The sequence below is a fragment of the Equus asinus genome, chromosome 25 (genome assembly GCF_041296235.1).
Source record: "Equus asinus isolate D_3611 breed Donkey chromosome 25, EquAss-T2T_v2, whole genome shotgun sequence".
Lineage (NCBI taxonomy): Eukaryota > Metazoa > Chordata > Mammalia > Perissodactyla > Equidae > Equus > Equus asinus.
The window spans coordinates 19,985,207-20,129,385 of record NC_091814.1 but is presented as its reverse complement, the minus strand read 5'-3'; the positions used below and the strand labels follow the sequence as shown (position 1 = coordinate 20,129,385).

Genomic DNA, 144,179 nt, shown 5'->3' with positions numbered 1-144,179 from the left:
ATCTTCTTCCCCAGAGCACCTCACAACCACCTAGTCTCCTTCATAGGGAGAGTGTGTCATACCAACGCCCAGCCAGTCTGCAAAAGATGCAAAAATGCCTGTGCTACCAATTGCCCCTGATCCCAGCACTCTAAGTTCTGTTCATAAAGGGGAAGGATAGTGCATACACATGAGTCAAGAAGCTGGGCAGCCACAGATCCCTTGGGACTCACTGGCCTTCCTGGTTTCCCTGCTCAGCAAAGGTAAGCTCTATTTCACTTAGTGACATCTTTTGTCTTCCATACATCCTATTCATTTTGTATCTGTTAAAAAGGTTTTGATCTCATTTTTCCAGGGCCAATAATTTTCTGGATTAAGTATGCATTTAAAAGGATTTCACTTAGATTTCTTATATCCATTCAAGATGACCTCATGTCCCTGTGGCAGGCACGATTAACTTTCTCTGCATCTATCATTTCGCAGAGGCTCAGCCCCGTGGAACAATTCAAAGACCTTCCCTTTGTCATTCTCCCTAGACGAAACCGTCTGGGCCACTGAGACATCAGCTCTGGGATCTACAGCTTCAATATCTAGAATTCCCTGCTCAAATGCTTTTTTCAGAGGCTTCTGGGAATCGTTTTTTGGATGATCCCTGTGAGAAGGGGAGCGGGCTCCTCTGCTTATTCAGGTCATTGCCTCCCCTTGGAAGATAATGGTCACCAGAGAACTAATGAGCAGCTTGGTGTTTTCGATACGCCCCAGCAGGAAAAAAAAAACAATAGAATGGAGAGGAATTGGCAGACTGTTCCCGGAAAGTTTGTGCAGAAGGAAAGGAGAGCCAGCCACCATACTGCTGCTCTGTGGCCCAGCCCTGCAGCCTTGGACTTTTTTGGGGAAAATTTTCAGCTGGCAACTGAGCTAGAAATTCAGCTTCAAATATCAATTTGGAATATGTAGTATATTGGACTGAATTACAGGGAAAATGTTTGTTGTTCTGATAGAAAACCTAATCCCAGGCCTGGACCTTGGATCATTCCCCTTCAGTGTAAAGAGAGGCAGTGTCAGACATGGAGGAACAGAATGGTGAAGGAGGAAAAGCGTAAGTGTGTTTGTTTAGGCTGCCCGCTGAGCTTATCCCTTGAGCCATGAGTTTATTATGGAGGGAAGGAGTGCCAGCACTCAGGGTCTTGTCTCAGAAGAGAAACCATCCTCTGATGGGGTCTAGATCCAGTCTCCAAAATGGAATCTAGTAGGAGGTGTGGAGAAAGCATTTAGAACTTCTATATTATATTAAACAATTTCTCATCTTTTAAGTTTTCTGTTTTTGCATATATTTTACAATGTTCACAATATTTCATCATAGGGATCGATGTCTATATAATATGTTAGAGTTACACACTCAAAATTTTTGTTCTTGATGGAGCAAAGTGGTCAACTAAGTTCAGAGACAACTGCTCTATACTTTTCAGCCACTTTGAAAGCTCCATCATTAGACTAGGAGATTGGGGTGGATGGTAGGAGGCATAGTATTAATAAAGAGAGAGAAGTCTTTAGCCTTCCTGGAGGCCAAAAGTTTCCTTCCTTCTTGGGGCCGGCCTTGTGGCCGAGTGGCTAAGCTTGCATGCTCCAGTTTGGCGGCCCAGGGTTTAGCTGGTTTGAATTCTGGGCACGGACATGGCACTGCTCCTCAGGCCACGCTGAGGCGGCGTCCTGCATGCCACAACTAGAGGGACCCACAACTAAAAATACACAACTATGTGCCAGGGGGCTTTGGGGAAAAAAAGGAAAAATGAAATCTTAAAAAAAAAATGTTTCCTTCCTCCGTATTGAGACAAGACAAAGTGAAGATTATAGAGATGAAATCAATTTGGTTAAAGAAGTATTTTAGAGATGAGATTTATGTGAACAAGTTAGTAATAATGAAAGGGCTAGAGAGAGATGAGAACTGACTATTCCAGATTATACCGAGTCTGGAACAAGGATTTGACTGTAAGATATCTGGGTAAGTTGCCTTTAACTTTGACATTTTACTTACAGATACATTCCCTAGAAGAAGGTACAATTGTACATATGCACACATTTTATCATAATTTCAGGGAGTTCACTGGATCCTATGAAGCTGATCCAGAGACCTTCTAATATTTTAAGAACACTCTTGCTTAAAATTATATCAAATATAATGCAGTTTATATCATCAGATATAAAAGTATTGGACATATAAGTATCGCCTTCCTTCCCTATAATAGAATGAATACTTTCTCAAAGGAATGATTAAAGAAGAAAATGTAACTTTCCAGTCTAATATAAAACCAAACTTTCCTCTTTTTTTCATTACATTAGAATTTTAATTAAAAAAAGAGGAAAATAATTTAGGCATGGGTAGTTTGCAATCCAAGCGAAAGGTGGAGGGACATTCTTGTTTTATGCAGAGCATCTCCCTAGCCCTCTGGTTGTCTCTCTCTTATAAAGATGTTTTCCATCACTGCCTCCAGTGCTTCTGATGGGGGCTTTGAGCTCCTGTGGTCAGAACCAGGAGAATATTTTCCCAACCGCATTGCGTAGTTTGCCGTCCCTTCACAGTTATCTTCTTTTCTGTTCCAGGGCTTAATAGTAAAGACAAAAGAATCCATCGCTTTGAGGGGGTCAGGGTAGGATCTTTCACCCATCATGCAGGCAGGTAGTAAAGCAGAGATGAATGGGAGAGTGGAGCATTACTGCCATGGCTGGGACTAGGGTGAAGCACTGGTCTCCTCCTCTCTTCATCCCAGTCCTGTCCCTGATCCCTGAAACCCTCAGCTAAGAAACTGGGACAGCATTACCTCCCTTGCATGGAACAGTAAGTGTGATTCCCAGAGACCTGAAAGAACAAAGGAAAGAGTAACTCGCCTGGGGGCCCGCCTGGTGGCGCAGCTGTTAAGAGTAACTCACCTGATTGGGCGCCTACAGGAGCTGTGAGGGAATAGAGTCAGAGAGATCACCACAGGACCAGGATCCTCACACTTTTTAAAGAAGTAGTAACCCCCTAAGAACTTCCTCAACAATTCTCTTTCCCTGTCTTTTCTTCTATTCCTTCTTCCCTCTACCCCCCACGTTTTCTTCCCTTCTATCCTCCATTGTTCATTCACTCTATTTCTTTTTCCCTCCTTTTTTTCCTCCATCTTTCCTTCCTTCCTTCACTGACAAACAACACTCAAATAGAACTGTGTTCATTTTGTAAGATCCAAACGGTTTATAAACATAGTCCATCCTCCTGACCAGAAATTGCTTATTTTGCAGGTAAATTCTCAGAAGTTTCATGATTTATTTCCTCTTCTCTCACCTTCTCTTTTTAAGACTGACTGTTTTGTTTGAGACATATTGCCTGCCTGGTGGCAACACAGAAGCTGGGAAGGGCCAGGAAGGAAATGGAGATGTCCTCTCACGTCTCATTGACACTGTTTCTCCGTCGTTCCCTATTCTAGATCTGATGCTGTGTTTGCATCCATATATGAGAGTCGTATTTATCAGCAAAAGCCACAGTTTCATCTATAGTTAGCAGGACTTGAAGCCTTTCCAAAATCTAAGTCTTGGAAAGTAAGAGTTCAGCCAAAAATTTAGTAGCTTGGTGTAGAAGTAGAGTTGGGCCAGAGTAGCATTTAAACGGGCTGGAAATAGAATTTTTCCTAACAGAAAATTCCTTTGATGTCTTTTAAAGAAATTTTCCAATTTTCCCAGAGATCAAAGCAGAAATGTTTGTTAAACAAAGGGAGAAGGCATCAGTATTTGGAAAAGAGACTCACAGCCCTTTCTTTTTCCTGGAAACGCTGTTCTGCTCAGTGCCCATTTGCATTATACTTGTTGGTCCTGAGTCAGAAGCTCAAGTCCATCCCTATTCACCCCAGCAGAGAGTCTTGTGCTGAAGAAGAGGGTCTGGCATGAAAACACGAATGCATAAAGATGTGTGCACCCCTATGTTCATTGCAGCATTATTCACAATAGCCAAGACATGGAAGCAACCTAGGTGCCCATCAAGGGATGAATGGATAAAGAAGATGTGGTATATATACACAACTGAGTACTACTTAGCCATAAAAAAGATGAAATGTTGCCATTTGCAACAACATGGATGAACCTTGAGGGTATTATGCTAAGTGAAATAAGTCAGAGGAAGAAAGTCAAATACCGTATGATCTCACTCATCAATGGGAGAGAAGAACAACAACAAACAAACACTTGAGACAGAGATTGGATCAGTGGTTACTAGAGGGGAAGGGAGGAGGGAGGAGGGTGAAAGAGGTGATTAGGCACATGTGCATGACACTGGATTGTAACTAGTCTTTGGGTGGTGAACGTGACGTAATCTACACAAAAATTGAAATATAATGACGTACACTTGAAATTTATATAATATTATAAACCAATGCTACCTCAATAAAAAAAAAACCCACACAAAAACAACCACCAATTATTATAGCGGTAAAAAAAAAAAAAGAGGTTCTGGGATGCCCAGGCACAGGTGGTCCCACCCTGGTTCCACCCAGCTCCTACTCCAGCATCTTTCTCACCAAGTACCAGAAGCAGTGGCCACAGCCACATGAGGTTGGAGGCGTGAAGTTCTCCCAGTGACAGCCAGGGGCAGCACAGGTCCTAGAGCAGAGTCTACTCCCATGGACTGTGAAGCGGGATTGGGCACTGTGGTTCAATAGGGATTTTTAAAAAATGGTTTATAACATTATATAGATTTCAGGTTATATCATTATAATTCGATTTCTGTGTACACTACATCATGTTTACCACCTAAAGTCTGGTTTCCATTTGTCACCACACAAATGACCTCCTTTATCCGTTTTGCCTTTTGCCCACCCCTCTTCCCCTACGGTAACCACCAATCTGTTCTGTGTATCTATGTGTGTGTTTTTTAATCTTCCACATGTGACTAAAATTATATGATATCTGTCTTTCTCTGTCTGACTTATTTCACTTAGCATAATATCCTCAAGTTCCATCCATGTTGTCTCAAATGGCAAGATTTCATCGTTAGTAATGGCTGAGTAGTATTCCATTGTATATATACACCACATCTTCTTTATCTTATTCATTTGTTGTTGGGCATTTAGGTTGTTTCCATGTCTTGGGTATTGTAAATAATGCTGCAATGCGCATAGGGGTGCATATATCTTTTTGGATTAGTGTTTTCATGTTCTTTGGATAAGTACCCAGAAGCAGCATAGCTGGATGATATGGTAGTTCTATTCTTAATTTTTTGAGGACTCTCCAAACCATTTTCCATACTGGCTGCACCAATTTACATTCCCACCAGTAGTGTACAAGTGTGCCCTTTTCTCCACATCCTCTCCACCACTTCTTATTTCTTCTCTTGTTAATAATAGCCCTTCTGATGGGCGTGAGGTGCTATCTCATTGTGGTTTTGATTTGCATTTCCCTAATAATTAGTGACGTTGAACATCATTTCATGTGCCCGTTGGCCATATGTGTAGCTTCTTTGGAAAAATAGCTGTTCAGATCCTCTGCCCATTTTCTAATCGTTCTATTTTGTTATTGTTGTTGAGTTGTATGAGTTCTTTATATATTTTGGATATTAACCCCTTATTGCATGTATGATTTGCAAATATCTTCTCCCAATCAGTAGGTTGTCTTCTCATTTTGTTGGTGGCTTCCTTTGCTGTGCAGAAGCTTTTTAGTCTGATGTAGTCCCATTTGCATATTTTTGCTTTTGTTTCTCTTGCTTGAGGAGACATTTTAAAAGATACTGCTAAGACTGATGTCAAAGAGTGTACTGCCTCTGTTTTCTCCTAGGAGTTTTATGGTTTCAGGTTTTACATTAAAACCTTTAATCCATTTTGAGTTAATTTTCATGTATGGTGTAAGATGGTGGTCTACTTTCATTCTCTTGCATGTGGCTGTCAAATTTTCCAGCACAATTTATTGAAGAGACTTTTCTTTCTCCAATGTGTATTCTTGGCTCCTTTGTCAAAAATTAGCTGTCCGTAAATGTGTGGGTTTATTTCTGGGCTCTCAGTACTGTTCCATTGATCTGTGTGTCTGTTTTTCCAGCAGGGATTTTATAGAAATAGAAAAAAGGAAAGAAGAAAGCTCTCTGTTTGTCAATCAGCGTTGTCCTCACCCCTAGCCCCACAGGTGCTGAGAAAGTAAATGTTCTTTTTTCTAGAGTTGCTCAGATGTGTGTGTATTGATCAGAAATGCTCCTTAAAATGTGAAGTGCCTTAACCTTATAGCTAAGTTTCCTTTAGAGAAGCTTTCTCACTCAGGGAATGTCGATTGATTTGTGGACCTACTAAAATTCAAGTCACTTACTTCATCTCTTTCAAAGGGAAATCCCTGTTACCACTCAGGATGCATGGCGTGCTATGCGGTTTGTAGTATTGTGTCACCGTGCCGACACTACATGGATGCTGCTCTGCGGAGATCTGCCCAGACCACATGAGGAGACAAACAGGAATTTGTTAGAAATGATGGTGGGATTAGGATGATATTAGATGGTATTATGTATGGTCTAGGGACTCAGGAGGATATAAATTCTGTCCAACCCAAGTCGCTCGTGCTCAAATAATGTTCCAGACAGCTACATGCAGAATGGAAAAAGTAGTATGAACACTCTACAGCATTAACCTTGAGGCATTCTCTCCAAACTACTGTACAGTGGTCTGGAGGGCGTTAACATACATGGGACAGGTTAGATCTGTCTTCTCATGCTCCAAAGTTCAAGAGCAAATTTTGGCAGAGAGTCTTTGTATCAGGCTGGAAATAGAATCCACTCTAGTGGCTAAACAAAAAGGGCTTAAATGAGAAGACTGCCTATCGAGCTGTGGACGGGGTTAAAGTAACAAGCTAACGATGATGAGCCACCCAGAGACCAGCCACCATGAAAAGCTGTTATAGCCCCTCGTGCTGAAGAAGCCAGAGGAGGAAAAACTGTTACAAAAGCCCAGTGAGATTTGGAGCCACAGAGGAGGGGTTGCTAGGTGAATTTGTGACTGTGGAAAGATGCAGCTACTGCCAGAGATGAGGTGCCAAAGCCGAGAGGGAGTGGGAGAATGCCCTGACTTCTCTCTTCCCTCCATCTGATCACCCCTTAGTGCCTCCTATTGATGGAGCCCAACTGTTTGCCAGAGATTGGCTGATGCTGTCTGCAGGAGTCAGCCTCCCAGGGCACAGAGCAGCAGAGAAGCACAGAGAATGGATCTGAGGTGGGGTGGGGGTGGTTCAAACGGAGAGTAACTAGTATTGTCCTCAAAGGGGAAAAAAAGGTTACATCAGCATTAAAAGGTCCTGGGGCTGGCCCGGTGGCGCAGCGGTTAAGTTTGTTCGTTCCGCTTCTCGGTGACCCAGGGTTTGCCTGTTCGGATCCCAGGTGCGGACATGGCATTGCTTGGCAAAAGCCATGCTGTGGTAGGCGTCCCATACATAAAGTAGAGGAAGATGGGCATGGATGTTAGCTCAGGGCCAGTCTTCCTCAGCAAAATGTCCTCGTTGACAGTAGTTAGCTCAGGGTTAATCTTCCTCAAAAAAACAAAAAACCTCCACAAAACAAAAAGCATTAGAAGGTCCTTTCCAGCATAAACCTTTCTTTCTTTTCTTTTTTTTAAGATTGGCACCTGAGCTAACATCTGTTGCCAATCTTCTTCTTTTTTTCCTTCTTCTCCCAAAGCACCCCAGTACATAGTTGTATATTCTAGTTGTGAGTGCCTCTGGTTGTGCTATGTGGGATGCCAGCTCAGCATGGCCTGATGAGCGGTGCCATGTCCTTGCCCAGGATCCGAACTGGTGAAAGCCTGGGCCGCCGAAGCAGAGCGTGCAAACTTAACCACTCGGCCATGGGGCTGGCCCCCATAAACCTTTCTTTCTCCATGTTGGAATTTGCCCATCCCCAGCCAATGCCATCAATGTGTGGGTTGCTGAGATAAGATTAAGAAGATGTTTTGATCAGGCAAAACAGAACACCTTAATCATCCTCAGTTACCACACACTAGGGAGGAATACTGACAAAAGAATATACAAGGCAAATGAGCACTTCTTTACCAACAACTGTTGGTTCACAAACTGGCCCCCATACATGGAGGTCAAGGAGAGACCAAAGAAAGAGGCAGACCACTCCAGATTGGTAGGTGGCAGGTTTAATAAGCGAGGGAACTTACGTACAGGTTGCCTTGGTGGCCGCAAGATGAGTAGATTTCTGCATCTGCTCACCAAGTTAAAAGTTTATGTAGAAGGCTTGGCTGGATTCAGTCACATATTCTGTCCAGATTTCTCAACAACACATTGTTCTCTCAAGGTAATGTCCTTGAAAATGGCCCCTACTGTGGGAATGGTGAGGAGAACATATATTCCAAGAACAGGGGAGGGGATGAAAAACCTCTGATTGCCTGGGTTTAGTTCTCAGGTCAACTGGTAGTCATCCTCTTGATTACCCCCTTTCAACACAATTTCAGATCCAAATTCCAAAAGGTAGTTCTCTTTAGCTTAGGCTATAGATATTTTTTCTTTTTCTTTTTGGTGAGGAAGATTGGCCCTGAGCTAACATCTATTGCCAATCTTCCTCTTTTTTGCTTAGGGAAGATTGTCCCTGAGCTAACATCTGTGCCAAAACTCCTCTATTTTGTATGTAGGATGCTGCCACAACATGGCTTGATGAGTGGTGTATAGGTCTGTGCCCAGGATGCAAACCCACAAACCCTGGGCCACCAAAGCAGAGTATGTGAACTTAATCACTATGCCACTGGGCCAGCCCCATAGGCAATAGATCTTTATGACTTTACAACTCCTTCTCCCTGAGTCAATCTACTCTTGGAATACAGACGTGTGCATAAGCGTTGAAGCAAGCCAGAGCTTGTGTAGGTTACCAGGTGAAGGCCATTCTCTGCTGATTTGTTTGTATTTAGAGTCTGTGGGGAGGAGGAGGTTGGAGGCAGCAGCATCTGAGGGCACAGACTCCAGGCTTGCCCTGTTGAATATGTGGCAGAAGAGATGGTACCAAAGAAATCACACCTATCTTCATATATACACTATATCTTGTAATCCCTTTGATGTTTCACCCTCTAGAAGAGTGGACAAGTAAATGTTCTGAATAAGCTTCCAATCAGAGGTAGAGAGATGAAAGTGGTTTAAGTCAAAGAAATGTTTGAGAAAGAACAAGATTATGTGACAAAGATGGGGATGAATGGCAGCACCAGGGGCAGAGAAGAAATGGTGCCACTGGAACAATACAACCATGAACCAAATATTTAACAGTAAGATCATGACAGTTCAGCAGCAGATGGATTGCAAACTCGATGGCTCTTCATTATTACATGCTCCTTTAGGATCTCACTGTAACACACGGACACATTCCCCCAAATACAGAAACACACAAAGGTGAAAGGTTTTTTCTGACAGTTTGGGAGATTCGATACTTTCAGAAATGATCCAGGAACATCAGATTATGAGCCACTAGCCTACTGCTGTGCCTAAAGGCCAGGCAGGATAGAGATAGACAATTATATATTTTCAAAGGACAGATTCCTGAAAAATGTCACTTTCCTAGTGAATAATAAAAGCTGCGTTTTCTTTGTTAGTTACATTAGAATTTTAAGCCATGAGAAAACCTAGTGTGCTTTTGCCAGTTTTCTATCCAAGCAAGAGAACATAAGACTTCTAAAATTTCAGAGCTGCCATGGCTCCTGTTCTCCAGAGCATCGTCCTCCCTTCTGGAGAGGACACCCAGCTAGGGAAAATAGAGAGATTTTGAAGCATCTTTTAGCCTTCAGATAAAGAATTCTTTCAATATTCTCCAGGTCCACGTGCATCCTTTTTTCTGTAGATGTCTCATTCCACCTAGTTTGGGGCTTTCCAGCTTGAGTAAGCAAAACTTCACCCAAAACCAGGAGAATGGGCAGGTGTCAGGAGTAGAGACTGATATGTCCTAAGAGCAACCTTGACCTGGAGAGCAGGAGAGCTCATCCTTAGAGCTTTTGGCAAAAGGGACTGGACAGGAAATGGTGAGTAAAACTGACATCTGATAGCTTTCTGTCTTATGGTACCATAGTACCCAGAGGTTCAAAAGAACCAAGAGAATGGAAATTCATGAAACTGTATACACACTAGGGGGTTAAGATTGTGAGATTAGTGTAGGTAGGACTTCAGCTTTAAATCTTGCAACTCTGAGAAATTTTGTGAATGTCCACCTGTCTTGCCCCCATGTCTCCAGTATAGAGGAGATTTCCAGGAGAATGGGAAGAGTTACAAATGTGATGAGTAACTTCCCTTGACAGTGGGCCTTGTTTGGCAGCTCTGTTATGCCTACTGGAGCAGAAGGACTGCAGAGCTTCAGGGAGCAGGTCCAAATAAATGTGAAATAACTCCCCTCTCAGGCTCTTGGAAACTTTGGGAGGAAAACGAATCTTTCCCAGGATCTTTAGCTATACTTCAGGTGGCAGACTTTCTGTCTGATGTGTCCAATCTCCAGTGGTTCATCCCTCACAATGGTCTTCTGCCCTCTACCTAACCCGTGTCACTGATGCTGACATAGAAAAATTTTCAAAATCTTCCTTTTTCCTTTGGAGTGGTGTCTCAAGGTCTAGCACAACCTGTGAAGGGTTAGCCAAGAATCTGTTGTACATTTGGCCAGAGGTGATGGTCATGATGAGCATCTTCCCTGAGCTGTATTCTACGTCTGACCATTAGCCTAAAGTGAATATGGAGAGAGCCAGGGTGTAGTCAGGGGCTATAACAGGGACATATTTATAGTAATATCTTAAATCCTCAATGTTCTGATGCCCCCTTGAACTAATAGGAATTCCCTTCTCTCTCCAGGACTGAGGATAATCAAGAAAGGGTACAGATCCAAGCGCAAAGGCTCAGATTCAGGCTCCAGAAACAGGTGGCATGCAGATATTGTCTAGGATGATGAGGACATTTGGAATATGGGGTATCGAAGCCCTGTTCCCAAGAGTTGAGATACCCAAGACAAAGGGGAAGGATTTAAACTGTCATTCATGGCCATCTTCTGCTACCAGGGAGGGAAAATGGGGACATGTCAGCAAGTTACAGTTGCCTGGGAAACCACCTTCTGGTTCTAAGAAACCTTACCATCTATACGGGGAAAGCCCCAATGTGGTATTTTATCATGCCAATCTAGGCCCACATAAAATCAAAAACAAGGACAACTCAAGACAAAGAAGATGTCTCCCCAAGGACTGGTAGGACCATCAGCAAATGTGAAAGTCAAGATTTCAGGAAATTATGTATTTTGGTATTGAAAACTGGGTTACTATAATTTTCAATGTACTTATCATCCATTGCAAGGCCTGAGTTTAAGATCTCTGGGGATTAAATGATGAGGCTTACCCAGACGCAGTCTTCACTGTAGCCAGTTTAGAGCCCTGGGAAAAGATATTCAAAGTAAAGAGGTGGTGAACAATGCTTAAAGGGCAGACTCTGACCAAACAGAGGGAGTCAATGACAAGCCCCAGGTGTATGAGTGGAGCAAGCAGGGCCTCTCCCAGGGTGGATCTAACTTTTGCTTCATGACGAGTAAAAACTCAAACTGATTAACTGATATTTTACTAAAAACTGCAATTCTCATTAATGACAGTAAGTGATTATGTTCCAAGGACAACATTTTCTGGTTCCTAGAGAATTATCTGGGTATCAGAGGAGGAGAAAATCCTAAAACTGAAAAGGCCCATATTTACCCATCCAAGATTTTTGTAAGGGCTTCAAAATCCAAATGTGAGATGGACTTCTGCTTACAGGAAGATGGAGTAAATATACTTTTTTCTATTCTTTTTACAAAACACAACTAAAAGCCGTGGACCATATATGTAAAACAAACAAAAGAAGACTGAAATATGGAGATAAGCAGTCAGACCAGCTAGTGACCTCAATAACCAAAGAAGGACATCATGGCTAGTTCCCTGGGTTTTTTTTTTTTTTTTTTGGCTTCATATATCCTAGACTTGAAGTTGAAGAAGGCCAGTAACCTGTAACACCAATGGGAATGGAGAAAAATCTTCAACAAAACCTTGAGCTCTCTAGCCAAAGGACAAGGAAAGGGGGAGCCAAGCAGGACAGCATACTTTAAAACAATACCCACTCTACTCCAGCCAAACACCACAGAAAAAACTATGGCCTTATCTCCATCCATGCCAGCAAAGGTGCAGTGGAAAGCCTAGACTTCTATCTTCATGAGACAGTATTGAGGTAATCCCCACCCCTCGTAGGGGTGTTGTCAGGGAAGGCTGAGTAGGGAGCAGGGACTTTCGTGACTCTGGCTGGCAACAAGGCCCCTGCCCCCAGTGGTGTCAGTGAAGACCCTGTGAGAACCCTGGACTTCCACCCCGCCCTGCAGTAATGAAGTGCCCTCCCTCCTTCTCTCTTTCTTTTTTTTTTTCATTTACTGTGTGGTGACTTAATTCAGTCACCCCTTATAAAATCTTTCTTTTCATTGTGGTAAAATGTACATTACATAAAATTGACCATGTCAACCATTTTTAAGTGTCCAGTCCCTTGGCAATAAGTACATTTACATTGTTGCCCACCCATCAGTCCATCACCACCATTCATCTCTGGAACTCTTATCATCTTCTAAAACTAAAACCCTATATCCAATAAACAATAACTCCCCATTCCCCTCTCTCTCCAGACTGTGGAAACCATCATTCTACTTTATGTCTGTGATTTTGATTACTCTAGGTAATTCACATAAGTGGGATGGTATAATATTTGTCTTTTTGTGTCTGGCTTATTTCACCTAGCATAATGTTTTCAAGATTCATCCATGTTGTAGCAAGTGTCAGAATTTTCTTCCTAAAAAAGGCCAAATGGTATTCCATTGTGTGTGTGTGTGTGTGTGTGTGTGTGTGTGTGTGTGTGTATATACCACGTTTTGTTTATCCATTCATCTGTCATTAGACACTTGGGTTGCTCCCACCTTTAGCTGTTGTGAATAATGCTGCTATGAACATGAGTGTACAAATATCTGTTTGAGTCACTAATTTCAATCCTTTTGGGTTATACCCAGAAGTGGAATTGCTGGATCATATGGTAATTCTATGTTTAAGTTTTTGAGGAACTGCCATACCGTTTTCAACAGCAGCAGCATCATTTTACATTCTCACCAAGAGTGCATCAACGTTCCAATTTCTTCATATTGTTTCCAGCACTTATTATTATCTTTTGAATAATAGACATCCTAGTGGATGTGAAGTAGTATCTCATTGTGGTTTCAATTTGTGTTTCCCTAATGATTAGTGATTTGAGAACTTTTCACGTGCTTTCACCCCTCCCCCCCACACATATGGCAAACATATATATTGACGAATAATCCAATATGACAAACTGAATTAAAAAATGGGCAAAGGACTTGAATAGACATATTCAAGGATCTTGAATACAAGTATATATTTGGAGAAATGTCTACTCAAGTCCTTTGCCCATTTTTTAATTTAATTTTTTCATTAATTTATATGAATTCTTTATATATTCTAGATATTAATCCCTTATCAGGTATATGATTTGCAAATATTTTCTCCTCCATTATTTCCTTTTCACTCGTTGTCTTTTGATGGACAGAATTTTTAACTTTGTTGGAGTCCAATTTATCAATATTTTCTTTTGTTGTCTGTGCTTTTGGTGTCATATCCAAGAAACCAACGTCAAATCCAATGTCACTAAGCTTTTCCCTTACGTTTTCTTCAAAGAATTTTACAGTTTTAGCTCTATGTTTAAGTCTTTGATCCATTTTGAATTAATTTTTCTAAATGTAAGGTAAAGGTCCAACTTTATTCTTTTGCATATGGATATCTATTTTTTTTTTACACCATTTGTTGAAAAGACTGTCTTTTCCCCATTGAATGGTTTTGGCCCACTAGTAGAAAGTCATTCGACCCTTATTTAAGAACTTATTTCTGGGCTTCCTATTCTATTCCTTTGGTGTATTTGTATATCTTTATACCAGTGCCTCATTATTTTGATTACTGTCGTTTTGTAGTAAGTTTTGAAATCAGGATGTGTGAGGCCTCCAACTTTGTTCTTTTTCAAGATTGTTTTGCCTATTCAAGGTCACTTGATATTTCATATGAGTTTTAGGGTAGATTTTTCTATATCAGCAAAAAAAAAAAATCGTTGGAATTTTGATATTGCATTAAATTTGTAGATAGCTTTGGGCAGTATTGACATCTTAACAAAGCTAAATCTTCCAATCCATGAACATGGGATGTCTTTCCACTTATTTGTGTCTTCTTTAATTTCTTTCAGCAACATTGTTTTTTAGTTTTCAGTGTATAAATATTTTTCCTCTTTGTTTAAGTTTCTTCCTAAGTATTTTATTCTCTTTGATGCTACTGGAATTGTGTCAATTTCCTTTTCAGATTGTTCATTATTAGTGTATAAAAATTTAACTGATTTTTGTGTGTTGAATTTGTTTCCTGAAACTTTGCTGAATTCTTTTATTAGTTCTAACAGGATATTTTTTCGTGTGAAATCCTGAAGATTTTCTAAATATAAGATCATGTTGCCAGTGAACAGAGATAATTTTACTTCTTCCTTTGTGATCTGGATGCCTTTTATGTATTTCTCCTTCCTAATTGCTTTGTCTAGGATTTTCAATACTATGTTGAATAGAAGTCATGAAAATGGGCATTCTTGCCTTCTTCCTGATCTTAGAGGAAAATTTTTCAGTCTTTCATCACTGAGGGTGATGTTAGTTGCGGGTCTTTCAAATACATTGAGATAGTTTTCTCCCATTTCTAGTTTGTTGAGTGTTTGTATCATGAAAGGATGCTGAATTTCATCAAACGCTTTTTCTGTATCAACTGAGGTGATCTTTTTTGTAACTTTCATTATGCTAATGTATTACATTGATGGCTTTTATATATTGAATTATCCTTTCATTCCAGGAATAAATTGCACTCGTTAATATTGTATAATCATTTTAGTGTGCTCTTGAATTAGGTTTGCCAGTATTTTGTTGAGTTTATTTACATCAATATTCATAATGATATTGATCTTTAGTTTTCTTTTCTTGCAGTCTTTGTTTGACTTCAGTATCAGGGTGATATGGGCCTCATAGAATGAGTTAGGAAGTGTGCCCTTCTTTTCAACTATTAGGAAGAGTTTGAGAAGTCTTTCTTCTTTCTTAATACAGGCATTTACAGCTATAAATTTCCCTCTGAGGACTGCTTTCACTGCATCCCTTATGTTTTGGTATATTATGTTTTTCTTTTCATTCATCTCTAAGTATTTTCTAATTTCCCTTGTGATTTCCTCTTTAACACTTTGGTTGTTTAATAGTGTGCTGTTTAATTTCCACGTATTAGTAGATTTTCCAGTTTTCCTTCAGTTGTTGACTTCTAACTTCACCCTATTGTTGAGGGAGAAAACACTTTGTATGACATCATTCTTTTTAAATCTTTTGGTACTTGGTTTGTGGTATAACTTATGGTCTATCCTGGAGACTGTCCCATGTGCAACTGAGAAGAATGTGTATTCTGCCCTTGTTGGGTGGAGGGTTCTGTATATGCCTGTTAGGTCTAGTTGGTTTATTATGTTGTTCAGGTCATCTATTTCCTTACCTGTCTTCTGTCTGCGTGTTCTATTTGTTATTGAAAGTGCTTTACGGAAATCTCCAAATATTAATGTAGAACTGTCTGTGTCTCCCTTCAATTCTGTCAATTTTGCTTCATATATTTTAAAGGTCTGTGATTAGGTACACAAATGTTTAAAATTGTTATATCTTCTTGTTGTATTGAGCTTTTAACAAATACATAATGTCCTTGTTTTCTCTTGTAAACTTTTTAATTTAAAGTTTAATTTGTTTGATATTAGTAGAGCTACCCCAGCTCTCTTTTGGTAACTGTCTGCATGGAATATCTTTTTCTGTTCTTTCATTTCAACCTACTAATGTCTTTGGTCTAAAATGAGTCACTTATAGACAGCATACAGTTGAATCATTTTTTGTTTTTAATCTACTCTGCTAATCTCTATCTTTTGATTGAAAAGTTTAATCCATTTATGCTTAAAGTATTTTGATTGCCTTCTAGCCTTTTTGTCTCTCATTTCCTCTATTACTGCCTACTTTTTGTTTAGCAGTTTGTTTTTTTTGGTAGCAAAATATTTGATCCCCTCTCATTTCCTTTTATATATATTCTATAGATATTTTCTTTGTGGTTATGTTTCATCTGGCTTTGTTTAACATGCTAAAGTTATGAAACTAATTTGAATATATACCAACTTAAATTCAATAGCATATACAAACTCTGCTTCTATGCAGGTGCGTTCCCCCACAGGTCTGTAACTGATGTTGCAAATTACATCTTTATACACTGTGTGTCCCAAGCATAGATGAATAACTTTTTTAAGCATTTGTTTTTTAAATGATGTAGAAAATGAAAAGTAGAGTTACAAACCAACATTACAATAATACTAGCCTTTATAAATGCTGATATATTTACCTTTATTGAAGATCTTCTTTTCTTCATAATGCTTCAAGTTCCTGTCTAGTATCCTTTTTTTTTTTTTTCAACCTGAAGGATTCTCTTTAGCATTTCCTGCAGAGCAGGTCTGGTAGTAATAAACTCCCTCAGCTTTTGTTTATCTGGGCATGTTTTAATTTATCCCTCATTTTGAAGGACAATTTTGTTGGAATTCTATAATTCTTGTTTGAGTTTTTTTTCCCAGTGTTTTGTATATATCAACCCAACTGACTTCTAGCTTTCAAGGTGTGTGATGAGAAATCAACTGATAATATTATTCAAGATCTCTGTAAGTAATGAGCTGCTCCTCTCCTGGTACTTTCAAGATTCTGTCTTTGTTTTTGTCATTTTGATAATAACGTGTCTAAGTGTGAGCGTTTTTGGGCTTATCCTACTTGAAGTTCATTGAGCTTCTTGGATTTGCAGATTTATGTATTTCATCAACTTTGGGAAGTTTTCAGTTGTTATTGTTTCAAAGATTCTTTCTATCCCTTTCTCTTTTCTCTTTCTAGGACTCCTCAATGTGTCTATTATCTACTTGATGGTGTCTCACATGTTCTGTAATCTCTGGTCACATTTCTTCCTTCTTTTCTCTTTATGTTCCTCAGATTTGGTAATTTCAGTTGTCTTATCTTTAAGTTTGCTGACTCTTTCTTCTGCCTACTCAAATATGCTTTTGAATTCCTCTAGTAAATTTTTCATTTTAGCTATTATACTTTTCAGTTCTAGAATTCTCTTGGATTACTTTTTATAATCTCTGTCTTTACTGATATTCTCATCTTATTTATACATCACTTTCTTGCTGTGGTCTATGTCTTCCTTAAGCTCTTTAAGCATGTTTAAAATAGTTGTTTTAAAGTGGTTGTCTAATAAGCTCAAAGTCTAGGCCTTTTCAGGGATGATTTCTGTTGATTAATTTTGTTCCACTGAGTGGACCACACTTTGTTGTACCTTTGGATGCTCTGATTGTTTTGTTGAAAACTGAAAATTTGGATTTTATAATATGGTGACACTGGAAATCAGCTTCTTTCCCTTCTGCAGAGTTTGCAGGGTTTTTAAAAATTGATTCAGGTTTTCTCTTTTACTGTTGCCAGGAATCAGTCTCAGCTGAAGGCTTAACATCTTCTCAGTTATTTTCTGAGCATTTATCTTTCCCTGGGCATGTGTTATGGCTTTCTAAATTCTTCCATATATGCAGTTGATTTTTAATATCCTAATCCTGAAAAGTCTGTCTCCCAAGAGCTATTTCTTTAAATCCCCTGGAATCCTCTTCAGCTTGTAGGAGTTGAAGCAATTGTGCCCACTCTCTTTGCCTGCACCTCAACAATCAAAAGCCATAATCAGAAATCAGAAAACAAAATGCAAGTATATGGAAGACAAGGTCCTTATTGCCATTCTGGCTCCAGCAAACCACACCAGGAATTTGTGCGGCTCTTCTCACAGCTTCTTGATGCAGGCCTGAGGCTGGGAGATGAGATTAACTACTGAGGGAAAGCTGAAATTGACCCAAATGAACCACAATTTCTCAGCAAAGTTTTGTCCTGGAAGCTGTAAGCATTTAAATTGACTCAGAGTCCCAAAATAGTTACTTCAGATAACTCTGCCAGCACAATTGTTGTCTAGGTGGACAGATAGATTCCTGGCATTTTCTCCTCCACCACCTTCTCTGACAACCTCAGTTGATTTCTGACAAAAGTGCAAAAGCAGTTCAACAGAGGAAAGAGAGCTCTTCACCAATGGTGGTAGAGCAATTGGACATCCACAGGCAAAAAATGAACCTCAAGCTAAGTCACATTTTATACAAATTAACTCAAAATGGGACTATGTTCCAGACAAAAAAACCACAAAATAAACCTCCAGAAATAGACCTTAATGAAATTGAGATAAGAGGTTTGCCTGAAGAGTTCAAAATAACAGTCATAAAGATGCTCACCAAGTTCAAGACAATGATACACGAACAAAATGAGAATTTCAACAAAGAGAAAACAATTAAAAAGTACAAAAAAAATCAAAGAGCTGAAGATTACTGGAACTGAACTGAAAAATTCAATACAGGTGTTCAACAGCTAACTACACATGCAGAAGAAATGACTAGTAAACTTGAAGATGGGACAATGGAATTCATCCAATCGGAGGAGCAAAAAGAAAAGTGAAATAGAGTGAAACTAGCTTAAGGGACTTATGGGACCATCAAACAGACTGATAATCACATTATAAGTGTTGAAGAAGAAGAGGAGGAGGAGGAAGAGGAAGAAGAAGAAGAAGAGAGAGATAGACAGAAAGCTTATTTAGAGAAATAATTGCTTAAAATTTTGATAACCTGGAAAAGGAAACAGACTTCCAGATCCATGAAGCCCAGAGATTTCCAAATAAGATGAGTCAAAGAGACCCATACTGAGATACAGTATAATTAAATAGTCAAAAGTTAAAGACAAGGAGAGACTCTTAAAAGCAGCAAGAGGAAATGATCTTGTTATGTACAAGGGAACCCCATAAGACTCCGCAGAAACTTTTCAGGTCAGCAGGGAGTGGCATGAGATAGTCAAAGTGCTGAAAGGAAAAAACTACCAAACAAGAATATTCTACCTGGAAAAACTGTCCTTCAGAATTGAAGGAGAGTTAAAGAGTTTTCTAGACAAGCAAAACAGGAGGAGTTTATCACCACTAGACTGGCCTTAAAAGAAGCGTAATTAAATGTCCTTGTAAATGTCCTTAAAAGGACTTTTTCAACCTAAAAGAAAGGGACACTAATTAGTGACAGAAAAACATATGAAAATATAAATTTCACTGGTAAAGGCAAATGTATGGTTAAATTCAAAATACACTAAAGTTGTAATTCTGATGGGTAAATCACTTATAAATTTAATATGAAGGTTAAAAGACAAAAGTATTAAAGATAACTGTAACTATAATAATTTGTTAATGGATACACAAGATAAAAGATGCAAATTGCAACATCAAAAATATAAAATGTAGGTGAAAGAGAGTAAAAGTGTAGAGCTTTAGTAGGCATTTGAAGTTAAGTTGTTAGCAGCTTAAAGTAGATGGTTATAATTATAAGATGTGTGCCTCATGGTAACAACAAAGCAAAAGCCATTAGCAGAGAAACAGATGATAACAAGAAAGGAATCTAAGCATGTTACTACGGAAAATCAAATCACAAAGAAAGCAAGAAAAGAAAAGAACAAAGGAACTACAAAACAGCCAGAAAATAATTAACAAAATGGTAATAGTATGTCCATATCTATCAATAATATTAAATGTAAATGGACAAAATTCTCCAATCAAAAGACATAGAGTGGCTGAGTGGACAAAAATATGAAACCCAATTATATGCTTCCTATAATAGACTCACTTCAGCTTTAAGGACCCACAGACTGAGAGTCAACATATACTTCAATGGGACAGAATAGAGAGCCTAGAAATGAACCCATGCATATATGGTCAATTAATTATGAGAAAGGAAGCAAAACTATACAATGGAGAAAGGATAGTCTCTTTAATAGATGGTGCTGGGAAAACTAGACAGACACCTGTAAAAGAATGAAATTGGACCCCTATCTTACAACGTGCACAAAAATCAGCTCAAAATGCATTAAAGAATTGAATTTAAGAGCTGAAATTGTAAAACTCCTTGAAGAAAACATGTTGTTTAAGCTCCTTGACATTAGTCTTGGCAATGAATTTTTGGATTTGACACCAAAAGCATAAATAAGCAAAATAAACAAGTGGGACTATATCAAACTAAAAAGCTTTTGCACAGTAAAGGAAACCATCAACACAATAAAAAGGCAACCTATGGAATGAGAGAAAATATTTGCAAAGCATGTATCTGATGAGGGATTAATATTTGAAAAAATATAAGGAACTCATACAACTCAGTAGCAAAAAACCAAACAATCCAATTGAAAAATGGGCAGAGGAATTGAAGGCACAGTTTTCCAAAGAAGACATGCAAATGGACAACAGGTACATGAAAAGGTACACAATGTCACTAATCATCAAGGAAATGCAAATCAAAACCACAATGAGATATCACTTCACACTTGTTAGAATAGCTGTTATCAAAAATACAGGAGATAACAAGAGTTGGTGAGGATGTAGAGTAAAGGGAACCCTTGTACACTGTTGGTGGGAATGTAAATTAGTGCAGGCATTATGGAAAACAGTATGGGGGTTCCCCCAAAATTAAAAATAGAACTACTACGTGATCTAGCAAACCAATGAAATGAAAACAGGCTATCAAAGAGATATCTGGACTCCCATGTTCATTGCAGTGTTATTCATAATAGCCAAGATAGGGAAACAACCCCAAGTGTCCATCAATGGATGAATGGATAAAGAAGGTATGACATATATATATATCTCATATGTATTATTCAATTATATATTATTTAGAATAACATATATGTCATACATTATTCATCATATGTGATTATATCATAATATTATATATATTATATATGTAATATATATAGTGTTCATCCATGAGAAAAAAATAAATCCTGCCATTTGTGACGACATAGACGGACCTTGAGGGCATCATGTGAGGTGAAACAAGCTAGGCAGAGCAAGACAAATACTTCAGGGTATCACTTATATGTGGAATCTAAAAGCAAAACAAAACATCAAGTCATAGAAACAGGGTAGGGAAGCGGTTGCAGGGGTTGTGGAGTGGGAGACATAGGGAGAGGTTCATAAAAGGGTACAAATTTCAGCTATCAGTTGAATAAGGTCTGAAGATCTAATGTAAAATGTAGTAAGTATTGTTTTTTTGTTTTTTTTAAAGATTGGCACCTGGGCTAACAACTGTTGCCAATCTTTTTTTTTTTTTTCTGCTTTATTTCCCAAACCCTCCCAGTACATAGTTGTATATCTTAGTTGCAGGTCCTTCTAGTTGTGGGATGTGGGATGCCACCTCAACGTGGCCTGACGAGCGGTGCCATGTCTGTGCCCAGGATCTGAACCCTGGGCCGCCGCAGCAGAGCGCACAAACTTAACCACTCGGCCATGGAGCTGGCCCCGTGAGTATTGTTGATATAACTTTATTGTATAAATTAAATTTGCCAAGAGAGTAGAACTTAAATGTTCTCACCAAGAAAAAAAAAAGATAAGTATTTGAGGTGATGAAAGTGTTAACTAGCTACGTGGGCGGAATGCTTTCACAATATGTATGTATATCAAATCACCACAATATACACTTTAAATATCTTACAATTTTATATGTCAACTATACCTCAGTAAAGCTGAAATTTAAAAAGATGTAAAAACTTTTGCTCCGTGAAAGTCCCTGTTAAGATAATGTTAAGAGGAAGAAAAGATAAACTATGGACTGGGAGATAATATTTGCAAACCACATATCCAATAAAGGACTAGTACCTAGAACATACAAAGAACTCTCAAAACTCAAAAGCAAAAAGAATAAAAGGCCCTAAAATAATCCAATTGGAAAATGGGCAAAAGACATGAAGACACATTTCAGCAATGAGGATATACCGATGGCAAACAAGCAATGAAAAGATGTTCAACATCTTTAGCTATTAGGGAAATGCAAATAAAACCACAGTGACATTTCACTCATACACACCCATCAGGCTGGCTGAAATAAAAGAATAGTGACAATAGCAAATGCTGGCAAAGATAAGGAGAAAGTGGATCATTTTACATTTCTGCTAGGAATGTAAAATGATATAGCCACTCTGGAAATCAGCTTGGATATTTCTTTAAAAACTGAATATGCCACTTTCATATGGCCCAGAAATTGCAATATGGACATTTATCTCAGACAAATGAAGGTATATTTACATAAAATACTGTAGATGAATGTTCATAGTGGCTTTATTTGTAATGGCCATTAATTGGAAACAACTCAGATGTTCTATAACATGAGTGGTTAGTGGTACAGGGTGAAGTACTCAGTAATAAAATGGAATAAGCTGGGGCCAGCCTGGTGGCCTAGGGGTTAAGTTTGTGTGCTCTGCTTGAGTGGCTTGGGATTCGCAGGTTTGGATCCCAGGCAGTGACCTACACACAGCTCATCATACCATGCTGTGGTGACATCCCACATACAAAATAGAGGAGGATTGGCACTGATGTTAGCTCAGGGCCAGTCTTCCTCACACACACACACATACACACAAAGGAACAAGCTATTGATGCATCTAACAACATGGATGAATCACCAGAAAATTATGTTGAGTAAAGATGATGTATCTAAAAAATTACAAAATAGATGATTCCGTTTATGTAACATGCTTGAAATGGTAAAACTATAGAATTGGAGAATAGATTAATGCTTCTCATGGGTTAAAGGGAGTTTATGGGAGGGAAGTAGGTATGGCTATAAAAGGGAATATAAGAGGTCCTTATGGTGAGCTTCATGTTCTGTATTTTGACCGTATCAATGTCAATATCCTGGCTGTGATATTGTACTATAGTTTTTCAAGATGTTGCAATTGAAGGAAACCAGATAAAGGGCACTTGGGATCTCTATATTATTTGTTACACCTTCATGAGAATCTACAATTATCTCAAAATTAAAAGTTTCATTAAAAAATCCAAATGTGTGAATTTTGCTTATTTCTTACAACAGCAACCTACATGGAAATATTCCCCAAGAGCTGGAATGGACAGTCTTCTCTTAGAAAGTAGATAGCAGAATCTATCAGAGCTCATTGGTGTTGGCCGATCAATTTACCTATTATTTCCAAGTTTATCCTTCAGGGAACAAGAGTATCCACAGTTACAAGAAAAATTTCTCCCATACTTTCTGGTCTATAGGTTTCCTGCTTGAATTAACTCAAATATAGGGAGAAATTTTTAGAGTTGTCCAGAATATGCAGTTTTACAATTAGCTGAGACATGGAAGTCCATGATCCCTAGCGAGACATACAGCCCAGGAATTTATAGAGCATATTGAGGAAATTGAAGCTTGAAAAATAGATTAGAAGAGCCAGCAACTAGCATTTAGTGGTTGCCAGTACTGCTTTTGGAGCAATGGTGTGTGGGCTGGAATCTTGACTCTACAGCCTAACAGCTGTGTGACTTTGGGCAAATTGCTTAACATCTCTAGGCCTGTTTCCTCCTTTTTGTAATGGGGTTAATAATAACTCATAAGTTTCACATAAGACTTACATGCTTTAATGTTATAAAGTACTTAAATTAGTGGTTGGCATATCAGAAGCATTATATGAAAGTTTATTAACTTACTAAATAAAAGAGCAACATACCTCCAGGAGTGATTTTATTGGCTTTACCCTCCATTTTAAGGTGACAGGAAAGACTCTGGCTGTCCATTAATATTTCTATCTTAAGAGAGTTGATGGAGAAGGGGATTTGGGGAGCTGCACAAAGTATGCTGCTACTCTGAGAAGAACCATATCTTGTGGACACCTTTGAATAATAACAGAAGACCAAAGGAGCTGAAAAAATGGGACTGTAAAGAGTGTTAATTCTCTGCCAAAATTTAGCCCTCTTTCTTCTGTGGCACAGATCTCGTTCTTTGGCACATTTTTGTTCCTCCACAGTACCACATACAGAGGGACAGTAGTCCCACCTAATTTTTCTCCAGGAAGGTAAATTTTGTTTAACATTAGCCAGTCCCAGCAGCTCGATTTCAGTCGCTAAAGACTGGACTTGGAAGGGGCGTGACTCGATCCTGGGCAACAAGACATTGAGGGGACAAGCATGAGGAGAAGTCTGCTTGGAAACTTCTAGGGAAAGCTTGCTGACAAAAAAAGACACAGGAGAGAATGGTTTCTCTCCTTTTTTAAAAAAAATTCAATTTGTTTTAATTGAGGTAACATTGGTTTATAACATTATATAAATTTCAGGTGTACATCATTATATTTCAATTTCTGTGTAGATTACAGCATGTTCACCACCAAAAGACTACCATCCATCACCATACGTATGTGCCTAATTACCCCTCTCGGCCTCCTCCCTCCGCCCTTCCCCTCTGATAACCCCCAGTTCAATTTCCATCTCTATGTGTTTGTTGTTGATTTTATCTTCTATTTATGAGTGGGCTCATACAGTATTTGACTTTCTCCCCCTGACTTATGTTGCTTAGCATAATACTCTCAAGGTCCATCTGTGTTGTTGCAAATGGCAAGATTCCATCTTTTTTATGGCTGTGTAGTATTCCATTGTGTATATATACCACATCTTTTTTGTCCATTTGTCCCTTGATGGGCACCTAGGTTGCTTCCAAGTCTTGACTATTGTGAATAATGCTGCAATGAACATAAGGGTGCATATATATTTGTGCATTCCTGATTTCACGTTCTTTGGATAAACACCCAGCAGTGGAATAAGTGGATAGTATGGTAAGTTCTATTCTTAGTTTTTTGAGGAATCTCTACACTGTTTCCCATAGTGGCTGCACCAGTTTGCACTCCCACCAGTAGTGTATGAGAGTTCCTTTTTCTCCACATTCTCCCCAACACTTTATGTTTCTTGTCTTGTTAATTGTAGCCATTCTGCTGGGTGTGAGGTGACATCTCATTGGATTTTTGATTTGCATTTCCCTAATAATTAGTGATGTTGAACATCTTTTCATGTGCCTGTTGGCCATCCATATATCTTCTTTGGAAAAATGTCTGTTAAGATCTTTTCCCCATTTTTTAATTGGGTTGTTGGTTTTTTTTCTTGTTGAGGTGTATGAGTTATTCATATATTTTGGATATTAACCCCTTGACCCTTTATCAGATACACGGTTTGCCAATATCTTCTCCCAGCTGTTAGGTTGTCTTTTCGTTTTGTTGATGGTTTCCTTTGCAGTACAGAAAGTTTTTAGTTTGATGAACTCCCATTTGTTTATTTTCTCTTTTGTTTCCCTTCCCTGGTCAGAACATGGTACTTGAAAATGTGCTGCTAAGAGGCCGGCCTGGTGGAGCAGCGGTTAATTGCACAAGTTCCACTTCGGTGGCCCCGGGTTCGCCAGTTCAGATCCAGCACCACTTGGCAAGCCATGCTGTGGTAGGTGTCCCACATATAAAGTAGAGGAAGATGGGCACGGATGTGAGCTCAGGGCCAGTCTTCCTCAGCAAAAAGAGGAGGATTGGCAGAGGATGTTAGCTCAGGGCTAATCTTCCTCAAAAAAAAAAAGAAAGAAAATATGCTGCTAAGACTGACGTCAAAGCGCATACTGTCTATGTTTTTTTCTAGAAGTTTTATGGTTTCAGGTTTTACACTAACATCTTTAATCCATTTTGAATTAATTTTTGTGCATAGTGTAAGATAATGTTTTACTTTCATTCTTCTGCATTTGGCTGTACAGTTTCCTCAAAACCATTTATTTTTTATTTTTTTGATTTAATTTAACTTTAATTTAATTTTTTAATTCTTCTTTTAAATTTATTTTTTAGTATTTTATCTTATTTTTATTTTTATTTTTATTTTTTTGAGGAAGATTAGCCCTGAGCTAACATCTGCTGCCAATCCTCCTCTTTTTGCTGAGGAAAACTGGCCCTGAGCTAACATCCGTGCCCATCTTCCTCTACTTTACATGTGGGGTGCCTACCAAAGCATGGCGTGCCAAGCAGTGCCATGTCCACACCAGGTTCCCAACCGGCGAACTCCGGGCCACCAAAACAGAATGTGCACACTTAACCGCTGCGCCACCGGGCCGGCCTGGCATAACCATTTATTGAAGAGACTTTCCTTTCTCCATTGCATATTCTTGGCTCCTTTGTTGAAACTTAGCTGTCCATAGATGTGTGGGTTTATTTCTGGGCTCTCAATTCTGTTCCATTGTCTGTGTGTCTGTTTTTGTTCCAGTGCCATGCCGTTTGGGGTACTATAGCTTTGCTTTGTATTTTGAAATCAGGGAGTGTGATACCTCCAGCTTTATTCTTTTTTTCTCAGGATTCCTTTATCTATTAAGTGTGTTTTGTTGTTCCATGTAAATTTTAGGATTCTTTCTTCTATTTCTGTGAAAAATGTTGGAACTTTGACAGAGATTGCATTTTGAATCTGTAGATTTCTTTAGGAAGTATGGACATTTTAACTCTGTTAATTCTTCCAATCCAAGAGCATGGAATGTCTTTCCATTTTGTTGTGTCTTCTTCAATTTCTTCCAACAATGTTTTATACTTTTGGTGTACAGATCTTTCACCTCCTTGGTTAAATTTATTCCTAGGTATTTTATTCTTTTTGTTGCAATTGTAAATGGGATTCTATTCCTAATTTCTCCTTCTGCTACTTTGTTTTTAGTGTATAGAAACTCAACTGATTTTTGCATGTTGATTTTGTACCTTGCAACTTTACCATATTCATTTATCATTTCTAAAAGATTTTTTGTGGCTTCTTTAGGGTTTTCTATATATGAAATCATGCCATCTGCAAATAGTGACAGTTTCACTTCTTCCTTTCCAGTTTATGTCTTTTTATTTCCTTTTTTGCCTATCGCTCAGGCTAGGACTTCCAGTACTCTGTTAAATACGAATGGTGACAGTGGGCATCCTTGTCTAGTTCCTGTTCTTAGAGGGACAGCTTTCAGTTTTTCTCCATTGAGTATGACATTAGCTGTTGGTTTTTCATATACGGCTTTTATTATACTGAAGCTCTTTCCTTCCATACCCATTTTATTCGGACTTGTTCTCATAAATCGATGCTGTATCTTGTCAAATGCTTTCTCTGCATCTATTGAGGTGATCATGTGATTTTTATTCTTCGTTTTGTTAATGTGGTGTATCATACTGATTGATTTGCAGATGTTGAACCACCCCTGTATCCCCAGAATAAATCCCAATTGATCATGGTGTTTTATCTTTTTAATGTATTGTTGTATTCGATTTGCTAGCATTTTGTTGAGGATTTTTGCATTGATGTTCATCAGTGACATTGGCCCGTAATTTTCTTTTTTTGTTTTGTCTTATCTGGTTTTGGTATCAGGGTAATGTTGGCCTCAAAGAATGCGTTAGGAAGTTTCCCCTCCTCTTCAATTTTTTGGAGGAGTTTGAGAAAAATAGATATTAAGTCTTTGAATGTTTGGTAGAATTCACCAGGGAAGCCGTCTGGTCCTGGACTCTTATTTTTTGGGAGGTTTTTGATTACTGTTCTGGTCTCCTTACTGGTGACTGGTCTATTCAAATTTTGTATTTCTTCTTGATTCAGTTTTAGAAAGCTGTGTGATTCTCAGGATTTATCCATTTCTTCTAGGTTATCCAATTTGTTGACGTATAACTTTTTGTAATATTCTCTTATAATCTTTTGTATTTCTAAGGTGTCCTTTGTAATTTCTCCTCTTTCATTTCTGATTTTATTTATTTGAGGCTTCTCTCTTTTTTTCTTGGTGAGTCTAGCTAAAGGTTTGTCAAATTTTTTTGAACCTTTTCAAGGAACCAGCTCTTGATTTCATTGACTTTTTCTATCATTTTTTAAGCCTCATTTAATTCACCTCTGCTCTGATTTTTATTATTACCTTCTTTCTACTGATTTTTGGCTTCGTTCTTCTTTGTCCTAGTTCTTTTAGGTGCACTGTTAGATTGTTTATTTGAGATTTTTCTTGTTTGTTGAGGTAGGCTTGTATTGCTATAAACTTTCCTCTTAGAACCACTTTTGCTGTATCCCTTAAATTTTGGCATGTTGTATTTTCATTTTCATTTGTCTCTAGGTATTTTTTGATTTCTCCATTGATTTCTTTTTGGACACACTTGTTGTTCAGTAGCATTTTGTTTAGTCTCCAAATATTTGTGGCTTTTCCTGTTTCTTCCTGTAGCTGATTTCTAGTTTTATACCATTGTGGTCAGAAAAGATGTTTGGTATTTTTCAGTCTTCTTAAATGTATTGAGACATATTGTGGCTTAATATGTGATCTATCCTGGAGAATGTTCCATGTGCATTTGAAAAGAATGTGTATTCTTCACTTTTGGGATGGAATGTTCTGTATATATCTACTAAGTCCATCTGTCTAATGTGTCACTTAAGACCAATGTTTCCATACTGATCATCTGTTTGGATGATCTATCCATTGATGTAAGTGAAGTGTTAAGGTCCCCTACAATTATTGTTAATATTTAGGTGCTCCTGTGTTGGGTGCATAGATACTTTGTTTCTCTCCTTTTCTTGGACAAAGTGTATAAGAGAAGATGAAGAGGTCAGGTAGATAATGAACAAATGATAAAACGACTTATATTCTAGATAATGAAATTCAGATTTTGTCCTATAGATAACAGAGAGACATTGGAAAATTTTAAATGATGAGAATTGTAGAAGAAAACTTTTCTAAACTAAACAAAAACCTTAACTCTCTACATTAAAAGGACTGGAAGTGTATCTGGTTAAATTCTTTCATCTAACAAATATTTATTAATGATAATGTGCCAGGCATTATTCTATGGGTTTGGAAAAGTCTCTCTTGTAATGGAGCTTTCATTATATAGAGAGAAGGAAGGTTACAAGTAAATGAGAAAATGAATAATTTTAGAGCATGCTAAACTGCTCAGATGGAAAAAAAATACTGTGATGTAATAGAGTGAGTTGATATTTGAATGATATATTAAGATATTAATTATATTGATATGACATTAATATCATATGATCTTGGATGATGATATTAATGATATAAAGGAGTGAAGGACTATTGTGAAGGAGCCAGTCTAGGTACAGAGAATTCCAGACTGTGGAAAGAGCTAGTACAAAGACATCTAGGAAGTAATGAGATGGCCGTTGAGGCTTAGTGAGGGTCCTCAGGTGGCTGGCATTCCTGTGTCATATCCACCTTCTCTTCAGAGGTATGAATGCCAGCCCTGTGAATCTCTCCTCTAAATGTCTAACTTTTTCTTAGTTCACTTGTTTCCTCAGCCATGAGTGTGACAGCTTGCTTTTGCATTTGCTATCCCTGTTATACCTTATAGTTCCCTTTAACTCTTTCAGTAGTTAACCACCTTTAACCTACCTAACAATACTTTCTATTGAGTTTTCCTATCTACACTTGGCTGACAAGACCTCTCTGGAGAGGCTGCAATGACACATCATGCATCAAGCAGTCCATGAGAGCACAAGAAATGGAGACTTTACGTGCTCCTCCCACATCCTGAGCTGTGGTGTTTCATCCAATCACTAGAATGTTTAAAGAACATAGAATCAGGGTAAAAGGGTTATGATAAGTCGCTTGGACTGTGGTAGATCTTGCTTCCCCTCTCCCTCAAACAGACATTTCCAATTCTTGTTACACAGTAACACACTGATCCAGGTGAGATATTGATCACCTACGCCCTTAGTTGATTGGAGTGGTGCCTGAAGTTGCCGGAACCCCTGGACCATTTATTTTATGCTGCAGCAACCTCACCTGGGTCTTCAGATTCCCTCCAGTTTATACCAAATTGTCCCCAAAATATCATCACAATATGAAATACTTTGGGAAGCATTGACTGGAAGTACACTTTCCTTCTAACATTGTCTTATTATACAAATTGTACTGGAGACACATATACACATGCTTACCCTTCGATCCTAGTGTGGAGCAATGATTCTCCAAGGCTGAAGCAGGGTGGTGGTCAAGTGACCTGGGGCTGTGTATCAATATCTACTTATCAGAATCTGCAGAGAAAGTGGATTTTTCTGACTGCACAGGTCTTAGAAGTCAAAGAGACTAATTTGCTCTCCTCTTCTCTTTTCATCTTCTGCATACTACCTACCTTTGCCCATCCTTGCCACGTCCAACTAGTTGATGAGAAAACCTTTTCTAGTTCTAGTGAGCTTCTGCCCTGATTGGAGCCCACGATATCCATTAAAAGCCTTAGGGAGGGAAAATGGTTGAGAATCATTGACAGTCGATCCTGGTTTTTTACTTACCATTTTGTACTATAATTTCCAAGATTGTAGCTGACTGATTGCCACTTTGTTGTACTCTAGGCTCCTTCTTGGGAATTGGGAGCTACCAAGCCTTATTAAAACAATTCTACAAATGATTCTTTTGGATGGGTCACTCCTGTTGGGAAGAACTGGGCCATGGCGTATTCCTTCTATTATACGTTGAGTCTTGTTTGCCTACATTTCACTGGGTGCGAGCATCGTATTTTTTTCCAGGTTCTGGGGCTGTGTACTATATATTCAGCTTCTATAGTGATTTTGACTGTGAATCAGATATAGTATTTACGACACCCTCTGTTACTTCACTTCACAGTGCACTGCTTCAAACATCTTTGTACATTTTGACATTTATTTTCCTCTTGGGAGTAGATTTCTAAATGGAATTACTGAATCAGAAAGAATTTGAACAGATCTTTTTACATAATATGAAATTGTTTTCCTGAAAACTACCATTTTTCAATGCTGCTAGCAACATAATTGTTTCCAAAAGACCTCGTATCATTGCAATTTATCTTATAGGTTTATTCTTGTTAATTTAACTGCATTGTGCCTAAGAAAATAATGAAATGTAAATATACGTGCTTTTCCTCTTGCTTCTCTTTCTAAGTGAAATTCATTTGCTTGCTCTGCTCAGTGTCTGGACCTGATGGAGAAAACAGGAACCGGGAGAAACTGAGGGTGGAGTGATTGATTTCCAGGGAAAGGGCACAGAAGTAGCTGTAGAAAAAAATACTCTAAACGTAAGAGAGAAAGAGGTTAGAGATAGGGGAAGTGATGAAAGAGCAGAGCTAGGGGAACCAGAGTCTTAGAAGAGATTTTTTTTTTAAAGATTTCATTTTTCCTTTTTTCTCCCCAAAGACCCCCAGTACACAGCGGTATATTTTTTTAGTTGTGGGTCCTTCTAGTTGCGGCATGTGGGATGTGGGAGGCCGCCTCGGCAAGGCTTGATGAGCGGTGTCATGTCTGTGCTCAGGATCCGAACCGGCGAACCCCTGGGCTGCAGAAGCAGAGCGCGAACTTAACCACTCGGCCACGGGGCCGGCCCCTAGAAGAGATTTTTAAAAGTTTTGGAAGTAATAGCTACTATGCTGAGTGTAATTTTGAGGGAGAAAGATTATAGAAAAAAGATAATAAGGAAATTTGCCTTTGTGTTGTGCAATAAAATTTCTTTTTAAGTATAGTTAGGAAAGAGATAACCTTCACGTGACTTCCACACTCTTTGGCCTATGGTATCAATAAGTAAGAATACATCCCTATTAAATTATAATGGTCTTCAAAATACTCCCTCCTATTTAAAAAGATATTGTAGAGAAAATTGTGATTACTTGATAATGCCCACTGAGGCAATAATTCAGTTTAGACTCCAGGGTACATTAGATGGAGAACCAGAATTATAGTGTCAGGTGAGTTCATTTCTATGAAGTCTAAAGTAACTCCCCCTACAGGTCAGACTTTGTTTTTTAACCCAACTTCCAAGGGAATACAATTTCCTTTTAGCCTTTTGCCCTTCCCCACCACCTAAGATAGGACCTTCTAGGGACTGAATGGCTATTGTGTCTACCCTTAAGCAAATACTGGAACCACAATTAGAGGCCATGTGCTACCAAAACAAGAGAAACTCGTGGTGGGGAGACGATAAAGGAAGACACTGAGCTGTCTGTCGTAAGAGCACACCCTTGAAGATTACAGGTTGGCCAATATGGGAGGTAAAGAAGTATCAGAGGTTAAGTGAGATTCTGCAAGGCCAGGTTGATGCCTGCAATGTCCCCCAGGAGTGGCACAGGCTTAGTAACAAATCCAGGACTTTCCAGGATTGGGGAAAGTAAAGGTACGCTAGCGTTAATCTTAGTTACGGAAAAGAGCGACATCTGGTGGCCTGAAGAAAAAGTGAACACACTACCTTTCTCGCCTAACAAGAGGCACAGATAGTCAGATAGTCACACAACAGCAGCCAGATACCAGGATTGTTTCAAATTTCCAAAATGTAAAGTTTTCTAAAACAAAATTGGTGTATGTATCTGAGCTAAGCCAGACAAAACCACCCCTAAGGGTGACAGAGAGAAGCAACGTGAACCCAGTAAGAGCAAGATAACATCAAGGATAAGGATGAACTTTGAAGTGAAGGGACCTTAAGTGACTCAATTAGATTTTTAAAACCTCTTTAAAAAGCTGATAATTTCCCTGGGTAAAAAATTGGCGGGGGAAAAAACTAAAGTGTTGAATACTCAGCATTGCCCTCATCCTTGCCTTTTGTGACAAACTCCTTGTTTGCCCTGCTCAGTTGGGCTGATCAATGTAATCTGAGGAGTGTGTCAATGTGAGCTTTGAGGTATATTTGAGGGTGGCTTGAGGATGCGTAAAAGACTTTGCATATATTTGTCGTTAAATGTTTTCAATGTATTCAGTAACAACAACAACAACAACAACAACAGAAAGCCAGAAAAACAAAGCACAATAATTAACAATGTAAGTTTATGTTAACAAAAATTTAACAGGTATTTTTAAAGGGAGAATTTTTGTAGCTTAGTTAATTAAATTTCCTAGATGTTTTCAACTGCATTTATAAATTTAATGTACTATATTTTATTTTTTGCCCAGTATATTCTCTAGCAAATCTTCTCATATACTTAAGTAAAGCATAAATAAAATGAACGGCACTTATAAATATGATGACTATTAAGTTCTCAATGATATATACAAACTCAGTAAAATTCTCTTACAACTTTCAACTTAAAACCACAATTCTATTGGAAAAATTTCCCATAAACCATCTAGTGGTGTGGTTTACTTACCTGGTCACCCAGGAGGTCAGGTAAAGAAGATCGATGGCTGTGCCATGATTCGCCTCAATCAACAGGAAGGGAGAATCCAGAGCACCATCAAGATGGGCTGGTGGAATCCCATGCTGCCGCTCCTAATGTTTGCCCTATTTTACCCGAAGAAGTTTCCTCTCAGAGGTTTGGAGCTCTGACTCACCTCGTTATGATACTTGTTTTTCTAGAGGTCCCCTGGCTCCTGGTGTTTAATGCATCTGGCAAGTTGGTTGCTAATTGCATACCACTGGGTGTTCTTATAAACACAGAGATAAGGTTTATGTTCTTATTGAATTTAGTATTCTATTCTTTTTGATTTCAAACAGAAAGATGAGAGCTTGCGTAAATTATTAAATGAAGAGAAAAATGAGAACCACAATGAAGAGAAAAATAACACGCAAGAGTCATCACTTTAAGATCATCAGATTTAACCCATGAGATATTAGAAAAAAAGGAGCCTCATTTAAGAAAATATGGCAATAATTTAGAATATTTGGAGCTGTTTCCTTAGAGTATAATGAAAATTCTTTCTTAATTAGAAAATTTTTAGAGAATTACATGCAAAACACAGAGCTCAAATAAATATTGATTTTTTTCCTTTCAAAAAAACCCCACACGATTCTAAATCATTTCCTTAATATACATTTTAAAAGTTGGAATCTCATAGTTAATTTATTAGGTACTTCAATATCCAAATTATCTTAAAAATTACAAATACTTAAAACACTAAATGTAAAAATACTATTTCTCAACACAGTACAGAAATATCAATATTGTGTGTTTTCTTTACTTCATCTTATCAATTCTTACTTCTCTTTATTGAACTAAAGCCCATTACCCACTAAAGAAACAACTTCAGCATTTTGATATAATTTGGAGTTACCAAATATTAGGAATTTAATTAACTACTAGTTACAGAAACCTGAAAGATGATGGCTTAAAAATGTTAGGAATTTGTTTTTCCTTCACCAAAAAGATGTCTATTCCTGCAAATGTTGAATCTTTGTAAAGAGGTTCAAAATTTCAAGCTTGATTTGAGCCTATGACTGCCTTCTCCTAATGGTCCTCTGTCAGGCCTCTTTGCCATTAGATTAGATTCAATTAATTGCATTCCAAAGTCTCCTCAATTTCTTAGCTGACAGGAACACGATTCTCGTAGATATTTATGCAGTATATGAGTGTAATCAGCATATCTTACATGTCAGCCTCTGAATCTGAAGTCACAGCTTCTAGGCTGTTTCTAATGAAGAGGGGAGACTTGAAGTTACACAAAGGTAAAATATGGAAGAAAGCTTTAGAAGATGGGAGGAGGGGAATAGAAGTAAGGGGATTGGGATAGAAGGTCTAGAGTGAGATGAGGAAACTGGAGATTTGGAAAAAACAAAAGAGTTTGTGGTGAGCAGATGCTATGATGGATGAACTTTGTCAAGAGAGATCTCTAAAGGAGAATTTGGGGAAGTTTTACTGTGCTGTAGGTTGCACAATCCATCACTTCTTACCACTCTCCACCCTTGCCACTTCCTGAAGAGATAATCTATAAAGGCTGGTGTTACTGTCCAGTACTTTTGGGGGTTGAATTTCTGATGTTTTTGAAAGTGCCACCTTGCCAAAATGGATATTGAGAGACAGCAGAGACTCAGTTTATTGGGATTCAGTGGTGTCATGACTTGTGATACCCAACATCTATTCTAGGGAATTCACTGAGGACATGGTTGTGTGTGGTAGACTCCATAAACCTCTAGATAAGTTATGGGAGATTCTAGACTCATGTCTGCTTCATAGACAGAGCTCTGGGCAACAATAGGCTGATAGAAATTCTCTATTTTACTCAGGCATAGAAGTAGGATAGAGACGGCTGTTTGGGAGCACCAAGGAAAAAAGAGTACATCAGTCAGCAAACATTTACTGAGCATGTATTATAGCTGAGGTATTATTCCATACACTGAGAACAATGGTGAACAAGATAGATGGCACCCCTTCTCCTAAGGAGCTTATATTTAGTGAGCCTGTGGCAGCCCACCAAATCTCCTACAGGGGCGACATTTGAGACAAGGAAGCAAATTACGTGAAATGATGATCTGAGACCTACAGGGGTATGGACAACTTAAGAGATGCCAACATGGAGGGCTGATCTCACCTGAAGGCCAAATGGCATGATCCAGATGTTGACAGGGATAGAAAGTAGCTACTGAGGATCAGATCTCCAACATATGCCTTTCTGCACTGTATCCTGCACACCTGATCTCAGAATCATTCTCAGAGATAAGTGGGAGGGGGAAATATTGGCTCTAATGAGAATACTCTGATGTGCCTAAAATTAGCCTAAATTGGCAAGATTAAAGTCTGTTTATTTATTTGGCAGTAGGTAGCATGGAGACTCGAGATGGAAATTAAATTTAATTATAAAATTTATGAGAAAATTATCATTGCTATATACTTTAGTTTGTGGCTTACTATATTTTTATTCAGAACATCTGGTCACAAATCTAATTGAACAGGAATCATCTAGAAATCACTTTGGCATCAGTATGTTGCATGGTAATTAAGACTAGCATTTGGTTGGCATTAAAATATATTCTAGGAGAAACTGATGATCAGGATCATTAGAAGGTGTTCCATGTGATTTTGGATTGAATAAGTCTAATATTAAAATAAACTCACTTTTATGTTTCTGAAAACTTAAGGATCACTGCAGATGTAAGAATGGAGTTTTAATTTTTCAATGAAATTCAGGTAAACTCTAATAAAAGAGTGAGGATTACATTTATGGGGAGTTTTAGAAGTAGCATTATAACCAAGTGTAGGTGTAGGAAATGTCAGTGATACCCTTGCTTTAAGATTGTTATCTTGGTTTGAGTATACACGAAACATTTGGTTTCAATTTAAGGCTAGGAATGATGAAAGGTACCAGGTTTTGGTTCCACTGTGGTTTTCACCGAGAGTAAAAGAGTCCCAATGCAGAAGTTCAGTTTATTGCCTTCTTAAGGATGTGCTGAGGCAAAGAGGGTCAAAAGACAGGATGTTGTGTAATCAAATACCCAATAAATTGCGATCAAGTTGAGAAAGGAACTCAAGTTGACTACCATGGGTTCAGGCTTGGAGAAGATCAGGAAATGGGCTGATAAAAAATGGAAATAGAAACAAGTCATGGGATAAGGGACCTTACTGAGAAGGGTTGGAGGAAAGGAAAATACTAGAAAGTACAAGAAATGGGAAGTTGTGTTCAGAGGTTTGGATGGTGGCATATAAGGTTTTAGAGGAGAAACAGTTCTTGGCAATGACAAGGCCCAAGCCGTGGGACTGGAAGAGATTGAAGGTGGAAGTTTCAGAAGCTGAGGAGTCTAGGGACTTAAGAAGAAGTTATCAGTAAGAGGCGTATACAGATGATGGAGATGGGGTGGGATGCAGGGGTTGGGGAAGCCCAAAGCTGTGTGGAAGTGACAGTTGTCTGGAGAATATTAATATCTGACACATCAGAGGCTAGAAAGTTTTCTGCAGGGTACTCTAATAAAGGATGAGCTCCAAGTCCTGCTCCTTTGACATCAAAGTAAACACCCTGTTACCCCATGCCCAGCCTATTTGAGTACAGTCATGTACTATGTAATGATGTTTCAGTCAATGATGGGCCACGTATACAACGGTGGTCCCATAAGATTAGTACCATATAGCCTAGGCATGTAGTAGGCTATACCATGCAGGTTTAAGAACACTCTATGATGTTTGGACAATGAGGAAATCACCTAATGACAAATTTCTCAGAAAGGATCTCCTTCTTTAAGCAATGCACGACTGTCGTTCCCAAAGTTCCAGTCTACGGGAGCTCACCCTGGCCCACACCTAGGATGAGATGATGTTATTTATCCCTATTAACTTTTTTTTCTTTTGTTATTTTATTGACCCACTCATAGTAACCTAAAGGAGATGGAAGTCTTACAGAGTCCACTAAGCATGCCTCCTTTCACCTGAATTTCTATGGATTGTGGACTCCATGAGAGCAGAAAATCATCTGAGTTTTTCACCATTATGTTCCTAGTGCTTGGCACGAAATTGATTTTTGAATTGGTTGTTAAGCCAATGAATGAAGGATTGATTGTTTTGGCTGCCAAGAACATCACTGAGCCTTTGGACCCAACAGAAATGCCATCTCTTGGTTCTACTCTTTTTTCTCATTGTCTTGAGGAACAGAGGTTGGAGGGTCACCAGGAGGAATAACTGGTAGGAAATAAATGTCCTGTCAATCTGGGCTTTGCATAATCAAAAGGAGATCTAAGGAGCTAATAGGGTAACAGATCACTCAGGAGACTCATGAGCATAATAATGGCATAGACTATATGGCCAGGAAGACTCATTTCAGTCACTCTTGCTGCTGAGGACAAGGTTCTTGGTGTGCACCTACCTTATGTAGGACTGGCTTTAGAAGTGGATGGGACTGAGCCCACAGGTGAGTGTGCTTCCTGGCGGGGAGAAGGTAAGGACTGACATTCTGCGATGGTTGCCAGAATGACTAGAGGTCTCTTGGGTTTCCTTGCCATAATAATTGGTCTAGAAAACAGGATTCTGGTGAGTTTGGCTGCTCTTTCCTGTGTACATCTGTAAACATTGGTAAATAATACCATTGATTCCCTTCTGTTGCTCTCATTTGTTTACTTGCCTCCATTCCCCAGTGACCAGGATGGAGAAGGAGTTCAAAATAAGGAATAGATCCAAGACCAGGGGTTGAGGGAGCATAAGCACAGTCTTCAGTTATTTGGAATAGATTCATTCTGTGGGATTACTGAAAAGAGATAACAAGGCCAATGTGTGGAAACTAGAGGCAAAAAATTTTTTTCAACTCACCGTGAGAAAAATCTGAAGATGAAATAGGTTGTCCCAGAGACCATAACCTATCTGTAAATGTAGGTGTTCAGTCACACAGCCTGTTAATAGATATTCCATTATTTCTGATTTTTTAAATTATTATTAGTGATTTTCTTTTTTTGTCACAGAGTCTCAAAACTGCAAAAACATTCTAATCACTGTCTGGAAAAAGATCCTAAAGACCTAAAATACCAGCTGCAGCCCCATCAGTCAAGGAGCCCTTGTGGATCCTGAGGGACAAGCAGGACACCTGGGCTGTGGCCTCCCTCAGGGTACGACAAAGCTGTAACGGCCTCTCAGTTTTCAGGCACCAGAAATGAGAAATCTAAGAGGAAGGAGCACAGATGATGGCAGTTGACAGCGTGGAGTCCACAGGGAGGAAACCCTGTAAGCCTGGCTGCCCTGTCTGCATCCTGCCTGGCTGTCCATAACCTGCTGGCAGCAAAACTGGTCCTGGCTGTCCAGTAAAACTACGTCCCTGCTGTGCTCTGCCCAGCAATTTCAACTTGTCTTTTTCTGGACTTCACTGGAACCATCCCTACAAAGTGGCATTACAGTGCAGAGGCTAAGAGCACGTGCTTTGGAGGCAGGGACACCTGATTACAGTTCCAACTCAGTCACTTAATAGCCATATGACCTTGTGCAAGATACTTTGGCCCTTTTGAAGTAGTTTTGTTGACTAGGATTAATACATTTTTTTTTTTTTGCTGGATGATTAGTTTTCATTTTTGCCTTTTGTTAAATACGTGTTTAACTAATTTAATTTTGCTTAATCCACTTTCAAACTCCTTTTTTAATGGGAAATCAAAAGTGACAGCAAAGCAGGTAGTTTATCGGATCACACCTCAGATAAGTACCAAGCAGAGGAAGCTAGCTTACTTCCTAATGCTAATTAGCCTTACTTAGTTCTTCTGTGCCCCAAAGCTGGTTCCCTGGACATCCCTGATCCTAAACCTTATGTCCTTATGAAAGACACATTTGCTTGTGAAAAAGCCCCTATTCTGGTAACATAAGGATAAATGGTTTAGTAAAGGGCCCAGGAAAATAGAGCAAGAGGAACTGTCTGAGGAGTTGGCCCCAGATTGGGAAGTTTCCAGGGGTCACTGGACATCACTGCACTATGCCGCCTCACCACGGCATACATTATGCTGATGGTGAAATAGGAGCCCTGTAATGAGTCACAACAACAATTTACTCATGTGTGCTTCCTACTTAGCCAAGGGGATATTGTACTGTCAAATCTGATGGCCAACTCCAATCCTTTTCCACCAAGAAATGGTGATTTTCCTTAATCCCTGTGACCAAGAGAACTGTCTCTGTTCTATCCAGTCCTGATTTCTCTTTTTCAGAGTCTGTGGATGACCTTCTGAGTGTCTATGTAGCTTGTTCCATGTTATCTGTGCAGGGGTGTTTGTTTCTTTTTCTCAAGATCTTCACTTCTCTTTTATCAACTGAAATATGCCATCTCAAAACAAGGTTTGACATGGAATAAAGAGATGATAGCTATCTAACCTATTGCTGGTATTGTAATTTTGTTACATTGACGCAATTTTGTTAATTGATGCAATAATGTATTTTATAGCCTATTTCCCCTCCGGGATCCAGTGGTGGATGCAGGCTACAGTCATTTAACTGTTATGTCTGTTTAGTCTCCTTCAATCTGGAACATTTCTATCGCTTTTTTTTCTTTTTCATATCATGGCACTTTTAAGAGACTATTGCTCACTTGCCTCTTTTTTTTTTTTTTTTTTTTAAGAATAGTTCTTCTTTTCAATCTATCTGATGTTTCACATGAATTCCCAGCAAGAAACTTACATAAGTGATGCTATATCCTCAGGATACCACATGTTGAGGCACGTGGTGTTCATCTGTTCCTCACTGATGATGTCAGTTTTCATCATTCTGTCAAAATGTTCTCCAATTTCTCCTTTCTATAGTTATATTTTCCCCTTGCACTTAATATGCACCTCATGGGGAAACACTTTAAGACCAAGCAAGTATTCTGCTCCCCATGTCAAAATTTCACCTTAGATTTACTCCATTGATTGCCTGAAACAATCTTCATCAAGATGTAACAAAACGGTGATTTTCCAACTCTGGCATTCCCTGAACATTTGTCACTTGGCATTTACCATTCTACAATAAATGAGTCCTCCCTTCTCCCCATATGAACTTAAGTATCCACATGTCTAGTTCAGTGATAAGACATTCTAACCAAATATAAGGATATCTTTCTACTTGCTCAAGTCTACTTTTTGCAACTTCAGGAGTGTTTTAGATTTTTGTTCAAATAGATTTTGAACAGTTCCTGTTAATTCCTAAGTATTTTGTGTTCTTGTTATTGTTTAAATTTTTTCATATATTATTTACTCTAACACAATTCTAATAAATTGTTATTATTTGGGTATATAAATGTTATTGATTTTCAGATTAATTTTATATATTTTTTTTTTGAGGAAGATTATCCCTGAGCTAACTACTGTCAATCCTCCTCTTTTTGCTGAGGAAGACTGGCCCTGAGCCAACATCCATGCCCATCTTCCTCCGCTTTTTATATGTGGGACGCTTACCACAGCATGACCCGCCAAGTGGTGCCATGTCTGCACCTGGGATCCGGGCCAGTGAATCCCAGGCCGCCGAAGTGGAACGTGTGCATCCAACCGCTGCGCCACGGGGCTGGCCCCTAATTTTATATCTCATTACCTTCTTGAGTGATTCTACTGTTTGAGTTAGTTTTATAATTTATTCTCCAGTGTTTTCCAGATATACTATAAATTTATCTATAATTATCAATAGTTTTATTTCTTATTTTCTTCTTTTATCTCTAACTATCTCCTCTACTTGAACTGCATTGGATAATACGTCCAGAACAATTTTAAATAATGATAATGAGTAGTCTTGCCTTGTTTCTGACTTTAGTGGGATTACTTCTAATATTTCCCCATTAAATGAGATCCTGGCTTTAGAATTTAGGAAAATGTATTTTAACATGTTAAGGAAGTATTCATAAATTCCGATTTTCTCAAGAGACTATGAAGAATGAGTGTTGAATTTTATCAAGGACTTCTTCAGCATCTGTGAAGGTATTCATATTTATCTTCTTGAACCTGTTAAGTGGTGAATTATATTAACATATTTTCCAGTATCAAACCATCCTCAAATTCTTGGTATAACCCCACTGGGTCATGGTGTATACAGAATATTAATTTAAATTGCCCACGCCTCTCCTGTGCCCCCACATGGGTTTCCTTGATGACTTTATTCTAAATTTAGACTTTATGTAAGACAGTCATTCTTGTGTTAAAAAAGGTCTGCTCTGGTTACTCCGGAGTGAACTGTTTAATACAGGAGCCCATGAGAAAAAATAAAAGAGCAAATAGGGATCTTCTTGAGGATTGAGACATGTTACAGTTGTTGTCTTATGGGAATATCTTGCCTCTACAATGAAAGAATTGAATACAAGTGGCTAAATCTATGCTCTATAATAAAATGTATATACAGTAACCCAAATATGCTTCTTAATTAGCAACTAAGAATATGATACAGTAGTTTCTGGTGCTTAATTTCAGTCCTTCCTTGCTAAGAAAATAGTGTTTCTCCCTAATCAGTTTTGTCAGTAGAATGCTTTCTGTTTTGAACCTATCTGAATTCCACTTCCAAATTCTTCTGTGTATTTACATCACTCTTTTTTTTTAAAGAATGAAAGTTCAGCTGAGATATGTATTATTTTTAGCAGTTTTAAAAAATTGTATCATTAAAATAAATATATTTTATTAAAAAAATTTTAAACCTTTTTAGTGAGTTATGACTGACATACAAAAAGCTGTACATACTTAATGTATAAAATTTGATAAGTTTGGAAATAAGTATATACCTGTGAAACCATTCACATCAAGGCCATAGACTTACCCATCACCTGCAAAATTTTTCTTCTGCCCACTTTATTTATTTATTTAATTTTTCTTTTGTGGTAAGAAAACATAAGATTTACCCTCTTAGCAAAATTTTAAGTATACAATACAATATTGTTAACTATAGGTCCTATGTTGTATAGTAGATCTTATTCATCTTGGATAACTGAAACTTTGTGCACTTTAATGGCCGCCTCTCTATTTCCCCTTCCCAAACCCCTGGTAACCACTATTCTGCTTTTTGGTTCTATCAATTTGACTATTTTAGATTCCTCATAAAAGTGGGATATGCAGTATTTGTCCTCCTGTGTCTGGACTGTTTCACATAGTATAATGTTCTCCTCGCCCATCCATGATGTTGCAAAGGGCAGAATTTCCTTCTTTTTTAGGGCTGAATAATATTCCATTGTATGTATATACCACATTTTCTTTATCCAGTCATCTGGCAATGGACACTTAGATTGTATCCCTTATCTTGGCTATTGTGAATAATGCTGCTATGAACATGGGAGTGCAGATATTTCTTCGAGATCCTAACTTCCTTATGTATATTTTCAGAAGTGAGATTGCTGCATTAAATGATAGTTCTATTTTTAATTTTTTGAGGAGCCTCCATACTGTTTTCCATAGTGGGCACACTATTTTGCATTCCCACCAACATTGTACAAAGGTTCCAATTTCTCTACATTTTCATCAACACTTTTTGTCTTTATTTTTTTGATGGTAGACATCCTGACAGGTGTGAAGTGATATCTCTTTGTGGTTTTGATTTGCATTTCCCTCATCATTAGTGATGTTGATCATCTTTTTATATATTTCTTGGTCATTTATATGTCTTCTTTGGAGAAATATCTATTCAAGTTCTTAGCCCATGTTTTAATTGGGTTATTAGGGTTTATTTATTTATTTATTTTTTATTGAGTTATTGATAGGTTACAATCTTGTGAAATTTCAATTGTACATTAATGTTTGTCAGTCATGTTGTAGGTGCACCACTTCACCCTTTGTGCCCACCCCCCACCCCACCTTTCCCCTGGTATCCACTAAACTGTTCTTGGTCCATAATTTTAAATTCCTCATATGAGTGGAGTCATACACAGATTATCTTTCTCTCGCTGGCTTATTTCACTTAACATAATTCTCTCAAGGTCCATCCATGTTATTGCAAATGGAATGATTTTGTTCTGTTTTGCAGCTGAGTAAACTATTAAGTTGTATGATTTCTTTATATATTTTAGAGATTAACTCCTTATCAAATATTTTCTCCTATTCCATAGGTTGCCTTTTCATTTTGTTGACTGATTTCTTTGTTGTACTGAGGAGTTTCAGTTTGATGCAGTCCCACTTGTTTATTTTTGTTTTTGTTGCCTATGCTTTTGGTGTTATATCCATGAAATCATTGCCAAGATCAATGTCATGAAGATTTTCCCCTATGTTTTCTTCTAGGAGTTTTACAGTTTTGGATCTTGTTCAAATCTTTCATCCATTTTGAGTTGATTTTTGTGCCTGGTTTAAGATAAGTGTCCAATTTCATTCTTTTACATGTGGATATCCAATTTTCCCAACACTATTTGTTGAAGACACTAACCTTTTCCCATTGTGTATTCTTGGCACCCTTGTCAAGATCAGTTGACTGTATATGTATGGATTTATTTCTGGCCTCTCTATTCATTTCGATTGGTCTATGTGTCTGTCTTCAAGCCAGTACTACACTGTTTTAATTACTGTAGTTTTATAATACATTTTGAAATTAGGAAGTGGAATGCCTCCAGTTTTATTCTTCTTTCTCAAAATCACTTTGGCAATTTGTGATCTTTTATGGTTCCATATGAATTTTAGAATTGTTTTTTCTATTTCTGTAAAAAACGCCATTGGGATTTTAATAGAGGTTGCATTAAATATGTAGATTACTTTGGGTAATATGGACATTTAAACAATATTGCCTTCAAATTCATGAACATGGGATGTCTTTCCATTTGTTTGTGTCTTGTTTAATTTATTTCATCAACATTTTGTAGTTTCCAGTATACAAGTCTTTCGTCTCCTTAGTTAAGTTTATTTCTAAGTATTTTATTCCTTTTGGTGCCATTATAAATTGGGTTGTTTTCCTAATTACTTTTTCAGATAGTCTATTGTAAGAATGTAGAAACGTAACTGACTTTTGTATGTTGATTTTGTATACTTTAACCTTATGGAATTGGTTTATTAATTCTAACATCTGTGTTGGTCACTAATGTAACCCCAGTGTCCACAGTAGTGCGTAGTATGTAGTAAATGATAAGTAAATATTTGTGGAATTAATCTATCATTTCAGATGTGTATAAGTCTATCTGTAAGATAAATTCCAAAAAGTGGAATTGTCGGGGTAAATATATATCCTAAAATTAATATTAGAATATCTTAATAGACAATACCATCCATGGAGCTGTTGTAATGTATGAAAAAACCTTTCCTCCATAACTTTAGCAAAAGATCGTGTTATCTTTGCAAAGCTGATAGTATTTCAGTGTAGGTTAATTTACATTTCTCTTAATATGAGTGAGGCTGAGTGTCACAGATATTTTTAGTTTTTAACTTATCTGTTACTATTTGTTGTGAATAGGATTATTACTCTCAATTCCCCATCCTCATCTGAATTAAAATTATACATTCGCAGCTTTTGCCTTGTGACTTTTTTTAAATTCCTATTCGACTGGGTAGTATATATTTTTCTATCAATTGGTGTGCTTGTCAGGTGGCTTATTTTGGTTAATGGAATTGGGATGGGAGTGACAGTGTGCCAGTTTCTGAATCAAAGCCTTAAGGGACATTGTATGTTTACACTGGCCTTTCATACCTCTGTGACCTCCCGTGAGAAGAGCATACCCCTGTATAGCTGCTGGTCCAAGGAGAACAAGGAAACATGCAGAGCATGCCTGAAAGCAGCCTACATCCTCAAGCTCAGTTCAGCTCATCCTGTAGGCAAACTCAGCAGACTCCCACACATATAAACAAGAAAACAAATGTTTGTGTTGAAAAACAACTCAGTTTGGTTCTCCTTGTTATGAAGCCAAAACTAACTAACAAAATATCCTCTACCCATTTTCAGATGGGGTCGTTGCTCGTTTTCCCATTGATTTCTAAGAACTTTTATAAATCAGGAAATTTAAGCTTGGTGATATAAATAAAATTCTTCTTTTTCCTACTTGTCATCCCTCTTTTTACTATGTGTATGGTGGTATTTGACCTGTAGAAATTTAAAAGAGTATGCTGTGGCTTTAGAGTATTGTATCTTAGCTAGAAATGCCTTTTTTACATATAGATTGTAAAAGAATGTTCTTAAAGTTTCTTTTAGCAATTTTATGATTTTACTTTTTATATTTAAATTTCCACATATATTTGGAATTTTTCTGGTGTAAGTTATAAGATTTGGACCCAGTTGTGTTCTTTCCAGGTCTACACTAGCGTCCCCAATCTGATTGAGTAATCCCTTTGCCCCGTTAATGTCTTTATCATATACTAGATTCATATGTATTTGACTTTTCAAAAATTTTCTAATTTGTGACATGCATACATACATCAGTACAATTCTGCTTTGATGATCAAGGATCTATAAGAGCTTTTTTAGGTTGAAGTCTTATTAGTGAACAGTAAAATGCACAGATTTCAAATGTTCAGTTTGATGTACTTTGACAATTATATCTACTCATGTATCCACATAACCCCAATATAGAGCATATCCATCACCTCAAGAAGGTCCCTTATAGCTCTTTCTCACCAGCATACATTCCTCACTCTGGAACAATCTCTTTCTGATTGTTACCACTATAACAGTTTTGCCTGATGTTGGATATCATATACACGAAATCATACAGAATGTTCTCTTTTCTTAAGGTTTGTTTCATTTGACATAATGTTTTTGAGGCTAATGCATGCTTTTGAATGTATTAGTAGTTTGAGTTTTTTAAATTTCTGAGTATTTCACCACTATATGAATATATTACAATTTATTAATTCATCCTCCTGTTGATGAACATTTGGATAGTTTCTAGTTTTTGGTTATGAATGGGTCATTATAAGCATTCTTATACAAGTCTTTTTGAGGACATATATTTTCACGAGATGTGGGATAAATATCTAGAAGAGGAATTGCTGAGTCTCAGGCTAGTGTGTGCTTAAATTTGGAAACTGCTAAATAGTCCTTCCAAGTGATCGTAACATTTTATACCATCAGTGGCAGTCTGTGAAAGTTCCAGTTGCTCCACATCCTCACCAATATTTAGTATTGTCAGTTTTTAAAATTACAACCATTCTGATGGGTATTGTATATTCCATTGTAGTCCTAGTTCATATTTTCATGATGATTAATGATGTTAAGTACCTTTTCATATGCATATTGACCATTCGTATATCTTCTTTTGTGAAGTGCCTGCTCAAAGGTTTTGTCCAATTTTAATTGGATTGCTTATCTTTTACTATTTTGTAGAAATTCTTTGTATAGTCTAGTTACAAGTATTTTTTCCTATTCCAATTTGTCTGATTTTTTCCTAATTGTGTCTTTTTACAAGAAAAAAATAATAATTTTGATAAAGTTCAATTTATTAAATGTTTTTTAATAACTAGAACTTTCTCTGTCCTGAGAAATCTCTAAGCAGACCTTAGGTCATCACAATATTTTCCTGTGTTTTCTTCTAGAGGCTTTACAGAGCTGTGTTTTATTCTTAGGGCTGTGACATATCTCAATTTTCTGTTTATTTAGGGAGAGTAGACATCTTAACAGTGTTGAGTCTGCCTATCTATGGACATGGTATAACTCTCCATTTATTTATGTGTTTAATTTATCTCATGGGTGCTTTGTAGCTTTCAGTGTAGAGGTTTTGTACATATTTTATTAGACCATTTACTAGATATTTGATGTATTTTGATGCTACTATAAATGGTGTTGTTGTGAAACTTTATTTTCTATTTTCTGGTTCCTAGTATATTAAAAGGCAATTGACTTTGTATTTTGACCTTGAATCTTGTGGTCTTGTTAAATTATTAGTTCTAGTAGTTTTTTTTTTTCCTTTTGTAGATCACATAGGTTTTCTATGGACATAATCACATTATTTTCAAATAATAATAGTTTTTTCTTTATTTTTCCAATTTGTATGCCTTTTATCATTTTTTCTTGTCATATTGCACTGGCTAGAGCAGATGGCACAATGTAGGATACAGCTGATAATGGTAGACTTTGACTCTTCTTATCCTGGTATACTAACTACATGCTCTTCATAGTTATCTTCTATCAGTTTAAGGAAATTTTCTTTCACTTCTAGTTTACTGAGAGTTTTGGTTTTGTTTTTAATCATGAGTTGAGGTTGAATTGAGCTATTGTGGGGATTCTACTTTCTGGGCCTTATTCTCCCAGAGTTTGTAAGAGTAAAGAGTGCTTGAATTATGCTCCAGGATCCACATATGATTCATCCATGCGAGAGATCTGACTGGTGGAAAGAAGTGAACAGGCCTTAGCAGAGAGACACTTCAAGAGTTTTGCTTGTTCAATGCGCTGGTTGTATTATTTATCAATTTTAATTTTATTTATTTTTTTGAGGAAGATTAGCCCTGAGCTAACATCTCCTGCCAATCCTCCTCTTTTTGCTGAGTAAGACTGGCCCTGAGTTAATATCCATGCCTATCTTCCTCTACTTTATATGTGGGACGCTTACCACAGCATGGCTTGCCAAGCGGTGCCATGTCCACACCCGGGATCCGAACCAGCGAACTGAGGGCCACCAAGAAGCAAAACGTGCGCACTTAACCGTTATGCCACCAGGCCGGCCCCGTATTTATCAATTTTAAAAATGAAAAAACTGAGTTCTAAAGAGACTAACTTGTTGAAGGTCACACAGTAAAGAAGTATGTCAATACAGTAGCTGTTAACATTTGATAAAATGTCCTTAGAGGAAACAGAGTAGAAGCAAGACTGTAATATACACAGAGAAGATAGTCAGAAGTGGACATTGGTAATCACTGGTCCACAAATCTACTCCAATGCTCTCTGATCCAGCACCCTCCTCTCTATATTAGAATCTGGCCATTACATTAGGCAGCTAATACAAAGCTGGAGAAAACCTGCTTATGGTTTTGTGGTGTATGAAAAAGGCACCATAATGTGCTGGAAGGAATCAGGCAGGACCCAGGTCTCTAAGGGCAACTCTGCCCCACCTGCAGTGTGTGGCCTTTGCCAAGTCATTGCATCTCTGTGGCCTTCGGTTTCCATTTGAAGAGAAAGGGCCTGAACTAGAGATTGAGAGTCCTTAATGGATGGTTCACAGGCTAAGATCCACCATCAGGTCCCCTTAAAGGAGTGAAAAATAGTCATGTATGAGCCATGAGGAGGGATCTCAAAATCTCCTCTATTCTTCCCCTGTTTCCTCTTCCCCCACCTGCAAAACATCAACAGCACTTTCTTTCCTTCAAGGATGAACCTAGTCCTTCATAGTGGGACAAAGCTCCTGGACCAGTGCTTTCTAAGTTTCCTTCCAGCTCCAATGTTCTGAATATGTGGAAAGATGTTCCCTTTGGCCCTGTTAAGAGTCTTGGAATTCTCCTAATTAAGGTCTGTTAGTCACTCTGCAGGTTTGCTTATCTCAGGGTAATAAAATTATGCACATAATGGGGATATTGTGAGGTTCACATGAGAACCATGTAGAGCTCTTAGAACAATGTCTGGCATCTGTTAAGGTTCTGCAAATACGAGCTATTTCCATTACTGTTTCTTTCACTGTGACAGAAATATATTGACCAGAGTTTTTCAAGATTTAGCACAACTGCAGGGGTAGGGATCCAGAAGGAAGTCTACTGGAGTGGGTGGGGACCTGGTCAGTTCTTAGGAAGATTCTTCTGGATCTCAGCCTTCACAGCTGGGTCCTGCCCTGGGTGTGGCTCTTACATTGGTGTGCCTCAGTCTGAGTGAGACTCAGGCCTTGAATGGACTTTAGTAGCTCAGTGGTTAATATCAGGGCCTCCAAGATTGGACAGAACTTGGTCAGATCTGAAGTCCACATTGCTTGCTGAATTACCTCAGCGCAGGCAGCATAGAGATTTTGCAGTGTTTTCCATACCAATGAGGCAAAAGGACTACCTATTGCTAATGGTAGCCACAGAAACATTCTCATTACCTCCCTTCTATCTACAATTCAAATCATGCCCTAATGGGGTGAAAACGTTTAAAATTTCTTCAGGCAGAAATTTCTTCCAAGATCTCCCTAGTAGTCAGTTGCTTTGTTTAATTGCAAGCACACGTAAATCTTGTTGCTATTCTCACTTACCTAATAGAGAAGACAGTGTTCACTGCTTGCTGCTCTCACCGAAACCACACTGACTTTCAGATCAGACATCTGTGGGCCTGCAAAGATAGTGTATCTCCTGAGAGTGAATCAGGCTCATGCCTTTTTTTCCATAAAGAAGTGATGTACAGGGTCCCAACTGCCTGCTCCAATCTGGAGAAAAACGTGTACATTCAGACAATTTTGTCTCCAGGGCCCCAGTGTGAGGAGTTGAGTTATGTCTCCCCAAAAAGATATGTTGAAGTTCTAACCCACAAATACTTGTGATTGTGACCTTATTTTGAAATAGGGTCTTTGCAGATGTAGTCAAGTTAAGATGAGGTCGTTAGAGGGGACTCTAATTCAACATGACTGGTGTCCTTATAAAAAGGGGAAATTTGGACACAGGCGGGGGGAATGCCATGTGAACATGGAGGCAGAGATTGGAGTGAGGTATCTACAAGCCAAAGAATACCAAGGCAATAAATTTCTGTTCTTTTAAGCCACTCTTTTAGTGGTACTTTCTCATGACAGCCTTTGCAAATTAATACACCCACTGTCCTTAGGACCTCTTGTCTGACTCAAAGCCTCAGAAAGGAATGGAAACTGAAACTCATTTACACTGAAACCAAAAAATAGCTTAAAGTGTTTGTGCTCCCAGGGCCACTTGCTGTCTTCTGAGGATTATGTCTTTAAGCTAAAGGAGTCAGTGGAGCGGTGAACACGGTGCCTGTTTCAGAGTCAACAGACCTCTCTTGGCTGCTCAGTTTTTCCACCTGTCAATTTCATATAACCTCAAAGACACCTTATTCTTTTGAGTCCACAAATGGAACCCTAACAGTGGAATTTCAGATTTTACCTTGGCGGAGAGAGTGAATTTGCTATAACTGGGCCCTTTTGGCTCTCGTGAAATTGATTCAGTTGATTATCTGTAACCATTCTCTCTGTTGCTTTCCAACTCTAGCCCTCATTGTCTCTCTCCAGACTCTTATAATATTCCCTAAGGATATTACTCCTCTGGGCCTACCTCTCAAGCCAGCCAGAGTTATCTTCTGGCTTTATTCACATCTCTTCCCTCTTTAAACTTTTCCATTATTCCCAAATGATGACAAATCAATGACCAGACTCCTTACCCAAGGACTCAAGCGGGCTTACACTCTCAGTTTTCTGTGTTTCTCCACGCACCTATCCTATTGCATTCTTTTTTTTTGAGGAAGATTAGCCCTCAGCTAACATCTGCTGCCAATCCTCCTCTTTTTGCTGAGGAAGACTGGCCCTGGGCTAACATCCATGCCCATCTTCCTCTACTTTATATGTGGGACACCTGCCACAGCATGGCTTGCCAAACGGTGCCATGTCTGAACCTGAACCTGGTATCCGAACCAGGGAACCCTGGGCCAGTGAAGCAGAACATGAGAACTTAACTGCTGTGCCACTGGGCCAGCCCCCTATCACATTCTTTGACACACCCTCACCTGGAGTCACGTGGCTTACCTCCTCATTCCTAAACATACTTAGGCTTCTGCCCTTGCATAATATTGGTAAGGCCCTTTCCTTAATATGGAGCACCCTGCCCTTTTGTTCTCTTATTGCTATTTTACTTATCCCTCAAGGACAACCTCCTGATCAGACTTAATCTTTTTCTGTTCTTCTTGCATACATTTTAATCTGTGTTCCAACCTTTCTTTTATTATAATCTATAATTTATGTATGAGTCTTACCCAGTAAGCTATAACCTCCCTGAGGGAAGATACTGCATTATATTTGTCTTTGTTCCTTCATGTTACCTGCTGTAGTGCCTGGTACATAATATAGTTAAATTACTCTTTGCTGATGTGCACTGAATTTGCCAAATGGAATCATGTAGCGAGGTGAAATGTTCTCATTGACCCTAAAAACTGTCTTTTATTTTATTTCATATTCAGCTACAATTTGTCAACAAATAAGTAGAAATAAACACAGCTGAGTCATAAAGTTACAAATGTCACAGATGTACAGGTCTCATTATTTTTGTACCTAACCTGTACTTCTTGATTTCTCCCTGAAATTGTAAATGGCAATCCCTCCCCATCTTCTCTTTATCATGAGTCTGTGCTCACCAAGCTTCATTGTGACTATGTTGTTAGATACCATCAAAGCCTGTAGCAGGAAAGCTGTGAAAAGGAATATGGTCCGTGTGCTTGTTTTGGGGAGAACCTAGAAAGATGTATTTTATGGAGACTGCACTTGATACAAAGCTAGTCCTGGGGATCAGGGGAAAGAACTCAAAGAACTTTGGAGCCTGAGGGACGTGAAGAAGGAAGGATGCATGGAGTCATTTTGGAGTTGGAAGGGCCCTAGATCTGCTGGTAGATGAGCTCATATAAGCACCCTTAATGCACATCTCTCTTTACTCTGAAACCTCAGGAAGGTCCAGGAAGACCAACGGATCCTGCATGTTAAGGTTCCAGGTATCACAGCCTATGCACTAAACAGATAATGGCGAAAAATGGTGTGGCTATAGTATAGTCCTATCCCAGGACCTGCAGAAAAACATGGGTCTGGATAGGCAACCCTCAGTCTCTGTGCTGGCCAAGGTGATTCAGTGTTAGAGAGTGTGAAGAAGGAGCAGACAACTTAGGACCATTGCTGACCTAAGCTGAAGGACAGACATGGGCCAAAAAGCAATGATGCTTAAAACTTCTCATCATATAACCCTCTGAGAAGTTCTTCAATCTCAATGCAGTTCCTTTGACTCCCTGCTCTGTTTTCTCCACCCTTATGAAACAAAAGCATATGGTTTGTTTATCCTGTAAACACAAAATAAATGAATTTTCTCACAAGTTCCAGGTCCCTATCCCTTCCTACCTCAGAACTCTGACCTATCTCATCTGTAAGACACAAGGAAGAGGCATTATGGGGAAGATGTTCACCTTTCCACCCCTCAGATCCCCCTTACTTCCACCCAACCTCAGGCCTGGGTCAGGCTCCAAGTCTGGAGACTGTATATCTTTCTTAGTACACTCCCAACTGGGTCCTGATCTAGGACAGATTCCTGACTCTCATAGTCACATTCAGGGGGATAGCTGTCTGGCCAGATTCTCCATATCCTTGCCATATCCCTCACAGCAACCTTAAGGCAGCAGGTACAGAGGAGGCTTCTAGATAAATGGGTCTAAGCAGTGCATGTCAGAGACCCAGGAGTTCCAGGGCTCCAGCAGGTGCACAGAGTGATGAAAAGACCTGTGCCCTGGCAGTGTCTGGAATTTGGATGACAAGGTTGCGAAGTATGAAAAAAAATCATACTTCACTTCCTTCCTGCCGATGATTTAAAGCAAATTGTACATATCATAGAGACGAGCATTAGGTACCAGCAAAATACCCCAGAAGGACTAGACAGAATTGGCGACAGGGATAAGACCAGGCCACTCATTGAGGGGACCAGAGAGGAAACTCACTGCTCACAGGCCCCTCCCTTTGTCACCTCCAGGAGAATAAGCTCCCCCAACGTCTCCTACCACCCGCATCTCCCTCCTCTGCTTTCCCATGCCTGCCTGATCTACTCCCACCTACTGTCTTTGAAAGGAAAACAAAGAGCATTCCTTTGTGAAAGGGGATAAAACAGCCCTTTAGGGAGTTTAAATTTTTAATTCACTGATATGTATGCAAAAGAGGTTGAATTAGGAGAAAAGGGACTGTTTAAAATCAGAGAAGTCTGAGGTATATTTAGTTAGCAGTTTTAAATTTTCTTATAACATCAGCCAGGGTGAGAACTCAAAATCAAGATGTGATTGGTAATAGATAAAAAGCAAAGTTTAAATTCTTTGCACACCTGAGTTGTGGTATGAAAGTTTTATTCTATCTTTCACATGTGTCTCGTATTAAGACTCAATGTATTGTACCAAATATCAGACCATATGTGTTTGCAGAACAAACATTTAATAGCCTAAATCAGTGTTTTTATTTTGAATAGGGGTCACAGTATGATTTTCCTGCACTTTGTGTCCTGTCCTTTCCTCCTGTGACCTGGATGGCGCCATGTCTGCAGCATACTTCATTCTCCCAATGCCCGATTTTACAATACTCATCTCTTCTTCTAATTTCCAAAGTAAACCTCCTCTACACAAAGCATTATTGAATATAATGTTATTGAATTTATTCAAGTTCAGTCTGTTAAATTACTTGGCATGGTGCAAATGGAAAGTAATTTTATTATTTCCCTCTTTGTTGAGTCTATTTGTTTTCCCTTACTTTGTTGAGTCTTTTTATTTTTCACCACTAAATGAAATCTCAATCACTTGCAAGTATCAATAAGTAGTCCTCTCTCCAGATAGTAAAAAATAGAAAGAAAAGAAAACGAAAGAATAAATCTCGTCCATTTTAAAACTTGCCCTTCTCATCTGACAGCTTCTTCCTCATCCTTCTCTCAGCTCAGGGCTGCCTCCTACTTGGAAGTCTGCATGGAGGAAATAGGATTGTGGCCCATTTCTTTTCTCTTTTTTTGCGTTACTTCCTTCTCGACTCATTAGCTGCTATTTTGGGTCATTTCCTCAAGAAGTGGGGAGGAGCAGGATGGGAGTGTTAATAAAATAGGGCAAAGTCTCCTGTGAGGAGGGGTCGATAATAATGGGGCTGGTGCCCCTTGGATGAGGCCCGTGTCCACCAGCTGCCTCTTTCTCTTTAGTAGGATTTTTGTGGCTTCTTCAGATCTTCCTCCACATGAGCATCCACCTGCAGTTTCCTGATGTGATGATGCTTCCTCCACGGACTACTTATAATTCCCCCACAGCTCCTGGGCCTTTCTCACATATTTCCTCTGTAGTTTCCTTACTCTCCCATGCATCCTCTGGTGGGGTCTGCTTCAAGATGATCCATCTGGTCTACATTAAACCCTGGAAAGCACACCTTTCCCAGCTGAAATTTGAATGCACCAGTTATTCCCGACAAAACTCCAGACAGCTGCTCACCTTTAGATATTTACATAAGTGAGCCAGGTGCTGGTCCACTGCCCTCCAAACTGCAGTGGATATGTGTAAAATTTTCTGATGGATTTGCTGAACTTTTCTTTTGCTTTGTTTTGGAGCGAGTGGAAAAAAGTACACAGTACGCTGAATTTCTTTTTCTTTTGGTGAATAAGATTGACACTGAGCTAACATCTGTTGCCAATCTTCATCTTTTTGTTTGAGGAAGATTGTTTCTGAGCTAACATCTGTGCCAATCCTTCCCTATTTTGTACGTGAGATGCTGCCACAGCATGGCTTGATGAGTAATGTGTAGGTCCATGCCCGGGATATGAACCCATGAACCCCGGGCTGCTGAAACAGAGGGCACGAACTTAACCACTATGTTACTAGGCTGGCCCTTGAAAAGCATTTTTAAATAAATTCCTTATTATCTAGTGAATTCTTAGCATTGTCTTGTAAAGCCCAGATATGCAAGGTGGACTAAAGATATCAGTAACCAATTTCACAATCTTCTTTTTTTCAACTTTATTGAGGTAAAATTGGTAAATAAAATTGTAATACATTTAAAGTTACAATATGATGATTTGAAATATGTACACATTGTGAAAGGACTCCCACAATTGAGTTAATTAACATATCCATCACTTCACATATTTACCTTTCTTTTTTTGGTGAGAATGCTTAAGGTTTACTGATATTGAACCTGAAGTGAGCGAGCTCACCCGTTGCACAGCAAGCCAATCTCTGACACCGGGTGTGGAGGAAGAAAGTAGGATTTTTTTATTGCAAAGAGCTGAGCAAGGAGAATGGGTAGGTAATGCTGTAATCCCACACTCCCCAAAAAGCTACAAGTAGGGGTTCTTATTTGGGGTTTTAGGCAGAGGAGGGGATGTGTAGCCTTTTTGGCTGGTGTTTTCCCATCAGCCTGTGTTTGGCCTTGTGAGGCTGTTTGTAGGAATGAAGAGATGAGGGATGCCACAGGTGGGTCTTCTTGGTTGTCTCTTTCCATGGTGGATCATGGATCTGGCACCAGGAAGCCGAGGAGTTGGGGCCTGGGATGTTTTAGTTTTTTTATATTCTCTGGACATCAGCGTCCCTGCAATAAGCTTCAATGACCTGTGATTAGCCAAACACCAGTGAGCCCAGTGTGAGGCCACCTGGGCTTTAACAATTTGTAACTTCTATTTGGTTGTAAAGCTCAGGGTGTCAAAGGTTGAAGAAACAGATATTTACATAAGAATGTAAGTAAAGAAGCAGAGAAAGGGGATGAGTGCTTTTAGTTTTAACCCCATATATGCTGGTTTTGATGTAGGGGAACTTATATCACAGCTGTATCATTATTGCCTTAGCAAATTTCAATTATACAATAGAGTACTACCAACTATAGTCACAGTGTTATACATTAGATCCTTGTACCTTATTCATCTTATAACTGAAAATTTGTACCCTTGAAATCTCAATCACTTGCAAGTATCAATAAGTAGTCCTCTCTCCAGAAGGTCCATGCCGGGGATATGAACCCATGAACCATGTACCAACTTCTTCCCATTTCCACCACTCTTCAGCCTCTAGCAACTGCCATTCTATTCTCCGTTTCTATGGGTTCAATTTTTTTTATTTTTTAGGTTCCATATATAAGTGATACCTTGAAATATTTGTCTTTCTCTGTCTGGCTTATTTATTTGTTTTTTTCCAAGGCATATTTTATTTTATTTTGTTGTGGTAACATTGGTTTATAACATTGTATAAATTTCAGGTGTACATCATATTTTGATTTCTGTGTAGATTACATCATGCTCACCACCCAAAGACTAATTACAATCCATCACCATGTCTGGCTTATTTCACTTAGCATAATGCCCTCCAGGTTTATCTGTGCTGTCACAGATGGCAGGATTTGCTTCTTTTTTAAAGGCTGAATAACATTCTATTGTGTATATGTGTATATATATCATATTTTCTTTATCCATTCATCCATCAATGGACACTTAGTTTGTTTCCAGACCTTGGTTATTGTGAATAATACTGTAATGAAAATGAGAGGACAGAAATCTCTTTGAGATACTGATTTCATTTCTCTTGATATATACCTAGAAGTAGGATTGCTGGATCACATGATAATTCTATTTTTAATTTCTTGAGGAACCTCCATACTGTTCATCATAGTGGCTGTATCAATTTAGATTCCCACCAACAGTGCACAAGTGTTCTCTTTTCTCCACATCTTCACCAGTAATCTCACCAAAAAATCTCTTGTCTTTTTGATAACAGACATTCTAACAGGTGTGAGGTGCTCTCTCATTATGGTTTTGATTTGCATTTCCCTGATGATTAGCGATGTTGAGTATCTTTTCATGTACCTGTTTGCCATTTGTATGTCCTCTTTGGAAAAACGTCTTTTCAGATCATTTGCCCATTTTTAATTGGGTTGTTTTTTTGCTATTGAGTTGTGTGTGTTCCTCACATATTTTCGATATTAACTTCTTACTAGATATGTATTTTGCAAATATTTTCTTCCTTTCCACAGGTTGGCTTTTCATTTTGTTGATGGCTTCATTTGCTTTGCAGAAGTTTTTAGTTTGATGTGTCCCACTTCTTTATTTTTGCTTTTGTTGCCTTTGCTTCTGGTGTCAAATCCAAGAAGTCACTGCCAAGACCAACATCAAGAAGCTTTCCCTTATGTTTTCTTCTAGTTTCATGTTTCCAGGTCTTGTGTTTAAGTCTCTCATCATGTTGAGTTTATTTTTGTGTATGGTGTAAGATAGGAGTCATGTTTCATTCTTTTGCATGTTGCTGTTCAGTTTTCCCAACACCATTTGTTGAATACACTATCCTTTTCCTGTTGTGTATTCTTGGTGACTTTGATGAAAATTAATTGACAATATATGGATTGGTTTACTTCTTGGCTCTCTATTCTGTTCCATTGATCTTTGTGTCTGTTTTATGCCAGTACCATACTATTTTGATTACTATAGCTTTATAGTATAGTTTGAAATCAGGAAGTGTGATGCCTCCAGCTTTATTATTCTTTCTCAAGATTGCTTTTGATATTTTGGGTCTTTTATGGTTCCATACAAATTTTAGGATTTTTTTCTATTTCTGTGAAAAATGCCAGGGAATTTTGATAGTGATTGCATTAAATCTGTAGATTGCTTTGGGTAGTATGGACATTTTAACAATATTAATTCTTTCAATCAGTGGACATGGAATATCCTTCCATTTACTTGTCTTCTTCAACTTCTTTCATCAATATTTTATAGTTTTTAGTGCACAGATCTTTCATCAACTTAGTCAAATTTATTTCTAAGTATTTTATTATTTTTGATGTTATTGTAAATGGGATTGTCTTATTAATTTCTCTTTCCAATAGTTCATTTTTTGTGTGTGTATAGAAACACAACTAATTTTTGTATGTTGATTTTGTACCCTTCAAACTTGCTGAATTGTTTATTAGTTCTAACAGTTTTTTTGGTGGAGTCTAAAATTTTCTATACGTAAGATTACGTCCTCTGCAAATAGAGGCAATTTCATTTTTCCTTTCCAAGTTAGATGCATTTTATTTCTTTTTCTTGCCTAATTGCTCTGGCCAGACATCCAGTACTATGTTGAACAAGAGTAGTAAGACTGGGCATCCTTGTCTTGTTCCTAATCTTAGAGGAAAAGTTTTCAGTTTTTCACCACTGAGTATGCTGTTAGCTATGAGCTTGTCATATATATGTGGCCTTTATTATGTTGATGTACTTCCATCTACATCTAGTTTGTTGTCAGTTTTTAACATGAAAGGATGTCCAATTTTATCAAATAATTTTTCTGCATCTATTGAAATGATCATATGAATTTTAATCTTCATTTTGTTAAGAAGTGTATCACATTTATTGATTTGTGTATGTTGTGCTATCCTTGCATCCCATGGATAAATCTCACTTGATTACAGTGTATGATCCTTAATGTGCTGTTGAATTCAGTTTGCTAATATCTTTTTGAGAATTTTTCCATCTATGTTCATTAGGAACTGTAATTTCTTTTCTTTTAGTGTTCTTGTCAGTGTTTAGTTTCAGGGTAATGCTGGTCTTATAAAATGAATTTGGAAGTATTTCCTCCTCTTCAATTTTTTGGAAGAGTTTGAAGAGGATTGGTATTAATTCTTCTTCAAATATTTGGTAGAATTTTCCAATGAAACTATCTGGTCCTGGACTTTTCTTTGTTGGGAGGTTTTAGATTACTGATTCAATCTCTTCCAGTGTTACTGGTCTCTTCAGGTTTTCTGTTTCTTCATGATTCAGTCCTTGTAGGTTGTATGCTTTAGGAATTTATTCATTTCTTCTAGTTTTTCTAATTTGTTGGCATATAATTGTTCATTCTAGTTTCTTATGATCCTTAGTATTTCTGTTATCACTTTTAGCATCTCCTCCTTCATTTTGATTTTCTTTATTTGAATCATCTCTTTCTTCTTAGTCCAGCTAAAATTTTGTCAATTTTGTTTATCTTTTCACAAAACTAGCTTTTAGTTTCATTGAACTTTTCTATTACCATTCTAATTTCTCCACTGATCTTTGTTATTTCTTGCCTTCTACTGACTTTGGGCTCAGATTTTCCTTTTTCTAGTTCCTTGAGGTGTAAAAGTTAGGTTGTTTATTTGAGATCTTTCTTTTTTCTTGATTCAGGCATTTATCACTATAAACTTCCCTCTTGCAACTGCTTTTTACCTGAGTCTGGGGTGGGGGACATAGCTGTGAAAAGTTTTTTCGTACCCACTTAACAACTAGTTTTTTGTTTGTTATCATCCTACGGGTCTCATGAATGCAGTCCCCACCGGATCTCAGAGTTAGGTGATTAGGGGACCATCATTTGGGTGGAAGCCTTAAAATTTGGAGTGCTAGATGTTTGATCTAAACCTGTCACCCCTCAGGGGGAAGGTGGGAGTTAGAGGTTCCTTCCTGATTATAAGGTGCTGTGTCAGGGGCTTTTGGAAGGAGTGTATCTTAGCCTTTCCTACCTGTTTCAATGTGGCTATTTTCTTAGTTGTACAATTTGTAGAAGTCACTCAAGTAGTTTCTGGATTTTTCTCAGAGGGAATTGACCTGTGTAGTTTGGTGCATCCATCGGGTAGGGAAATTCAGGAGCCTCCCATGTTGCCATCTTGGTGAAGTCCAAAAAGATTTTAACTCAAGTTGGCTGGCAGCACATCAGATTTGATTATAAACTTTAGTTCCTTGGTTGCACAATCTTTGAACATGTCCTGTACACATGATCTAGCACTCATTTTTCCAAACATTAGGTCCCCTGCCAAAACTGCAATGATATGAAAAATCACATTTATGAGCAAAAGAGATGCTACTAATGATTTTATAGGGGAGATTTGATAGAATTTAGAAAACTCACATTACTCCCTCACCACCAAGGTAAAACCAAATAAATTCTCATTAAACATTTTGAGTCTTCCTAACGTATCTTTTCTTAGTCTCATAGAAATTAACTCTTGATTCTACCCCTGCAAGATATAAGATATCTGTGTCTATGTCTATGTTTATATCTGAATCTATATCTGTGTTACTATACATCTATGTAGAATTTTCTCTCATATTTCCGTTTTCGTAGAAGTTCTTTTACCCAACTTAAATATTCACAACTTATTGATATTTTCAAGTTGTCAAAAGTTAATATTAAAATATAAATATTTAAAATATTAATTAAAACAATTATAATTGACATTATTTATAATGCTTATTTATTTATATTATTATAAATAGTTATTAATTAGGCAAAATATTAATATTAACTAAATATAAAGGATGGATACTCTAATAGCTATAAGAATAAAATAGAAGTAATTAATTTAAAATGTCATTCTAAAAGTGTTGCACTTATACTGTGATGTTCAAAATACACTGTCTTTTAATATGGCACTTTTGTCTTGGTCTCTTGGTCACAGAGATTAAGGAAAATCATCATCTCCTTGGTGAGGAAGGATTGGAATTTGACAGTACAATAGCCCCATGGCTAAGTAGGAAGCACACAGGAGTAAATTGTGCATGTGACTCATTACAGAACTTTTATTTCAGCTTTAGGACAATGTATTCTGTGATGAGGCGTCATAGTGCAGTGATGGCCAGTAACCCCTGGGACGCTTCCCAATCTGGGACCAACGCCTCAGACAGCTCCTCTTGCTCTCTTCCTCTGGACCCTGTACTGAACCATTTATTCTTATGTTACCAGAATTAGGGCTTTCCCACAGGGAATGTCTTTCATATGACCTAAGTTTAGGATCAGGAATGTCCAGGGAACTAGCTTTAGGGCACAGAAGAACTAATTAAGCCTAATTAGCATTAGGAAGTAAGCTGGCTTCCTCTGCTTAGTGCTTATCTAAGGAGTCACTCTATAAGCTACTTGCTTTGCTGTCACTTTTGATTTCCCATTTAAAAGAGGAACATGAAAGCAGACTAAGCAAGACTGAATTAGTTAAACATGTATTTAATAAAAGGCAGAAGTGAAAACTGATCATTCTGGCAAAAAAGGTATAAATTCTGTTCAATAAAAGTATGCCAAAGGGTCAAAGTATCTTGCTCAAGGTCAAATGGCTATTAAGTGACTGAGTTGGAACTGTAACCAGGTCTGCCTGCCTCCAAAGCACATGTTCTTAGCCTCTGCACTGTAATGCCTCTTTGTAAGGATGGTTCCAGAGAAGTCAAGAAAAACACAGGTGGAAGTTACAGGGCAAAGCACAGCAGGGATGGAGTTTTACTGGACAGCCAGAGCCTGTTTTACTGCCAGCAGGACATGGACAGCCAGGCAGGATGCAGATAGTGCAACCAGGCTTATAGGATTCCCTCCCTGTGGACTCCACTCTTTTGGCTGCTATCACCAGTCCTCCTTTCTCCTGGATTTCTCATTTATGGTGCCTGAAGAATGAGAGGCTATTACAGCTTTGTCATGTGCTGAGGGAGGCCACAGTCCAGGTATCTTTCCTGTCCCTTAGCATCCACAAGGGCCCCAGACTGACAGGTCTTCTTCTAGTATTTTAACAAGTGTTTAGGATCTTTTGCTTGACCATGTTTAGAATGTTTTTGCAATTTTGAGACTTGGTAACAAAAAAATTAATAATAATCAACCAACCATAAATAATGGAGTATCTATTAACAGGCCATATGACTAAACACCTATAGTTATAGGTCATGATCTCTGGGACAACCTATTTTGTCTTCAGATTTTTCTCATGGTGAGTCGAAAATATAATTTCCTGTAGTATCCATATGGAGGTCTTGTTTTCTCCTCAAGAATTCCATGAAATGGTTTTATTCTAAATTCCAAAAGATTGTGCTTATGCTCCCTCAACCTTTAGTGTTGGATGTATTCCTTATTTTGAGCAACTTCTCAATCCTGGATGCTTGAGGTGGAGAGGAAGATAAACAAATGAGAGCAACAGAAGGGAATCAATGATGTTATTTACAGGTGTTTACAGATGTACACAGGAAAGAGCAGCCAAACTCACCAGAATCTTGTTTTAGACCAATTATTATAGAAAGGCAGCCCAAGAGAGCCCTAGTCATTCTAGCAACCATCTCAGAATGTCAGTCCTTACCTTCTCCCACCCAGGAAGCACACTTGAGTGACTCTTACCTGTGGGCTCATGCCTACCCAGTTTCAAAGCCAATTCTATGTAAGACATGTACACATCAAAAATCTTGTCCCACTAAGCATGAATGAAATGAGTCTTCCTGAAAAAAATAATCTATCTCATTATTACAATGGTGGACCCCGATTGACTTGATATCCTGTTAGCTATTCAGATCTTCCTTTGATTTTTGCCAACCCTAAATAGACAGAATATATATTTCCTAATAGTTTTTCCTCTTGGAGACCCTATGACTTCTATCCCCCAGCTCATACAAGACAATCTGGACATAATGGACAAGAGATGGTGTTCTGATGGTTGAAATTCTTGGTGACGCTCTTTGGCTGCCAATATAACCATTCATTCACTCACAGGGTCAGCAATCATTTATTGTATGCTGAGTACTGGGTATAACTCAGAGGGAACAACTCAGATGTTTTCCTACTCTCACAGAGACCACCAATAATTGACATACTCAGTTATTTGTCAGTTGGGTTTCACCTTGATGCAAAACCAGCAGAACATGTTGCTCATCCTTCATTAGAGCACCCCACTTCTGTGCTCTTATATGTGTTAAATATTGATGTCCTCCAGACAATTATCTATTTCCACACAGCTTTGGACTTCCCCATCCCCTGCATCCATCTCCCTCATCTGGATAAGCCTCCTACTGATAACCTCTTCTCAAGTCCCTAAACCCTTAGATTCTGAAACTTGCACCTTCACTTTCTTTCAGTCCCCTGACTTGGGACTTATCGTTGCTCAGACCTGCTTTTCCTCTAAACCTGTAAACACTCCTCTCCAAATCTCTGAACAACTTACCACCCCTTGAACTGTCTAACACTTTTCCTTCCCCAGTCCTTCCTCAGTGAAATCCCCTTTCTTGCAATGTATTTCTGTTCTCATTTTTTATCAGCCCATTTCCTGATCTTCTCTGTCTTGTAGGTCACTTGAGTTGCTCTCTCAGCTTGAACTCCCAGCTTTATCAACCTTCCAACATACTTTCCTTACAAGTGTCCAACTCTGAATCAATCAGGCTGATAATCTCACACACAACCCTTGGACTGTAGCTTGAGGGGACTTCACAACTGGGCACACTAATGTCACTTACAAATGCAGGTTTTTAACTCAATGCTGAAAAATAGTCATATCACTTGTCTTTATCCAGGTCCCTTTTCCTCTTAGTAATTATTTCAGACCTTTACCACTTTTCAGAAGCTTCCCATCCAATACAGTCTTCCTGACTCCTGTTAACTCACTTATCTGCCACTTCACCCCCAAACACTGAGACTATGAGGTATAGTGTTCTACTTTCCACTTATCATTGCTGACATTTATCTTTATTTACCTTCTATGAAATTTTTCCCTTCCAGAAATCTGGGGATCATCTTAAACCCCTAATTATCCCTTATGTTCACATCCAAATAGCAAAGTCTTTTTATAGATTCTACAGCTAATTCTCTCTCATACTCATTTCCTCCCCTCAAAACCCCTCACCACCTTGTCGGTTCAGACCCTCTCTGCTCTCTCTGGACTGGTGCAGTGGTCTCTCATGAGTCCCCCTGGTTTCAGACTTCCCCCATTCCTATTCCTTCTGCATGCTGCAGTCAGAACACATACTCTAAAATTCATAACATCTTACAGTGGCTTCTTTTGCGCTTGGGATAATGCCCTTCTGACTGAAAAACCCTCCATTTCCTTTCTTCATGTTCTTGACTCTGTTAATAAAATACTATATTGAGGACAAAGCTTTCATCTTTATTTTTTCTCTCCTTTTCTTTCAGTTGCTTTTCCACATGAGAGGAGGAGAAATACATCTGAATCTTGAATCTGGGTCAATTTATCTGCCCACAGACCACATGAAGTTTTTTCTCCTCCAAGTAAACTCAGCAGGGCAGGTCTGGCTCCTGAAGGCTGAAGGTAAATGCATAGGTTTTTGGATTCCAGTTGCAATCTAACGTAGCCTCATTAACAGTAAAGCTGATGTTTTGGGCCTTTTCTGCTTGTGGTGTCTGTTAGTGCATCATTTCAGAAGCTGGAGAGGGAAGGATGTGAGTAATTCACATTTACCAACCCATTTATATAGACCCTCAATGATCTGGATTGTGTTGATGCCTTCATATCATCCAGCATCTGGACCCTTCAACAAGAATGCCTCCTGACACCTCACCAACAAGCAGGCTGTGATCCAGCCATTCCAAACTACCTGTTGCTTCTTAAATGGAGAATGCTGTTTCATTTGTCTGCATGTGCATAGGAAACCCTTTTCCCATTCTAATTCTTCATTCTACTCATCCTTTAAGTCCTGCTTAGATGTCATCATCTCTGTGAAGTCTCTGATTAGCCCCAAGTAGAGGTGACCATTTCCTCCATTGGGTTCCCAAAGTTTCTTATACTTTCTTCCCCGGCAGTTGTTTTCACAAGCTTTAAAATTATTAGACCATAACCTTTTAGAGCGCCAAACTATCCCGTATTTATCAGTGTACTTCCTCCACCTATCACATTCACCTGGCACTCATGGCTGTTAAAAATTTTTTACTGAATACAATAATGTGCAAATGAAGAAATACCGGATTATAAATGAATGCCCATAAGGAAATAAGCTTTGTGAGGTGTGACCTGAATATAACAGAGAAGCTAAGATGTTTCATCATAGAGGAAATATTATTCTGCTTGAAACAGTAGGGAGTGATTTTAGCGTATGTAGTTGAGTACTTGAGTGGTCTGCAATTGAATAGCTCTGAGGCACAGCTATACTCAATAGCAAGGTGGGGGGACCTGGAAATACTGATGGTCTTCCTGCTCAATTCCTATCCCACCATATCTTAGAACTAAGAATGACTTGATTTCATTACCACAGGGACTTGTTTCTACTCAGCCTCCAAAGATGAGCATTAACCAGGACAAGAAACAAAAAAGAGTAGATCCATGTACTAGGCCCTCTGCTTAGCACTTGAAAAGCTGGTTTGAAGTAAATAAAGCCAACCTGCAGAGATAGACACCTTGGCTCTGGATTATGGTCTTGACTCTGGATTATGGCACCTCTAAGGGCAACTCTGGATCTAGTCTATGGTGTCTGGTTTCTATATTCTCTAGGCACTTCCAGCTGGAGTGAAGGAATCAAAATTGGCCTATTGCCCCCATGATTCATACATAGAGGTCATGCATTGCCTGATCTTCTAATGTGAAGTGGTCACATTCTTGGAACCAACCTTTCCTTGTGAGAACTCTTTCCCCTGTTTACATGGTGAAAGGACTAAAACAGAAATGGATGGAGCTGACATTATAGCAGAACCAAGTCATAACAGTTTAAAGTCTTTTTTTGTTTGTTTTCAGCATCTTTCTGCTGGTTACAGACACCTCCCTTCCTCTTGGGATATGCTGAGTTCAGCAAGTCCAGCCTTGTCAGTTCTGCCCCCTGAGCCCATTCGTTTCTGGTCATTTGATAAGGCTTCTGCTGCTGATAGGACCTGCCTGCCTCTCGCCTCTCTCCTTTCAGCACACTTGCAGCCAAAACTGAATGTTCCTGCTCTGGGGCCTCCTTCCAGTCTTAAATTTCAGCTCGTCATCTTAAGCTGCCTGGGTCATGGCTCTGCTATTCTCCTTGATCCTTGGTGAGTATCTCTGCCCCTGTTGGTTTAGGCTTCAGAGTACTCTGGGACTTTGATGAGGAGAATTCTTTCCCTGCCTAGCTGGTGCAGATCCAGGTATCTTTCAAGGAGAGTCTTCTCTCTGTTCTACCCTTTCTCTATATCTAGCAACTGTTATAAACCCAAAAGTCACTTAATCTGTACTCAGTTTATAATCTGCTTTGATTATCAAATTTTTTTCTACTTCCCTATATTTGCACTGACATATTTATAATAGTTTACCCCATTTCCTTTTTTACATTAATTTTCCTAGATGTACTGTTTATAAAAAGACACATAGATGGACCATGGGTAGCAGCAGGTAAAGCAAGAAAAAGAAGTATAACTGTAAGACAAATATCTTTATTGATCATATTGTTCAGTTTCCTCTCAAAAGTGTTTCGTACAATGTTTCCCCAAGTTTTTTATTATGTAATTAACTTAGAATAAATGGGGATTTCAAAGTCAAAGAGATCTGAGTTTTAATCCTTGTTCTTTGATTTCTTAGCTGTCTGAATTTTTAAATTACCATCTCTCTCTGAAATTTTGTTATCATCCATGAAATGAAGACAATTTTATGTTCCTCAGAGGTTTGCTAAGAGCCTTTTCACAGGATGACTAACTTAGGGCATCTAACCATGACTTCTAGGTTTCTTCCTTAATCACATCCATTTTTATTGTCTTGATGATCCAGTGCATCACTGAAGTTCACTCTGGTCTCTCAATTGGGCACCTATGTGTTCTATGTAAGCTGCTGGGCATATTCTTAAACATCTATACATCGCCTATATACCTAACAGCTAGTCCCACCCTTCATGAAGGTACTGTTGAATCTCCCAGGCTAACTTCAATCCCCTCTCCTTCGTGAAGTCTTTATGGTCTCTTTACTCGTAATTATTGACTCTGCTACAGAGCTTTTAAGTCACTTTTGGTCTATATCACTTCACATCTGCATATCAGGCTTGGCATGTTCAGTTTCCTTTGCTTGTACATGTTCTGTGTTCTTTACTAGACATTAGGATGTTATGTATAATATAACCTTGAGTTTTAGACAGTTGCAGACAAGCTTTCACTGAGTCTGAAAGTGGCCACGTCCTAAAGATTAAGGGATGGAGTTATTAACAAATTATTGGAAACCAAAAAAAAAAAAAAAAGAAAATGTCCCAGGACAAGCCACTGAAGTGCTGTACTTGGATCTTCCTGAAAAGTTGTAGGCTGGAGGTCCAAAGATATTAGCTCCTTTAGAAATATCCTATAAGGTGAGGTGGTGGGGAGACAATGAATTCTGCAGTTCAAAATGCCTCAGTGTCAGGGACCGCTGACAGTCACAGGGCTCAGGACTTTCTACAGCTTTAGGAGGGAGCCTAATATACGGAGGAGTTGATTCACACAGAGATACTATAGGAGGAAACTTTGATATTTTGAATATGTGCCAGCAGGTGTTTAAACTTGGAGGTTTGGAACTAAATGTGGAACTGCTTTCTGATCTGTTGACCAGGGGTCAGCAAACTTTAGCCCACAAGTGAAGAATGGTTTTTAAATTTTTAAATGGTGGGAAAAAGTCAAAAGAAGAATGATATTTTGTGACACACGAAAATTACATGAAATTTAAATTTCAGCATACATAAATAAAGGTTTATTGGAACACGGTCATGCTCATGCATTTACATATATATGGCTGCTCTCATGATGAAGTGGCAGAGGTGAGTAGATGTAACAGGGACCATATGGTCCATAAAACCTAAAATATTTATGATTTGGCCCTTTACAGAAAAAGTCTGCTACCCTTGGTCTAAGTGCAGTGCCAGTGAACGTAGACAAATACCACCATTTTCCCCTACTTTCGGTGCTACCTGCCATGGCGTCTTTACCTTCCCCCACCAGTGTGTCTTTCCTGTGGCCTCCAGCATGCTTTCCTGTTGAGCCTAGAGGCTGTATCACCACACTTCTACTTCAGGCAGTATTCACCAATCAATCTGATTGACTAGAATAGAAAACCAAATCTATCCATGCCTGGGGTAGAGCCAACATCAAACGTAAAGGGAACGTGATGGGTCAGTCAGCTGTTATAGAATTGGTCTTTGTGGTTCCTAGCCAGTGTCCATGTGTCCGTTGAGGCTGGTCATTCCAGAAAAGAAAGGTCCCAACAGGACTGACTTTGGAGGCTCTCTATCTACCACTCTACCTGTCCCACAAAGTTTGGTAAAGGTTTTGTAGAGAGTTGCATTTTTTTTAAGAAAGCCTTGGAAATTGACTACATGATCTCACTCACTTCCTTCTTTTTTTCCCCAGCTATTTGCACCGGACCTCTTCTCTTAGGTAAGATTTTGGGGATCTTGAAAGGGAGCCCTCGAAGCTCTGGAGAATGGAAATTTTGAAGTTTTCTGGGTCACAGAGAGACGCTCTGGTTCAAAAGAGCCCAAGTAGATTTCCTTCCTGGTTTCCCAATCCACCCACTCAGTCTTATATGAGTGGATTTTCGCCTCCAGAGTGTAGAAGGAATTTGGGTGGTTTGTCCTGAAAGTGGACTCCTTCCCACTTGGCTTCTGTGGCCCAAGACTCTTGGCCACCTCCAAGTATCAGATGGCTTTGTTTCAGGCTTAGAAAGCACCTCATCCCTTTGGGGGCATATTTGGGAAATAAACTTCCTTTTGCCCTGCGAAGTTCTACCACTTCCAGGTCCCTCTACCAGCTGTAATGCCACCTTTGAACTAGAAATGCATCTGCTTCTGTGTAGCACATGGCTTGACCAGCAGAATTCAGATTGAATTTCAGACGCCACTGGCCACCTCTGTGAGGAGTCTTTGAGCAATGCACAAACTGCTCAACTGAAGAGAAAATGGGGCTGCACAGACAGAATGAGTCTCTGGGAGAGGAAGGCCATGATGGTCCAAACTCAAGGAAGTTGGTTGTGGATTATCAGTTTCTTTTACATTATCCCTTCAGTTTACTCTTTCTTTTGATGATAGAGGCTTCGTCAGAAAGGGAAAACTACAAACTCTGCTATGGATGTGGAGGATCCTACACCTTGCTGGATGCAATTTGATTCCTTAAGGAGTGCTGCTTCTTGGTTCCCAGTCCAACACTCAGATTACTTGGTCTTTTTTTCTCTGGCCTTCGGGGCTGTCCCTCACTGCTGGCGCAGGGGGGCAACTGCTCTCTTTATAGTCTTCCCACATTCCAAGATGTTTTTCCTCCACCCCAGGTCCCTCTCTGAAGCCCTCAGCTAACAAAGTAGGGTAAAGACAGTGTCTAGCACACAACTGCCCTGATGAGCCCCTCTACTCTTCCTTTTCTCTAGCTTTCAAATCTCTTCTCAGCCCTTCTCTCCCCTCAAGCTGGATTTCTTTTATACTTATTCTGTGTTTCTTCTTTACATATTTCTTCTTTCCTAGGAGTTGTTCTAGTCCTCCTCTCCATGGAAAATGAAAACCCATTTAAAGCCAGAATTTTGTAGCTCAAAATCTAATAAAATAACGTGGGCATGATCCTGATAGCTACTATTTCCTGGAGTATGCAACAATCCTTATCCAAACTCTAACCTTAGTTACAATGACCCAAAAGTTTTTTCTAGGTGGCTCTTCTTGTATTATGTTTGTACTCAGATTCATACACCTTAAACTTTGGTGTGAGAAAATTGAAACTTCTCTTAGTTTTTTATAGTAGATTTTGAATTCTATCTCTAGCCTCCATTCCTCATATTGCTTTCCCCCCAAAAAAAGTTATGGAAGAAAAAGAGAAAAACAAAACAAATGATCAAACCAAACATAAACTTCTCAGTGCAGTTTAAAATCAGCCAGCCCAGAGTTTTGTCATTCAACCACTTCTTCTGGAGTTGATTCCAAGTCCTACGGAGTTTGTGCAGAGTTGAGACAAGGTAGGCAGTGGGAAATCTGGTCCTCAGAAGTCATAATTCATTCACATAGGCATCTGGGTCATCCCATGTGGCCCATGTTGTCATATGTTATACTATTTATATCCCAATAGGCCACAGTCCACCAGTCCAAATGTGGCCCTTCCCTGTGCACCAGACCTCTCTCAGTCAACTGCCCTATTTTATGGAGGCATGGAAAATTTAGCTCTTCTATTTCATTATATCGCTCTGGGGCTGCAGGGGACATGGTGGGATTGCCTCAAGCCTATTAGATATAATCTCCTTGAGGGCAACACTGCTATCTTGTTCATCACTGTTCCCTGAGTTTATAAAACAATACCTGGAATCTAATATGTGCTCAACAAAAGTGTATTGTTTGACAGGCTCTTCCTTGGTCTCCCTATAGCACCATATCTACTCTATGTTTATAACCTGGTGTAAGGGAAAGAATTTTTATTAGTCTTTTCCACCCCTAGACTTGTAGCTTGGAAGCAGGAACAAGTCCTGGATTACTCAGAACTTATCTGGAGGCTCTTTGGAATCTCCCTCCTATCCCTAATGCCTAGAATTTTCTAGACTAAGTATTGGGGTTCTGAGACCCTGAGGCTCTGACTCTTCCCTTGCCCACTGCTCTCTGTATTTCTTCTGAGTTGGGTTCTTGGACATGGGAAAATGTCATAGCAACAAGGATGGGTAGGGGTAGATCATTGATATTGAGAGAGAGAGAGTCAGGTTGATCAGCCCAAATTATATCAAGACACTCTGCCTCCATCTGGCTACCATGGGAAGAAACAGCATTATGAAGAAGAAAAGACACAACAGATATCATCTCTATACTCGTGTTCTGACTTGAGACTTCCACTATTTGACAGTATGACTATATGACCTTCATTTTCATGAGGATGATTTTCCTTATCTGTGAAATAGTCAGGTGGACTTGACGACCCCTATAGGTCCTTCCAATTCTGACCGCTAGGGATTCTAAAAACTGCTGGATGTTTGACTAACCTCTTTCTCTTAATCTTCAAACTCAAAAACCAGCAGTCATATCTAGGTGTCATGAAGTGCAATTTCTTGGTAGGGTACAGTTAAGAGTATTGCAAAACAGAATGCAGAGATGGGGTCCTGAAGCTCTTCTCTCCCTCCCTTTTGACTCCTCCTTTCTCATCATCCAACTTTTCACACCCCCTGTGAATGGTGGAAGAGTTCCAAGATGACTGAGTACATGCCTGAGTACTCTCCGGGCTCCTCCCACATGTCCAGCCAATATTCCATTTCTTTGCAGGATCTTCATCCAGAGTGCGACTGGTGGGAAGCACCCGCCGCTGCGAAGGGCGGGTGGAAGTGGAAAAGGAAGGTCGCTGGGGTGCCGTGTGTGATGATGGCTGGGACATCAAAGACGTTGCTGTGGTATGCCGAGAGCTGGGCTGTGGAGAAGCCAGGGGGACACCCAGTGGTATTTTATATAAACCATCATCAGAAGAAGAGCGAAAATTCCTCATCCAAGACGTCGATTGCAATGGCATGGAAGATACACTGTTTCAATGTGAGCTTGAAGACGTTTTTAATTGCTTAGACAATGAGGCTGCAGGAGCGTTGTGTGAGAGTGAGTATTCCAGGGCTCAAAGACTATCTTCCAGCTGTTCATATCCTACATGATCACTCTTGTTTGTTTTTATTTCTCACAGTGGACTTTCACACAACGGCAAATTGGCTCTCTGTCCTTTACATCTCACATTTTCTCAGTTGTGGGCCCTGGAGACAAACATTATCCTCACCTAGAATTGTTACTCCTTCTTGGTTGACCTAATGCTTTCCTCTTAGTTACAATGTATATGATAACCTGTTTCTCTCCTTTACAGACACATAAACATACACAGATCCATCAACCACTAAATGTTTGTTGAATAGTGCATCCTGTCTCTGGCTTGGGGTGGAGTTGTGGGGAAGAGATGACCTTGCAAAGTATAATGTATGCTTTTAAAGTTCTCAAGGAGTCCACCATATAGTTAGATAGACAAGAGCTGCTCATAAGAAACCAACACAACACAACCATATGTATATATATATATATATAGTATTGTTGCATTCCTTTACTCCCTTCATATATTTGCTTGCATGTATTAATAATTTCTCCCCTCTCTGCATACACTTTCTTCCTCTTAGACTGCGATTTGGCTGTGAGACTGGTACATGTCTTCTCTTTGTCAGCCCTCAGTTTATTACCAAGGAAACAATCACTAAATCTTTGTGCCCTGATGATGAGGTCTCATTCCTATTATTCCAAACATTAGAAAGATTGAGGATTTGGAGCACTAATCTGGGATACTTGGATGATAATGTTGAAATTGAGCTGAAAGGTTTTTGGCCTTGGACCCATTGTAAATGCTATTATTGTATTTTATTATTATTTTAAAAAAATCTGTGAAATGCCTCTACCTGCCTCTTGTGAGAAACAAATGAAAATTTTAATGCTAAAATAATTTGAAAAATAAAAAAATGCTACAGAAATAATTAATGATTCAACTTGGAACTGAGAAATAACATTCACTTCATTGATTCACTCATCCATTCTTTCAGCAAGCATCTATTAGGCAGTGCTAAGCACTCTAGAATACGTTGTACTACACACCAAGAACAGAGAGATGTGTACATTATGCATGCATGCATTTTCTGGGAAGTCTGTGTTCTTGTAGGAAACAGACACTTCCTCTTTCTTTTCCCACAGTTCCAGAGAGTGTGCGGTTGGCTGGTGGCACCGGGGCCTGCAATGGGAGAGTGGAGGTGAAGCACCAAGGGCAGTGGGGCACAGTGTGCAAAACAGGCTGGAGCCTCTTGGATGCAAAGGTGGTGTGCCGGCAGTTGGGGTGTGGGAGGGCCATACTGACCAAAAGATCCTGCAACAAAGCTACCAAGGGCCAAGGGCCCATCTGGCTGAGTCACGTGTCATGCTCAGGACAAGAAGTAAGCCTTCAGGATTGCCCTTCTGAGCCTTGGGGGATGAACAACTGCACCCACGATGAGGACATGTGGGTTGAATGTGAAGGTAATGCCTATGAATCAAGAGACTAGGTTAATTCATGAATTCAATTAGATGAAATTCCATTCAATCAATGTTTACAAGAACTATTCATGCATTGAATCACCATGCCAAAGTTACTTAATTGTGTCAATCATCAATTCTAGTTTTTAAAATGGAAATGATAACATCTGCCTTTGTATATGAAAGTTCTTTAAACACTATTAAGTACCATTTTAACATGAATGATTATTACATTGAATTCTATATAATAGGGACAGGGCACACCATTCCATGTATTTGTTGAATTCTTCAACTTTTAAAAACTACCAGATAGTCATTTATAAATATTAGATTTTTATAAAATGAATGGGGAAGTGAAAAGATCCTAGTTAAAGAATAGACCTCAGCCAAATGGATTGGAACCTAGAGAAGGGGCTATAATCATAGAAACGCAGGAGGAGAGTTTCAAAAGTACTGATGAGATTTGAATGAGGATGTGGATGATCTTCTTATTTTTTTCTTCTTTCCATGCTTCTCTTCATCCCCTGACTTCCTCCTGCACACCAAAGATCCTTTTAAGTTGAGGTTGGTAGGAGGAAACAACAGCTGCTCTGGGCGACTGGAGGTGCTGCACAAGGGCGAATGGGGCTCTGTCTGTGATGATGGCTGGGGAGAAAAGGAGGACCGGGTCGTGTGCAAGCAACTTGACTGTGGACAGTCCCTCTTTCCATCTGTCAAAGTCCGGAGAAGATTTGGACCTGGGAATGGCCCCATCTGGCTGGATGATGTTCATTGTTCAGGGGAGGAGTATTCCCTGGAGGAGTGTGGGCACAGGTTGTGGGGATATCACAACTGCAAACACAAGGAAGATGTGGCTGTGATCTGCTCAGGTAAGTCCTGTATATGGAGTTCATGAGGACTGGCACAGAGGGAGGTGAGGAAGGGGTGGTGGGGGTGAACTCTGGGATGAGGGTGGCTCTACCAGTGCCATATAGCTGTCCATAGTAGTCACCTACTTTATGCGCAAATCAAGGGATATAATTGAGTAGTTCTAGTAGTGAATAGAATAATAATATAAAAACCCATACCATACAATTACTGAGTGTGAGAGCAAGAGTGGTTTTGAAAATTATTGGATCAACACCTTTATATTAAACATGGAGAAAGTAAGAATCAGAGAAAATAAGCAACTTACAAAAATCATAAAAAATTCCTTTCAAATGGTAGAATTGAAATGACCAGTCTTGACTTTTAACTCAGGGTTACTTCTCTTAGATGACCTTAACCCTCAAACCCTAATTTTAAACTATGGATGATGGTTTTACCCCATCCTATTTTTGTATTGTCACTCCCCAGATTTTAAATTAATCTGGGGGCATGATTCCGGGGTGGGGGGCTCTTTGGGAATGCCCATGAGAGAGTCTTTTCAGAGAGGCCGGGATACCAGCCCTGAACTGTAGACCTCTTCTACGAAGAAGGCTTGACTCAACTTGAGCCAGGAAATGCAAGTGCAGTCCCTGGGTTGCTGACTCAAGAGAGCCACAGGTCTGAAGCTCAGTTTTATAACCAGGGTAGGAAGCTGGTTGTGTGGGGCTGAGTGGTTAAAGACCCAGCTAAGGAATTAGGTAAGAGCTGATAGCTGATCAAGGATGTGAGGAGCAGCTAGTGCCTAGAAAAGAAGAGATTTAGCCCTGCTGCTGCCATTTTGAGGCTATCTAATTTTAGATAGTCACTTAACTGCTCAGGACCTCAGTATTTTCATCTGCAAAATAGGGAGACACTTGTGCCCATTTGCCTTGAAGTGTTGTGTGAGTGTGTGAGGATAAGATGCATTAATATACATGAATACTGTTTGTGACATACAAGGAATCTGGTGGATAAGTCCCTAGAATACTGCACCAGATTCTGATTTGGCTCCCATCAGTGTGGGATATGTGAGTGATTAGGTTCTGGGAGGGTCTCTTTCCTATTCTGGGACCCACTCTCCTTTCTGTCTCTTTGAGCATGAATGAAATAATCTCTTCTTGGAATATCCCCATCATTACTGTACATTTTTCTTCTCTTTACAGGACAGCAGCCTGGGCTTCCTGACGCTTGACATGACCCTCACAGGCCCGGAGTATCCTTTGCTTCCTCATGGGTCCTGATTGGCCCAGCATGAGCATTGGGCCTGCTGGCTTTAGCCACCACTCCCTCAGCCTCTCAGCAAGAGTCTGAACAATTGCTTATGCCTTGCTCTCTGAGCTAAACACCCCCATCATTGCCTGGAGATATGAGTTGTTGAATTCCCTCTTGCTGGGGAAGATGAGCTCCCGGTCATCTTCTCCTCACTACTGACCCCTTGGCATTGGTTTTGGCCTCTCCGGCCTCCTTAACACGCCTGGGATCTCCAGGCCTGTTACTGTGACAGTACTGGCCATTACCAAGGCAAGATCCATGTCTATAAAGAACGTGAAAGGAAGGAGACAACGAAAGGAACATTTGAAAGGGTATGTGGTTAGATGATTACGTGGAACCTGAGGGAAAGTTTAGAGTCTTTTTGAACTCTTTTCCTCAAGTTTCAGGTGATCACAACAATTAATGACACCTCATTACTCTCCTATTCCTTGGTAAGAGTAGACCATTCTTTCAGTAGCAGAGCAGCATCTTGTAATCATAGACTTTTTCATGACGCTTGGAAAAAGATGTTGTGCTTCCTGAATGACCATAATAAAATACCTTTTTTGTCCATGTACATACAACTTGCTGACATAATTGGCATTTAACAAGAAGAATCTCACAAATGCATTTTAGTTTATCTAAGGAAAAATTGGCTATGAGGCTTCCACTGGAAGAAAGGAAAAGAAGAGGCAGAAAGAGTTTGAGGAGGTCCAAAGTTGTGCCTCATACTAACAAGATAATATCATTTTCATTTTATCAACTCAGACTTTGGGGTCTGCAAGCATGAGGCAAGAGAGAATGATACAAAGGAGAGAATCAAGACAATGCTAAAAATCAACAACTTTAGACTCTGGGGCTAAGTTGAGTACCTGCAATATACCTACATTAATGCTATCTAATAAAGTAGATCTCATAGTCTCCACAGTTGCTTCTCTGTGTGATGTGCTCTTTCTACCCACAGGGAAGCAGTGTGCCAGCTTCTTGGTGACACCCTTTTAGGCAGGGTTAGTTAAAAGAGAACATAGAAATATTACTCTAGTCAGGATGTGGAACTCTTTCTCTGTTTCCTAGAATGGGAAAATAAGTAGAGAAATCTAACTTCATAGAAGAGAAGAAAATGTCTTAACAGACATTTGGGGATCTGCTCTGTCTACTCAAAGAGATTTTGCTTTTATCTGATCAGTTCTCACAAGGCTTCCTGATTTTCCCCACAGACTACTATCCTGTCGCTCTCACCCTGTATTATCTGGAATCTAGAAGCCTGCTGATCTGCCTTGATTGAGTCATTGAAAAGCTCTCTTATCCTAGTAGAGTAGATCAGACTTGGAATTTCACAAAATAAAATTTGATTTTCCCTTAGGTTCTACATTAAAATTTCTTTTGTAAAATTCCAACTCAATAAAACCCCTGAGAACCAATGAGATAAAAGTAATAGCTCTTGGTGGAGATGGTGTGAATCTCACTCCAAGAGCAAGACCTGACAATATCCTAATAGATAGTGTCAGTGGGTCCGATAAGATTGCGTCATTAAGGAGAGGAAATTGAGAAGCTGAAAGATGAAGTTGACACTGGCCGGTTAGCACTGTCCATAGAAGACGATTCCCTGACTAAAAATGTGTCTCTTTAATCTTGATGTCCAAAGATAAAATAGCATATCAGAGCCTGAAGTGATCAGCGTACTGTCAGTGACTGCCTGTGTTCACAAATACTCCTGTTTGTTTCTTCTTCCCGGACATGCCACTAGTCTCTCCCAAGTTTCTCTTAGATGATGCCCCAGCCAGCCCTCCTAGCCCCTCCCTAGCAAGGCAGTCCAGTAAACTTGAGCTCTGCATTCAGGGGGAGTATTGCCCATTGGGTAGGTTAGGGTTTATGAGCTGGCATATGACTTGTCCTCCGAGAGCCTCTCCTGTGACCCTCTCCCCACCCTTGCTCAGGTCCGGATTCCAAACTACTTTGAACTGTTTGGCATGTGCATGTGCAGTATGTACCCTTTTAGCCATCCTGAGGCAGCCTGGGTCCTCCAGGCCTGTGGAGGTGGGGCTCAGCCCCACCATCTTCATAGTCTCCAATGTGGAGGGAACTCAGTGCCTGAAAATCACCCTGAGGTGGCAGCTACAACTGGTGACAGTCAGTCCCCATTTGGCCTTGCTGCCTGATAGGGTCCTGGGATTCTCCAGCTCCCAAGCTTTTATCAGATGATACCCAAGCCAGTCAGTAGGGCTTGGCCCTGGCAAGGCAGGACAGTCTCCTGCTGCTCTGTATTCAGAAGGAACATGCACCTTTGTGTAGACTAGCCTTTGGAATTAGCCATATGCATTGTGTCCCCAAGCTCCTCCTCCTGTGAAAAAGCCTCTTCTAACCAGTGCCATGTTCCAGATCCCCAGCTACCATGAACTGTGAGGAGGTGCATGGGGAGTACACACACTTTCAGCCCTTCTTGGGAAGTAGGACCCTCCTGGCCCGTGGAGCTGAGGCCCAGCTCAACCACTGGCATAGTCTCCAGTGTGGAGGGGCCCACAGTTTGAAAATTGTCCTGATTTGGCAGTTCTAAGTTGGCGACAGTCTATTCCCACCTGGGCTTGCTGCATGGCAGGGTCCTGAGCTTCTTCAGCAACCATGGCTCCCATGTGTCTCTTGTATGTAAGTGAGCCATGTGGCCAGTTCTCATAATGAAAGTGATTTATGACAACTTCACATCAAGGCAGTTAACAAGTTTGCCTTCTCCATTCTCTTTCTTCCCCTATTTGCTGGCTTGCTAGACAAGATTCCATGGACATAGGGGAAGGCAGGGCCAGAAGACGGGAGGAGCCTAGATCTCTGAATGACTAGATGGAGCCAGAGTCTCTCACCCATACTCTGCTGACTCTGTCATGCATAAGAAATAACCATTATTTGTATTATGCTACTGAGATGTTGGGTGGCTTATTTACAGCAGTTAGCTTAGACTACTAACACAGACATAAAATGTCTTTTAAAAAATCAATTGCTTTGCTTCAAAGCTCACCAAAACACTTTCTGATGATCCTTTGACTTCCTCAATAGCCTCTAAATATCTAATATTCCATGCTAATCATGAAATGTGAGACCTGGCCTACTCATTTTTATTTTTACTATAAATTATTATATTTTATTTTAATATTGATTTTTTACAGTCTTCTGAGGCCTTTTTTTCCCCTAAAAACTATACCCGAGATGTCCATGGAGGGTTCCTTGGAGACATTTTGTGTGTGTGTATTTTAAGACTTTATATTTTTTTGAGAGCTGTTTTAGGTTCACAGCAAAATTGAGAGGAAGGTACAGAGACTTCCCATGTACCTCTTGCCCCCACACAGGCATAGCCTCCCCATTACCAACATCACTCACAAGAGTAGTACATTTGTTACAATCGAGGAACCTACGTTGAAATATCATTATCCCTCAAATTCCATGGTTTACATTAGAGTTTACTCTTGGTGTTGTTCTATGGATTTGGGCAAATTTATAGACATGTAGCTACCCTTATAGTATTATACAGAGTACTTTCACTACCGTAAAAATCCTCTGTGTTCTGCTTATTTATCCCTCCCTCCCCTCAACCCCTCCTAACCACTAATCTTTTTATTGTCTCCATAGTTTTACCTTTTCCAGAAAGTCATATGATTGGAATCATACAGTATATAGCCTTCTCAAGTTGGCTTCTTTCATTTAGTAATATGCATTTAAGCGTCCTCCATGTCTTTTCATGGTTTGATAGCTCATTTCTTCTTAGTGCTGAATGATATTCTACTGTCTAGATGTGCCACAGTTTATTTATCCATTCACCACTGAAGGACGTCTTTGTTGCTTTTCCAAGTTTTGACAATCATGAATAAAGCTGAAATAAACATCCGTGTGCAGATTTTTGTGTGGATGTAAGTTTTCAACCCCTTTGGGTAAGTACTAAGGTGTATTTTTCAACAACAAATCCTACCCTGCTGACCACAGTTGATTAGTCCCATGAGTGGGCATCTGTCCCAAGCTAAATCAATCAGCCTTTCGCAGGAGATGGGAACTGTGATAGAAAGAGGATTAGTTTCTCCAAGTAACTACTTGTAACAAGTTAACTGAGGAGCTGTGTATGATCGTTTTTCATATACCATGCAGATCAGAGAACAAGAGGAAGCCTTTCCACAGAGATACATGAAATGAATGAAACATATGCACAGAGAGGAACATAGATGAGAGACAGAGAAAGAACCCAACAGCATTTTCAATTTCTGGTTCTTGTCTTCTCCTGGAGTCCAGTTGCATTCCTGGTCTTAGGTTCTATGACAAACTGCTATCTGTTTATAATATATATATATATTTTGATTGAATTATATCATTGGTTTTTAGACTTCTAACCAAGATAACCCTAACAAATTTTCTCATTTTAAATTAATAAAGTGATAATTTACCAATAGTGTGTAAGGGTAGTTAGATAAGCCCGTTTATTAGTAATGAATAATTCCCACTGCATAAAATCACATTTACGGATCTGAAAGGATAAGGACCAGGTCCTATAGCAGAGGTACTGCAACAATATGTTACCCTTGCGATCCTTGTTGGATAGATGATCAATCAACCCATTTACATAGGTGACGTTTATAGCTCATCCCCTCTTTATTAAAACAGAGATGCATTGAAGTAACTTTATTAAGGTGGTGACATAGGTCATTCCAGACTTCAGTCTCACTCACAAGAAGACCAACTATCAATTATCCACAGACAAGACATCATTGTGAAAATCCCAGAGCCTGGGGATGAAGCTGAAAAAAACCCCCTGGGCCTCAGAGACTGAGAAGGACTGCATAGAAGGGTAAGAGGAGTAGTTTCACTTCCACTTCATTGCCCCGTCCCCAGGCTGACACAGTGCCACGTTAAGAGGGCCCCCACTGGCCCTATTGTTTCTTCAGTAGGAAAAGAGAGCCCAGTGTGGGCAACCAGCTCCCCAGCATTGCAAGATGCTTCCCAGGGGGCCACTCAAATTTTTCCTCATGGGAATCACTGAGGGAATCTGTCGCTTTGACCACTGGAGATCAGATAGAGACTGGGAAGGGGGTGGGCTTATAGAAACCAGTGCTCAGATATTGGTGGACTGCATTCCTGCTGGCAGTGGCTGCCAAGTGGTGACCTCAGCCAGTGTCTCTGCCCTTCTGCAGAGCCGAGACAGCCCTGTCTGTCTGAGCAGCTTGGTTGGCAGTTCTGCCTGATTTGGGGTCCCAGACAATGGGCCGTATGAGCTGTGGAGCCTGTTTTACCGCTCCAGCCCTGCCCTGGCAGTGAGGAAAATTTGCAGCCCCACTGAACTGCCCAGGATACCCTCCTGTCCCACCCAACCAGGAAAACCCAGGCAGCTACAGAGCCATCCAACAGCCACCTTTGAGTAAAGAGCCAAGCCAACAGCTCTGCCCGGATGTTGAGCATAGACTCTAGCCCTGCATAGCCAGGGAGCCTGAGTAATGACCCTTGGCAGCCTCAGAGCACAGCCAGTAACCCCACTAAATCACAGAACATAACCTGCAGCCCCAACAGACCAGGGACCCAGACAGTGATCCCTGCCATCTTCAGAGAAAAATCTCCAGCCTCACTCAACTGCAGGATACAACTCGAGGCCCTGTATGGCCATAAAGCTTGGCCAGTGACCTTGGCCAACAGCAGAACATAGCTAGTGGCCTACCTGATTACAAACCCCAGTCCGTGGTCCTGCTTAATCGTGGAGTCCAACCAATGACACTTCCCTGCCAGAGAATACAGCATTTCACCTTGCCTAATCAGAGGTGATTGTAGAGGCCAGCTAGCAGCCCTACCTGATTGTAGAGCACAACCAGAAGCTCTTTTTGACGAGACAGCCCACTCAGTAACCCTACTTGAAAGCAGAGCCCAACCACCAGACCCACCCAACTGCAGGCCCAGCCACTAGCACCTCCCTGACCTCAGAACACAGGCAGTGGCCTTGCCAACTAGAGACCCTAATAGCAAGCCCCACCTGCCAGCAGCTGACCCATCCAGTATCTTAGCTGTCTGGTAAATGTCTTTTCCTGCCAAAGTGAACCTGTAAAGACTGGGAAAGGGGACTACTTACTCAAATATGCAGATACCAATGCAAGAATAAAAAGGTCACAAGAATCAGATAAACATGACGCCGCCAAAGGAACCTAATAAAGCTCTAATAACTGACTCTAAAGAAATGGAGATCTATGAACTGACAAAGACTCAGAACAATTCTCTTAAGGAAGTTCACTAAACTACAAAAGTACACAGATAGCCAACTAAATGAAATTAAGAAAACAACTCATGAATAAAATAAGAACTTCAACAAAGAAATAGAAACCATAAAAAAAGTTCTAGAGCTGAAAAATACAGTGACTAAATTTGGCAATTCAATAGAGAGCTTCAACAGTAGACTTGACCAAGTAGAAGAAAGAATCAGTGACCTCAAAGATAGGCAATCTGAAATTATCTAGTCAGAGGAGCAAAAAAGAAAAAAGAGAGCAAACTAAGCCCAAACTTAGCAGAAGGAAAGAAACAATAAAGAGTAGAACAAAAATAAATAAAATAGGAAATAAGAAGATCATAGAAATGATTAAGAAAACTAAAAGTTGGTTTTTTGAAAAGATAAACAAAATTGGCAAACCTTTAGGTAGACTCAGCAGGAAAAAAAGAGAAGGGATTCAAATAAATAAAATTATAACTGAAAGAAAGGACAATACAGCTGATACACATAAATACAAAAGATCATAAGAGACTGTTATGAACAATTCTATTTTGACAAATTGGACAACCTGGAAGAAATGGGTAAATTCCTTAAAACATACAATACACCAAGACTGAATCATGAAGAAATAGAAAATCTAAATAGATCAGTAATGAGCTAGGAGATTGAAGTCAATAGACAAAAACTTCCTGACAAAAAACCCCTCAAGACCAGATGGTTTCACTGGTGAATTCTACCATTTAAGAATTAACTCCAAACCTTCTCAAACTCTTCCAAAATACAGAAAGAGGGAACACTTCCAAACTCATTTTATGAGGCCAGTATTACCAATATACTAAAGGGAGATAACAACACTACATGAAAAGAAAATCTTGAGAAAGAAGAACAAAGCTGGAGGCATCACATTTACTGATTTCAAGCTATATTACTTAGCTATTGTAATCAAAACAGTATAGTACTGGCATGAAAAGACACACAGACCAATGGAATACAATCAAGAACTCAGAAATAAATTCATGCACATACAATCAACTAATATTTGACAAGGTAGCCAAGAACACTCAATGGGGAAAGGATAGTCTTTTCAATAAATGGTGTTAGAAAACTAGATATTCACATACGAAATAATGAAATTGGACCTCTATCTTACACTACACGCAAAAATCAACTCAAAATGAATGAAAGACTTGAACTTAAGATCTGAAACCACAAAACTCCTAGAAGAAAACATAGGGAAAAATCTCCTTGACATTTGTTTTGGTAATAAACTTTTGGGTGTGATACCAAAAGCACAAGCAACAAAAGCAAAAATAAACAAATAGGAGTACAAAAAGCTAAAATCTTCTGCACAGCAAAAGAAACAATCAACAAAATGAAAAGACAACCTATGGAAAGGAAGAAAATATTTGCAAACCATACAACTGTTAAGGGGTTAATATACAAAATATATAAATAATTTATTCAACTCAAAGCAAACACCACAATAGTCCAATTAAAAAATGGGCAAAGTACCCAAATAGATATTTTTCCAAGGAACATATTCAAATGACCAACAGACTCATGAAAAGATGCTCGACATCACTAATCATCAAGGAAACGCAAATCAAAACCACAATGAGATATCACCTCACACTTGTTGAATGGCAATTATAAAAAATACAAGAGATAAAAAGTGCTGGTGAGGATGTGGAGAAAAAGGAGCTCTTGTACACTGATAGCTGGACAATAAATTGGTAGAGCTACTATGGAAAACAGTGTGGAGGTTCCTCAAGAAATATAAAAATAGAGCTACCATATGATCCAGCAATTCTTCTTCTAGGTATATATCCAAAGGAACTGAAATCACTATCTTAATGAGATATCAGCATCCTCATGTTTATTGCAGCATTATTTACAATAGCTAAGACATGGAAACAACCTAACTGTCCATTGATAGATGAATATTTAAAAAATGTAATATATATATAAACATAGATACACACAATATTACTTAGCTATAAAAAAAGAAATCCTACATTTGCAACAACATGGATGGACCTTCAGGGTGTTATGCCAAGAGAAATAAGTCAGAAGAAAAAGACAAATATTGCATGATCTCACTTATATGTGAAACCCAAAAAAGATGAACTCATAGAAGCAGAGACTAGATTGGTGGTTTCCAGAGGTGCAAAGCGATGAGAATGGATAAAGGTTGTTAAAGGGTACAAACTTCCAGGTAGAAGATCAATCCGTTCTGGGGATATAATGTACAGCATGATGACTGTAGTTAACAATACTGTATTGTATACTTGAAAGTTGCTAAGAGAGTAGATTTTAAAAGTTCTTACCACATTAAAAAAAATGGTAACTAAGTGAAGTGATGGATATGTTAATTAACCTTATTGTGGTAATCATTTCACAATGTATACATGTATCAAGTTATTACATTGTACACCTCTAACTTACACAATGTTATATGTCAATTATATCTCAATAAAGCTGAAAAAATATCTTAAAAATCCCCCAGATCAATTAAAGATCAATAAAGGTGGTTTACAGAAGATAGGCAACTCTGACCGCCAATCATACTTTCTGCTTCTTATGTTGGAAATGCTCTTTTTCAACTTTTCTACCTGGTGAACTTTTAATCATTCTTAACGGCTCATTTCTCTTACAAAATGTAATTTATATCAGCTTACAACCCTGCTTAAAGCCCTTTGAGAGCTTCCCATTTCACATAATTTAAATGCACACTTTTTTGTCCTGAAAGGCTATGCATGATCTGGCCCCCATTTAAACTTCCAATCTCATCTCATGCTACTCTTTTCATCTAACAGCACATTCTAGCCACATGGGCCTTCAATTCTTTCCTGAAACAAACCAGATTTACTGAGCTGGAGGAAGTCTTCCAGAGGAACAGGTTTTGGGAGAGAGAAGCAATCAGGAGCTTTGTTTTGGATGTTTTGAGTCTAAGATGCCTTTTAGATTTCCATGTGGAGATGTTTAGAAAAGTTCAGGAGAGAAGTCTGGGCTTGGAGACATAACCTGGAAAATCACTGCACATATAAGGTATTTAAATACATGAGACTGGAGGACTTCAGTCCAGATAATGAGTGGGGACTGAAAAAGAGCTGAGATCCAAGGACTGAGAATCAGGACACCACAACATTTAGCTTAGATTTCCTTGAAACAAGGATTTATGTGCAGTTTTTCCTTTGGGTGGTAATCCTAGGAAACACTGGTGAGGGACTGAAAAAAGTGAGTAGGAAAGGGAGAAAATTCATTAAAGTGAGTACTAACGAGCTGGTTACTGTTATGGGCAACTAGGTCTCCCTCCCATTGGGGGTCTTCTGAGGAACTATGTGGAAACCACTTCAAAATCATCTCCCCAAGGAATGGGGAAGCTGGGGTATTTATCTACCAACACCTATATCTTATTAGATTGAGAATGCTCCTGTTGTTCTTAACTCCTGTATATAGGTTTGAGTAAACTCATGAGAACCAGCAAAAGCCACAAGTATAGAAGTGAAGAAATATGTGCTCTTGAGGTTGGAAGCTGTCAGTGTGCATAAGTCCTATCCACAGTGAAGTAGGAGTAAACATGAGATTGTGGTATCTTGGAACCCAATTGAAGAAAATATTTCAAGAAGTAAATATGCATTAACTGTGTTGACAGGTCAAATAAGATGACTGAGAATTCAGTACTGGATTCTACACCATGGGGTCCACTCTCCATAAGTGCAAAATAGAAATACTCCCCTTCGAGCTTCTGCTGTCTTTCTAGGGCATTGAAAGGGCATGGGACTCAAGTTGCTGCCTCACAGAGAAGTCAGAGTCACTTACTTCCTTTGTTTTGTGGAATTTATCACCCTCTCTCTTCCATTTACTTCTCCTCTACTCCCTTCTTCCAAAGAAGGTTAATTTGAGTTATTCAGTGGAATGGTTGAGGCAGAAGCCAAATGTGAATGATTTGAGAAGTGACTGGAACTTGAGGAAGGGGTAATAAAGTTATCATAATGAACTGGCTGTAATGATGACACTTTTAGCTACTCTACCTATGGGACATTGCAACTAAGTGATTATTGTCCTCTGGGCCTGCCTTTTGCTGTGTAGCCAAATACCTTAGGTTGAGGTCTACCTTGGTCGTTTTTCTCCCCCTTAATGTTTTCTGTGAAATTACCCTTGCATAGGCTTAGGAGAGCATCACCCACAAATCATGGGTTTTCCACCCTCCACTCTATCTCTCAGGCTTATCTCTGTCCTTGTGTCATTCACTGTCCCAGAAAATATCCAGGGATTTTCTATTTCACAGGGAACTTTGTAGCCCAGGCTCTCAAGAGCCCACTCAATGAAATTAATCACCCCAATAGAGCTGCAGCCAATGTGTGAAGTTAATGCCGGGGAGTCTTTTTCGGGCAGGAATCGAGGCTAGGCCAGGGAAGGAGGAGGGCTTGTAGGAATGAACCATGAGCTGTGGACTAAGGAACATTTATTTCTGTCCCATGTATTCTGAGGCCAAGACACTTCCAGTATATAAGTGACTCAATATTGTGTCTGGGAGGATAAATATCTAACAGAAAGTTTGGAAGAAAAGTCTTTCATATAAGCCCCTGTGAGAAACTATCTTCTCTCTTAGTGAATTCGTTTGCTGAAGCTATGGTTTATTTTCAAGCCTGGAGCATCTACCAGAGGCTGGAAGAGCAAAGTGAATACTGGAAAATAGTTTTGCCTCTGATTTGTATCTGCTGTGCATTTCAGAGCTGGTGTCAACTGTGCAGGTGCTGTACATCCCAGAATATTAGTCTTTAGTCCATGGTCAAGTCTTTGACATCTCTTAAACAGTCAGAAGCTAATATTACTCCAACTATTTCCCATCCAGGCTGCTCTTGCAGCCTTGTTATAGGCAATATCTGAAGTTGTACCTATTCTTGACTGGCTCAGCAGACCCAAGTGATACCATCATCCTTGCTGTGTTGGTGGATGCTCATATTCTAGGCTCTCATTGTAGATGATGTGCAGTGACAGCCTGGAAAGAGACTCTACCTTGTTAACCCTCCAGAGAAAGAGAAAGGGAAACTGCAGTCTCTAAGTGGCCTTTCTGCTGGACTCTGTCTCTTTGAGAAGCTGCTGCTTGAATTGGGATCTGATAAATCTTGTCTCTAGTAGTGACAAGACTTATCCGCAGGTGGTTATCCCAGGGACACAGGAGATGAGCCCTGTCAAGTTCAGAAAAACAGGAAGGAAAACATTAGAGGTAATCCCTGGTTATCTGATGAGAAAGAGGAAAAGTCTTTGAAAACATTAGTTTAGGAGGAAAGCTTTTTGATTTGGTGAAGTCTTAAAGAGAATTGGTCCCAGTTTGCCTGAGACAGTATTGGTTGATGTCTGTTGAGGATCAGTTAACTTCTGTTAATAATTTTTAATGAGAACTCTCACTCTCAAAATTATCCTAGTTTGGATAATGAATTTCATGTTCATTTTAGCATTGAGGTATGGTTAATACTTGAGAATTGCATTTTAAATTTTGGAGATATATAGAAAGGAGGACATTTTTGCCCACAGTTTGACACTTTCTTTCCCCTCCAGGGAAAACATCCAAAGGATCCAAAAGGCAGATAAGGTGAGTCTGATTCCTTGGCTGCTTTCTCTCCATGATCCTTTATCCCTTCCTTAGGTCTTTATCTCAGTATTTCTTCATCAGGACTACTCAGTAATCTATTCTGACGGGAGGATGAGCTAGACTTGAGTATCAATAGGATTGGACCACAAATCAATTCGAATTCATGAAGATGCTCTAAAGTTGTGAGAATGTTCTCATCTCATGATTTGCTCCTGATGCAGGACCACAGGCCCAGCATGCTCCTCAGAGATGCTTGGGAAGCTAGATAATTCATTTTTACTCTTCCCTTAACCCATGCTTTCCCCTCCTAGTGTGTCTTTTCTTCTACTCTGAGATGAAGGCATCACATTTTATGGAGGTTTGACACACAATAATGGGAAAGGTATGCCTAATGGCTCAAGTCCAGGCATTCTCTATAGACTGGCTGTAGGCAGAGTTAGAATGCATCTTCTTGTTGCTAGTCATGGGTCCAGGGAAGCTCTGTCCAATAGATATGTAATATGAGCCACATATATAATTTAAATTTTTCTAGTAGCCACATTAAAAAAAGTAAAAAAGAAACAGGCAGAATTAATTTTCTTTTTTGTAAGTAGAGATAATGTCTCCGCTAATTTTTTAAAAAAGATTGGCACCTGAGCTAACATCAGGTGCCAATCTTCCTGTTTTCCCTCCTTCTTCTCCCTGAAGCCCCCCAGTACATAGTTGTATATTCTAGTTTTAGGTCCTTCTGGCTCTGCTATGTAGGACACTGCCTCAGCATGGCCTGATGAGTGGTGCTAGGTCCATGCCCAGGATCCAAACCAGTGAAACCCTGAGCCACTAAAGTGGCATGTGCAAACTTAATCACTCAGCCACAGGGCTGGCCCCAGAATTAACTTTAATGATATATTTTATTTAACTCAATATATCTAAAATATTATTGTTTAACATGTAATCAATACAAAAAATTATTAATGAGGTACTTTACACTCTTTTTTTCTTATTAAGTTTTCAAATTCTGTAATTTATACTTACAGCACATCTCAATTTGGACGAACTATGTTTCAAGTGCACAAAAGCCACGTGTGTTAGTGGCTATTGTATTGGACAGCACGTGTCTGGGGGTAAGATGAAGTCCTTGGAGTCATAGCAACCTTAGTTCTTATCACAAGTAAATTTTGAAAATTTCTTAACATCTCTCAGTTTAAGATTCCTCATCTATAAAATGAGTAAATTTTATACCTCAAAATGTTCAAACTCATAATCTCTTTATTTCCTGAACTTTCTCTTCCCTCTCCATTACTATCTTAGTTAGTGGCTTTATCATTCCATCTTGAGCCAGAAAAAAAATCGTCTCTCCCCTCTTGCACTTCCAGCCAGTCACCAAGTCCTCCCAAATATTTCCCCAGTTAAGTCCACTCCTTTCCATTCCAATTCCTGCTTCAGATCTTCATCATGCCCAGGTCATCCCCTCACCAATTTACCTTCTATATGTTTAGTTGTGTCTTTGCCTTGACTGTCACCCGCATCACCTAGAGTAAAAGTCACAAAGCTGTGGTGCTCGACAGAATTGCCTTGTTTTTAAATAATTTTAGAAGTTAGTCTCAAACATTTAAAAATCAGTAGATTTTACATAAAATTCTGAAATTATGGTTTCCTTGAACAATCAGATGATCTGGCAACATGTCCTTTTAACCTCATGGCAGTGACCAACTGAAGCAGAGTAGCAACTGCTCTCCTAGATGGGGAAGGCTTTCTCCAGCCCATCATAGCCCTAACTTGGCCCAATTCACTCTCTGAAGCATACATTCCCAAATTCTCAGTAGAGCATATAAAGCCTTTCATCATTTATCCTTTATCTGTGTCTCTTCAGTCTCATTCTGTGTCAGTACTTCCTCATATTTTGTTCCAACATCAAACTACAAATACCTCCGCAAAATGCCTCACTGTTTCATGACTTTTATGGTTTCACACACTCTCTTTGCTCTGTTTAGAATGTTCTTCCCTACCTAGACAGCTAGCTGAACTCCTATTCATTCTTGGAAAGTCAGTTCAGACGTCACATTTCTGGAAAGCCTTGCTCAATTCCCATCCCCCTTCCCTTTCGTGCTATAAGTTCATTTAGATTCTCCTCTATGTTACTTCCATACTTTGACTATTTCAGTCATCAGGCTCATCACACCTCCTTGTATTTTGTTTGCTTACATAGCTTTCCTCTCTACTGTTCTGTGAATTCTTGGCACTTAAGGGACATGTGTTTTTCATCTCTGTATACTCAACATGCAGTACAGTGCATGGTACATATTGCCATTTTCAGAGACCAACAAGTAACACTCCTTTCTGACTTATCCAAGTTCAGAAAAAATTGACAGTAACAGGAGTCATGTGGAAGGGCTCAAATTTCAGCCTTCTCATCAATAAAAATCACTCTGAAGGAAGTGGCTTAGCTGTGTGACCTAAGTGGGTTCTAACTCACTGCTACACTAGGCGTATTTACCATCCTGGTCACAGGCATCTGGACAACCACCAGCCTCTGAAGCAGGGATAGACACCTTTTGTATGGATGATGGAAGATTAGAGCAGGCTGAGGCCTGGCAGCTCAAAGAGAGAACCCAGGTAGCACCAAGCCAAGCGTGCTCAGTTGCTTCTCCTAAATTTATCAGTCAAATAAGTCACATCTCTGATAATTTTCTTCCTCAGTTATGGAAAGAAAATCTCTCCCTTTTATGGAAACATGAGTAGTAGAGGATGTGTACCCCTAACAGCCCATAGCAGAGATCCAATAAGTAAATGAATAATGTTAATTTGAAGGTGAAACCAAAGCGATAATGCATGTTAGTACCCAGCCACAAATCTGTTGTGTAACTGTGTTAGCTTTTGCTGTGGTAACAAACCACATTAATATCTGATGTCTTACAATGTAAACTTTTATTTCTTACCCAGGTTAATTGAGGGCTGCAGGTCAGTTGAGGTTTTGTTGGACTCAGCTGGGCTTGGCTCTAGGCTGGGCTGGGTTCAAATTTCCTCTGTCTTCTCATTCTGGGAAGTGAGTTGAAAGAGCAGCCAAGCTAAACCATGCAACTGCAATTAGGAGTCTACAGATGCAGCAAATGCCTTGTACTCTTCGCTCTCATTTGCCAAAGCATCTCACATAACAAAGCTAAAAGCCAGTGAATCAGGAACATCCACTTTTCCCAAACGATGCTTGAGCAAGTCATCTGATAATGAGAAAGCATGTATAATTCTAAGAAGGGAGCTGATAGTGGGAAGCAGTAATCCAATCTATTACAGTGACTCGAAACAAGTTTCTTCTGTTCTACGGGCTACATTTTCTTCATCCTTAGTATATCGGAGTAAAGATTCCTCCTTTGACCACATACCTGGGCACTGTGGCCCAGGCAAATTGATGCATAAAGTTAACCATCTCAGCTTTCCCTACAGAAGGCAAGTCTCAGCTTGTTAGATATGTCCAGGGAGCATTGTAGATCTTTTTCCTCTGCATTGTGGTGTGGTACTTCTTTCTCCAAACACTTGCATCTGAGTTTGGATCACCTTTGTACCTTCACCACTACTCCATGGAGCAAAAGGTGCTGATTTCCCAATAGAAGTTCCAGGTCATTGTCTCGTGAAAATTCTTAACCTGAGTTTGGACCCCAGTCACAAATTCTTTTCACATCTCTCTCTCCTCTCCAGTAGTGTACCCTTTCACTCACCGCCTCCTGAATCAGAACTTATCCCCATTTACCTCATTAGAACCTTGGTAGGTGGGTTCCTGGTTTTTTATTTCATCACAGCATTTCATAATTTGTATGCATGTTACATTTCTTAGCATGTATGTATTAATTATTATGTTATGAAAATAAAAATGTGAGAGCTTAACAAATGATACACAGCCTTTAAACCCATAGGGAAGGAGGGGAGAGATATTTTGATCTGAAGAAATTGTGCAGGCACATGCATAAGTACAGGAAAGAGGTGTGAAATAGCACAAACATAGCTGTACACATTGCATAGTATACGCAAAAACATAGCTATACACCCTGGATGTAGAGGCTCCACATTTCTCACTGAATTTTCTGCATGGTTCCTGACACTGCTCCCTCTTCCCTCCAGTTTTGCACATCACTTACCACTTGTTTCTTTTTTCAATCTTCCTCTTTGGACCTGATATCTGGACTTGGATATCATTACTGAATAGCATCTTCCTGTGTCTCTTAAAGCTTAGCTTCCACACGTTGTCTGTTTCTTTTTAATCTTAGATACTCAAAGATTCAAGAAATATTGAAAATTAAGATGACTTATTCTCCTCTAGTCCATAATCTGAATTACATACAGACTTCAAGTGCCAGGATCTGATAGTCCCAATGTGCTAAAGGAAGCAATGGGAGAAATTATAGATATCCTGATTTTGGGGGAAGGCAGAAGCAATATCACAAATGCCAGAGTTAGTAATAATGGTGAACTCTCCCCAAACGCCCAGAAGCTAATTTGCATATACCTGTTTCCTGTTTTCATTTTCAAATATCTTGCAGATTGTGATTTCCTGTGATTATGTTTTTCAGCCGTTTCATGCTCACTTATTGGTGAACTGTGAAACTTCAGCTCACTAATAGCTTGACTCTGTAAAAATTGTCATGTGCAACAACTGTCAGACACTACACATAACATGGGTGACAGCCTGTCAGTCCCTGGCTTAATAACATGTTTGCATAGTGTGACTACAATAGAGGCTGCTGAGAAACAAAAGGATGTGCTGATTAGATATAGTCCAGGAGATATCCTTATCAAATATGAAACGCATGCCATTTGAATTTCAGTGGGACTATAGCCTGGTGACACTCTCATCAAAGTCAAAATCTGCCTTTGAGAAACTTCCTTTGAGATACCTGAGTTCTTGAAGAAGGACCTGATGTATTATCTTGAAGTTGTGGAAATTGAACCAATCTGTAAAATGGAGCACTTTTCATTTGTCAGCCTTCACAGGAGAGGAAATAGAGATTGGCCATCTGAAGACTCTTGTTCCTTTTTCTATTTCTGGAAACTTGTGCTGCAGAGTGACTTCCGATCCTGACTTCCGCAAACATCTGACAAACCATCATTTCTTGACTATGAGGTGAATTGTTCTTTTGATGAGAGAACATCTCCAGTTGCAGCCCTGACCTGGTCCTCATGCTGCTGAGGCTCTTGCTGTTGATCTGTGGTGAGTAGGACAGCTCAGAGCAGGGTATGGGATTTCAAACACTGGGGGCTCTGCCTACTGAAGAGCTGTGAGACTTCTCGGGACTAAGTTTCTGCCTGGTGATGCTCAGGGATGCTGAGATGTCTACTTCCAACTGAGAGCTCAGAGTCAGCAAGAAAGTGGTAAATATTGGAAAGACAGATTTTTGAAGAAAACTATCATTTCAGTTTTTATCTCATAGGAAGTGTTCACTGTCTGTCTTTCTTTCCAATATTAATTCTGTCTTTATTCTTGGCGTTTTCAATAGCCACAGAGATAAATCATACAACAAATTGCCCTCTTAGTATCTTGTCCTTCCTACTATCAATATTATTTCCCTTTATCCCTCCTGGACCTCCCCATTCCTACCATCTAACCCTAGAATTTATCAACACTAACAACTGCCCGACTTTCAAAATCTTTGTTTTCAGCATCCCCACCCTGCCCTCGCCCCCACAACTGTATTGTATTTTCAGCTTACTTTCTCTAACTCTCCATTTCCAACATGTCTTCGAGTCCCCAGGATTACTTTTCCATTGTCAATTACTACACTCCATGTCCTCTCTTCTCACAGTACTCAGCTTAGATTCTGTAGTCCATCACAATACTCCCTTGGATAGACCGTCGTTTCTCTTCCTCCATAGCACTTTCCTGATTAACACACTCTTCTGCATGCTTCATACCTGTGTCTAAGCAGCTGAATGTGACTTTAAACAAAAAGTCCAATCCTGTTGACTTATCTCTGGTAACATGTAAGACCGCAAATCTCAGATGACCATCAGCAGTACCAGGGAATCCTCCTACATTTTCATAGTCAATGCTCTCCCATTCTTGATGATTACTATTTCATACCTTCTTTTTTTTTCAAACTTCTCCCTTCTTACTCTCAATTTATAATCTTGCTTCATATTTCACTGAGAAAATAAAAGTGATCAGAAGAAAATTTCCTCATCTTTCTATTGTCATGTCTACCAACCCACCTACGTTTGCATCCTCATGCCCTGCCTTTTCTCCCCCCACCATGAATATATTTTCTCTCATCCTATCAAAGACAGAATTCTACACGTGTACATTGGGTCTCAGACTCTCTTGCTTTCTCAAAAACTTTGCTCCATCACCAAAAGATTTCTCCATTCCCCATTCCCTAAATATACAAACATTCTACAGTATCTTTTATCTTAAAGTAATAGAAATGCGACCTGATGGTCTCTGTATTTACTGCACCATTTCTCTGTCTCCTTTCATAAAGTTTTCAGCGAGATGCTATCTTTACTTCACCTCGTCCCATCCTTTCTTTTTAAAATTCATTTTACCTTAAATGATAGCAGCATTCACTTTTTTGATACACCATCTATGATTTTGACAAAGATTTAGGGTTATGTTGATATCGAACCTGAAGTGAGTTTGCTCACTCGTTGCGCAGCAAGCCAATCTCTGACACTGGGTGTAGTGGAAGAAAGTAGGAACTTTATTATTGCACAGCGCTGAGCAAGGAGAGAGGGCAGCTAATGCTGAAATCCCAAACTCCCTGAACAGCTAAAAGGAAGGGTTTTTATTTGGGGTTTTAGGTAGGGTAGGGGTAGTATATGGCCTTGCTGGCCAGAGTTTTCCCATCAGCCTGTCTTTGGCCTTAAGACTCCTTGCAGAGAGGAGGGAGCCTGGGACCTTGCTGGTCAGCAGCTTTCCCACCAGCCTGTATCTCCTTGGCAGGGAGGAGATAGTGGATGCAGGTGCTTGTCCTTGGTGGTATCTGTCTCCATGGAGGATAGTGGATTCTGGAGCCAGGAAGCCAGAGAGTAAGCAGAGAAAGAGTGTTTTGGTTCTAACCTCATATTTGCTGGGTTTAATGTGGGGAAACTGATATCAGAGTTTCTATCAACTCCCCCTTATTTTATGTCCATCCCTCAATCTTGAGGGATTTGGGGTGGTGACTGATCCAGCTACTTCCTGTTGAAATGGGGCGTAGGTTGTTTCATCTTACTGAACCAGTCTTTTAATAAGGCAGTGATGCTGGTGGGCTCCTGAAGTTAGGCCTGTGTGATGTAAGTAGCCAGATATTTAATAAGAAATTTTTCTAGAGAAAAATAAAGAGAAAAACAAGGTTAATGGTTGGAGAAAATCATAAGCCAGTTTCTGAGCCCAGGGGGCAGTCAATCAAGATTCCTAGAAGTCAGGGTTGAAGCATCTGTTGCAGTTTGAAATGTTTTTCATGGTGTCATCAGCCACTCAGGTAGCTTTTTGAGTGGCTTACACAGCAGTAGACATGAATCTCTCTTAAGTTTGTATTAGGTCCTCCAGCTTCAGTTTGTAAGGCTTCAAGAAAAAGAGCAGATTTAGTTTTCAATGATTCCAGATGAAAATGTTGGGAAAAAATCCTGAAAATGTTAGTTTGGAGGTTTGTAGCCAGATATTTCAGGAGACTGGAAGAATTCAAGATCCATTCCAGTTAACAGATGTAAAACAAAAATTTCAGACAATTAAAAGAACTAAAATCCAATATCTATAAGCGTATATTATACTTTCTATGGAAACATAATCTTCCTCTCTAAAATCACCCTCAATTTCACTAGACATAGCCAAATTAAGACTAACTGGTTTGCAAAATAAGTCTAGTTTTAATAGATTTTTCATAATTATTTACATAAGTACAGCAAGAATAGTAATTGATTATATAGGCTCTTTTAAATCTGCTTTGCTGGGACCTTATAAAGAATCTCAGGTTGAACTTTAAAAGCCTCTCAAGGAAAGCCAAGCAAAGGAACTGTCATCAGATTCTGCCTTCGGTACCTACAGATTTGGGTGAATTCCTCTCTTTGTGAGGTTCCCCAAAATATTGAGGTTCCTTGTGCCTGCCAGAGGGAGCAAGATTCTTTGCTCAACCTTACCAGGTCACTGAATCCATAAGCAAGGTACCAGGCCAATATTTCCAAGTGGCTTTATTCCAGGATGTCAACCTTCATTCCTCAAAAGCTGCCTAGTCATATCCGAGCTTGTGTGTTTTTCTCAAATATGATGTTCAAGTCAAAGCCTTGGTGTTATAACCAGTGTTTCCAATTGTATCCTGTTATAAGAAGAACAGAGTCTTATTGGACTTATGCAAACAACCATATTGCCATGAGAATAAGAATACTTACTTATCAGGAGTTTTTACGTTTTAGAGGGTTCAGATAGGGAGAAAAAGATAAATGTTTCAATTTTGTTTACAAATTGCTATAAGTCATAGTTCCTTAAGAGAATAGAGAAAAAGGCTTTCTTAAATCTGAAAAAAACAAAACATCAAAAATCAGCAATATCTTAAGTAAAAAGCCATAAAAGTTATAATCATCCCTATCAGTTTATTCTGTCCCATGTAATTGGTTCTTGATCTTAATCTTCTGTCAGCAGTTTGTGAGGTCATCAGTTTCTCTGTTGGAGTTCTGTAATTTCTACCCTGTTTAGTTTTACAATCTGAACGTTTATTAAAACCTGTACTCTAGAGTAAGCGCCAGAGTCCTTTCTATGAATTTCCCTGAAGATGAAACATATTTGCAAAAACATCAAAGTAAAACAGCAGCTGTCTGTAAATAACAAAACATTCAGAAGTGGTAATTGACAAAGGTATTTGACCATCTCTGTGATATACAACATTTTGAGATAATAACCAGAATTATGACTGACAATCAGAACAGATCAGATAACTTTTAAAATACTTATATCAATAAAACTCATTTACATAATACCATTTAAAAAAGTTTATCATTACTTAATTGACAATGCTTCTTATGTAATTTAACATACAAAATAAGCCTTTTTAGTTTAGCATTTTTCTTATAGGAAGAAAGCAAATTTCTCTAAGAAGTCCCATGGGCCCTCTGAAAATCCCCAAAGAAACCCTCCCTCTACTTCCAGTTCAAAAGAGAGTTTTTACTCAGGACTTGAATATTTATGTGTGCGGGGAAGCTTGTCAAAAATATTAAAAGCTTTAAAACATTTGTTCAGATAGGAAACCAGGTTCACTGCGAAACCGTGTTCAGGTATCCATTCAAAGTCATAACAGAAACAGTCAAGGGGAAACGGAGTTAAAATAGTAAAAAAACTTTTTTTTATAATTTTTTTATCAAGAGCAGATTAAAAGTTTAGGAAAATTATCTTTTTAAGAAAGAGGAGACCAAATTTTAATTTTGTAGCAGTCGACTTTTGACTTATAAATTTATTTACTTCATTGGATTTACTTTAATCTTAGCGAACTTGACCAGACATAAAACTCTTTAGGGCTTTACTTTTACAAACCTTTGGTTACTTCGTTTACATTCAGAATTTGTCCCAGTACTTTAGGACAAATTTATCCTTCTCAACTCAAGAAACAAAAATATTTCTATTCTTTATACCTTTTTACTGAAAACGTATATTTTACTTTCTTTGTATACAGACCTTTTAGAAATATATGTTTTCTCATAGAAAATTTCTCAGCATACATAAAACATGTTTATCAATAAACCTAAGCACATTTATAGTTTTTTTGATATGAGAAACCAAAGCCAGACAAATATGTGCTTAGTAGTTAACCTTTAATATTGTATCTTATGTGGAAATGACCTAGATACCCAATAAACTGTTATTAATTAACTTAACTTAGTAAAACTATAAAGTTTAAGTTTACAAAAAGATTTTGGAAGCTATTTTTTAAGTATACAGACTATAAAACATAATTATTGTACTTAAAACTCTTACCCAGTTTTAAAAATTACTCTTTAAAACTTCATGTGACATTACAGCAGTTAACTATCATCCTCAGTTGTTTTAAGTACATATATCATAATACATATAATTATCATTGAAAAGTTTTTCCAAAAACTTTTATCCTTTTGTATTTATTTAGTTTACCTGTCTTTAGCAATTATATTTAGATCATCTACAAAAATCTCATGAGACATTAAACAAAATTAGCTATTATACTGAGTTATTAGTTTTGCTGATAAATTTTGTAACAGACATGACATGAGCTCATTTGAGCAGTAAACCCAGGCTGTATGTCTGCATCACAGCCAATGCTGATAACTTTGAGGACATCTCTATTTTAAATCAAACCAGCAAAATTAAACAGGCTTTCATTCATCAATCATTTTATATCATGTTAAATAACTTTGTCTCTTAAAAGTTTTTGCATATTAATTGAAGACTGCATTTCATTATGAGAGATTTTGAATCCTCTCTTCTCTGAAACAGAGGTTTCCCAGAATGACCATTGCAATTTCTAATTATCTCAAAAGTTTACCTATTTTTACTTGTTTAATTTTGGAGCAGGAATTTTGGGGGAGTTGAAGAGAAGTTCAGCTTGCTGGGAAGCTCAGCAAGAGAGTAGACAAAAGCAGTAGATTTGGGTTTAGCTGCTGGCATGTTTAATTATGTAATTATTTTTTCTTAAAGAGGTAGTAAAGTATTTCTAATTTTATTTAGAAGTCTCAAAAGATTCAAACAGGCTCCCCGTTGTTGCAGCTGGCTTTTCCAATTGCATATATCAGTTAGTGTGAACTGAAATTGGCCCACTTAAGTATATCAATTTTTACAAAACTTTTAATTTTACTAACTCTTATACTTTTAATTATAACTTACATTAGAATTCCATTAACAAGTTTTGGTATTACAATATTGTGTAGGGGAAGCATTCCCAGTTAGACATAACATTTATTCCCAAAGCAAACATTCAGGCAAAGTTGACATAACCTCTTCATATAATATTAGCTTAAACACTTTAATATTTATAGTCTTAATAACATTAGTAGCCTAACTGTTGCCCCAAACAATCGTTGGTCAGGTTTTCCTCTCTGATTTTTGCCTCCTGACCTTTTAAATTTTTTCAAACTGCGGTAAGTAGAACAGGCTTATCTGCAGTTTGGAGTATCCTCAGAAAATTAAGGATAGATCTACAATATGATTCAGCTACTCCACTGCTGGGTATTTATCCAAAGAGCTTGAAAACACAAAGGCATAAAGATACTTGCACCCCTATGTTCATTGTGACATTATATACAATAGCCAAGACTTGGAAGCAACCTAGGTGCCCATCAAGGGACGAATGGGTAAAGAAGATGTGGTATTTATACACAATGGACTACTACTCAGCCATAAGAAATGACGAAATCCAGCCATTTGTGACAACATGGATGGACCTTGAGGGTATTACGCTGAGTGAAATAAGACAGAGGGAGAAAGTCAAATACCATATGATCTCACTCATAAGTAGAAGATAAAAATGACACACACAAAAAAACCACATAGCACTGGAGATTGAACTGGTGGTTACCATTGGGGAAGGAGGGAGAGGGGAGGGCAAAAGGGGTGATTAGGGTCACATGTGAGGGGATGGACTATAATTAGTGTTCAGGTGGTGAACATGATGCAATGTATCCAGAATTTGAAATATGATGTATATCCGAAAAAAAAAAATAAAGAACAATTTGCTTGTGAAAAGTGACGAATTAGATAAATCATTGGCTAACCAATTCAAAGCAAAAAAGAAAAGAGAGAAAAACAACACAAATACCTCACATTAGAAATGATAACAGGGAAATATCCACAAATACAGTGGAAAATAAAAGAGTCATAAATTACTAAAAAAAAAAAAGAAAGAACAGGCTTGTCTGATGTCCTTTAATGTTGGGGAGCCAATACGGGGGTCCCTTTAGCCCATTCAACCTTAGGCAGTGTTTTATTAAAACCTTTGTTTTAACTTTATTCACGTCTGTTCCATTTATCCCATTGGGATGAGTCCTGTGACTCTTCCCTTTCTGATTTCTCTTTGTTAACTTAATGTCTTCATTAGCATCTGTAAGACCACGAGAAGAAGCTGAGACCCCAAGTTTGATTAAGTTCTTAAGACTAGTCATTATAGTTTCCTTTTAATTTGGTCTTTTCGTAGGTACCAATAAAACAGCTGTTTATCATAAGAGCTCTCTAAAAAGTTTCCCAACTTAAGGATCCATTGTTTGACCTTGTTTTTTTCCTCCAGAGTCTAAAGAATATTGTGGCCACATGGTGTTACAAAAGGAAATCTCCCTCTTTAGACATTGGGTTATAACTATAGGTCGACCAGTTAGCCAAAGTTTTCCCAAGGGGCTTTTAGGTGGAATAGATGTGGCACCTCCCATGTTAATACTTTTAAAAGGAAAGACAAACAGACAGCAACAAATACTAAACAAGCACACTTTCCCAAAAACCCTGGGCCACAAACAGAAGCCAAAACAAAGACCAAAACCAAAAACCAAAGTGCTTCCAGTCCCAGCTTAGTCCATGTCCTACACTCGGGGGACACCCAACAAATGAAGATATGCTATGCAGATCTTCCCAAATGAGCAAGGACCTGACACCAGGTGTAGTGGAAGAAAGTAGAAATTTTATTATTGCACAGCGCTGACCAAGGAGAGAGGGCAGCTAACGCTGAAATCCCAAACTCCCTGAAAAGCTAAAAGGAAGGGTTTTTATTTGGGGTTTCAGGTAGGGGAGGGGGAGCATGTGGCCTTGCTGGCCAGTTTTCCCACCAGCCTGTCTGTGGCCTTGAGACTCCTCACAAAGAGGAGGGAGCCTGGGACCTTGCTGGTCAGCAGCTTTCCCACCAGCCTGTATCTCCTTGGCAGGGAGGAGATAGTGAATGCAGGTGCTTGTCTTTGGTGGTGTCTGTCTCCACAGAGGATAGTGGATTCTGGAGCCAGGAAGCCAGAGAGTAAGCAGAGAAAGAGTGTTTTGGTTCTAACCTCATATATGCTGGGTTTAATGTGGGGAAACTGATATCAGAGTCGATATCAATGTGACCACTAACACAATAAAAAAACGGAACATTTCCATCACTTCAAACATTTCCTCATGCCCTCAATTTCTTTTTTTTTAAATTTATTTTATTGCAGTAACTTTGGATTATAACACTACATAGCTTTCAGATGTACATCGTAATATATTTCAAATTCTGTGTAGATTACATCATGTTCACCACCCAAGAACTAATTATAGTCCATCACCTCATATGTGAGCTTAATGACACATTTGCCCACATCCCTCCCCACTTCCCCTATGGTAACCACCAATCCAATCTCCATTGCTATGTGTTTGTTTGTCATTGTTTTTATCTTCTACTTATGAGTGAGATCATATGGTATTTGACTTTCTGCCTCTGACTAATTTCACTCAGCATATTATCCTCAAGATCCATCCATGTTGTCACAAATGGCTGGATTTCATCCCTTCTTATGGCTGAGTAGTATTCCATTGTGTATATATACCACATCTTCTTTATCCATTCATCCCTTGATGGGGACCTAGGTTGCTTCCAAGTCTTGGTTATTGGGAATATGCTGCAATGAACATAGGGGTTCATGTATCTTTATGCATTTGTGTTTTCAAGTTCTTTGGTAAATATCCAACAGTGGGATAGCTGGATCATATGGTAGATCTATTCTTAATTTTGTGGGGATACTCCATACTGCTTTCAATAGTGGCTGCACAAGTTTTCACTCCCATTAGCAATGTACAAGGGTTTCCTTCTCTCCATATCCTCTCCAACACTTGCAGTTTCCTGTCTTGTTAATTATAGCTATTCTGACTGGAGTGAGGTGATACCTCATTGTAGTATTGATTTGCATTTCCCTGATAGCTAATGATGTTAAGCATATACCTGTTAGCCATCTGTATATCTTCTTTGAAGAAATCTCTGTTCAGATCTTTTGCCCATTTTTTAATTGGGTTTTTGGTTTTTTTGTTGTTGAGATGTATGTGTTCTTTGTATATTTTGGATATTAACCCCTTATTTGATCTATAGCTTGCAAATATCTTCTCCCACTTGTTAGGTTGTCTTTTCATTTTGTTGATGGTTTCCTTTGCTGTGTAGAAGGTTTTTAGTTTGATGTAGTCCCATTTGTTCATTTTTTCTTTTTTTCCCCTTGTCCTGTCAGACATGGTAGTTGAAAATATGCTACTCAGACTGATGTCACAGAATGTACTGCTTCTGTTTTCTTCTAGAAGTTTCATGGTTTCAGGTCTTACATTCAAGTCTTTAACCCATTTTGAGTTGATTTTTGTGCATGGTGTAAGTGAATGGTCTACTTTCATTCTTTTGCATGTAGCTGTCCAGTTTTCCCAACACCATTTATTGAAGAGACTCTCCTTTCTCCATTGTATGTTCTTGGCTCCCTTGTTGAGTATTAGCTGTCCATAAATGTGTGGGTTTATTTCTGGGCTCTTGATTCTGTTCCATTGACCTGTGTGTCTGTTTTTGTGCCAATACCATGCTGTTTTGGTTACTATGGATTTGTGGTGTATTTTGAAATCAGGAAGTATGATAGTTCCAGCTTTGTTCTTTTTGCTCAGGAATACTTTGGCTATTCGGGGTCTTTTGTTGTTCTATATAAATTTTAGGATTCTTTGGTCTATATCTGTGAAAAATGTTGTTGGAACTTTGATAGGGATTGCATTGAATCTATAGATTGCTTTAGGAAGTATGGACATTTTAATGATGTTAATTCTGCCAATCCAACAGCACAGCATATCTTTTCATTTTTTTGTGTCTTCTATTTCTTTCAACAATGTTTTATAGTTTTTGGTGTACAGATTTTTCACCTCTTTGGTTAAGTTTATTCCTAGGTATTTTATTCTTTTTGTTGCAATTGTAAATGGGATTATATTCTTAATTTCTCTTTCTGCTACTTTGTTGTTAGTGTATAGAAATGCAACTGATTTTTGTGTCTTGATTTTGTATCCTGTGACTTGACTGTGTTCATTTATTATTTCTAAAAGGTTTTTTAGTGGATTCTTTAGGGTTTTCTATATATAAAATTATGTAATCTGCAAAGAGTGACAGTTTTACTTCTTCTTTTCCAATTTGGATCCCTTTTATTTCTTTTTCTTGCCTGATTGCACTAGCTAGGATTTCCAATACTATGTTAAATGAGAGTGGTGACAGTGGGCATCCTTGTCTGCTTCCTGTTCTTAGAGGGATAGCTTTCAGTTTTTCTCCGTTGAGTATGATATTAACTGTGGGTTTGTCATATATGGCCTCTATTATGTTGAGATATTTTCCTTCTATACCCATTTTATTTTGAGTTTTTATCATAAATGGATGCTGTATCTTGTCAAATGCTTTTTCTGCATCTATTGAGATGATCGTGTGATTTTTATTCTTTGTTTTGTTAATGCAGTGTATCACGTTGATAGATTTGCAGATGTTGAACCATCCCTGCATCCCTGGAATAAAACCCATTTGATCATGATGTATGATCTTTTTGATGTATTGTTGTATTCCATTTGCTGGTATTTTGTTGAGGATTTTTGCATTGATGCTCATCAGTGATATTGGCCTGTAATTTTCTTTTTTTGTGTTGTCCTTGTCTGGTTTTGGTATCAGGATAATGTTGGCTTCATAGAATGGCTCCTCTTCAATTTTTTGGATGAGTTTGACAAAAATAGGCATTAAGTCTTCTTCGAATGTTTGGTAGAATTCACCAGGGAACCCATCTGGTGTTGGACTTTTATTTTTGGTGAGGTTTTTGATTGCTCTTTCAATCTCCTTACTGGTGATTGGTCTATTCAAATTCTCTACCTCTTCTTAGTCCAGTTTTGGAAGGTTGTATGTTTCTAAGAATTTATCCATTTCTTCTAGATTATCCAATTTGTTGGCGTATAGCTTTTCATAGTATTCTCTTATTATCTTTTGTATTTCTGAGGTGTCCGTTGTAATTTCTCCTCTTGCATTTCTGATTTTATTTGTTTGAGGCTTCTCTGTTTTTTTCTTGGTGAGTCTAGCTAAGGGTTTGTCAATTTTGTTTATCTTTTCAAAGAATCAGCTCTTAGTCATATATCTTAGTTATGTATAGAATTCTCCCCCATTCCTAACTGCTGTTAAACTGTTCTAGTCCTTGTAGTTCTTCCTCATCTTTCCTTGAGCCCACTTCAATTAATCTTTCATCTCCACCACTCCATTGAAACTGCTCTTGCTAATATCATCAACCACTTCCATGTTGCCCCATCTGGGATTTAATTTCCATTTCTCATTTTTTTTTAACCTCTCAGGGGTATTTGACATGGTTAATCACTCTTTCCTCCTGAAATACTTTTTCACTTGGCTTTGGAACATCATATTCTGCTGTTTCCCTGTCTAACTCAATACCTGCTGCTTTACTGACTTCAAAATGTTTCACTTTCCCAAGGTTGATACTTACACTTCTCTATCCATACTCACACTCCAAAATTACACAATTTAGTCACTTTACCTGCCACTTTAAGCTTAAACTGCTTAAACTCATGCTTATTTCTCCAGCTTTCATCTCTCCTTTGAACACCTTTCATGTATTTAGCTGCCATTCAGCTGTCTAACAAACATCTTAAACTCAACATGTCCAAACAGATCTTTTGATCTTCCACATGTACCACCACCACCACAAAACTTAACCTATTTCTCCCCATGATTTCTCCATTTCTGTAAATGTCACTATCATTCTTCCAGTTGCAGAGGCCAAAAATCTAAGAATCATACTTAATTCCTCTCTTTATTTTGTACTTTATATCCAATCCATAAGTAATTCTTATTGATTCTACTTTCAAAATTTATCCTGAAATCTGGCTGCTTCACAGCACCAGTACTGCCTAACCTGAGCCATCATCCTCACTCTTCCAGACTAAATTCCCACTAATGTTCTCCCTGCTTCTCTTGCATGACCATAGCCTGTTTTTCTCACATTAAGAGTGATTTTACAAATATAAATTGTCAACATTGTCCATAGCTCCCCATCATATCTAGAATGAAATCCAAAGCTGTTACCAAGTCCAGAAAGTCCTCCACAACTGCCTCCTGACTACTTCTAATGCACCAGTATCTACCACTGTCCCCCAACCTAGTCAGTTCCAGGTGCACTTGCCTTCTCATTCCTCCTTGGACAAGTTCATTCCTTCTCAAGGTCTTTGAAATTGCCTTTTCTCTGCCAGGATGCTCTTTCTCAAATATTCAGAAGGCTTGCTTTCTAATTTCATTCAGGTTTCTGCTCAATTGACATCTATCTAAATAGTCAAAATCATCCTAAGATACTCTGTAACATTTCTCTGATTTATTTCACTTATAACACTGATCACTCTCTGAAATCATGTTATATATTATTTTTTAATTGACTCACTCCCACTATAATGTAAATTCCTTGACAGCAAAGACTGTCATTCACGTTTACTCCTGTGACCCCAGTGCCATGTGCAATGCCTGGGATATAGTAAGCACTCAAAATAGTCTGTTGTGTGGATGAATAAATGCTAGCCCCCATTGATTCCCTTCTCCTACCTGAGGAACTAATTATTCAAATAAGCATTTAACCTAAAAAAAGCAGGCATCTTAGACTAAAGATGGGCTAAAATAGATAATAATAATGAGATAATATTTATTGAATGCTAAATAAATTCCAGGCACTATTCTGAGCGTTTTATGGATATCAATTTATTTAACCCTCACAAAAACTCTGTGAAGTAGGTCAATAATTATCTCCATTTTAGAGAAAAGAAAACTAAAGCAGAGAGAGATGAAGCATTTTTCCCAGGGTATAACAGCTTGTAAGAGGAAGTGCCAAGACTCAAATCTATGCCATCTGGCTGCAGAGCCTGCATTTCCCCCAGAATTTTCCATTCTTGATCATTATGCCATAATATTACGGTCAAATCCTTGAGATTAAAGAGAATCTTTGCAGGAATCTGACTTACTTCTCTGGACCTAGATCACCTTTGATCTGAAGTTGGTAAATAAAGGGGCATCATGTCTCGAGCATGAGCCCTTCCACTGTCCTTGCCTGACTGTTGTTACCATGAGTCAGCCAGTCTGGAGTTGGATCATCAAGACTTTTGAGAGGAGGGGATGAGAATCAGGGGCTTGGAGAGGGGAGTTGCTAGGTTGTTATAGGTCAAAGGCACCACCTCTTAACCATAGATTAGAAAAGTTATTGGAAAGTACTTTAGGGTCATAAAGATGAACTAGGTGTTGTTTTGTGGGTGATGTGGAATGTAGGAAAAAGAACAGAGAGAAAGAAGGAAGGGAGAGAAAAAGAAGGAGGGAGGGAGAGAAGAAAAGTTGGAGAGGAAAGGAGAGAGAAAGACTAAAGGAGAGAGGGAGGGAGAGATGTGGGGAGAGCATGGGGAAGGTAGATGTGTTGTTTGGAAAGCTCTTGGGGATGTTAAACTTTGTGTACATTTGGGATTTGCTTCTCTGTACTGATCTCTGCTGAATTCTCTCCCAGCTCCACTCTGTGAACCAAATGGTGAGTTGCACTTCCCTTTCTTCTTCACGGTCTGTGGGTATCTTGTCACTTGAGCCAATGCAAAAGGCCTGTGGATGGTTGTCTGACATCGGGTGACAGCTGCTGAGATATGCAAATGACAGTGGCTCCCTTGGGCCAGGGCTGCTTGTGTTCACACCAGTTTCTGTACTTGACACGTGCCTGTTCACCTCAGGAGCACGCTTGCTCTGACCTTCTCAAGATCACAGTCTTTCCTCTGGGAAATCCCAGCTTACGGAGGAAGATGCTGTTTGCCCAAGGAAGTCAGAGGGTGTAGAAGACTGATGTTAGAAGAATCTCTGCCTTCCCAGCCTCTGGGGCTTCAAGACCTCTATGTATTCCCAACCGGGTGCTCCACCAGAAGTGATGGAAGAAATGCCAAAGTCACACATCCATGGAGAACATTACACTCAATCCTTGGGCCATGCACAAAACAAAGTGGTACTGCTGCCTCCTTTCTATTTTCAGCCCTGCTCTGCAGCCACTACCATTACCCCAGTGCAATTTCTTTCTCTCAGACTCTGGCTTCTGCAAACTTACCTCATTGCTCTGATTCTGATTCAAAGTCTTAGTTTTACCATATGAAAAGAGGAGGAAATTTCCCCCCACAAGGAATCTTTCACTAAAGCGTGTTTAAATCTAATCTATAGTAGAACTGCTCTCTTGTACATACTAACCATAGGGTTAAAAGAGGTTATCCTTGACCTCAAGAACACAGGCTGCATGTGCAACTAGGGAACACAGGATTAGGAATTCCCATGACCAGAGGTATTTAGAACCAACTCAGCCTCTGGATTCCTTCCCTGATGTTTGTCCAAGTCTAACACATGCCTTGTGTTAATGCCATGTTGCCTTATGCCTGGAACAGCTTTTACCCTATAATTGTATGTGTCCAATCCTAGCCTAAGCTGAAACCTAAAGTCACATCCAGGATGAAGTAACAAAGCTTCTGCTGCTAGCAAGTTGCCAGATAGTCTCTGTGCCCGAGAATTATCTAAAAGAAACTCTGGGCTGCAAGACCAAGCTCTAGATCCTTGCAAACTGTCTTGTCTGGTATCCTAGTCCAACTCCACCCCAGTCCCATTCAGAAGAGTGGGTTACAAGTGCCTAATGCATTTTTTTATTCCTTTCTTTGCTCAGCCCCAAAGCTGCTCCCCAGTCTTCTGGGGACTACAGTTTTCTAAGGAGATAAAGTCACACTAATGTGCAGGGTATTCCATGCCTCAGTACAGAGCAAACATTCTGTTACCATGGTTGAATTGATTTCTTAAAAGTTCCAGGGTAAAGCATCCCAATTTAGCATTTTCATCTGATGAAGAAAGAAAAAGGTTTTCTTAAGAAAATTCTTAAATTTCCCAAAGAGCAGAGGCTCTGAGGGTTGGAAAAACAAATACCCAAAGAGTCAATACTACCAGGGCTTTGATGTTTCATGGGCTTCTGCAATTGGGGCCAATAAGAAGATGAGATGAAAGCAGGACACAACTTTGCTCATCTTTAATTCATACAGAAAAGAGCCCCTTTGACGAAAAAGGGATACATCCCTGAGAAGTAAGGTATGGACTGAATTTGCTTCTTATGACCATGGCTTCTACAGAGGTTTGTATAGGAGTCCCAGAGCAGGGGAGCTGTGACTTAGAATGTGCAGATGCAGGGCATGTCCAGGCAAGTGCATGCCTGTTCCTTCCACTGGGAATAGAAATAATAGGGGCAGATGAGAAACAGTAACAAAGGAATTGAGTTCCTTTAAGTCTTTCCTAGACTGATTGATTCTCCAGTCCTCAGATTCTGTCTTTGAAAGAGATAGTATGGGTCTGAGATGTCAGAGGAAAGGGAACAGAAGAAAATAACCAATATAGTTTACAACAAGGATGAATGAAATATATTCACATTTCCTAAAACTTCAAGCTTCACCATGTCCAATGCCAACGCCAGTGACAGTCATCAATAACCCTGCACTGCGTCCGAAAAAGGTCTTTTTCGTTCATGGATAGAAACTTCAAAGAGTAAGAACCAAGTCAAAGGTAAGAGCTGCCTTGTGGAAGGAGGTGATGCTGCACAGGGGCAGGCTGTGCTAGGGGTCAGCAGAAAAGCCCATGGGCCACTTGGGGGGGTAATGTGAGGGGTGGTCTGTCTGTTCAAATGGCTGGTTCTTTGAATCTTGTTTCAAATTCTGAGAACACAAAGCACCTTTACCAGAAACTCTGACTCATTGTCCTGGAATATGTGTTTAATCTTTCTCTCTAGTGGTGTTTCTGACAGCCAGCCCCTCTCAGCCCATAGAGGGGACTTCAATGACCCTGACCTGTAATATCCAGCACACTCGACAGAAGTCAAATTTCCAGTTCCAGTTTTGCTTCTTCAAAGATGGTCGGGTCCTGGGGAAGGGCTGGAACAGCTCCCCAGACTTCCAGATCGCCACCATTTGGAGGGAAAACTCAGGGTCCTACTGGTGTGGAGCAAAGACAGTGCCATTCATAGAGACATGGAGCCGGAGAATCCAGATACAAGTGCAGAGTGAGTGCCAGGGGGCCCTCTGCTGGGGTGGGCTGAGAAGGGCAGAGGCATGAGGCTGGCCTTCCCTGACTATTGTATCCTGAAGGAATAGGAGCTGTTTAAGAGATATACCTGAGCTTCTGTTTTTATCAGAGTCCTTAATGAATCTTCCCTTATCCTTGCTATTCCCATTCAAGCAAACAGAAGAATATTTAGGAAACCCTTACTGTGTGTCTTCACTGTGCTGGAGAGTGTAGGGGAAATAGCTGCATAATACATCGTCCCTGATTATAAGAAGCTGACGCTCAACCAGCGCCCTAAACAACTAGGGTGAAATATGTGAGGTGTAGTGCTGAGTGTTAATAGAAACCCTAGAGAAAGGAGAAATCTGACTGAGGTGGTAAGAGAAGGCTTTGTGGAAGGGGATGTTGGGGAAGGGCTTAAGGAGGAGAAGTTGGGGCCTGATTTTGAAAGATAAAAAGAAAAGAGAGAGTTTTGTGATTCTGAACCATGTTATTCCATGTTAGGGTTGCCACTTCTGACATCCTCTCCCCTTCTCAGACAAAGATGTATCCATGATGCCATAAAGCAAATGTCTAATTCCTCCAGAAGGCTGGGCTTCCCCAGGCTTCCTTAGAACTTAGTACTGGTGAACCTGGACCACCACACACACACACACACACACACAAACACTGGACAGTTCATATGCTGCAGGCCCTGTTCTGGAGCTTTACACATGTTGTTCAACTGAAACTTCACGACTGTAGGAGATAACTGTCATTATCATCTCCATTTTACATATAGGAAATTGAGTCTCAGAGAAGTTAAGTAATTTGATCAAACAAACACAGTAAGAGTTGGAATCAGCATTCAAACCCAGGCAGTTTGATTTGTAACAGGGACTTGTAACCACTATACTACTATGCTTTGAAAAATGAGTTTGAGAGATCAGGGTTCTGGGAATCACATTATCCTAGGCAGGGAGGTGATGCCGCATCCTCTATGGTAATATTAAGGTGCCCTTCTTACCCTGCCATCATCAACTCAGCCATACCAATTCCAAATAAGCAGAACTGCCCTCCGCCCCACCTCACCCCTGCCATTAAACTATATAAAGTATTGACTTTATCTGAGGCCTTTGCTTTCAGGACTGTCACACCTACTCTATGTCCCTGAAATACTCCCTACTCAGGGTCCTCCTGTGTCTTCTTGTGTTCATGTAGGAGTTCCTGTCAGTAATGTGAGCTTGGAGACACAACCTCCAGGTGGACTTGTGATGGAGGGAGAGAAGCTGGTTCTTGTCTGCTTGGTCGCTGGGGGCACAGGAGACATCACCTTCTTCTGGTACAAAGGGGCCCTGGGTTTAAACCTGGAAACAAAGACCCAGCGTTCACTGATGGCGAAGTTTGAGATACCTACGGTGAGGGAGAGTGATGCTGAGCAATATTACTGTGCAGCTGACAATGGCTATGGCCCCAGTCTCAGTGGGCTGGTGAGCATCACTGTCAGAAGTAAGTTCCACTACGCTTCAGCTCAACCAGCAGGTTGCAGACTGGGTTCCATGCTCCCCTGGGGCACCCTGAGGAAGTTCACTGGGGCTGAGCCTCTGTGGGTAGCGATTATGAATCTATCCCATAATCAGAGACCCTCTCTGACAGTCTACTATCTCTGTCAGTTCCAGTGTCTCGTCCTGTCCTCACCCTCAGGGCTCCTGGGGCCGAGGCTGTGGTAGTGGACGTGGTGGAGCTTCACTGTGAGGCCCAGAGAGGCTCTCCTCCAATCCTGTACAAGTTTTATCATGAAGATGTCACCCTGGGGAACAGCTTGGCCCCCTCTGGAGGAGGAGTGTCCTTCAACTTCTCTCTGACTGCAGAATATTCTGGAAACTACTACTGTGAGGCCAACAATGGCCTGGGGGCCCAGCGTAGTGAGCTGGTGCCACTCAACATCACAGGTATAGCTCAGGCTATGGAATTGTCTTGGTCAATGTCTCTTTTCCAGCATCGTGAGAGAGTTTTGCTGACCCCAAATGTTTTCGGTGGTGTGCTACCAAAGATGGAGCTTTTGCAGGTGGTGCTGTCCTGGGAGGTATATCTGAGGGGGCATGGAGGACATGAAGGCTGGGTGCCTCTCTTCTCCTTTAATCAATGTGACAAGTTGCAAGTCCCTAGATAAATAATTCCATCCCTCCCCTCCCTCCAGGAAGAGTAGATCTTGGCCTCAACCCACAGTCAAGATGTCTGCTCTCCAAACCCAAGCCGTTTTCCTTAGCAGCTCATGTACAGGTCTTTCCCCTCAGTGCCTACAAGGGACAGAAAAGAACTTCTTACTTCAGGAGTCATTGAAGTACTGCTTGGCATCCTTGGTCTTGGCACTATGGCCCTATTATTCTGCTGCTGGCTCAAGAGAAAAATAGGTGAGTATCTATAGGGATTGGTATTTGGTTACTATGACCTTTGTTTTCACGGAAATAGGCTAGATTTGTGACATATATACTGTAAAGGATGAATATATCCTGTTAGCCATCTGCCTATAGATCTACTCATAACTCCCAGCATGGGAATGGCACCTATTAAAGTAGTGCAACGTTTTTACTAAAGTTCTCCATCCACCATGTGTTATCAGTTTAGATCTGGTGCTTCTGTGATTTAATTTTTATACAAAAATGTAACTCTATTTAAAATAACTAATCAGCTACTGGAAGAGAAGTACAGTTAACAGTTCCAGCTACACCAATCATCTCCTAGTTAAAGTCAATGCATCACTTCTTTTTTACTTATTAAGGTAACGTTGATTTACAACATTATATAGGTTTCAGGTGTACATCATTATAATTTGACTTCTGTAAACGCTACAATGTGTTCACCACCAAAAGTCTAGTTTCCATCCATCACCATACAAATGTCCACCTTTACTGCTTTTGCCCTCCCCCAACCGATGCAATAATTCTTATTCATCTTAGAGTATTGTCACATGGTTTTTCTTCTCCCTGAAATGCTCATCTACACATCCACACATTCTACTCATTGCTAGATCTTTCTCACTTTTCATTGTAAATATCATTTTCTCCAAGAGGCTCCTCCTCGCCACACAGCCTACAATTCTCTTCTATTATTATTCATCAGAGTACTGAGTTATTTAGCTTCATATTTATCACAATTGGTAATTACATATTGGTTTGTGTGTTTAATCTTGGTCTCCTGTTCTCCATTGAACAAGTTGGAGATGGAGCAAGAGAAGACAATGTGAGTTCTCGTTTAAATTCCAAGCTTTTCCTGCATCTTTGGGCACCTCATCCTTCTATAACATGGCTGTGGCAACTCCTGCTTCTGAGGACTCTTGTTCTGATAAGATTAGGTGGTATGATTGTAATACCAAAAGAAAAAATATAATAGATGTAAGATTTCTAAGACTTGGACTCAAGTCCTAGCTCTGGTATAAACTGTGTTTGGGAAGCTCGCTTGACTATTCTGGCCTGAGTCTCTTCGTCAAAAAATGAAGGATCTGCCTAAACGATTGCCAGGATGTCCTCTGGGCACACGGTGGCACCTTGTGATGGGCATCCTGGCACAAGGAACATTCCTCGCACAAGGGCTACATAAAAGCCCCAAGAAAGAGTTCCTCCGTTGACATGTATGTTCATTTGTTTGACTTGCAGGAAGACGTGCAGCCAGGGATCCACCCAGGTGAGGTCTCTGCTTTTTCTGTGTTCACTGGCAATGTAGAAAAATCTATTCAAAAAATTTGAATTGTCCTCTCTCATGAGTTTTTTTCATGTTTTATTGTACCCAAAACTACCATTTGAGAGTCGTCCCACTGACAACTTTGAACATTCATTTGTGATTCCTCTTCTTTTATATAATAGCTAGTTAATTTAAATCCTTTCATCATTCTTCCTGATTATCTCTTTCACTAAATCTGCAGAATAAGAAAGTTACATTACTTTGACCCGTTTCACGCATTCATTCAGTCAATTAACCAATATCTGAGGGTCTATAAGTCATTCTGTTGAGTGCTGAAAGGCATGAAAATATGGAAATGCCTTGAGAGTCTTTGAGTAGTTAAGATATATATGCGTTTCTGTAATATAGGCCAGAGAGTAATAAACATAATGAAAAATTGTTGATGAAGTTCTTTAGAAGTTTAGAGGAGGAAAAGATTTTTGAAAATACTGCCATCTGGGGATAACCAATGTTTAGATGATATATTTTTATAGTGTATTATTGTTTATGCCAACAAAATATTGATTTTTTTCCCCAAATCAGAGTAGCACACTTTCAGTGGTGCATGTACATGCAAGACTGTTTTCTCCTCAAGCTGCTTCTTCTGCCTAGCAACATATTTTCCATCTGGAGTGAATCAATATTTCTTCATTCAGTATTTACTGAGCACCTGTGATGTGAATGGTACTATTCTGGGTGTGGACAATACCACAATGAGTCAGTCAGACAAGGACTTTACATTCATGAGGTACATTCTCTAGTGATACTCTGCAATGCCCTACTCAGCCTAGGTATAGGGCCGTGGCTTGTACCGTACAGCTGTGCTGATTGCTGATTTTCCTGTAAATTAGTATTCTGCTCAGGACTTTCTATCAGGCTTCTTTCCTTCAGTGTCTTACTCATAATCCCAGATAGTGATGTCTGGGATATCTGGGATGCTATCCCAGATAGATAGCATGTGTTTCTGTGTTTGCAGGAGCCCTCCCAGCCCTGTACCCCAACAATCTACCTACCTCAACTCACCTGACCCGGAGCAACAACATCCTGTATACGAAAATGGTGAGGCTTCCCAAGTGAATTGGGACAAGTAGGTAGAGCAAGCTGGGGGAAGGGGCAACGGAGTAATGTCTGCTGGGCAAACCTGACACTGCTGTGCCCTAGCCACTTCTGCAAATAGGTGACGCATCTGTCTTTTTGGCTGTGAAGGTGGTAAGTATGGAGTAAGTTCAACGGCAGGACGAAGCGACTGTGTCATGATGCATCCTTTGTTCCCTTGCAGTGAATGTTGTACGCGGGGATGAGGTTTATTCTTTGGTGTACCATATGCAGCAGGAACTGCAACCAGCAGCAGGTGAGACATAAGGGAGTGAATTTGTCTCTGACTTTTATCTTTTCCTGGAACCAAGAGGATAATCAGTGGCTGTGTATGGCAGTATGTATATGGCAGCGTTCTTCCTTGCTGCTGCTTCTGCCCTTGAAGCTGACCATGAGCATTTCTATGCCTATCTGAACACTGACCTTTGATCTGGAAGCTGCCTCCAGTAGAGCCCAGTGCTGATGCTAATTCATCTCCTGCATATCTCACACCCAAGTGAGATGGCAAGATTGGAGATGGTGGCTTCTGCCTGCCCTCTTTGAGTAGCCCTGTGCACTCCCTGTTGCACTGCATCAAGCTGCCTAGTTACTATTGTTTTGTCCTATCCTATACATGCTGGACCCAGAACAGCTGAGAGGTATAAATGCCAGGGGGGACCTACTTACCCTCCCACTCCCAGGCTGCCAGTTTTCCTCTTTATAGTAAAGGAATCATTTTTGTGATAGGCAGGAAAGTGAGACAAAAAGTATTAACGGAAATAAATCCACAGGAAATAGACAGGAGAGGAAGAAGCCCTTATTAACACTAATTTAGTGAAGGACTTTAAGTATAAGTGGAATCTGACAGCATGTATCGTACCTTTTCCTCCACAGTAGGACCCCCAAGGACACATATTGAGGATAAGGTGAGTTGGAATCCCTGTTGTTCTTTCCTGTATGCTCTTTCTCTCTTTATTCTGGGGACTGGTTCTCTAACTTTTAAAATGATGGCCACTTTGGAAAGTCAAAAGATCCCATGGTCTACCTTCTCCCTTGTTTCCCCCTACAATGGGGATCAAGACATTTGGTTATAACAATAAAGTGTCACTGTATAGGGAAACTTTGGAAGTTACATATACATTTCCTTTAACAATGCACATATGGATGATTTGCAGTTAAATTGTAGTGCGTGCCTAGTCTAAGAGTTCTATTTACTTAAAAATCTTTATCAGGAAATACTGTTGAACCATACACACATCACCATGCTCTAAAGTTAACCAAGCACCCGTAGAAAATGAAATTAATATTGAACGAAGCTAAACCAATAGTGATTTATGTCATTAAAACTCAGTAATTTGTAAACCTTGAACAATTCAAGACATCACTGATGATACAAAAATACCTTCAGAATATTGCAGGTATTCCAACTGGCCATGTGTTCAAGGACAGCAGGTGCATTGTAATTTTGTCTAGTGATGTGGCAGCCAGATGACTCAGGACAGAATTTGTGTCCTTGGTTAACTCCAGAGACACGCTAAATTTAGTTTATGAATATAAAATTTTGACATCGTTAAAAAATGACAGCCCATGGAAATAACAATGGCCCATTAGAATGAGAGAAGGCCTTGCATGTTTTGATCAGCTTGCAGCACAGTAGAGGCACTTCTGTGGCCCATGAGTGGGATGCAGCCCTTTGAAAATGCTAGCCTAGGGCCACAGTCTTCCAAGAGTCTCCAATTTATATGCTGTGTGGTGCACCATGATAGGATGCATCCAGGTTGATTGGGGAAGAGAAACCATGGGAGGCATGTTCTTCTTGTTTTCCCTGCTCTGGTCCTATTCATGTGCCTTTGCTTCTAGGACTCCTCAGCCATATATTCTTGGCTGAAGAAGGCAAGCATTACAGATTTGGACTATGAAGATGCTATGTAAAGTTATGGAAAGTTCTGCTCCTTGGCAACCATCCATGACCCCATGTCTCAGAACCAATATGTTCTTCAGAGGTCCTGGGGGAGTCAGTTTCCAGTACACCTCATCCAGGTGCTTTCCTCCATGAGACTATTCCTGCAACTACTGTGAAGTGAAGTAGGCTCAAACCCTGAAGAACTCACCCAGGAGAACCGACATGAATGCAGAAATGGGAAGGACTTTGTTACTAGAACCGGATTCCTACTGGCTCTTTTAGGCACAGGTCAAATTGTGCTCTAACTTCTTTTTACAAGAGGAAGCAGGATGGGACAAAAAGAACTTGGGATCTTGGGGTAGAGTGACAGTGATACTTAGAATGCATGGACCCAAGGTTAGTGATTTTGTGGGACTCCTCCATACCGAGAGCTGTGTCCATCCTTTTGTCCAAGGGCTTTCTCTGCTCAGACAGTACAGAACTCCAGACCTGTCACTTATGTCAATCATCCTGTTTCTGTGTAAAATATGACAGTGCATTGGGTGTCACTGTTACCAAATTAGAATTAAAATAAAGTTACATAAGAAGTTATTGTGGCTACACTTAATTTTAGTGACATATTTTGTATGCACAGGCCAATCTAGACGCTCTCATGTTTATAATGAGATACAATCTTTGTAAGTTTCACCACATCCAAAGTTCGGTATTTATTGCTGCCTCTAGAAGCTTTATGAATATAAATTTTCTTCTTTTATTCACAAACTTTTTGAAAACATGATAATATAGTTTGGAGTCTGTATTTTAACTTTAAAACAGTCATGCACTAACTCATAAATTAAAACAATTTAAAAGTATATAATGTAAAAATTTAAAGTCTTCCCTATAATTTTACACCACAAGTGGCACCCATTGTTAAAAACTTAGCATTGTTAAAATCTTAGCTCTGCAGATATTTTTCTATTTTTGTACCCACACTTACACATACATACATGTAAATATGTACAAATTTATAAAAGTATCCATTTAACAAAATATTATGAAATACTTTCAAGTCTGTATAAAGATCTATTGTACTATTTTAAAAGTAGTATTCTATTACATAGGTAAATCATAGTATGTATTTTTCTTCTTTTACTTTGGTAAAATATATATAACAAAACTTACCATTTTAACCAGTTTTTAATTTTTTCTGAGGAAGATTGGCCCTGAGCTAGCATCTGTTGCCAGTCTTCCTCTTTTTGTTTGAGAAAGATTGCCACTGAGCTAATGTCTGTGCCAGTCTTTCTCTATTTTATGTGGGATGCTGCCACAACATGGCTTCACGAGCAGTGCTAGGTCCACACTGGGGACCCGAAGCTACAAACCCTGAGCTGCTGAAGCAGAGCGTGTGTACTTAACCACTACCCCACCAGGCAGGCCCCCATTTTAATGTGTACATTTCAGTACCATTAAATACTATCTCAATATATTTTAATCATTTCAACCACTGAGGGACGTTAAGGTGGTTTCCAAAAATTTTGTATTATAAAAACAATGCTAAAATACGTCATTATACAAACATATTTATGCATTCCTGTTAATTCATCTGAAGGATAAATTTGTAAATTTGGTATTACTGCATTTTAGGTTATGCACATTAGATGTTTTTTTGTTAAATACTCTTAAATTACTCTCCAGTAAGGCTGTATTAATTCATACGTCCACCAACAGTATATGAGAGAATCAATTAGTGGGAGAAAAGTATCAATTACAATTTTTAAAATTGTTAATGCAGTCAAGCATCTTTCCATACATTCACTGAGAATTTGTAGTTCTAAAAATTTCCTATGCTTACTCTTTGCTCACCTTCTGTGTGCTCCTTTGGCTTTTTGTTATAGCTTTTATAGGAACTATTTATTGAGGTATAATTTATATACAGTGAAATGCACAGATTTCATGTGCACAGTTCCATCAGTCTGACAAATGCATGCACCCAAGTAATCCAGAAACCTATCATGATATAAAATGTTTCCGTTGCTCCAGAAGGCTCCCTCATATCCCCTCCCATTCCATTTCTGCCCCTCTAGAAACAACTACTGAACTTTGTCTTTTAATCATTTCTCCATTGTATATGTCTAATTTTTCACTTCACTTTTAATTACAGTGAATTTTGAAATATGGAATGTTAGTTTCTGTGCTGCTAAATCTCAATTTTTTCCTTCTTGGCTTGAATTGCTTTTCTTTTGGGTCATCTTCTATCAGACCACGTTACTACGTTATAAAAATATTCTTATATTTTCTTATAATGTTTTCATAATTTTATTTTTATATTCATCCAATCTGTCATGTATATGTTTGGTTGGGGTAAGAATCTAACTTTTCCTGTTTTTGTTTTTATTATGTCTTTATCTTTTTGGATTTTAAAAAATTATGTGAGATAGAGATCTGACTTCATTTTTTTCAAACATAAAAATTGCCCACTCTTATTTATTAAATAGTCTGTTCTTTTTTTATTATTTTTTAAATAGGACTTTATTTTAATTAATTAATAATTTTGAGGAAGATTAGCCCTGAGCTAACATCTGCTGCCAATCCTCTTTTTTGCTGAGGAAGATTGACCCTGAGCTAACATCATGCCCATCTTCGTCTACTTTACATGTGGGACGCCTACCACAGCATGGCTTGACAAGCAGTGTATGGGTCCACACCCATGATCCAAACTGGGGAGCCCCAGGTTGCCAAGGCGGAATGTGCGAACTTAACCGCTGTGCCACTGGGCCAACCAGTGTTCCTTTTTGTTTTATTTCCGTGCTACCTTATCTCATCCAAATACAACATGGCTTATTTGAACTTTCTGTTTAATACTACAGATCTTCCTACCATTCTTCCTGTTGCATAGTCTGCTTCAACCACACTAGCCTTAGAATTCCTCAAATACATCAAATATAGTCCCAACTCAGGAATTCTATACTTGCTATTTCTTATGCCTTGAATGTTATTCCTCCTGATAGCCTTGCTCTCTTATTTCCTTTAGTTGCATTTTCTGCTTTGAGTTTCTGTTTCTGGCCCACAAAAATTTTTAGCATTTTTTTAGGACAAATGTAGATTTTTATATTTTATATTTTGTCTGCCACTGCTATGTACTTGGACCTCAAGGAGGGTCTCAAAGGATGAAATTGGAGCACCACGTGCTCAGAAAAGCTTGAACTTCTTAGTATGATCAACTTTTACCTTAACACTTGCAGCAAACCTCTCCATCACTTCTTACATTCCACTCCTTACTTCTTAATCAATTTCTTTCTTTTTTTTTCCCCAGCCTTACCAAGATATAATTGACATATAACGATGGGTAAGGTTAAGGTGCAAAGCTTGATACGCGTATATATTATAAAATGATTACCACAACAGGATTATTTAACACCTTCATTACCACACACAATAACCTATTTTTGTGTGTGGTAAGAACATATAAGATCTACTCTTAGCAACTCTAGTCACCATGGTGTGTATTAGATCCCAAGAACTTATTCAACTTATTCCTGGAAGTTTGTATCCTTTGACCAATATATCCCCATTCCCTCAATATCCAACCCCTGGAAACTGCCATTCTACTCCCTGTTTCTACTCATCAATGTTTTTAGATCCCTCATGTAAGTGAAATCATTTGGTATTTGTCTTTCTTTGACTTATTTCACTTAACATAATGCCCTCAGGTTGATTCATGTTGCTACAAATGGCAGGATTTCCTTCTTTCTCGTAGCTGAATAATATTCCATTGTATGTATATACGCTACGTTTTCTTTATCCATTCACTTGTCGATGGACACAGGTTATTTACATGTCTTGGCTTTTTCAAATAATGCTGTAATGAATATGATGGTACAGATATCTCTTCAAGAAAATGATTTCTTTCAGATATATACCTAAAAGTGGGATTGCTAAATCATATGGTACTTCTCTTTTTAACTTATTGAGGAACCTCCATACTGTTTTCTGCAGTAGCTGTACCAGTTTACATTACCATCAACAGAGTCAAGGGTTTTCCTTTCTCCACATCCTGGCAAGCCCTTATTTTCTCTTATCTTTTTGATAATAGACATTCTAACAGGTATGAGTTGACATCTCATGGTTTCAATTTGCATTTCCCTGATGACTAGTAATGTTGAGCATCGTTTCATGAACCTATTGGTCATTTGTACGTCTTCTTTGGAAAAATGTCTATTTCTGTCCTTTGCCCATTTTTTAACTGGATTATTTGATTTTGCTATTGGGTTGTATGAGCTTCTTGTATATTTTAGATATTAACCTTTTGTCAGATATATGGTTTACAATTTTTTTTCCATTAAATAGGTTGCCTTTTCATCTTGTTGATTGTTTCCTTAGCTGTGCAGAGCTTTTTAGTTTGATGTAGTCCACTTGTTTATTTTTGCTTTTGTTCCGTGTGTTTTTGGTGTCATATCCAAAAAATTGTTGCCAAGACTAATGTCAAGGAGGTTTTTCCCTGTTTTCTTCTAGGAGACTTAAGATTTCAGGTCTTACATTTAAGCCTTTAATCCATTTCAAGTTAATTGTTGTGAATGGTGTAAGATAGGAGTCTGGTTTCATTATTTTGCATGTGAATATCCAGTTTTCCCTACATCATTTATTGAAGAGAGTCTACCTTCTCCATTGAGTATTCTTGGCTCTCTTGTCAAATATTAGTTGACCATATATACGTGGTTTTATTTCTGGGCTCTCAATTCTGTAACATTGGCCTAAGTGTCTGTTTTAATGCCAGTTATGATAGCTTTGTAATATTATTTGAAATTAGAAAGAGTGATGTCTCCAGCTTTACTCTTCTTTCTCAAGATTACTTTAGCTATTTGGGCTCTTTTATGGCTCTGCATAAATTTTAAGATTGTTTTTTCCTTTTCTTTAAAAAATCATTGGAATTTTGATAGGGATTACATTGACTTTGTAGATGACTTTGGATAATATAAATATTTTAACAATATTAATTCTTGTTACTGATAAACATAGGATATCTTTCCACTTATTTGTGTCTTCTTCGATGTGTTACATCAGTCTTACTGTTTTCAGTATACACATCTTTTACCTCATTGGTTAAATTTATTCCAAAGTATGATATTGTTTTTGATGATATAATGCATGGGATTGTTTTCTTTATTTCTTTTCAGATAATTTGTTGTTGGTGTATAGAAATGCAATTGAGTTTCTTTTTTTACTGAGGCAGCATTGGTTTGTAACATGAATTTCAGGTATATGTCATTATAGTTCAACTTCTGTACACACTGCATTGTGTTCATTACCAAAAGTCTAGTTTCCATCCATCACCATACAAATGTGCCCCTTTATCCCTTTCACCCTTTCCCCACTCCTCTTCCCCTCTAGTAACCACAAATCTGTTCTCTGTATCTATGTGTTTGTCTGTTGTTACTTTGAATCTTCCACGTATGAGTGAAATCATATGGTATTTGCCTTTCTTCATCTGACTTATTTTGCTTAGCATAATACCCTTAAGGTCCATCCACGTTGTTGCAAATGGCAAGATTTCAACCTTTTTTGTGACTAAGTAGTATACCATTGTATATATAATATAATATATGTGTTGCATCTTCTATATGCATTCATCCATTGATGGGCACTTAGGGTTGTTTCTGTCTTTGCTGTTGTGAATAACGCTGCAGTGAACATAAGGATGCATATATCTTTTTGAATTAATGTTTTCATGTCCTTTGGATAAATACCCAGAAGTGGCATAGCTGGATCATATGATGGTTCTATTCTTAATTTCTTGAGGAAACTCCATACTGTATTCCATAGTGGCTGCACCAGTTTACATTACCACCAGTAGTGTATAAGGGTTCTCTTTTCTCCTCATCCTCTCTAACGCTTATTTCTTGTCTTTTTAAAATTGAGTTCACAATAGTTTACATCATTGTGAAATTTCAGTTGTATATTATTTCTTGTCTGTCACCACATAAGTGCTCCCATTCACCCCTGTGCCCACCCTGTCCTTCCCCTGGTAACCACTGAACTGTTTTCTTTGTCCATGTGTTTGTTTATATTCCACATATGAGTGAAATCATATGGTGTTTGTCTTTCTCAGTTTGGCTTATTTCACTTAGCATAATACCTTCCAGGTCCATCCATGTTGTTGTGAATGGGATGATTTTGTCTTTTTTATGGCTGAGTAGTATTCCATTGTATATATATATATATACCGCATCTTCTTTATCCAATCATTGGTCATTTGTATTGTTCGCATGTCTTGGCTAATGTGAATAGTGCTGCAATGAACATAGGGGTACATATGTTACTTTGGATTGTTGATTTCAAGTTGTTTGGGTAGATACCCAGTAGTGGGATGGCTGGGTCATATGGTATTTATGTTTTTAGTTTTTTGAGGAATTTCCATAGTGGCTGCACCACTGTGCATTCCCACCAACAGTATATGAGGGTTCCCTTTTCTCCACACCCTCTCCAACATTTGTTATTTTTAGTCTCAGTGATTATAGCCATTTTAACAGGTGTAAGGTGATATCTTAGTGTAGTTTTGATTTTCATTTCCCTGATGATTAGTGATGTTGAACGTCTTTTCATGTGTTTATTGGCCATCTGTATATCTTCTTTGGAAAAATGTCTGTTCATGTCCTCTGCCCATTTTTTGATCAGGCTGTTTGTTTTTTGGTGTTCAGTTGTGTGAGTTCCTTATATACTATGGAGATTAACCCCATGTCAGATATATGATTTGGAAATATTTTCTCCCAGTTGGTGGGTTGTATTTTGGTTTTGATTCTAGTTTTCTTTTGCCTGTGGAAGTTCTTTAGTCTGATGAAATCCCACTTGTTTATTTTTTCTTTTGTTTCCTTTTTCTGAGAAGACATGGTATTTGAAAAGATCCTTTTTAGTTCGACGTTAAAGAGTGTACTACCTGCATTATCTTCCAGGAGTTTTATAGTTTCAGGACTTATCTTCAATTCTTTGATCCATTTTGAGTTTATTTTTGTGTATGGCATAAGACAATGGTCTACTTTCATTCTTTTGCATGTGGCTGTCCAGTTTTCCCAATACCATTTATTGAAGAGATTGTATTTTCCCCATGGTATGTTCTTGGCAACTTTGTTGAAGATTAGCTGTCTGTAGATGTGTGGTTTTATTTCTGGGCTTTCAGTTCTGTTCCATTGATCTATGTGCCTGTTTTCGTACCAGTACCATGCTGTTTTGCTTCCTATGGCTTTGTAGTACATTTTGAAGCCAGGGATTGTGATGCCTCCAGCTTGGTTCTTTTTCTCAGGATTACTTTAGAAATTCGGAGTTTTTTGTTGCCCTACGTGAATTTTATGATCCTTTGTTCTATTTCCATGAAGAATGTAATTGGGATTCTGATTAGGATTGCTTGGAATCTTTAGATTGCTTTGTAGATTTTTAACTATGCTTGTTTTTCCAGTCCATGTGCATGGAATTTCTTTCTATCTCTTTATGTCATCATCTATTTCTTTCAACAATGCCTTATAGTTTTCACTGTATAAATCCTTCACCTCCTTGGTTAAATTTATTCTTAGATATTTTACTCTTTTTGTTGCAATTGTAAATGGAATTGTATTCTTGAGTTCTCTTTCTGTAAATTCATTATTAGAGTATAGAAATGAAACTGATTTTTGCAAGTTGATTTTGTACTCTGCAACTTTGTGTAGTTGTTAATTATTTCTAATAGTTTTCCAATGGATTCTTTAGGGTTTTCTATATGTAAGATCGTGTCATCTGCAAACAGCGAGAGTTTCTTTTCTTCACTCCCTATTTGGATTCCTTTTATTCCTTTCTCTTGCCTAATTGCTCTGGCCAAGACCTCCAGTACTATGTTGAGTAAGAGTGGTAAGAGTAGGCATTCTTGTCTTCTTCCTATTCTCAGAGGCATGGAGTTCAGTTTTTCCCCATTGAATATGATGTTGGCTGTGGGTTTGTTACACACAGCCTTTATTATGTTGAGCTAATTTCCTTCTATCCTCATTTTGTTAAGAGTTTTTCATCATAAATGGCTGTTGGATCTTGTCAAATGCTTTCTCTGTGTCTATTGAGATGATTTAGTGGTTTTCATTCCTCATTTTGTTAATGTGATGTATCACATTGATTGTTCTGCATATGTTGAACCATTCCTGTGTCCCTGGTATAAATCCAACTTGATCATGATGTATGATCCTTTTGATGTATTGCTGTATTTGGGTGGCCAATATTTTGTTGAGGACTTTTGCATGTATGTTCATCAGTGATATTGGCCTGTAGTTTTCCTTTTCTGTGTTGTCCTTGTCAGGCTTTGGTATCAGAGTGATGTTGGCCTCGTAGAATGTGTTAGGAAGCATTCCACCTTCCTTGATTTTTTGGAATAGCTTGAGAAGGATAGCTATTACATCCTCTCTGAAAGTTTGGTTGAATTCTCCAGGGAAGCTGCCTGGTCTTGGGCTCTTATTTTTTGGGATGTTTTTGATTACTGTTTCAATCTCTTTACTTGTGATTTGTCTATTCAGATTATCTATTTTTCTTGATTCAGCTTTAGGAAGATGTATGCATCTAAGAATTTATCCATTTCTTCTACACTGTCCATTTTGTTGGCATATAGCTTTTCGTAGTATTCTCTTATAATCCTTTGTATTTCTGTGGTATCTGTTGTTAATTTCTTCTTTTATTTCTAATTTTATTTATCTGATCTTTCTCTTTTTTTTTCTTTGTAAGTCTGGCTAGGGGTTTGTCAATTTTGTTTATCTTCTCAAAGAACCGGCTCTTTGTTTCATTGATCTTTTCTGCTGCCTTTTTTGGTTTCCATTGCATTTATTTCCGCTCTGATTTTTATTATTTCTCTCCTTCTGCTGACTTTGGGCTTTATTTGTTCTTCTTTTTCTAATTCAGTTAGGTGTAGTTTGAGACAGCTTGTTTGGGATTTTTCTTGTTTGTTAAGGTGAGCCTGTATTGTGATGAATTTTCCTTTTAGTACTGCTTTTGCTGCACCCCATATGAATTATTATGTTTTCCTTTTCATTTGTCTCCAGAAATTTTTTTATTTCTCCTTTAATTTCTGCAGTGATCCACTGGTTGTTCAATAGTATGTTGTTTAGTCTCCACATCTTTGTCTCTTTCTCAGCTTTTTTCTTGTAATTAATTTCCAGCTTCATAGCATTATGACCAGAAAAGATGCTTGTTATTATTTCAATCTTCTTAAATTTATTGAGGCTTGCCTTGTTTCCCAACATATGGTCTATCCCTGAGAATGTTCCATGTGCACTTGAGAAGAATGTGTATTCTGTTGTTTTTGGATGGAGTGTTCTATATATGTCTATTAAGTCCACCTGGTCTAGCTTTTCATTTAATTCCACTGTTTCCTTGTTGACTTTCTGTCTAGGTGATCTATCCATTGATGTGAGTGGAGTATTGACATCCCCTACTATTATTGCGTTATTATTAGTATCTCCTTTCAGGTTTGTTAATAGTTGTTTTATTGTTTTATTTACTTTGGTACTTCTGTGTTGGGTGCATAGATATTTATAAGTGTTATGTATTCTTGGTGGACTGTTCCTTTGATCATTATATGCTGCCCCTCTTTGTCTCTCTTTATCTTTATCTGTCTTATCTTGAAGTCTACTTTGTCTAGTATAAGTATTGAGACACCTGATTTCTTTTGTTTGTCATTAGCTTGCAGCATCGTCTTCCATCCCTTTCCTATGAGCCTGTGTTTGTCGTTGGAGCTGAGATGTATTTCCTGGAGGCAGCATATTTTTGTGTCTTGTTCTTTAATTCATCTCGCCACTCTGTGTCTTTTGTGGACAATTCAATTCATTTATATTTAAGGTGACTATTGATATATGAGCCCTTAATGGTGCCATTTTTATCACTCGTTTTCCTGTTCTATTGCTTTTCCTTTGTTTCTTGTCATATGTTTTGGTCTATCAATTGAGTTATGTAGTTTTTTTATGTTGTGTTTCTTTGTTTTCTCCTTATGTATTATTTGTGTCTCTGTTCTGCCTTTTTGTTGAGTGGTTACCAGGAGATTTGTATTCAACATCTCATAGATAAGATAGTCCATTTTCTGATGGCTTCTTATTTCCTTAGACTAAACTGATTCAGTCCCTGTCCTCTTTCCCACCTAAGTTGTTTTTCTCACATCTTATTAATCTTGTGTTGTGAGTTTGTGGTTAAAATGATAAGATTATGTCTGTTTTTGGTGTTTTCCTTCCCTTTATCTTTAATGTTATACTTGAGAATTTGCTAACCTATTTTTCCCCAGGTATGACAGCCTTCTTGAGAATTTCTTGTTGGGGGTGGGGGGTGGTGTCCTGTGGCTATGAACTCTCTTAGCTTTTGTTTTTATCTGGGAAAGTTTGTATTTCTCCATCATATCTGAAGGATATTTTCACTGGATAGAGTATTTTTGGCTGAAAGTTTTTGTCCTTCAAAGATTAGAATATGTCATTCCAGTCTCTCCTAGCCTATAAGGTTTCTGCAGAGAAATCTGATGAAAGCTTAATATGGGTTCCTTTGTAGGTTATTTTCTTCTGCCTTGCTGTCCTTGGGATTCTTTCTTTGTCATTCATTTTTGCCAGTTTCACTACTATCTGCCTTGCAGTAGGTCTTTTTACATTGGTGTATTTAGGATATCTGATAGCCTCTTCCATATGGATTTCCATCTCTTTCCCTAGGTTTGGGAAGTTCTCTGCTATTATTTCTTTGAATAATATTTCTGCTCCATTCTCCTTCTCTTCTCCATCTTGAATACCCATAATTCTTATGTTGCATTTTCTAATTGAGTCAGATATTTCTTGGAAACTTTCTTTACCTCTTTTTAGTCTTAGTTCTCTCTCCTCCTCTATCTGGAGCATTTCAATATGCCTATCTTTGATTATGCTGATTTGCTCCTCTATGACGTCTGCTTGAACATTCAGGGAATCTATATTTTGTTTTATCTCATTGATTGTGTCTTTCATCTCCAACATTTCTGATTGATTCCTCTTTATAGTTGCAATCTCTTTTGTGAAGTAGCTCCTGAACTTGTTGAAATGTTTCTCTACATTCTCTTTAACTCATTGAGGTTTTTGATTATACCTATTTTGAATTCTCTGTAATTTAGATTACATATTTTTGTGTCTTCAGGACTGATTTCTGGGTACTTGTCATTTTATTTCTGATATGGAGATTTAACATAATTTTTGATACAGCTAGAGGGTGTGACTTTGTTCTTTCCCATCCTGCTATTATTTGGTTGCAGTTACCAACTATCACCACTAGGTGGGGGTTAAGAGCTGCATATTCTGAGCCTTCTGCATTCTGCCAGGATCCCAGGCTCTGGGGCCAGTGCTGCGTAGGTGGGTGGGAGGGGCACTTTCTTCTGTGTGCTCTTGTGGGCTTACTGGCTCTGCTCTCCCTATCTGCTCTTCTGTGGTGTGGGCTTAATGAGATCATCCCTGCATTAGCATCCCCTCCCCTCTTCCCTCTCAGAGGCTGTGCACAGTCCTGGATAGCAGTCTTTTGGGGAGGGAATGAAGTTTTCTCTTACCCTGTTCCACCTCCTCCAAGGGGAACTCCAGCCTCTCCACCCTAAGTAGTTTATTCAGACATGTGGATGCATGGGTCTCTCAGAGGTCTTTTGTGTTGTGTGGATGTCCTTTGTTGGAGTATGAATGTCTTTTACATTGTGTGGTGGAGGGGAGAGATTTCTGGAAGAGCTCAGTCTACCATAATGCTGATGTCACTCTTGTCTTTTTAATAAAACCATTCTGACAGGAATGAGGTGATATCTCATTGTGGTTTTGATTTGCATTTTCCTAATAATTAGTATGTTGAACATCTTTTCATGCCTGTTGCCTGTTGGTCATCTGTATATCTTCTTTGGAAAAATGTCTGTTCAGATCCTCTGGTCATTTTTTAATTGGATTGTTTATTTTGTTGTTGCTGAGTTGTATGAGTTTTTATAGATTTTGGATATTAAACTCTTATTGGATATATGATTTGCAGATATTTTATCCCAACTGGTAAGTTGTTTCCTTTGCTGTGCAGAAGATTTTTAATTTGATGTACTTCCATTTGTTTATATTTTCTTTTATTTCTCTTGCTTAAGGAGACATGTCCAAAAAGATACTGCTAAGGCCAATGTCAAGGAGCATACTGCCTATGTTTTCTTCTAGGAGTTTTATGGATTCAGGTCTTAAATTCAAGTCTTTAATCTATTTTAAATTAATTTTTCTGTATGCTGTAGGATAGTGGTCTACTTTCATTCTTTTGCATGTGACTATCCAGTTTTCCCAATATCATTTATTGAAGAGACTTTCCTTTCTCCTTTGTATGTTCTTGACCCCTCTGTAGAAAATTAGCTGTCCGTAAATGTGTGGATCTATTTGTGGGCTCTCATTTTTGTTCCATTGATGTGTATGTCTGTTTTTCTGCTAGTACCATTCTGTATTGATTAGTATAACATTGCAGTATACTTTGAAAGTGTGATATCTCCAGCTTTATTCTTTTTTCTTAGGATTCTTTTGGGTATTAGGGGTCTTTTGTTGTTCCTTATAAATTTTAGAATTTGCTATTCTATTTTCATAAAGACGGTCATTGAGATTTTCATAAAGATTGCATTGAATCTGTAGATTGCTTTAGATAGTATGGACATTTTAGCTATGCTAATTCTTCCAGTCCATGGGCATGGTATAACTTCCCGTTTCTTTATGTCTTCTTCGATTTGTGTCAACAAAGCCTTCTAGTTTTCAGTGTACAGGTCTTTCACCTTGTTGGTTAAATTTATTCCTTGGTATTTTATTCACTTTGTTGTGGTTGTAAATCAGATTGTATTCTTGATTTCTCCTTCTGCTTGTTCACTTTTAGCGTATAGAAATGTCACTTTTTTTTTGTATGTTGATTTCTTACTCTGCAACTTTACTGTATTTGCTTATTACTTCTAACAGTTTTATGGTGAATTCTTTAGGGTTTTCTATATATGAAATCATGTCATCTGCAAATAGTGACAGTTTTACTTCTTCCTTTCTTATCTGAATACCTTTTATTTCTTTTTCTTGTCTAATTGTTCTGGCTAGGATTTCCAGTACTGTGTTGAATATCAGAGGTGAGAATGGGCATCCTTGTCTTGTTCCTGTTCTTAGAGGGCTAGCTTTCAGTTTTTCACCATTGAGTATGATGTTAGCTGTGGGTTTGTCATACACGGGCATTATTATGTTGAGGTAATTTTCTTCTATACCCATTTTAATCAGAGTTTTATTATAATTGGATACTGAATCCTGTCAATGTTTTCTCCAAACCTTCTGAGATGATCTTGTGATTTTTATTCTTTATTTTACTAATGTAATGTATCAGGCTGATTGATTTGTGGATGTTGAATCATGCTTGCATCCCTGGCATCCTACTTGATTGTGGTGTATGATCCATGTAATGTAATGTTGTGTTTTGTTTGCTAGTACTTTGCTGAGGATTTTTGCATCTATGTTCATCAGCAATATTGACTCATAATTTTCCTTTTTTGTGTTGTCCTTGTGTGGTTTGGTATCAGGGTAATAATGGCCTTGTAAAATGAGTTAGGAAATATACCCTCCTCTTCAATTTTTTGGAAGAGTTAGAAAAGGATAGGTATTAAATTTTCTTTGAGTGCTTTGTAGAATTCACAAAAGAAGCCATCTGGTCCTGGACTTTTGCTTTTTTGGGGAGTTTTTGATTACTTTTCAATCTCCTTACTAGTGTTCAGTGTATTCAGATTATCTATTTCTTATTGATTCCATTTTAGAAGGTTGTATGATCCCAGGAATTTATCCATTTCTTCTAGGTTATCCAATTTGTTGGCATATAGCTTTTCATAGTGCTCTCTTATAATCCTTTTCATTTCTGTGATATCTGTTGTAATTCTTCTCTTTAATTTTCAATTTTATTTATTTGAGTCTTTTCTCTTTTTTGCTTAGTGAGTCTACTTAAGGGTTTGTCAATTTTGTTTATCTTTTCAAAGACTCAGCTCTTAATTTCATTGATCTTTTCTGTTGTCTTTTTAGTCTTTATTTTATATGTTTCTGCTGATTTTTACTATTTTCATCCTTATACTGACTTTGAGCTTCGTTTCTTATGTTTCTAGTTCCTTTAGGTGTAAATTTAGATTGCTTATTTGAGATTTTTCTTGTTTCTTGAGATACGCCTATATTGCTATAACCTTCTCTCTTAGTACTGCTTTTGCTGCATCCCATAGATTTTGGTATGTCATGTTTTCATTTTAATTTGCCACCAGATATTTTTTATTTAGCCTTTTATTTCTTTGTTGATCCCATAATTTTTCCGTAGCATGTTGTTTAGCTTCCATGTATTTTTGACATTTTCATCTTTCTTTCATAGTTGATTTCTGGTTCATACTGTTGTGGTTGGAAAAGATGCTTGATATGATTTAAATCTTCTTAAATTTATTGAGACTTGTTTTGTTTCCCAACACATGGTCTATCTTTGAGAATGTTCCACATGCATTTGAGAAGAATGTATATTCTGCTGTTTGGGGGCAGAATGTCCATCTGGTTTAATTTTTCATTGAAAGCTGTTGTTTCCTTGTTTATTTTCTGTCTGGATGACATATCCATCGATGCAAATGGGATATTAAAGTCTTCTAGTATTATTGTGTTGTTGTCAATTTCTCCTTTTAGGTCTGTTAATAATTGTTTTATATATTTTGATGCTCTATGCCTTGATAGGTCATCTCCTTTATCATTATATAATGTTCATCTTTATCTCTTCTTATCATTTTTGTTGAAGTCTATTTTGTGTGATATAAGCATGGCTACACTCATTTTCTTTTGGCTACCATTTTCTTGGAATATCATCTTCCATCCTTTCACTTTGAGCTTATGTTTGTCTTTAGGTCTGAAACGGGTCTCCTGGAGGCAACGTATTGTTGGGTCCTGTTTTTTAATCCATCTAGCCACTCTGTCTTTTGATTGGTTAATTTAATCTATCTACATTTAGGGTGGTTATGATATATGAGGACTTATTACTATCATTTTGTCTTTTGTTTTCTGATTGTTCTATATTTCCATCATTTCTGTCTGCCATTTCAATTTGGTGGGGTTTTTTTGACGTTCTTCTCAGTCAACTCATTTTTTATGATTTGTGTCTCTGCTCTGAACGTTTGTTTTGCGGTTACTGCGAGGTTTGTATAAAAGGTCTCCTAAACAAGATAGTCCTTTTTCTGCTGATAGCACCTTATCTTCGTTTGCCTATGCAGGTTCTATCCTTTTCCTCTTCCCTTCGATGCTTTTGTTGTCACAAATTATCTCCTTTTAAATTATGAGTTTGTCACCAAATCAAAGAGGTTAGTTTTATGCTTCTTTTCTGTTTAACCTTTATGTTTTAATTCTTTGCTAATCTGTCCTGATATAGAGTTGCAATTTTCTGATTCTGTCTGCCTATTTATTACCTTGCTCAAAGCTTTATGTACCTTAGCCTTTTAGTTTCAGGGTAGAAGAGCTCCTTTCAACATTTCTTGTAAGGAGGTCTAGTGGAAATGAACTCCCTCAGTTTTCCTTTCTCTGGAAAAACCTTTAGTGCTCCTTCATATTTGGAAGATAACTTTGTTGGACAGAGGATTCTTGGCTGACAGTTTTTATCTTTCAATATTTTGAATATATCATTCCAGTATCTCCTGATCTGTACAGTTTCTGTAGAGAAATCTGCTGATAGACTTATGGGGGTTCCCTTGTAAGTTATTGCTTTTTTTCCCTGGCTGTCTTTAATATTATTTCTTTGTCATTGACTTTTGACAGTATTATTATCATGCATCTTGGAGGTCTTTCTGTGTTGAGATAATTGGGTGTTCTATTAGCTCAATGAATTTGTATATGCAATTCTTTCCCCAGGTTTGGGAAGTTCTCAGATATTATTTCTTTAAATAAACTCTTTCCCCTCCTCTTGTCTTCTGGGATATTCATTATTCTTATGTTGCCCTTTCTATTGGAGTTAGATAATTCTGTACAACTTATACATTTTAAAAAATCTTAGTTCTCTCTCCAATTCTACTTGCATCATTTCTAGGTTTCCATATTTGAGCTCCATAATTCTCTCTTCCATATAGTCTGCTCTATTTCCAATGCTTTCTAATACAGTCTTCATCTCATTTATTGAGTTCTTCGGCTCCAGAATTTTTATTCGTATCCTTTTGAGAGTTTTAATCTCTTTGGTAAAGTATTCTTTCTGTTCATTGATTTTATTCCCAAGCTCATTGAACTGCCTTTCTGAGTTTTCCTGTAGCTCATTAAGTTTCTTCATGACAGCTGTTTTGAATTCTTTATCAGTTAGATCACAATCTTCTACGACTCTACATTTGCTTTCTGGAGTATTGTTATTTTCTTTTTGTGATACCATGTTACTGTGGCTTTTTGTGGTGCTTGCTGAGTTATTCTGACACTGGTGCATTTGTCATAGTGAACACTTTTCTTATTTAGGTATAGCTTCGTTTGTTTTGATTCAAACTATTCAACTGGTTGAAAATTAGAAGCCTTTCTTTTGTCTTTCAGCAGGTGGCGCTATAGCACTGGTTTTTGGTTTCTCTTAATTGAGCCGCCTCTGGCTATATCTGAGGATTGGCAAGTTCCACCCTGCACCACCTCTGTACAGGTTGTCACTGATACTCTCGTCATCGCTGCCTGCACCTCTAGGGGTCACTGATGCCTCACTGTTGTCAGTGTCATTGTGGTCTCTGGCTTCACTGTGTGGAGTACAGGAACGGCTGATTCCTCCGTCAGATCCAGGATGACCTGGGTCAGAAGCTCTGCTACTGTATTGGGGGGGTGGGGAGGGAGACAAGTTTGTGGGGGCACTGACAGCTGTTTCCTGTTACCTTGTGACTGCAGGCACCACTACTGGGATGTCAGAGTCACATGAGAACCTCTGCTGCTGTTATCAGGTTCTGAGCGATAGCTGGAGGTCCCGGAATTATGGGCCTCTGCCTTCACTATGCTTGGCTCCCCATGGCTGTAGGTGTTGTCACAGCTGGCTGGCTAAAGTCACACATACAGCTCCACTGCTGCCTACTGAGTTCTCTGGTGCTAGGGGTGGCTGGCTCAGTTGCCATGACTGGGGGTCCACAGTTCTGGGCACCACCTCTGCTTTTCCCCCATTTTGCCTCCTCTACATGCTCCAATCCACCCACCTTCATATATACTGATGTGTGGATCTCTCCAGTGTCCTGGTGTGTTGGGTAATGTAGCCTTTGTTGGGTTATGAATGTTTTACTTGCTGTAGATTGAAGGAGAGAGACAAAGGGATCCTCTCACACCACTATGTTGATGACATTGGAGTACAACTGACTTTTGTATGTTGACTTCATATCCTAAAACCTAACTGAATTTGTTTGTTATTTTCAACAGTTTTTTTGGTGGAGTCTTTAGAGTTTTCTATATACAAGATCATGTTATCTGCAAACAGATAATTTTACTTCTTCGTTTCTGATTGTTCTTTTGTCTAATTTCTCTGGCTAGGACTTCCAGTATTATGTTGAATAAGAATGGCAAGAATGGACATTCTTGCTTGTTCTTGATCTTCAAGGAAAAGCTTTCAGCTTTTCACCATTGAGTATGATGTTAGCTGTGGGCTTGTCATATGTGGTCTTTATTATGTTGAGGTACATTCCTTCAATACTCAGTGTTGAGTGTTTTTATCATGAAAGAATGTTGAATTTCATCAAATATTTTTTCTACCTCCATTAAAATGATCATTTTATTTTTGATTCTATTAAATTGATGTATCACATTTGTTGATTTGCATATATTGAACCATCTTTGTATCCAAGGGATAAATTTCACTTGATCATGGTGTACAATCTTTTTAATGTGTTGTTGAATTTGATTTCCTAGTGTTTTGTGGATAATTTTTGCATACATATTTATTGGGGATATTGGCCGGTAGTTTTATTTACTTATAGTATTCTTATTTGGCTTTGGTATCAAGGTCATTCTGGCCTCAAAAATGTTTTTGTACATGTTACTTCCTCTTCAATATTTTGAAGGTTTAAGAAGTATTGGCTTTAATTCTTCTTTAAATATTTGGTGGAATTCACCCATGAAACCATTTGGTCCTGGGCATTTCTTCATTGGGAGGTTTTTGATTATTGATTCAATGTCCTTATTCATTGCTGATCTGTTCAGATTTTATGTTTCTTCATGATTCAGTCTTGGAAGGTTGTATATTTCTAGGAATTTATTCATTTCTTCTAGATTGTCCAATTTTCTGGAATATACTTGTTCATAGAAGTTTTCTATGATCTTTTCTATTTCTATGATACCAATTGTAGTGTCTCTTGTTTCACTGACAATTTTATTTATTTGAATCCTCTCCTTTTTTCTTGTTTAGTCTAACTAAATGTTTGTTAGTTTTGTTTACCTTTTCAAAGAATCAATTCATTTTTCTTAGTCTCTTCTATTGTCTTCCTCTTCTCTATCCTTTATTTTTGCTTGATCTTTAGTATTTCCTTCCTTTTGGTAACTTTGTTTAGCAGTTTAGTTAGCAAAAGGAAGTTTCATTTCTTCCTTTTAGTTTAATTTGTTCCTCTTTTTTTTAGTTCTTTGAGGTGTAATGTTAGGTTGTTGATTTGAGATCTTTCTTTTTTTAAAATGTAGGCATTTGTAGCCATAAACTTTTCTCCTTGAACTGCTTTGCTTCTTCCCATAAGTTTTGGTATATTATGTTTACATTTTTGTTTGTTGAAAAGATATTTTTTGATTTCCCTTTTGATTTTTTTCTTTAATCCGTTGGTTGTTCTGGAGTGTGTTTAGTTTCCACATATTTGTGAATTTCCCAGCTTTCCTCCTGTTTATGATTTCTAATTTAATAGAAAAAAAGTACTTGATATAATTTCTTCCGTTTTAAATTTGTTGAGACTTGTATTGTGGCTTAACATGATATATCCAGAAAATGTTCCATATGTACTTGAGGAGAGCGTGTATTCTGCTGCTTTTAGATGGAATGTTCTATATATGTCTGTTTAGTCTATTTTGTCTATGGCGTTGCTCCAATTCATTGTTTTCTTATTGATTCTCTGGATGATCTATCCATTGTTAAGATGGTGTATGTAAGTCCCCAACTATTACTGTGTTGGTGTTTATTTCTCCTTTAGTTTTGTTAGCATTTGCTTTATATATTTTGGTACTCCAATGTTGGCTGCATAGATATTTGTAATTATTATTTCTTCTTGATGAATTGACCACTTTTACATTATGTGATGACTTTCTTTGTCTCATGTTACAGATTTTGACTTAAAGTCTATTTTGTCTGATATAATTATAGCTACTCTTGCTCTTTTTTGGTTCTATTTACTTGGAATATCTTTTCCCATCCCTTCCCTTTGGGCCTATGTGTGTCCTTATTGCTGAAGTGTTTCTCTTGTAAGCAGCATACAGTTGGATCTTGTTTTATTATCCATTTAGACTTTTGATTGGAAGATTTAATCCATTTACATGTAAATAATTATTGATAGGTAAGGAGTTACTAATGCCATCTTATTCATTGTTTTCTGGCTATTTTGTAGTTTCCTGCTCCTTTCTTCCTCTCTTGTAGTCTTCTTTTTGGAATTGATGATTATTTGTAACAGTATGCTTTGATTCTCCTCTCTTTATCTTTTGTGTATCTACTGTAAATTTTTACTTTGTTTCTGCTATGTTGTTACATAAAACATCTTATAGATATACTTGTCAATTTTATGCTGATAACTTAATTTCCATTACATATAAAAACTCTACCTTTTACTCCTCCTTCCACATTATGTTTTTGGCGTCACAATTTATGTCTTTTTGTATTGCATAGCTATTAATAAATTATTGTAGCTATTATTATTCTTAATACATTTGTCCTTTAACCTTTATACTACAGTTAAGTTGTTAATACAACACGGTATTGCAATATTACAGTCTTCTGAATCTGACTATATACTTACCTTTACCAATGTGTTGTATATTTTCATATATTTTTATGTTATTAATTAGCATCCTTTCATTCCAACTTGAAGAACTCCTTTCAGCTTTTCTCATATGGCAGATCTAGTGATGATCAATTCCTTCAGCTTTTGTTTGTCTGAGAAGGTCTTTATCTCCCTTCATGTCTGAAGGACAACTTTGCCAAATAGTTTTCCTAGTTGGTAATTTTTTCTCTTTCAGTAGTTTGAATATATCATCCCACTCTTTCCTGGCCTGCAAGCTTCCCGCTGAGAAATCCACTGATAGCCTTATGGGAGTTATCTTGTATGAGGGATTTTTTTTCCTTGCTGCTTTTAAAACTCTTTGTTTTTGCTTTAAAAGAATTCTATTATAATGTGTCCTGGAGAAGATTGTTTTGGGTTGAAATTTTGGGGTGGCTTATTAGCTTCATGAACTGGATGCCCAAATATCTCTCCAGATTTGGGAAGTTCTCAGCCATTATTTATTTAAATAAGCTTTTTGTCCCTTTGTCCTTCTCTTCTCCTTCTGGGACTCCAATAATGAATAGATTGTTTCTCTTAATTGTATCTGATGGTTCACATACAATTTCTTTGCTCTTTTTCATTTTTTCCTTTGTTCTCCTTAGATTGGATAATTTCAAAGGCTCTATCTTCTACTTCGCTGATTCTTTCTTCTGCTTGATCCACTCTATTGTTGATGCTCTTGATTGCATTTTTCATTTCATTCGTTGTATTCTTCAGCTCCAGAATTTCTGTTTGGTTCCTGTTTATGATTTCTATCTCTCTGTTAAACTTCTTATTTTGTTTGTGTATTTTTTCCTGATTTTGTTGAATTGTCTTTCTCTGTTATCTTGTAGCTTACTGAGTTTCCTTATAACAGCTATTTTGAATTCTTTATTGAGTAAATCATAGATCCATTTCTTTGGAGTCAATTATTGGAAAATTATTGTATTCCTTTGGTAGCGTTATATTTCTTTGATTTTTCATGTTTCTTGAAGCCTTGCATTCCTGTCTTTGCACTTGAGAAATCAGTTACTTCCCCCTGTCTTTACTGACTGACTTTGGGAGAGAAATACCTGCTGTCAATCCTGCTAGGTATTCTGAGGCTTTCTTAGATCTTTTCTATGAGTACACCTGGTCCACATTATGTGTTCTCTCTTCTAGTAGAATTCTTAAGCTTGTATTCCTTCTGTTGATCCTGCAAAGCCAGCCTAGGTGCTGACAGACTTCTTTTTACTTTCCTTTGGGTAGTGCTGAATGCTTAAGTTGTGTCATTTCTCTTAGACCTGCAGAGTTGGTCTGGCTTTCTGTGTATGTTCATCTGCCTTCTTCAAAAGCTGGTTCTCACTGCCATGGGGAGAATGCACAGATAGCCAGCCATGGAGTTGGGGACGTGTGTGAGTGAGGCCTGCAGAGTGCTATTGGTGTCTGTGGGCCAGTTGGAGGGATATGCAGGTGAGTCATCCCCAATGGCTCATGGGCTGTCTTCCTAACAGATTCCGTGATGCATTTACTAGCATTTGTGTCCTCTGGTCCCCTCTGAGAGCCCTATTTTATGCTTTCCAAGCGGCTCCCTAAATCTCAGTTACACAGCACACCTTAGTAATTGTCTTTATTGTATCTAATATCTGATTTTTTTCTCCAACAGTGTGTTGGGACTTCTCTGCTAGACTCCTGGGTTTCCACAAAAGCTCTTTTATTCTTGAATGATTATCTAAATTGGTAGTCTTGGAAGAATGATAGAAGAAAACTCTTATTCTTCCATGATAATGATGTCACTATGGTTCAATTTCTTTCTTTATGAACTCCGACTTTCTATTTTTTTTTTGCTAGAGTCTGTGACTTCATTTGTCCAAAAAGTCCAAAAGCAGAATTTAGGACTGATAGTTTAGGTTTGCCCAACAGTTTTACTATTTTATTCTATGGTCTTCCAGCTTCTATTGTTGCCTTTGAGAAATCTTCTCTCAGTTTGTTATTCCTTTGTAGTTAATCTGTCTTTTCTCACCAGTTGCATTGTTTGTTTGTTTGTTTTTTGGTAAGGAAAATTTGCTCTGAGCTAACATCTGTTGCAATCTTCCTCTTTTTTTGGATGAGGAAGATTTGCCCCAAGCTAACATCTGTGCCAATCTTTCTGTATTTTGTATGTGGGTAACCACCACAGCATGGCTTGACAAGTGGTGTAGGTCTCACCCAGGATCCGAACCTATGAATGCGGGCCACCAAAGTGGAGTGTGCCAGACTTAACCACTATGCCACAGGGTTGGCCCCCACCAGTTGCTTTTAAGTCTTTCTATCTTTGGTATTATAGTTTCACTACGATATGTCTAAATGTGAATTTATTTTACTCAAGATAAATGCTTCCTAAATCTGAGGATTTATGTCTTTCTTCAAGTTTAGAAAATATTTAATTATTATCTCTTTATTATTATGCTACATCATTATTATTTTAATTCTCTCATTAATAAATTCATATTAGAAGATTGCTGGACCTTCTTATTCTTTTCTCATGACTCCTAGTTAGTCGTTCTTATTTTTAATTTCTTTATCATTCCTGTTGCATCCTGGGTGATTTCTTAATCTCTCTCTTCTGGTTTAGTGATCCTCTTTTCAGCTATATCTACTTTATTGTTTAATCTGCTTCCTTCTTATTTCAATGACTACAATTTTTTAGAGGTATTGATAGCAAAATGTTTAAAATCATGGTTTCTGAAGAATTGTTGGATTTACATTTTGGCTCCACCATTTATTAGTTCTGAAGTTTTGGTCAAGTTAATTAACCTTTCTGTGTTTTTTCATGCTTAAAACTTAGATAGTAATTGTATCTAATGTATTCTGTCATTTTGCTAATTATGTAAAATTATTCGTTTAAAATCCTTAAAAGTGTACCTGGCATACATTAAGTGCTCAAAAATGAATTATTGTTATTATCCATTTTCAAATTTGTCTCTTTGTTATTTATAGTATTTTACTGTTACGGGCATAATACTTCATTTTAGAACCTGAATTAGTTTAAATAAATTTAATTTATTATAATTCTTAGATAGTTTTTTCTACCTGAATTTTTAATTATTTAAACCTACATTTATCACATATTTCGAATCTTGTTCATCATATTTTTGTGGGTTTTGTGAGTTTGGATTAAGAAGCTTCTTGTGCAGTGTAGGAATTCCATGTGACCTGGACTTCTGATGGTGTCCATCAAAAGTGATTTTGTATTTGCTTCTTCTAAGCCCTGGGAGGTCATGGGCCCAGGAGTAATTTTTATAACAATTCTTTATTTGGAGTTTCCCAGAGCACACCCATGAGTGTAGCACAGTCTTGAGGTTTTGTTATTTCAGGGGAAACTTTCTATTTTTCCCAGAGCTCATACAAACATAAGCTTACTTGTCATCTCTCTGTGCCCGTGGATGAACTTTTTCTCCACCAAACCACGCATTTATTAAAAGGAAAGTCTTCTGATGGTCTGTATTTTATGTAGGTGTTTTAGTTTCAAGTTTATGCCCTTTGCAGGCCCAAGGTTTTGTTTCCTAGTTCCACATGGACTTTAAATGCTAATTTTACAAAAATTATTTAGTGGAATGTTTCCATGCCCACTCCTCCCCAGGGGAACAATAATGTCAATTTACATGTTTAACACTTTGCTTCTTTCTTTTTTTTAGGTGTATTGGGGGATTTTCCCTTATTTCTTTCCTATTTGGCTTTGTGTTTAAAAAATTATGTAACATTTACCCATCAATGAATGAATGAATGAAGGCCACCTCTGACTGGAGATCAACATTTGTGAACTGAGAAGGAGATGTTAGTAAATTATGTTACAAGAGTGAGCAAAACCCTTGAAAGGAAATTAAGATTGAAAGCTGGAAGTACAATCTGGATCTTGGTTGTTGGTTTTTCTCCTGCCACCAAAAACTTATGTTCAACTGCCAGGAAGATACCCACAGGAAGCTGCTGTGAGTGACTATTAAGGGTTGGTATAGTCAATGACTCATGATCCACAGTTCCCCTTGGTCATTCACCTTCCTGCCTTGAAAGTCATAACCCATCCCCCTTCTGGAAAACCCACACACATACAATTAAAACAGAAAGTAGAAGGATTCAGATCGAATTGTCTTTAATCCCTGGAGGCCTCTCCACACCTGCTGTCCCCTGGGAGCCCAGACCACTTACAGGAGGCATTTTCACACATGAAGGGGGAACTTCTCCCTAATGCAGATGCTGCTCAGATATCTACTGAGAGCCTCACTAAGTCTTCTTGTGACTCTGTCTTCCCTCACACTCCAACACTGGGTTCACTTCCACTTCCCACAGTTGAAATAGCAAGGCCTTTTTTTAGATGGAGTTTATAATAACTTCTACTGACACTGAAGAAAATGAGACTCCTCATGAAAAAGAAAAATTTGAGCTTTGTAAAACTCTACTCTCTTAAAACATTCACTGTCTGAAACTTAAATTTACTCTTGCTTTTCTGTGATTGTCTGGAGCAAATATGTGGATACTTCTTTTAGAATCTGGATCTCTGGAGCATCTCCATCTTCATTTCTGCCAGGGAGGTAACGAGCAACAGCTTGCAGACATTCTTATTCATTCTGAGTTCCCTGTCATGCTATTTGGCCTATGCAGGGCTCCAGTAGACTTCCAGAAATGAATGAATTGCACTGTAGGGAATATCCTGGGCAGAAGAGTCATCTGTGTCTGCCTAAAGAACATCTGGAGAGTGTCTACATAGACAACATCTAGATGCCCACTAGTCAGTCCTGCTTCTGACGGCCTCCAACAAACAGTATCACCTCCCAAAGTATATATTTATTACCCTGGACATAAAATTTCTAGGTCCAGCCCCACTCAACAAAGATATCTTGTTGTTCAAGATAATTACAGTAACTATTAAAACTACTACTACAACTACCACCACGCAACAAGGATGATCAAGATTACGACTACTTTTCTGCCGTGTATTCAGAAATTTACTATAAGTGATTTGTATACATTATGACACTTAATTCTGTCATAGTGACCTTCGAACCACAAGTTCAACCAAATATATCCAAAGGTCTCTGGAGCTATCCAAACTCATTTTTCCATTCTAACTGTCCTAGTAATCAACTTCATCAAATGAGACATGTTATTTATTTTGTTCTGAATTTTATTTCATAGAGACTCTCTTTGTCTCTGTCTCAATCCTGGCATACCCCATCTTGGCACTGCACTTTGTGTCCCATTCAAGACATTGAACAGAGTTTACAGATAATCTGCACCTGGTCAGGATGAGGAGGTATTACAGGCCACCTAGAAACCGTTCCAGCAGGCAAGGACTTGATAAGAAGCTCAGTGACCAGCTCTGGTCCCAGGGAGAGAAAAACTCACTCACTCTCTTCCAAACACAAGTAAAACATTTGTTTATGTAGAAAATTAAAGTAGCAATACTTGACATACTCTAAGGTGATAGAGGCTACAAACCCCATAAAACCTGGGCCTTATTTTTATGACGCTTTTAAAAATACATACATAGCATATGTTTATTGTAAGAATACTAGAAAACACTGATGAATAAAATGAAAAAAGTAAAAATCACCTTTAATTACATTATTCAGATATAATTACAGCAACACTTTGGGGTTTATTGTCCTAGACATTTTTCACTGAGGGGTGGGAGAGCTGAGTGCAGCACATAAATTGCATCTGGGGGGCCACTTTTCCCTTAACAATATGTCATGACCATCTTTTATTGCTATTAAATATTCTCTACAGAGTTATTTTAATGGCTGCTTAGTGGTCCACTGTCTAGCATATAATTTACTTTTTAATCTGCCTTTGTTGGGTATTTTTAGAGTTTTCTTTTTACACTTTTATAATGATGTATGACATCACGTACATACAACAGAATTTCCCAAAGTAAAACTAGGTTTACGGTGAGTGAGTGATAATGTTAAGTATTCACCTTAACAGATGACCTTGAGTCTATGATTATGACTTTACTCTTAGTCACTCACCAGGTTACAAATACCCATGATTTGTGATTTAAAGTTTCATGCTGCATAAGATCCAAAAGGGCAACTTGCATCTGCCTGGACGGCCCAATCTTGAGCACATTGTTATATACAATATTTATGGTGACTACAGCTAATCAATATGAGAGTGATAATATGCTTTGGCATGATGCGTGCTTTGCAGGGTGTGGCTGTATTAGGACCAGCCTGTGGTACAAATAGCAATATGGACTAGAAATAGGGAAGGGGACAGTGTTTGCTTTGATATGGAGCAGGTGTTTTGAATCTTAGTAAAATCCTATTCTAGAAAGTTAGAAATTACCTACGGAAAATTTTACCTTAGATACCTGAGCCATTGCAACAATGGCCCTGTTATCTTAAGGAACATTGAGAAGTAACATATTATAGTAAGATATTATAGTGTGCAAGAGCCAGACTGTGGAACTAGACTGCCTGGGTTTGACTCCCAGCTGTCACTACTAGAAATTGTCTATGTTGATCTTGATCAGTCTACTTGCCTTTTCTGGTGCCTCAATTTCCTCAATTGTGTAAATGGGATGTTGCTGACTTCAGAAGCTTGCTGAGGCTATTAAATAACTTTGTGAGCATAAGGCACTTAGAATTGTGTCCAACTCATTAACAGCCATCTATATGTTAGCTATCATCCATGTCAAGATGTGGAGTTTCTCTGGCATTGAGAGGATCATCTTTAATCCTCTTAGCACTTACAGGAAAGAAGATAAGGTCAGATATTGCAGAGCTCTTCTACTTCCTTTTCTGCTAATTATACAAAACTTATTTTGCAAAAGCAGTTTCTATTCTCCGCACACAGACCACAGCTGGTGGCTTAGGGAACATCTCTTCTCAACTAACTGAACTAGGTCTTCATATCATTGTGGTCATTGCTGATCATCTTTGATGAGCTCAATAATTTGAGTTAGCACTGAGGTGGCAGTAAGATGAGATCTCCAGCTCCAGAAAGGTCTAATGATTTATCAGACCCCAGGGACCAGTACGAATGCTCAGGTCTCTGCTTCCAGCTTAGATTTCAAAGGCAGATGCAAAGCTGTGGGCTCCAGGAAAATCAAATTGCAATGTATCCTAATCCTTGATGTTCAAGTCAGCCCACCTCATCATTTGTTGGTCACAAATTTCTGTTTTGATATCTTAGATCTCAGAGAGTAATATGTCCTCATAAAATTTTCATAATTTCAATGCTTAATACTCTTCTATGAAAAATATTTAGATAGTTATCTACAAGATTTGGATTCAGAAGATGAATTGAAACCCTTTGTTAATGTTCCTCTGTTTAATCATGGACAATGACGGGGAGGAGGGCTGATGCTGGAAAACAAGATTCCTTTCTCTACATTCAGTTGTTACTAAATAAATATTTGTTAATTGAGTAAAAGGACTCTTCACATAAAATATGACCAGAGAAAAGGGATCAATTCAGGATTTGTTCAAGTCTTATAACTCTCACTGGGTATGTTTCCTGATGAACTCTATGGGACTGGAGAACATGTTATCACGTACCCTTGAAAAGCGTGGATGTGAGGGCCATCGGCGGGGTAAGGCAGAAGGAAAATGAAATGAAGGAGAAAATTGGTAAACATCCAGTATCCATGGGACTTGCTCCTGCCAATCCCTTTGGTCAAGGGATGAGTTTGCAACTCACCTTGTGATTTTACAAGGAATGAGGGTTAGTTGTGTGCTTGAGGGAGATTGAATTGTTGGTGATAATGCAGTATGGAAATAGAAAAGGAGGAAAAGATGGAAAGTTTTTAAGTAATTTAGCAGAGTAATATAAGTTTCTAAATTGTGAGGGCAAATGCTCTGTGATAACATCTGATTTTTGATTCCCTCACAGCTTTTGTCAGTGAACAGGCAGGTGAGGAACTCCTTGTCTTTATTGCTCTTGGTCTCTGGTCTATCAGTCACCAGGTTACCTCAAGGTCCTGTAGAGATGGATGTAGAATGACTGGGAAGAAGTATTAGTGTTACTGCTTCCCTGGGCCAACCTGCTCCAGGATCCCACAGTCTCTGCCCTTGACACTGTGTGCTTGGCTGGGTGATCAGGCCCTGCTCAGCCTTCCCAAAGCCCCAGGGTTGGTCTCCTTGTCAAAACCCCAGGAGTAGGGAGGGAAGTGACATCTGAAAGAGGATGTGCAGACTGGACAGAAGGGCTATTTAGAGAGAATTGTTTTCCTGGCCATAGGACCATAAGTCTTCAACATCACTAAACATCCTCACAGCTCTGAAAAAGTCATCTCTGAGGAATATGGCTAAGAATTTATGCTTGGTCAGAATGGCCAGTGTCCTCATTGCTTCTCTAACTCTAGATCAGGAGTTGGCTGGATTTTTCTGTAAAAAGCCAGAGAGTAAATAGTTTAGGCTTTTCATCTCTCTGTTGTAACTACTTAACTCTGTCCTTGTAGCAAGAAATCCTTTATAGGCTGTGTGTAAAGGAATGGACTTGACCTTGTTCCAACAATACTTTATTTGCCACAACAAGCAACTTACCAGCTCACAAGTCATAGTTTTCCAACCCTTACTCTAGACCATTATTTAATTCTGAATTTTTTCATTAATGTGCTGCTTTTCTAAAGTTGTATAACTAAAACTAATTTCATCTTATTCTTCTTAATTTAAAGCTGTGCTCAAGAAAGGAAGTAAATGAAAACAATATTTTATTCTAGACACAAAATCTCCATGAGCCAAGATTAAACCTAAAGAAATGGAGACTTGTTCCCTTGCCTATCCAATGCTAACCACGAAGTGGAAAGAACTCTTTGGGCTCTAAGAAACTGTGCTGGAATAAACAGATTATTTTCTCACTTCTAATGATGAGACATTAATGAAACAGGAATGTCAAGGGAGACCTACAGGAGTTCTGGCCTGGAGCTTGTTCAGGAGCAAGACTTATCTCTTGCGTTCATTCTGTTCTGTGAATAATCCTTAATGACCAACTCAAAGTCTCACTTAGTCAACTGCAGCCCTAAACCTGTGAGGCTGCCCATCACGTGCTTTTTCAATGGCATCTCTAACCATGACTCAGAGTATTTCTCTCCTATCCCTGACAGCATTCTCACTGGGAATTTTTCCAGTTTCTAGATGAAGACTATACTAGTGGTGTAAAACTTGTCTTGATTATAAGTCTCAAGCCAAGTCCCCATAGGATCTAGTCTCCATCTACGAAGGAGGGCAAAAATCTTGAATTAAGCTAATTGTTTCTGCAACCCCCCTTTCCTTCCCTCGTAATTTCATTTAAAAAAATCCAAAACATTGTCTACTAATGTCCAACAGGTAAATCTGGCTCTCCACCTGGAACAGGCAGTAGCAAACCATACATTTTTCCAAAAATTACAATTCTAATTCCACAAGCTTCCTGTGGTATTTTGGCTCTGGCCCTGCAGTGGTATATTATAAGGCATCACGTTTCTTATATGACTGACCTCTGCTTCCTTACACTGAACATCCAAATTCTGGCATTCATCGTACAATTGAACAGTGGTAGGGAGAAGATTTTTATTTGAAACAGAACTTAGTTCCTCAACCTAAGCTCAAAATCCTCAACTATAATCTTAAAATATAATGCAGATGTCACAAACATTGAAAATAGTCTGGTACTACAATTACATGAAGTGACAGGGTAGAAATTAGAGAATCCTTGACCAATCTAACAAGAGAAGCCTTGAAGGAAGACATTAGTCTTTGGCAATGATTTTTTTCTCACTAAAATCAGTCATCTAAGAGCTTTGGGTTAAAATACATCTCTACCTCGTTACACATTGAATGGATAGGAGAGAACTTTTGAAAATGTTCAAGTGGAAAGTTCTTAGAATTAAAAATAGTGGACCTTATTCCAGTAACCAGCTTATTCTGGAGTGTTTGTGATTTGACCATGCAAGGAAGACATGATGAGTGACATGTCTGGTTCTGAATGTCCTGTTTGTTGGGATTGCTTCTCACCAGATACTTTTCAGCAGGAACCATAAATCTCACTGCTCTGGGAACTGTTATGATCCTTCTCTGGAGCTAGTTTCATGACCTAATGACCTATGCTAGAGCCAGCCCCTCCTGGCCCACTGAGGGTAGCCCAGTGCCCCTGACCAGTGAGACCCAGCTCTCTCCATAGAGATCAGATGCCCATTTCCAATTTTGCTTTTTCAGAGAGAGCAGAGCCCTCGGCTCAGGCTGGAGCAGCTCCCCAGAGCTCCAGATCCATGCCGAGTGGAGTGAAGACTCAGGATCTTACTGATGCAAGGCAGAGACAGGACTCACAGAGTCAGAAAACCAAGTTTCCAATCCCAAATTCATGTGCAGAGTGGGTATTAGTGGGGCTAAGCATGGGGAAAAACAGGAGTGCTCTAGCTCCAGCTTGGACTGCTAGTCTTTTTGTTACTTTGTGCAACTGTTCTT

General features: G+C 38.6%; 3 protein-coding genes and 1 long non-coding RNA gene across 8 annotated transcripts in view; 3 read left to right on the top strand and 1 right to left on the bottom strand.

Annotated features, from left to right (window-relative positions):
- Window positions 1–48,925: 48,925 nt before the first annotated feature.
- LOC139042090 (uncharacterized) lies at window positions 48,926–90,598 on the bottom strand. Its single transcript, XR_011498322.1, has 3 exons — window positions 90,299–90,598; window positions 89,108–89,386; window positions 48,926–49,216 (listed from the first exon to the last, which is right to left on the bottom strand). It is a non-coding gene; the product is annotated as an uncharacterized lncRNA (long non-coding RNA).
- Window positions 65,096–75,298, top strand: CD5L (CD5 molecule like). The gene is made up of 6 exons (XM_014836879.3): window positions 65,096–65,305; window positions 67,613–67,639; window positions 70,480–70,800; window positions 71,923–72,240; window positions 72,786–73,106; window positions 74,286–75,298. The coding sequence occupies exons 1-6, from the start codon at window positions 65,278–65,280 to the stop codon at window positions 74,312–74,314; spliced, it is 1,044 nt and encodes a 347-aa protein (XP_014692365.2). The 5' UTR covers window positions 65,096–65,277; the 3' UTR covers window positions 74,315–75,298.
- A 618-nt stretch (window positions 90,599–91,216) lies between the features above and the next one.
- Window positions 91,217–114,440, top strand: FCRL1 (Fc receptor like 1). 5 transcript variants are annotated; one of them, XM_070496977.1, is made up of 11 exons: window positions 91,226–91,368; window positions 104,619–106,678; window positions 106,902–107,171; window positions 108,374–108,661; window positions 108,826–109,104; window positions 109,450–109,566; window positions 110,809–110,836; window positions 111,849–111,931; window positions 112,152–112,223; window positions 112,841–112,872; window positions 113,807–114,440. In XM_070496977.1, the coding sequence occupies exons 3-11, from the start codon at window positions 106,949–106,951 to the stop codon at window positions 113,876–113,878; spliced, it is 1,194 nt and encodes a 397-aa protein (XP_070353078.1). In that variant the 5' UTR covers window positions 91,226–91,368; window positions 104,619–106,678; window positions 106,902–106,948; the 3' UTR covers window positions 113,879–114,440. The 5 variants fall into 5 exon arrangements, with proteins under 5 accessions (XP_014692381.1, XP_070353078.1, XP_044613859.1 ...); XM_044757924.2 differs by having other exon boundaries at window positions 91,235–91,368; window positions 104,619–104,639; window positions 112,844–112,872; XM_014836894.3 differs by having other exon boundaries at window positions 91,235–91,368; window positions 104,619–104,639.
- Window positions 114,441–143,811: 29,371 nt separating this feature from the next.
- Window positions 143,812–144,179, top strand: part of FCRL2 (Fc receptor like 2) — an 8,596-nt gene continuing 8,228 nt past the window's right edge. The window contains 2 exon segments of the mRNA XM_044758611.2: window positions 143,812–144,031; window positions 144,034–144,084. Of these exon segments, the coding sequence (XP_044614546.2) occupies window positions 143,812–144,031; window positions 144,034–144,084 (271 nt within the window).

Excerpts from the sequence above, each read along its gene's own strand:
- FCRL1 (XM_014836894.3), top strand. The coding sequence starts at position 91,338 with ATGCTGCTGAGGCTCTTGCTGTTGATCTGTG. Across the intron at positions 91,369-104,618 it reads GCTCTTGCTGTTGATCTGTG|CTCCACTCTGTGAACCAAAT; the intron begins GTGAGTAGGACA and ends ATTCTCTCCCAG. Across the intron at positions 109,567-110,808 it reads CTGGCTCAAGAGAAAAATAG|GAAGACGTGCAGCCAGGGAT; the intron begins GTGAGTATCTAT and ends TTTGACTTGCAG.
- CD5L (XM_014836879.3), top strand. The coding sequence starts at position 65,278 with ATGGCTCTGCTATTCTCCTTGATCCTTG. Across the intron at positions 65,306-67,612 it reads GCTATTCTCCTTGATCCTTG|CTATTTGCACCGGACCTCTT; the intron begins GTGAGTATCTCT and ends TTTTTTCCCCAG. Across the intron at positions 73,107-74,285 it reads TGTGGCTGTGATCTGCTCAG|GACAGCAGCCTGGGCTTCCT; the intron begins GTAAGTCCTGTA and ends TTCTCTTTACAG.